The sequence below is a fragment of the Diadema antillarum genome, unplaced genomic scaffold, assembly GCF_040938485.1.
Source record: "Diadema antillarum isolate AM-2024a unplaced genomic scaffold, OU_Dant_1.0 seq00000459_RagTag, whole genome shotgun sequence".
Classification (NCBI taxonomy): Eukaryota; Metazoa; Echinodermata; class Echinoidea; order Diadematoida; family Diadematidae; genus Diadema; species Diadema antillarum.
The window spans coordinates 767171-911349 of NW_027271430.1; the positions used below are offsets into that span (position 1 = coordinate 767171).

The 144179-nt window shown below is 38.6% G+C and overlaps 2 protein-coding genes across 2 annotated transcripts; one reads left to right on the plus strand and one right to left on the minus strand.

The window, feature by feature from the left end:
• Nucleotides 1–9655: 9655 nt before the first annotated feature.
• LOC139732979 (uncharacterized) lies at nt 9656–78564 on the minus strand. The gene is made up of 7 exons (XM_071643815.1): nt 78414–78564; nt 69599–69836; nt 43701–43968; nt 30459–30605; nt 20912–20979; nt 17478–17542; nt 9656–10584 (listed from the first exon to the last, which is right to left on the minus strand). The coding sequence occupies exons 1-7, from the start codon at nt 78562–78564 to the stop codon at nt 9656–9658; spliced, it is 1866 nt and encodes a 621-aa protein (XP_071499916.1).
• Nucleotides 78565–112968: 34404 nt separating this feature from the next.
• On the plus strand, nt 112969–129282 carry LOC139732996 (GTPase Era, mitochondrial-like). The gene is made up of 11 exons (XM_071643835.1): nt 112969–113066; nt 117418–117506; nt 118828–118958; nt 120221–120298; nt 120923–120969; nt 122224–122285; nt 123148–123260; nt 124606–125433; nt 126580–126729; nt 127862–127942; nt 129172–129282. The coding sequence occupies exons 1-11, from the start codon at nt 112969–112971 to the stop codon at nt 129280–129282; spliced, it is 1788 nt and encodes a 595-aa protein (XP_071499936.1).
• The last annotated feature ends 14897 nt before the right edge of the window (nt 129283–144179 follow it).

The following is a 144179-nucleotide window of genomic DNA, read 5'->3' on the forward strand; positions in this document are numbered from 1 at the left end:
TACAACTCCTATGAGATCATAATCTGTTTCACGCACGAGTGGGCACATGTCAAACACGAAATCCTCACTTTTCCACTAAAGTAACAAAAATCATTTCTGGGGGTCTGAGAAACATGTTTTTGGTGAATGCTAACGTGCTGTTGTTATTACCCACGCCGATGAAAATCGGCAGGGGGTTATGTAAAGGGTTCCGTATGTTTGTTTGTTTGTTTGTTTGTTTGTTTGTTTGTTTGTTTTTTTGTTTGTTTGTTTGTTTGTTTGTTTGTTTGTGTACAAGATAACAAGAGAACGGGTAAACGGATTTGCACGAAATGTTCAGGGAATGTTTGGATAATGACAGGAAAGAATCGATTAGATTTTGGTGATAATCGGTTGACCCTTGCAAATTCTGTGTGACCTTGAAGTTTTGACCCCATGGTATAGTGACCATTCCGAAAATTTCCCGTTTCTCACTTTGCGATTTTCCGCTACCATACGAAGACATAAACTCCCCAACGATCCGACTTCGCTGCTCAAATGTTCGTAAGAATTCCGAAATTTACGTTTAGGCCTATTTGAGGGACTATGTCCTTCTAGATTTATGAAAGTTCGTTCTCCGTCATCACAAACTGGCCCGTATTTTGATGATTTTTCAAATTAACATTGATTGTTTTTTTCGTTGGAGGAGCATTTTGCTCGGTCGCAGTCACACTGCACGATATGCGTGCTCAATGTCAATGCGTGTGCAAGGCCGCTGAAAATGCATCGCGCTCTACACTGTTGGTGCAAAATTGCACCGGGGACGTTGCGGCGCTCGTTGGTGGCCGAATACTGGTGCAGTAGACATTTGCATTCAACCCTTGCATTGAATAATTCCCGTAGACACTAATCATAGGGGTAATTGCCTAGGGGGTACGTAAATTTTGTTTTTCTTTTTTGCTTTTGTGGATACCATCAAAGATCGTACACTCATACGACCTTTGATATTTGATGATTTTTCAAATTAACATTGATTGTTTTTTTCGTTGGAGGAGCATTTTGCTCGGTCGCAGTCACACTGCACGATATGCGTGCTCAATGTCAATGCGTGTGCAAGGCCGCTGAAAATGCATCGCGCTCTACACTGTTGGTGCAAAATTGCACCGGCGACGTTGCGGCGCTCGTTGGTGGCCGAATACTGGTGCAGTAGACATTTGCATTCAACCCTTGCATTGAATAATTCCCGTAGACACTAATCATAGGGGTAATTGCCTAGGGGGTACGTAAATTTTGTTTTTCTTTTTTGCTTTTGTGGATACCATCAAAGATCGTACACTCATACGACCTTTGATATCATCACACTCTCGGCTTGCTATAATCAAAATATCCCGCAAGAAAACGGCGTATTTCTCGATTTTTAGCGCTTTTTCCGCGACCCGTCGCGTAGACAATACTCTTAAAACTGGACTTAATTCGCGCGCGCTTGGAAAAGTTTCGATTCTGCACTTTTGACGGTGGAATTTGGGATTTTCGATGGATTTTTGGAGGAGACTTAAGGACTTTCCTGTACGTGAATGAGTGTTAATACCGTATGTGTAATTATGTGATTTGCGTGTGATGTGACTGTAGAACCAAAGATCGTACACTTCAGTGTACGATCTTTGGTAGAACTCACTGGCTGGTGATAAAGCACACTGGCAATTAAGTGGCCGAATTCTGGTAGATGACCGAATGCACATTATGTTTACCCCGACTTTGTACTTAGGCGTGGGTCTGCCGCCTTTGACGGCCCCTCTCTAGTTTTATTTTCAATTGTTTGACCCTATTATGCCATACAGTAGGCCTAGTATGTTTTTGGCATTTTGTTTTATTTTTTTCTTATTTTCTATTTATTTGTTTATTTATTTATTAGTTTCTTTCTTTTTTTTTTCTTTTTTTTTGTTGGGGGGGGGGGGGGGGGGGGGCATATCAGGGCAATTATGTACCCCCAAGGGCAATTACCCCCCCCCCCCCCCCGGCTAAACAGGCCTACTAGTTAGTGATAAGGTTAAAGTGAAGATTAGGGTTATAGGGTTAGGTTTAGGGTTAGAATTTGGGCTAGGATTAGGATTATAGGTTCAGGATTAGGATTAGGGTCTGTGGTAAGTGTGAGGGGTTAATTGCCCTAGAACCCACTCAACCACAATACAAGGACTCTATCTTATGTTCTTACAACAGAAGCTGTTATAACAGGGCCTACAGGCCCTACATAATCTTATAGGCTATTGTTGGTAACAATATCTGATGTCAATTTTTTCAATACACTTAATTTCTTCTATGGTTAGAGGAGGTTTTTAAAACATTACCACTTCCCCCGATAATGTAGGCCTATTCAAAGAGGCGTGAAATAACTTGAAGTCTCGAAAAGTGTCGGGATGGTGTGAGGGGGTTAAAGAATGTATGATATAACAACAACAGCACACAGGCCTGCACCAATCAAAGAATGCAGAAATCCCCCCCCCCCCCCACAGAAAAATGACTCTTCATCGACTAAAATGACCCGTTTTGTCTTTAATGTGTGCTCACCGTGACAAGCATAATCATGAACAGATCATTCTCATTTTCACGTAGGGCAGTGGCGGATCCAGGGAGGACCGCAACCGGCGCACGCCCCCCTTTATTTTTTGTTGAAGCAAAAGAAATAAAAAGAAAAAAATGGGGGGAGGGGTGCGCGCGCCCCCCTTTAATTTTGTAAACGCGCCCCTCTTTACGGAATTCCTGGATCCGCCCCTGTAGGGGTTAGTCAATAATAAATGTGTAGAAATATACCCCTGCCAAATTATTTTCCTCAAAAACCTTTTCGTTAAAAGGAAAAGTTACACTGTTTTGATGGTGTGTATAGTAATGACAACTAAAGGACACCGGTCGATGTGTATTATGTTACTGATATACTAGTATGTCAGGTTACTTTGATTGTCGAAATTGTGTGATGACCTTGGTTTTACAGTGCCTTCCTTGGACTATACACGCATTAATTCAATTCAATCATAGTTTATTTCCAATCATCGAAAATCAAAAAAACATAGTACAAAGTATACATGTGATGAAATATTGTTCAAACGTTTGCAAAAGATTCATGTAATATATATACGAGACAAATTATAGAACAACATATAACATGTACAATATTAAGGAAAAACACTGTATAAATTCTTCGTGGGCGAGCGGAAAATAAATTCGATTATGGAAAATAGTGATCCACTAAAAAGCAAAGCTTGTCGGACGTGGATCGCTAGATAAATAAAGAGTAAATTATATACTATTCTATAATAATATACATGTAATTATTTTGACCTTATATTAATGTAATTAATGTAATTATTTTGACATTATACGACCTGCTCGCTGTAGTATTTTTGAGTGATAACTTTTTGGCTATTCAATGTATCAACTTAAATGATGTGCTTTTATATTTCATACCGTGGGTTACCCCCTTTCTTTCACTTCAATTTAATCTGAAAACATATTTGTTTTGATGTAGACCCAGCACATGTTTGTTTGTTTTTTTAATATAGGAATCTATTAACCAAACGTCCCACATTCCTAATAATAAAATGCGTCTGTGGAATTCTGAATTTTCATCGGCCAGTGATGACTCCAAAGTGTTCACATGCCCTTTAGGACTGTTTTGCGATTATGTGTCCCAGAGAAAAAAAAGTAACACTTCTGTACACTCATCTCAGATAATCCAGAATTTTCATCACGAGGCTATCGCAGAGAAATGAGTAATTCGTCTGAATCAACGCTATGTAATTGCGAACAGTGCCGTATATTAAGAGAGTCTGGCCAACTGCTAATTTGGACGCCATGTCGTTACCGCGCGTATTACGCGTTACAAAGTTAGTGAGTACGCTCAGACGTAACAAAATAACCAAGCCAAATAAGGGGTAGTTAACAATGGGCACTGCGTATGAGCGCACTTCAGTAACGACATGGCGCCTGTAGATCACGGGACCGGCTTTTGACCAATCACAGGCTTCAAAACACATAAGCCAAAAACCGAGTTGGCCAGATTAATATACGGCACTGATTGCGAATAATGTAGGGCGCCCTCAGTGAAGTATACGCACACGTTGAGACCTTTTTGTCGTCATTTTGGTTTTTTGTTTTTTCTTTCTCTCCTGGTTGTCATTCATCTGGACAATGTCATTAATTTACTAATTTATTTTTGTTTTTGTTAATTCTTGTTAAGAGTATGAATAGATATGATTTTGGTGGGCTGTTTTAGATTGATTGTTTTAGATTGATTTCACACAGATTTGTTTTTTGTGTGTTTTTTTTTTACAAGAAGATGTTGGTGGTGGCAGTTAAATGTTGATGATGTAATAATGGTTACGATCATGATAATATCAATAGCAATGATAAAAATGATGATGATGATAACAACAACGATAATGACAGTAATCATAATCATAATCATAATCGTAATCGCAATCGTAATCTTATCATTATTCATCTTTATATTGTATTGTTTCTGTTTCTGTTTTTGTGAGCAATCTTGACTGTTATTGTTTTTTAATCTATTGCAATGATTGTGAAGAAATAGATTAGATTCAATTCAATGAAATATATTACGTCAATCGATATCACATATAATACATTCACATTTTGGTGACTTTCCCTGTCTAAAAGCTAACATTGAGTGTTCAAAAAGCACATTTTTATAACGTTTATATTACATAATAATTATATATATATATATATATATATATATATATATATACGTGTGTGTGTGTGTGTGTGTGTGTCCGAGGTGATTAGCAGATACTTGTATTGCGATGATGAATGCTAGAGAATTCATAAATTATAATATCGGGTACCAATCCCACACTATTTCATTTCACATTTTGTCTACACATAGGATTGTAGCTTGGCTAGCATTAGCTCAACCCCCAAACAGGGAGGCGAGTTTAACAGCAACGTCATGAATGTTCATGAGAGTTGCTCATAAATGTTTATGAAGACGTTAAACAAAAGGACGCTGGCAAAGACCGGTCGAATAACGTATTTGAGGGTTTATACACACTTTAGATAAAAAGTATTGTACCTGGCTTTCATGAAAACGTATGGGATGCTTGGCAGATAGGTCAATTTTTTTTTAAAGTAAGGTGATCATTAGATAGAGAAAAATAAATCCTTTCAATATATGATACTACACTCATCACATAACAACAAATGTTTTGAAGATAATAAGATAATCACATATTTCATTCTGATTATTTTCATCAGCTTCAATCACAATTATTTCAATTTGAGAATGCAAAATCCAATATATACATGTATATATGAACATATATATATATATATATATATATATATATATATACTTATATAAATGAAGAAATAAACTGGTAATGCATTTTTGCCAATAAAGAATGAGTTTATTCGACTCAAATTTTCAGCGTCCTCCACCTTGTTCAGGAGTCTTGACAATGACCATTGTCAAGATTCCTGAAGAAGGCGGAGGCCGCTGAAAATTTGAGCCGAATTAACTCATTCTTTATTGGCAAAAATGCATTACCAGTTTATTTCTTCATTTCTTCGTGGAGCCAATACGTGAATTCTCAACATGTTTATATAAATATGCATATATATATATATATATGTATATATATATATATATAAATGGACATGAAATATTGGCTTTTACATTTAAACTCATGAAATGATCAATTAATGTATTGTAGAATCAGATTTGATTCAAAGTATTAAAACAAATCGCATATTCACAGGTGGATCGGAGAGCTTGTTACCATACGTTCTTGGAGGAAAGATGTACTTACCAATTAAAGGCATAATTTACCATTTGCAGATGAAACAAAACCCAGCATTAGTGCTTTAAAATAATTCTAAAATGTGAGTTAGGGATGGAAACAACCACTGTAGAAATTTGAATCCGTATAATCGATGTTAAGTATTGTTAAATACACAAAATCTGAACAATAATTATAATAAAAATGTTTCCAGACTAAACTGTCTACAGTTAAGGTTTATTGAGAAAAATACTAATATGTCCTCATATTTTAGGCTTTATTGCGAATATTTTATATGGTAGGATGTTTTGTGATTCAACAGATCTGCACATATGCATCAAATGTGATATCTTGAATTTTTTTTTTAAATCACTGCTCCCAAAGGTAAACAGGACTTTTAATTACTTGAATAAGCTAGCCTATTCATAAAGCATGCAAGTACCATTAAAAAGTTCAAAACATCCTTAAAAACTTATCTGTTCAAAAGGTAGCACAATGATTGCTGGACGCTGATCTATGCAGCTGCATTTTATTGTTTCTTTACTTATCTTTTCCTTTTTGGTTCTTTTTTCTCTCTCTAAAGTGCATAGAGACCAAAGGTATTATGCCCTATATAAGAACTGTAATGATAATAATAATGATAATAAAAAGATGATAATGAAATGCTAGTAATTCATAATAGGCTAGCCAATAACAAGCTAATCTATTCATAATAATTCAGAATAAGCTAACCTATTTGCTTACAAACAGTTTTTTAAAACGATAAGGACGAGAACGCTGCAGAATAAAAAATAAAACAAAGACACAACAATTTGTTTTGATTAATTTATTCACAAATTACATTAACAGCAAAACAAAACAAAAAAAAAAAGAAAAAAGAGAGAAAATTGTCATGTCCGGTACTCTTTATCAAACCTATTATATACATACAAAGTCTAGTTAGACAGACGAGAAATGTATACAAATACAAATGTACAGTATGAAACATTCAATACGGTTATACTTTGAGTAGTACGTGAGAATGATTGCACTTAAAATCCCTTATAGGGGGCGCTGTGGCATAGTGGATAAGACTCCCGACTCCCGAACGGAGGACCGTGAGTTCGAATCCCGCCCAGTGCTTACATCCTTGGACAAGATGTTTTTACCCACAATGTCCCTCTCGACCCAGGTGTATAAATGGGTACCTGGCAATGCTGGGGTAATAATATTGGCAGGCCCTCTGGTAGAACAGTGGCAACACTGAAGAGGCTACCCTGGGTAAATAAGACCATATTATTATTCATCTTGGTATATGTTTTGACTCGTTAACTCTGACTGGAATGTCCGAGGAGTAGTGCAGCGCAAAATTAACTTATCCGTCTATTCCTCTTCACGGATTTTGAGAGGGTTTTAGTGGCTTTGCAACTAAGCAACAGAATGACGTGCAGAAATGTTAGGTACTAAGTTTGGGATCAATTTCACAATGTGGTACCACAGCCAAAATCATTAATTCTGTTGACCCGTATTCATTTTGAGACATAATCTGATGTAACATTGAAAACACTTCACATGCATTATAATTCTCATCATTACAATCTGACATAAAAATATTCCAACTGCAAATCATTGACGAATTGACAAATCAGTCGATCATAAAGACGATATTTTTACCGGTTACTTCCAAACATACTTTGATTACTTCCCTCTGTCATGGGGGGCGGGGGGGGGGGGGGGGGGGAAGTAGAGTGGGGTCGCTGAGACTTTAAAAGTTTGCATTGATAATCACTTTATTTCTTGGACGATATTGTCATCATAATTTAGTGCTAATAAACTAAGTAAGTACTAGGTACTATGAAATTATCAAAGTCTTTATTCACATAGAAAAGTAAATCTCACAATAAATAAAGTAATTCTACATTTAATCTTTAAAGCGTCTATGAGAAAATGTTTGCGAAAATTTGAGCAGAAAGCAATCATAATATTATGTACAATTTCCCTGACTAAAAACTTGAACAATCTTGATTCAAACTCAGAATGAAAAGAAGCGGAGAGAAGGAAACAGCTGTAGATTTAACATAAATAATTCATAGTTCTTTGTCACAAAAACCCTTTATTTCACTGGAATGATTCGTTCCGTATAGAATTAATACATTTCAAACTGCATATGTGAATGGGCGATTTTGTAAAAAATCATTACATAAAATCATGATTACGTAAAATAATTTACGATTTTACGAAGGGACGATTTTTTAATGATTACGTAAAATCTGCTTCACAAATTTATTCTTTAGTAAAGTGAAGAAGTTAAGATTTTCCTCGTGAAAAAATAAATAATGACGACATTATGCATTGCTTTGTCGTAAATACTGAAGGTGTGCAGATTACTTCGTCGCAGAGGGCGTAATTCCCTTCTGAGGCAAAATTGACCACTTCTCGTATATATAAGTTGTATGAGTATACAATGCTGTTTGGAACACAGGCATGGACAAACGTAATGATTGGTAATAAATTGCAATTGTAAGTGGGTAATTTAGAAAGCAGAAGACTGCTTTATTTTAATGAAATCGATAAGATTGAGGGATAGATCAACCAAACACACGATACCATTAACGATCTTTATCAAATGAGTGCGATATTGAAGTTTTCGGTAACTTACCTCGCCAAAAGTCTTCCAGGGTATTGGAAGAAACATGTGCCATTATGGTAACGTGCACGCAACGTCATTTGTATGCGTAGAATTACTAACTGTTGTGTACATACACACACTCCCATACACACACAAACACTCACACACGTGACGCTGAAATACCAAAATAGTTATGATTTCGGTTGATATTTGAAGCGTGGAATCATTTCCCTTTACCCTAGAGGATTTAATGAAGCATCCTAAATCGCCTTCATTAAAGACATAAAGGAAGCATGGCTTTCGGGATAATACCAAATTAATGGTATTGCAGGAATTAGCAATGAAAAAAAAAGTTGTATTGACTTGATGAAGACTACTATGATGCGTCAAGTGAACGCCATGTTGATTGGGCAACTGGGACTGGTAACGACATTCATGGCGGTTACTTTATTTAGATTTTGTCTCTATTACCGACCAGTCATTTTAATCGTACTGCCGTTATAAAATGTGCTAGTTAAATGTTTGCTGTGGGATGCATTGACTTGTTTTTTACATAACAGCTGTAGACAACCTCAAGTCTTCCTTTACTAGGCACATTGTGTAGAATTGTAGAGATGATTTTGATAAAAAAAGATATATCAGAATGCCATTTGCTGGCTCGTCAATGGTGAAGCGAACATGAATGTTTTCTTATCCTTCTTTTCACGTTATGTTTTTTTTTTTAACAGCAACAAAGCATTATTTTTTTCACTGCAAACATCCTCTCTCAAATTACCGGAAACAAATCAATATTCATTGATTTCATATTGATACGACAGGTCAATAGCATAGCATGTCCTGAAAATGAATAGGCAGAAAAAGTTTTGTTCTGACGAAATGTTACTACATAGCGAACATAATAATATGACAATTCTTGTCCTTGGGGCATGCTTGTAGCGTTCTCATTCTCAAACTTAACAAAATATTAATCTCTTTCCCTTGCGTGGAGGTTGATAGGGGGGGGGGCTCTTTAATAATCGTTGAATTTATTTTCCACTGAGTCGATGAGTTGTCAAGGGCTTACGATGAATGAGACTCGTTGAATATTCTTGAGGCAAAGAACACTTTAATGCAGGAATGTCCTCATCCAGTAGTCACTGGCAGTTGACAATTTGTCGTTCCTCTACGAAAAATTCTGTACCCTCTTGTAGCATGATGGACTTCTACAGACCACAAGAGATAACCCTAAGAGTGACAGTGTTTGTCAGTGATCACAGATGAGTCTAGCGAGGTGGGCCACACAAGGTAGTAGGAAATCCTAGACGGGGAACTTCATGGAATGGCTTGGGAATGCATGGTTCGTCATGTGCATATTCATGTTCATACTCATCGCGTCCGTCGCGTTGCTATGGCCACTGTGATGCAGGAACTGCGCGGATGCGTGAATGGATGACATGCTGTTGCACGTGGGGAAGGGCGTCTGTTGGGCGAGGTGTCGGGCGTGGGCCTGGGCTTGGTGCGCGGCGTGCAGGTGGCTGCCCAGCCCGCTGGAAGAGTGATGATGGTAACCCGTATTGCTGGTGTTGTACATCGACGTCGCCGTTGTGTGGGGCTCGAAGGATTGCATGTACATGCCGCTTGACCCTTGCAGGCCGAGACCTTGTCCTGAGCAATAGCTTTGGCTCTGCATACTTCCCATAGTAGCCATTGACCTGGCCGAGTAGCCGGGGTGTACGCTGTCCTTGGCCATTTGCGCTACTGCTAACGCGGTAGCCGGCTGCACCGACGCGAGGCTCGCATCTTCCATGACGCCGTCCTGGGGATAACACGACGACAGCCCGTCCACCATACTACCAGTCGTACCGCTGTTATAATCGGACAGTCGCGCGTCGCACGCGTTCACGCCGCCGTCGACGCCACCACCCAGTCCATTACTGCTCAACCTCCGTTTCGACACCGACTGCCCGAGAGACGACCCCGACTTGGACATCGACCGCTGTTTACTCATGTCGTCACCGAGTCCGTCTGACGTATGACCCATTTGGCTTCCGTCTAGGGAGTCGACGTTGAAGCCGAGTCCGTTGTCCGGTGACGTGCATCCAAGCTGGCTCCCCGAGGGCTCGCCGGCAGAACCACCAGTACTGGATCCGAGATCCGCTCCCAGGATCCCGCAGTTGTCGGATTTCTCTTTCTTGGTTACCGAATAATCCGACTTGCCTCTGTCGCCACCCGTGTTGTCGTTCACATCTGTAATATGGATTAAAGAAGAACAGACATGCAAAAAATTAGTTCGTATGCAAGAATAATTTTAGTCGTATAAGAATGACGGCAAAGAAATTTGGGATTTTTTATGTTTATATATGCATTTCCTTTTGAACCGCCCACTTAAAGACCCTTTGTACACTCCCACAATCAAGTAGTAGACGCAAAGAACAAACAAGCAAACAAACAAACAAAACACCAAACACTTCGGAGATGATTCTAGTTTGCTCTGTACAAGCCATTCTACAGTCTCTTATTTTATAATGATGTTCAATTTGTTGCTTGTAAGTAGGGGAAATATTGCATAGAAGGGTTTCGATTGTTTGATTACATGTACATCTTCCGTCGGAACTACATTATGTTGTAATGCATGTATATCATAGGCCTACCAGGCAAAAGGCAGAATGCAATTAGGCCTACTTGATACTGGTATTTCCCCCATGGATCTCCCTGAGATTTATATAGACGTCTTTATTGATGTAAGGGTTTGGAATATAATACAGCGGATCACGTGGACTCTTGAAGAGAGTCACGTGGGGATGTTTCAGCGAACAACATCCATGTTTTATCTATCGGATAAAGATAATGGGTTCTAAAATGCCGTTAATGACAAACAACACTTAAGCACGCCGACATGTTCGATGCGTTATACCTACGATCCACTTAAAGTAATCGATAGATATTGACATGAAACCTTTATGCACGCATTAGGGAAGGTGGGGGGGGGGGGGAGTGTGGAGAAGCGAGAACTGTGTATGTCACGTGATTTGCCAACGTCGCTTTTATAACGTTCCTGACACAAAGGCATCACTGTTTTCTCTCCATACTTATGATACGTTAACATAAACATTTTACGCATTCCTTGATAACTAATGTGATTTCACTGACGTGCGTGTGCGCACCTGTTTGTGTGTGTGTTTGTGTGTGTGTGTGTGTGTGTGTGTGTGCGTGTGTATGTTTGTGTGTGCATGTTCGGTTTTTTTTTCTTGAAACTAAAACATTTACTGAGCGGAAAAAGGAACAAGATTACACTCTCTATCACTTTAAGGTGTCTCACATTACAATGTTGGGGTACGCTCTCTTCAAGCACGGCTCGTCACCATCCGGTTGTCACTGCTTGACAGCATGCAACCCGTGTTCTACTCAATACGGGAATCTGTTGGTCCCGAGCGAATTCTTGGTCGTGTACATTCTCTCTCCTCACCCCCTCCCCCACCCCAATCCCTCCCAACTCCCCCCTCCCTTCCTGGTGCTTCCCAATGAGATGATGCTATACCAGTGAGTGTATTCGCGGATGCTTCGGCCTATAACTTGAGGAGTGAGGGATGCAGTGCTCTATGTCTGCACCCTCCAGCTCGACCCATGACGGAAAGACAGAGCACGATGAAGCCCAAGCAGCATCCATCTTAAATTCGCTGCCCCCATACATCATGGGGGAGTAGAGTGGAGTCAGCCCCGCTGATCTATCTTCTCTTTTCTGCTGCGCTACTTGCTTACATCCCTCCATCGCTTTATATGTTCCTATATATGCACCCGTGGAAACATGCGCATCAAAGCAGAAAATTAAAACTATCGGGAGACAAGGGTGTTGTTGGTATCCCCACTTTTTGATGCCGCCACACGTGGTGGGGGATAGCTTCATCATCGGCTTGTAATAGCTGGTTAATTGGACGTTAATTTATGCAGATTACAAATTTGAAGATATTTGAAGGAAGTCTCGCGACTGTAAATCCCTCGGGCTTTTGCTTTTGAATAATACATCGGATTCCTACGCCATCGTTTTGTTATGTTTTCCACCCCCGTTAAATATTTCTCCGTCTTCGTGCCAGTTTGACCATTAGAAATCACGTCGTGCGTGGTGTACAATAACAATCCATTCTTTTAAATGTATACACCAACGCACTTGCCTTTGTTCATGACAAATGAAAACACGCCTTTATTCTTATTATAGCACAAATTTGGCAGTCAATTGCATTCCTATGGCAACAAAATAAACCGGATGTGATACGATAGGTTTCGTTATGGCTACCTCACGAAAACAATCTGAAGCCAGAAAAAACAATTACTCACGAGAACACTCCTTAGACAGCAAGTAAATCATAAACGTATTTTCTTTTTCAGTCTTACATTTTTGTGTTGTGAGCAAAATGCTATAAATGTATTTATATAAATCATTTAAAGTCTACGTTTCAAACGATTCTATACCTCACAAAGCTGGATTGCACTCAATGGGCCGGGATTACACATAAATATCATTATTTCCTTTCCTTGTGAACAAAAGCGTCATCTTTAATTTCATATTTGATACTATATGCAGTTTCCATGACAAATATAAGAACATGTGGGCCACATCATGTGATGTATTGATATAACAAGTTTGTAAACAGTATAATTTCAAATAGAGATTTGAGTCTGCATGGTGTTGGCATTGACTTTTCTGTGTTATGTATTATTGTGCAGAACATTTTCACCTGGTTCTATCTCGAATTCTGCGGTAATGATCTTTTTATTTCATTTTCATATCACTTTATCTCCATATCTGCTTAAAAATAGCAAACTGCAAATCGCACACAAATAACGCATTCAACATAGACAAAACATTACACATACACACACACGCACGCACACCAACACACACACGCGCGCGCGCGCGCGCACACACACACACACACACACCAGTTACAAAAGCACACAAAGTAAACTAAACCAAACTAAACAAAACAAAACTAAACAAAATGAACTGAAATTAGATTGTCGACACATGTATGATATCATGACGGTGTCAGCAATAAACCAAAGACTATATAATTCTATTATTATATAATTTTGTAAACTCTATAAGACTAATCTTTCATTTAGTCATTATGTCCATGTAGATATTGATATAATACTAGTATGGGATGGAGCATTAGGCGTGACCTAACGTAATATCTTGAGTTTTAGGAACAATTGTGATATACTAAACTACTGGTTAAATTCATATTAAAGTATTTTGTCTGTTTGTTTACTTGTTAGTTTGTTAGCGGGTGTATGTGTGAGACTTTCTGTGACAGAATGTAGCCTAACGCTCAACTTCATTTCATTTGTTTAATTTTGTAATCCGTTATAACTTTATATCACTCTCTTTTTTTTTAAGAGAAGCTGGAGAGAAAAAAGGGAGCGCATAAAATGATTTTTTGTCTGATATAAACTCCTTTGGAAGAAGATGATTACAAAATCAAAGAAAACAAATATCTTTTGTTGTTTTCTAATGGGTTGCTACAGAATTGACGTGTGTGTCATGTTATCGCGGAGAATTGGAAATATTATCAATGCGACATGTTTCGTTGTGTGAGTGACTTCCGTGTGGGTGCATATCAAATAGCATAGACATATAGGACGCTTGGGGAATGAGCAGAAAGAGAGAAGTATAGAAAAACAACAACAACTACAAAGATGGTGCAAAAGGGAATTTAGAGACGGGGAGAGATAGAGGAAGAGAGAGTCTGCCTTTTGTTCATTGCATTTTGATGGAGGGATGAAAGGGAAGAAGGAAAAGGGAGGACAAAATAATTCCCATCTGCGGATAACACACGCTTCAGTCTTGCCCCTGCTAAAACATTGATATCTCATTTAATATTCTATGAAACTTAGATGCCGCGGAGCTAGCTGTCCGTGACGGCATGATGCATTAGCAGGCAGGGCCCTGGCGGAGAGCTACGGGAGCATGAAGCGTAGCGAACTACCCTATTCTCCCCACCTCTTGCTACGGCAGCTGATGCTAAATAAGTTACTCTTATGTGTCTTCCCTCCCTTTTTACCTAAAAGAAAAAAAAAAAGGACTCTCTATCCTCGTTTCCTTGTATCTTAACAAACATTACCCATTTACTTCGAAGTTACGTAATCTTTTTTGGCTCTATTTCTTGCTAATATCTGCATAGACTTTTTAGATACTATAGTTTTCACTCTGTTGCAGTTAATTACACCCTCCATTAAACACGTGAGGATGCTAAACTAACATCTTCTGCAATCCCTGTTCATCATAACCCATCAGTGCTCTCACTTTCAAGCAACGCTCCTAAATCCTGCAAATCCTCTTGTATCAATAAGATATCGTTCCGCACTCGAAATTCTCTTGGAAAGGTTTTCTTTCTTTTCTATAAACATGATAAATGTGTACAGATATAATGATGATTGCATCACGTAGTTAGAAATCTCACTCTACATGTATAAGCTTTTATTTATTTTTCTACATCTTCTCTGTTCTGCTAAAGTGAACGATAACTGGCTCCGTGAATATAGAAACATACACACCATATATTTTTATACCTCATCACCGTGATATTGTCAGTACATGTAATCTAAAACACACAAATACGTGCCTAAGCACACATAAACACGCAAATTATTACACACTCTCCTAACACACATATACACACCCTCACACGCACAAACACACACACTCACACTCAGCACATACACAACACACACACACGCATACACACACACGCACACACGCATGCCACATCATCTGCACGGGATAATTGTGTCATAATTGGGCAACGGCCGAGAAGAATCAAACAATTACATCAGCTACCAGAACATCTGTTTATATGACGTCACAATAAGACGAAATTTACACAATGCAATATTATGCTACGTTGAACGGATATTGAATTCTGGATATTTTTGATTGGTTCAATGCGTTTCATTTCTCCGACGAATTGCTTGATGTATAACAAACGGTAAATATATTCCAAAATTCCAATGAAAATATTCCGATGTATACCCAGGTAAAGGTTTACCTTCAGAGTATTTCGACAAGTAAGACGCTGACAATATGTAACGTAACACAGCAAATTACGCAATGATACAAGATGAGCCTAGGATAAGAATATAAACCTATGAAATGACATCTCAACAAATATTTGAAGTAAACAAAATGAAAACAACAACCGACCGACATAATGGATGCGTGTAAGGATAAAAAGCCATCAAATGGATTGAGTACCGTCTTTTGAATTAAACGAAAGAGGATTAAAAATGCATGAGAATTCCGGCTTTTTCCCCATCCTGTGCTTTACATCATTGCTGTGCTGATCTTTACACGTCAATACAACGGGTGCCATAAATTCATACACATCGCAATTGGCCGTAAAACAATAATTATTTCAAACCCGCTGTGCACATTTCATCGGTCATAAATATTAATGGTTATTTAATAAAGAAAATATGTCTTCCCGGATTCCCGAGCGGAGGGTATACCGAAGGGAGAGGGTGAGATAAAGACAGAAAGAAAGAAAGAAAGAGAGAGGGGGGGGGGTGGGGGAAGAGAATGAGAAAAAGAAGGAGTAAGAAACAGAAGAAGAAGAAAAGGTGGACGGGGCATGCAAAACAGCATGACATCAGGAGAGAGAGAAAAAGGGAGCACCGAGAGGAGAGGCGAGATATCAGCGGAGAAAAGATGGCTGACATGTTTAAGGCGTAGAATTAGGGAGAAAAGAAATATGGGGGTAATTAATAGCGACGGAAGCATCCTATTTGTGGGGACATTTACAAGAGCGAGAAGAGAGGTTAATAAACGAGATTTTAAGAGAGAAAATTAGGCATTTCAAGAAAGGTAACGTTTTCGTCAAGCTGGTAAATGCGGGGAAGTTGTTGTTGTTGTTGGTTTATTTTTTAGATAGAGGTTGTTGTTTAATTGCCCAAGAGTGACTGAGAGTCGGTCATTCTTTTTTCTTCTCTTTTTTTCTGAAAAAAAAAGAATTTCAAGCAACTTGATATGAATTAAGTCTGGACAACTGATAATTCCTGAAACTTTACTAGATAAAAAAAGAGTGGTATACAAAACACACACGCAAAGTTGAATGTGTGGTATATACATCACATGCGATATATATGATATGCTATATTGTCCATGGCCCTGAAAACGTATGACGCGTTGAAAATTTGCTGCAACCATTATAAGTTGTTGGACGCTTAAAACACAATATCATCTCTTCTTTTTATCTTTTGTGCACTGGAACCAACACGTGGACTAAAATCCTCATCATGTGTACATATTATGTATATTCTACGTAATAATAATACACCTAGCTGGTGGTCAATAGCCAAGAAACACTGGCACTAATGGCGACAATTCAGATCTCTTGACAAAGACCAAGCTGGCCAAATGATTGGATAGAGCAACATCCAGGTAGCAGTCATCTACTTTTTCTGCCTAGCCCTACACGATGCTGTGACCTATTAGTATAAACGACATTTCTTGCACATTCTAATTATGTATGCATGCATATATCATGCATATACATATGCGTATATATAAGTATATGCATATACATAATATATGCGTATACACACACACACACACACACACATATATATATATATATATATATATATATATATATATATATATATATATATATGCATACACATATATGCGAACATATGTTTGTATGTGTACAGGTGTGTTTGCATGTATGGATGAATGAATGTTATTATTTGTCATAGTCCTCTTTGTAGATGTAATGAGGACTGCGCTCGTATTATTCGAGTACTACAGAGGGATGTATACATGGTATAGGTACTTGCACATTGATATAAGCAGTTACAGGTTGAATCACATCAATGTTAAAGTGGATAATAAGCTATGTAAGCTAGCCACAAAATATAGAAAATATAGAAACTCCTTGAAAATATAGCAGAATCATGAAGCAACGGCTGCAAAAAAATCAACGATGGGGAAAACGTCTCACTACGATGGAAACAGTAGGAGGAGGAATTTCTCAAAAGGTGAATAATCCTCATGTGGTCGTTATTCCTTTCTCGAAGCTATACATTTTCTCCACTCCTTCTTATCCATCTCTTCTCCTCTGACTGAAATCTTTGGAGCTTACCTTTCTTCTCGTCATCCAGGTCTTCCATCTTGGAGTTGGACCTCTTGAGGGCCAGTCGTGATCCCCTGGAGGGTCAAATAATAATAGGGGAGAGAGAGAGAGAGAAGTTGAAAACGATCCCTCGCATGTTAATGAAGACGGGGCTTGGAAAACGACAGGTTGAATAAGAGGAAAATAGATATATATATAGAGAGAGAAGAGAGAGAGAGAGGGAGAAGACTTTGAAGAGATAGACTGAAGGAGAGATAGATAGAGAGGAGATGAAGTCAGAGACGCACAAACATGTAGAAAGAAGGATAGAATGGCAATAAGGAGGAGTATATGATAGAGGAGAGAAAACGAGAGAAGAGAGAAGGCCTACCCTGAGGACACTTGATTTATGCCCGACATCTCTCACTGCTCTAACGTTCGCTTAAACATGTCATGCCATAGAGTTGCCCAAGACACGTGCACACACATACTCATACACACACACTATATCTCTCCCTCTATATCTTTCTCTTTTTTCTCTCCCTCTCTTTATACATACATAAAGAGAGAGAGAGAGAAAACTCTACGTGTGGTATTTATATATCTATATATTCATTATATTCATATATTCATATATTACATACATATACCAAGTAAAGAACACAGAAACAAAAATACAAAAATGATTACAGAGTGGAAACTTTTCTTGTCAATCAAGGAGATTTCCTCGCCGACGTCTATTCACAACTCATTCTCCACGAATCCACACGTGTGTCATTTTGTTATCATCCATCTAGACGAACTATCATCTCTATCTTTCGCGGAAGTCAGTAATACCATTACGACAAAAAAAGAGAAAGTTAGAAATAATTATAACTTGGGCAAATGGTGAAATTTCTAGCCGCTCGCGAAATCGTTTCTTAAAAAACAACCAACTTATCTCGTGCTTCGCTCCCTTTTGTGTGTGTGTATCTGATAAGAAAATGAAATGTGAGATCTGATTTGGCGACGAAACCAGAGCGTTGTCTGTTAATGTCTTGTTCAGTATAGGTATTGACGCGCTATGACGCAATTCTTAGATACTTGTTTCTAATTTGCACATCACAACGTTGAGCAACTTTATTATTTTATCACTATGTTGTTTTATAACAATACAAACAGTGAAAAGGGTATTTTATCAATATAACAAGATATCATGTTATGACCTGTCACACTAATTGGACATTACCAACATTCACAAAATGCAGTGCTCTGTCAGTGGAATGTCTGAAAACTCATCAAAGGCAGTTAAAAAAAAACTTTTAACGTAAGCGTTTTGCGTATGCTACAGATAAAGATTGATGAAAGCCACGATATGACAAAGTATCTGAGTAGTGATAGGGGAAGCACGAAGAAATCGAACCGCGTTAACTCCAAAATAATTTGTAAATACAGGAAAGAGTATCGAAGTGTGAGTCGCCGATTTTTTTTTTGTCTTGCCAATTTACGTGTAATCATGACATGCGTTGATTATCATAATAAACTTTGTCATGAATTCACTTTACACAGTGCCCGCGATCGTCACTATTGAAAACAAAAACAAAGAAACAAAAACAAAGTCTAGCTGATCAGAGGGGACACTTCTTTCTTCGGGCTGCCACAATCTCCCGCGACACCTCTTCTGCTATGCATCGAGTTATGTTGAGTGCGAGGCAACAGCGATAGAAGCCACACCTTTCTAAACTCTCCTTCCGATGACGATCGCTCGGGGACGTCGGCCGCGAAACTATCGCCGGGACTCCCCCCTCCGTCGAGCTATCGCTTCCATTTCGCCCGTACGCGGCAGCCCCGATTGGCGAGTCGGTTGGATTGGATTTCAATCAATCCATCATGGTGTGTAGACCCCGTTCGTTCAACCCGATGTTCTAATCACCTTCCTAACAGCTTCCTGTTTGCCTGGGCCCTATATTTAGAGGCGGCCTCGCTCAATTTGTTTCCCATGATCGAACCCCTCTACGCAGCTCATCCCGCGATGCGACCCCATTTACAGCATCCCAACCAAATGCACGTCGTATATCTCTGTGACGGGCATTTCTGGGCGATTCCAAAGTTGTCAGCAATTGTTATGAATAAATCATGCAGTGAGTTCATATCTTCGTCAGATGAAGATATCCCTGGTTCCCAGCGAAGACCCCGTACGTCTCTACTAACTCTCGACTCTGCACGCGGATCAATAATGATTCTAAAATCCATTTCCTGCCGAGCTATAGCCACATTCGGGAGCATCATGACTAAAGTCTCTTTCGGAGCTATTTGCCAAACTAAAGCTTAGAATTGATATTTTGAAGAGATAAAAGAATACGTAAACAACCTGTCGCTCATCATAACAACTTTACTCAAGAGAAGCCCCGTCTAAAAATGTTTTGCAAAAAGATGGAATTGTAGGCCTACTTTTTGCCACTTATTTGTTTATATTTTTATCATATACATTATATATAATGAAGAGTTTGACAGCAAAACGAGTTAACTTTAACAATTTTGTTAATCAGAAATATTTGCCTCTAAAAATGTTTCGCAAAAAGATGGGTTTGTAGGCCTACTTTTTGCCACTTATTTGTATATATTCTTATATACAAAATGAAGAGTTTGACAGCAAAACGAATTAAATGCAACCATTTTGTTAATCAGAAATATTTGCCATTAAAGCCAGTAGAACGTAGAAGATATTAAGAATTTACGGGGTAGTTTAAATCAAACTTCAAGAAAGTTCCTTGCTATGTAACAAGTAAGGTATCACTAGCAAGGTTTTAGTTTTCTCCATCTGAAGATGAACTTAACTTTAAAATGTTTGGAAATAGCGCTTAGCCCATTTCATAAATATGTGTACATTGCCTTTGGTCGTGATTTTTTGTTGGATTTTTCACTTATATGATATATATATATATATATATATATATATATATATATACATATATATACATATATTCTCATAATTCTTGATAATATGGCTTATGGTCTGCTGATGACAACCCCTGTTTTAATATATTTCCCCCAATCTTTTTATGTGACATGATAAAGAAAGCATTTTTCAGTTGTGTTGTACCATAGTCTCATTTCCACTTTTTTCTTCTTTTTCCATTTTTTTCTTTCTTTTTTCCTTCCTAAGTTAATTTCATGTCAGTTGACATTGGTTTCTTTGATTTTGTGTACGTATTTTCCGAGGGTCCCATACCCTACAAGCTTTGCTTTTTAGTGGGACCCTCCATTTCCATTCTAATCTTTGTATTATGTATATGTATACCTTAGAAAGGAATTTCTGTTGTTACTCGTGACCACGTGTACGTTTTCTTTGAAATTGTTACAAATATGTTCTGTAAATGTATTGTATATACTTTTCTCTGTTTATTCAATGGAAATGGAAATAGAATTGAAATTGAAAATTGAAATTGTTATCCTTGTGAAATAAGGCGGATAGGAGTACTCACCTTCTTGCCATTCCGTTGTCTCTGAAGCCCTTTGCAAACGGATTGTGGTCAATCTTTAGTTGAGTAATCTGTATGCAATAATTAAACAAACGAATATACAACTCTTGATTAATCACAATAATCACACTCTTCACATAATTATAGGCTCGAATTTACGAAGGTAGTTTAAACTTAGAACATGGTACAAATTTAGACTATGCTCCAGAATAAACGTTGAATTGGCGTAACTTTGACATGCGCGTATCAATGCGAGTTTGTTACTGAACGTCTGTTGGCATACGAAATCTGTCTATCGTATTTGAAACACGCAGAAAAAATTTGCATAAACCACGGTTTAGATCTAAACCACCTTCGTAAATTCGGGCCATTGCGTATCAGTTATCATGACGGAGCAGAAAAACAATACAAAAAAATAGCATGCTTGCCACCAGCCAAATGGAAGGAAATAATAAAGAATTGATAACTAAGAAAATATTGTTTTTTTAAGATGATATTGAAATACATTCATACCAGATGCACCAACTCAGTGTGAAAATTCTTCTTCTTCTTCTTCTTCTTCTTCTTTTTCTTCTTCTTCTTCTTTTTCTTCTTCTTCTTCTTCTTCTTCTTCTTCTTTTTCTTCTTCTTCTTCTTTTTCTTCTTCTTCTTCTTCTTCTTCTTCTTCTTTTTCTTCTTCTTCTTCTTTTTCTTTTTCTTCTTCTTTTTCTTCTTCTTCTTCTTCTTCTTCTTCTTCTTTTTCTTCTTCTTCTTCTTCTTCTTTTTCTTCTTCTTCTTCTTTTTCTTCTTCTTCTTCTTCTTCTTCTTCTTCTTCTTTTTCTTCTTCTTCTTCTTTCTTCTTCTTCTTCTTCTTCTTCTTCTTCTTTTTCTTCTTTTTCTTCTTCTTCTTCTTTTTCTTCTTCTTCTTCTTCTTCTTCTTCTTCTTCTTCTTCTTCTTCTGGTCAAGTCTGCCTCCTTCAATTAGCTAAAGATTCTTGCAGACTGTGAATGTTCCATGAATACCCCTACACTTAATTGCTTATCTTATAGGTATCTTGGTGTGGCTCGCAATAAGAATAAGTTCTTTTCATTTGACTCTGTAAGGCATGGTACATATAAGGGCAATTCGGAATTGGATAATATTTATAATGTATCAGAGAACTTCTTGATGAATCAAATGTGTAAAGGAAGTAAGGAAGTGATGGGCGATGTGCCATAGTCAATATTATGTATAACTAACACACACACACACACACACACACACACACACACACACACACTCATATTATACATATACATATATATATATATATATATATATATATATATATATATAACATTATACATATACATATACATATACATATTATATATATATATATATATATATATATATATATATATATATATATAACATTATACATACACAAATACATATTATATATATTTTATATACATCACAGTTTACGCGCACTAAGATAAACAGGCGGTGAAATAATCTATGTGACCACAAATCAGTTTTAAACAAAGAACCTCACGATGGTCAATATCAAAGAGGGGGGGGGGGGGGGCAGAGAGAATGAAAGGGGGAAGGGAAAGGGGGCAGGGGGGGGGGGATGAAGGAGAGATAAACAATCTGGCTGCCCCAAATGCTCCCATATGTCCATCTAGTAGTGATAGTCATGATAGTGCAATAGCGCACCCGAGTGAGATGGACCAAGGCAGCCGGTATCATCAACAGACTCGGCAGACCGGTTCCGCAACGAGACGCCGAGTGTCGGGAGGGAAGGTTCGACGAAAGACGCTTTCCTATCACGGGGTGGATTGTATGGGAAAATCTATTTCTGGGACGATTAGGCTGATAGCACTAACCAATGGAGGGGAACCGGGCGGGAACGTATCGTGATAGTTTTAGTGAGAGAATGCCAGAAATATCAGTGGGAAAAGAATCTAGAGAGAGAGGGGGAGAAATGGGGGATGGAGTAAAAACGGTATAGACATAGAGGGATGAGGAGAGAAGAGAGAGAGAGAAAGTTAGAGGGTCAGAGGAGAAGGAGAGAAATATATGAGTGCGAGAGAAACATAAAGGAGCGAATCGTGAGAGATGGTAGAAGCGTGATAGATGTTGGAGGTAGAATGTGAAGGAGAGATGAGATGAGGAGAGGAGAGAGAAATTTAGGAAGAGAGTCATAGGAGAGAGAGAGAGAGAGAAGGAGGGAGAGAGAGAATTATGAGTGAGAAAAAAAGAGAAAGATAAAAGAGAGAATCATGAGAGATGGTAGAAGCGTGATAGATGTTGGAGGTATAGAATGTGAAGGAAAAGTGAAAGTGTAGAGAAAAAGCGGGGGAAAGAAGGATAAGGAGAGAGGGATATATATATATATGTGTGTGTGTGTGTGTGTGTGTGTGTGTGTGTAACTTTACATATATATCTTCACTCAAACATCTTACCCCTTATTATCTACTCTTACATTATTACATGTTACAGTTTCATTTCACACTAACGAATCTGTCAAACTACACAATAAGCATACACATGTACTATGACCATGATGACAAATAGAATATATAGGCCTATACGTAATAATTCATGTGTATTACATTATATATACCAAAAATATATGTTTGAAATAAACGTGTTTTTATTGCAAAAAAAATGCAGTTTCAAACTGGAAGATGAATTGTTTTATCATCGACAAAATAATAAAATATTTCCCGTTTTCCCCACTATTCTTAATTTTGCACAGTGTACTGTCTAATAAAATCAACAGGAGTACAACATGCTGGAATATTTTACCAATTTTAATCACTTCTTAAAGCTAGAATAGCTACTCTTACCAGTCTACGTATGCCCTTGGCAAAGTCCATCTTGTTGTGTAAATAGACATTAGAATTTGTTCAATCATATAATAGGAAGAATTATGGATTTTAGCCAAAGATGATATCACGTCTTTTCATTGTTTGTTCCGTTATCCTTGTTCTCAAGACATTGTTGATTGAAGCAATTTGGAATAATTTCGCGTTGTTATTTTCATTGTCGGTTGTAAGTGGATGCCTGTCAACAATGTTACAGTTTTTGGTTCCAGCCACACTTTCTCCGCTTGATTTTTTTTTTTTCTCAGCAAACAGTCTGAGCCGTGTGACCTCACTTAATCAACCAGTTAATTACGCTTTGCTTTTGCTCCTTCCACGAAATTATCTGACGCATAATGAGCTCTGAAATTGGGAATAGTGAATCTTCCTCTTTTATTCAGTCCTGCGTTTTTTCTTGTTTTTGTTTTCTTCCTTCTCGGGAGGCAGTGAGGGTCCAAAGCAGCGGAGCTTTCTTGCGACGTGCTCTAGGGAGCTGGGATTAGCCGAGTCTCAATTAACGTGTATTTAATATTCATAACTTGAGGCTAGCGGCCAACAGAGCGACGATAACGGTCCTGAAGCGGTAGTCGGTGTGCAGTCGGGTTGAACGAAGCGCGGGCTGCTCGGCCGCACGTCGTGAAGAGTCTCCCCCTTTCTCGGTTTTGTGAGGAATTGCCCGCCGCGTTCGGCTAGGCGAAGCAATGTCGCGTGACTGGCCCCATGTTTTTCAGCGAGGATTGCGATGTTCTGGGGCGTAATTATTTCGATTTTGGCGAGGGACTTGACCATTCTATTTACGCTCGCTCCAGTCCCGCGGGAATGCAGGGGCCCCCCTCAGGTCCCTGAAGTCTTCGCGCTGGAAACGATATGCATAGCGTAGTTCCCAATCAGCCGAGCCTGGCTTCTTTAAGGTTTAATTTCCATGCTTTCTGCACACGGATGGAGTGTGCAGCCTTCTGTAAAACTCAACTCTCTCTTCGGCTTAGATCATTTTTGGCGGGAAACCTTCGCAATAGATTCCTGTATGTTTTAATGATAACCGATGCGTGGCGCGGTATCAATTACCAAAACCCTCTCTGAAAATTCTGACGCTGGCGAACGTGGGTATGGAAATAATGGGCTATTTCGGCGAAGTTTATATAGAATTTGATGGGCTGTAAAATGCTGCCGAACTCTTTCTGAGCGCAAAAAGTGCATAGCGGGGTAAACGGTTATCACAGACATTTCCTGTCCCACGAAATGAAGGCGCGTAGAGTTATAGGACCTACTGTCACGCGGGAGAATGATATACATAATGTGAAGTTCAAGAATATGTCTTTTTGGGGGGAAATTGAAGAAGACGAACAAGGCTTTGAAAAGACTACATTTCACTTCGAGTGTAAAGTAAACGTCAACAATTTGTACTGATAAAAGAAAGAGACAATATAACATGATATGACATCAATATAATACGGGGTTCTCTAACCCAGAACTATACATTAACACTTTTTTTTTCACTTATATTTATGGGCGATTGTGATTTTCTTTTTGTATGAAGCCGTTACCATGACAATGATAGCTTCATTTGTCGTCATGATGACGATGGTTGTGATAAAAACAATGATTGTCATGACAATGACAAAATGAACAAAATTAAAGCTGATGGTGCTGCTCTTGATGATATTGAGGGTCACGATGATGTTAAAGATTTTCATGTCAAATCACCAATAAAGATCTCTATAGGATGATGATGATGATGATGATGATGATGATGATACTATCTAAGGAGAAAAAGTTGTGATATCAGTGATCTTAGTTCTAATTATGGACGCCTTTTCGAATTGCAGCGAGAAATAGAGTTAGCGTTATTTAGCAGCTCCCCATAATGACATGATATACACTGCAGTTGAGCGCACGGTATATACAACGTGGAAGATTAATGGATACTTTAGCAAGCATGTTGTTGCTCGGGAGCAAACGAGCCTTCGGAGGTTTAGTTAGGGAGGTACCCTCCTCGCGCCGACGATTGCAAAGATGAACAACGCGTGATCCTCGTTTGTTCTGATCTCTGACAGAAAATGATATGATTTCTGGGCCAGGTCAGTCCATGCAAGACCCCCAAGAGAGGGTGCCAATGACGGCTAATGGCAGAAACGCGTGCTTAGCAGCTACTGCTCCACATCTCTATGGTTATATACCATTGCCGAGTGATGTTGTTTCCATAGTAACGACGACAGATAGTTGTGATACAGATCCCTCATCCATCCCTTGTATATTGATAGATGCCTCTAATAGAGGAACAAAAACTCCCAATAGCCAAACAATATAAGTGAATTGATTAACCCATACAGGCCGTTACTATATAAAAAAAAGTTCTCATCCTACTTCGTTTGCATTCTGTAAAACATCAAAACTTTTTATCACTTGACCAGTTTTTAAGGAGATTTTTTTTTTTCCCCTGAGGGACTAGAGTTTACTGGCTAAGATTTTGAGCAGTCCCCTCCATTTCCAAAAGCCCACCTATTCATTATTGTTTATACAAGGTTAATGAATTACATATCAATCAATCTTAATATTATGACATTTATCATAATAATTCTGATGTCAATATTTGAAATATTTTTTATTCATTATAATAATGTTGCTTTTATGATTTCATTTTCAGGATACTAAAGGTAAATCAAAAGATTTAAAATGAAATTAACGGCATTTCATTTTTTTATATATCTCTTATTGTGTCAAGAATAGTTTTTTTTTTCTAAATGTACAGTTTAAAATGGAATGTGGACGAATATCGAGAACAGGAATTCCTCCTCTTCATGTCACCTTTGATGAAAACAATGATCCCACCAGCATATAAATTTTAGAATGAATAAGGTAGGTCAACCCCCCCCCCCCCCAGCATACAAACCAAGACGTCCTAATGACGGCAACTTTATAAACATGTATGAAGTACACAACTGACGAGATGAAATAATTTTTATTAGATATGTTACCAGAAATGCATTAATTCGCGGTCTAGTTGGAACAATGGGAATTGGAAGCAATTTACTGATGCAAGCAATCAAAATATTTCTTTTTTTAAGGGGGGGGGGGGTATCTAGCATCTGATCCAGTTGACCCAAATAAAGCTGATATCTTAAAACCCCCCAAATACACCGTGCACGTCAGGAGTACTAGTGGTAGCAAAAGGCTTTGCAGGATCATCTTGAAACGCTGAAACATTTAATTTTCTTTTTCTTTTCCATTTTCGAATTGCAAATAACAAAAACAATATGATGCTTTTAAAGTGCCTTTGACTGATCTCCCTGAAAGTATTTTGATTATCTGTATTTTCGTCTGTGATATGCTGTAGCTGTTTCGTGTGTCATTTTCTGTATGAATAAATATTTGTTTACGCATTCTGTGTATCGGCATATTTTTCTGAATGTTTTATTGTAGTTGATAATGTGCTTTTATGAAGAGAATAAAGAGTATGATGATACTGTACTGATGACAATGTACCACTTGTCAAAAGATCAATGCTCTTAAAGTCGTCTTTCCGCATTGACGTAATGGAAGACTGTCTCCTTAAAGTTTTTTTTTTTTTTTTTTTGGGGGGGGGGGGGGGTATGGCATATGCCAGACCCAAAAGTTTGCCAGTTACCATGGTTACAAGTAATTATGTTTCAAAAAGTGTGGCGCGTCAAATACCAATGTGGTATTATTGTTATTAGTCGGAGTCAGTCAAGTGATATGTATAGTGATGTACGTATACATGTCGTGTTCTCAAACGTGTTTGTTTAGAATCTGTTGAAAGAGAGAATGGTTCAAGATGCTTGAGAATAGTAACTGAGAGAGACGAGATTAGTTTAAATACTTTTATCAAAGTCACTTACATAATAGTAAACAAGAAATGAGTTTCTTGCATCTTTAAGAGTATTATAGGCCCCTACATATTTCAGAGGAATGAAGAATACTGTGCGATTAGCTGATCAGATTTTTTTTAAACAACGAAATCGTGTGTTTGGCATTGGTAGGGGGAAGCCCGGTAGTCTTGATCGTTTCCCTGCAGGGAGAAGTGCGCGGATGGATATTTGGGGAAGGAAAATGTAGGTCCGATTACGCCGTCTCTTTATGTCAGTGTTGATATTGCCGAGGAGAAGTAATTATTTTAATCAAGTAGTTAAATGTTGACTGGGTTGGCTGCAAATAATGTAATCTAACGTAAAATAAAATGCTTGTCACCTATTAATTGCGATTAATAGGTGCGGGTGGGCCTTCGGCCGGAGCAGTTTCTAATCCGCTGCACATATTTGAATTGAAGAAATTGAGAAGCGGGGTAAATATACAGAAGGGTCGAGAACAACCGATGTGTAATTATTTTCCGTCTTGGAAGCAAGCCGCTATTAAAAAGTGATTTTGACGGGTAGCGCGGGGCTGTACAACTGGTTGCAGCGTTCAACTTGAGTAAACTACGCGTGTTCGCTCTCGACTCGCGCAAGATCAGATGAAAACCTAGACTCCATGTAATATGCAGGGCCGCGTCTGGGCACACATTGCCATTGTTCGCGTCAGTTTACGGATAACATGACGCGCTTATCTGTGGCCAAAGTTGCGAGAACCGCGGCGAGAAGATGAATTTGAGAATGTATACCCATGTTCAGTTTGTATCAGTGCTATTGGCAGCATTACGGCAGAGTTTACGGGGCGCTTAGAGCGCGCTCGCACTGGCGTGCGCTTCTGCGAGTCGCCGGCGGGCAGCGCACGTGCTCGCGTTTACACAACCGCGTAGAGTCTGATTCAAAGGCAAACAGCGCGCTGGGGCGAAGAATTAACGGTCCATTACAGTAGTGCCACTCACTTCATCAATTTGCCCGTTCGATTCCACTGATGAGACTTTCATCGCGAAATCATGGGACGCGAAATGGGCGCCGCGAATCCGGTAACCAAGCTGCAAAAATAGCGGCGCGCGCGGGCTCTACCACGGAGAAGAGGATGGGAGGGAGGCGAGTTTTCTGCGGACAAGAAGACGACAAGAAACAGGGGGAAGAAACTTGGTTGTGTCCCACCACAGCGCCCGAAGGAAGACCGAGCTAGAGCGAAGAGTTTGTGCTCGGCTTAAGTATAAGGGGACAGGGGGGTAGCTGGGGCGAGAAAGTATGTTAAGGAGGGGGGAATGTTGGTTAATTGTTTGGAGCGAACGCATTAACAGTTCCTCGCCTGATGGACAAACACGAAACGCCCGCTGACAATTAGGGAGAAGAATGAATGCAAAGCTAGCGAGAGGTGGTTGGAGTACGCTAAGAAAACAGGAAAAACATGCAGCAGAAACAATACGTACAATGTCCTCTTAACACCCGACGGGCGAAAAGAACAAAGAACTCGCTTACTTTTTTCTTCTTCATGCAGACACATAGTGAAGGTAGTACAACTTGATGCCAGGCTGGACGAACATTTTCACAGTGTACCCCTCCCCCCATATGACGTTTATTTCTTCTAATTACAAACTTAATCCCACGAATGGTAATTAAGGGGGCGGTTTAAGGAACATCAGAGTAGCTGCAGGTCTATATGAAACCGGAAATTAATAAATGAATCGATTGATGGTATATGTAGGCCTACTACAGAATCGGGTGCGGGTTCGCCATAGGGCCAAAAATGAGACCAAAACTCTTTGTGCTACAGTGTTCTGTTTTAAAAGCAGCCCAGGTGAATTTGGTTTCCAACGCCTTCGTTTACATGAGACAATAATATTGTTCCTGTTATTGACTTTTTGACATTCAGTGTCTCCTCTATACCAATTGTAGATTGACCCAGACGTACCAACCGCTATGTTTGTAACAATATAATTGCAAGATAGGTGGGTGTAAGGTATGTCTCTAAACACAGAATAGTTATGATTGTGGGCGAGCGTATTGCTATCTTTTGGAGCTTCCTCTGGTAGGCTTTTCCTGTTTTGTTGAACAATAACAACGACAAAAAAGCCCACGTCTTTTCCAATTTTGGTATCATGAACGTCTTTTAAAGAATTCAAAAGTTCTGCGATCTATTCACCTGCCTGTTGCGAATGACATTGATTTCAAGGAGAGTTGCGCATATATATTTCACAGCGTATAGGTCTGAAAGTAAAATAATTCTTCTTACAAGCATTGTAGATTTTACCTGATTTCCGTCTGACGACAAAAATGATTTTACAAAGTTGGGATATCATCTAAAAGATTTACAGAGTTTTAATCTACCACATGTCTTGCTCTCTTAAATACATTTTTTTTCACTAGTGTCATGTGTAAGTTCTTGTTGTTTTCAGCGGTTGTTCTTTCATATTTTATGGATTCATATCTTATGACGCTTGATTTAATAGACTATTAAGCTCGCTTCCTCTATCGATTCCCAGGTCCCCTCTATGAAAAGCTTAATCACGCCCTCTATCTCTCTTGGCTGTCACTGGCTACAGCTTTTAATCCACTGAGGTTCGTTTATAGACCTTCGTTAACGTGTGACAAATCAAAATCTCCGTAATGTTTTAATACATAACTTGGACAAATAAAGAAATGGAATGGAAAGGAATGAAATGAAATGATATCATATCATATATGATATAATATGAAATGAAATGAAATGAAATGAAATGAAATAAAATGAAATGAAATGAAATGAAATGAAATGAAATGAATTGAATTGAATTTAAATGAACTGAACTGAATTGAAATGAATTAAATTGAATTGAATTAAATTGAAATGAAATGAATAGCTTTACCTTTTCATTCTGATAGGCGGTGACGGCGATGAAGACTGTTTCCGGGAAGGCAAAGGTCACGAAGCTATTCCATCGAAGGCTGAACACGTCATTAGCTTGGACGATGTGAAATCGAGGCTGGTACTTGTGCATGGAATTCAGGATGATCTGTTGCAAAATGAAATAGTTGTTCAATAAGATTTATCAGTCTTCCCCACCTCTGAATAACGTAGAAGTTTACGGTGAGACGTATAGTCCTTTTGAATTTACCCCTCATCAAAAGAAAGAGAAATACAAGCAATCTTCAGCTTTTACAAAAGAAAGTTAAGTCAAGCAAAGACTATCATCTGCAAGACTGCATAAAAGGTGAAAGCGCAGAAGATACTAAAAGTAAAATAAAAAAAGCTAACTTTCTCCCAGGAATTCCGTAATGGGGAGACGCCTTTACAAAATCAAAGGGGGCGCTCGCCCCCCCCCCATTTTTTCTTTCTATTTCTTTTGTTTTAGCAAAAAAAATATAAAGAGTGGGCGCGTGCCCAGTGCGCCCCTCTCTGGATCCACCAGTGTTGTAGCATGTATCAGCGGAAACTTTCCCTACACATTTTTATGTGCACGTTAGACAAAATAGATAAATAAATAAATACATGCACTGAAACGTAAAACATGACACCATTACCAAAAAAAAAAAAAACAACAACAAACACTGGAATTTGGGAGCTTGAATGGTTGAAGCTGTATACTGCTTCGAAAAAATGTCTAACTAAAATGACTGAAGCCCTTATAATGTGATGATTAAATTCAGGTATAAGGATTGGGGTTGATGTGATGATTTATTGAGCCATTGAACTACATTTTTGCAGATCGTACAAAATTGTTGAGTACATACAAAACGTACAACTGTCAAATTGTTGATATGAACAAATACGCATGCATACACATATGATATTATATATACATCAATATAGAAAGAGATATAGGCCTATTATGAGACTATACTATACTACATACTGCCTATACTATACTGAGAGTAGAAATGATTTGGCTTCAAATGCTAGTGACTTCAAAAGGAAGGGGTAATGGAAAAAGAACTGGATTAGACCAGAGGTCTGGAATAATAGTGACTTGTTGTGTCCTACTTTTGTTTGTAATTTCACAATGAAAAAAAAAGGTATGCAGACTTCTGTCATCTTTGTACAAAACAACAAGAAAATAAAACGAAGTGAATATTTGCAGCATATTAGACTTCCACGTAATGCTTCCAATTCGAAGTCACGTCCACATCTTTTTATTGTTGATTGAAGCTTTATATATCTTTTCTTATTGAAACAGTAACCAAATTTTCATGGTCATCGTATTATATCCACTCTATTTCCAGTTTACCATTCTTCCAAAAGTGGGTAGCAAGATGTTGATTCTTCTCGACTGCAATGAAAACAGCCAGTATCCAGCTATTTAAACAACGCTTCTCTATGAAAGAAAGAAAATCGCCGTCCTTCGAACAGCGGGAGACAGCGATTTCGTGATAGCTGTATCATGATGAATGCTTAACACAATACACAACACACACACGCATATACAACAAACGCCAAATATCAATTCCTTTCGAACAAATTAAGTTGATCATAGATTGTTTAAAAGAGAGAGAGAGAGAGGAGTGAGGTAGAAAAGCAAAGAAAAGGCTGAGGGGAAAAAACGGCCAAGGATAGAAAAAACAAAAGAGTGGCGAAGCAAACACATGGCGAAAGATTGGTGGGTGGATTTTTCCGTCTCACTTGGTCCGAATAATGCGTTGGATTCAACAGGTGTCGCAGGCAGCAAATTGATCAATGTATGGGACTACGGGAATCGAAGAGACAGGCGCCAAGATGGTCTAGCACCGCGGTCCCTTGCCAGACTTGTGGGAAAGTATCGTGCGTCACACAGAAGGTACCGTCTAAACAATCACAACTATAATTCAAAATAATTTCACCCGAACAAAAGGTGTGGAATATAACGACATACCGATATATTGATGTGTGTTTTTCTTGCATCTAGTGAGTAAAATGGCACACCATTTATTATCTTCATATCTTTAACTGACATCGCCTGTTTTCTTTGTAAGTTCGAGCTTGGCTGTACATGTTTTGTGTATATAAATTTGTCGTGTCGTCTTAGTAAACTTCAGTGTATGATGGGAATGCCTGTGAAAGGTTTGGCTATCAACGGTTTGAAGGAATTAATTAACTTTGCATAATACGTGATCGTGTGTGATTGATGTTAATGTGTGTATGTGCGAGTGTGGGTGTGTATGTGCGCGCACACGTAAAAATATCGCTCGTATGTGCGCGTACCAAAATCTCTTTGGTGCGTACACACACACACACACACACGCACACAATCACCGTGCATGTGTGTGTCTGAGTTTGTGTCTGATCGTGTTTCCGAGTGTGTCTGTGTGTGTTTGTGTACAATCGCTGCGTGATAGTGAAACTCGGTTGTGAAACTTTGCTCTCAAGGCTGCCGGAGACGAGGTGACGACAAGTTTTGTCACGCAATGCCCGTCCGTTCTCTCGCCACATTACACTCCCCTCTCAAAATGGCAGCGTGTTAATATACTGGCAAATTTCGCGGAGTTGGATGCCGAGGTGTTTGGGCCGAGCGTCACATTTTGAGGCCGAGGTGCTTGCTCCGCGATTGATAATTCTGTAGTCATTTCTTGAAGTGACACGTCACTTCAGCCCACGTGATAGAAAATGACTTCTCGCGCCTTATGCGTGAATAAGGGAATAAATAGACAATCAGGACGTAAGTGTTTGTTATTGTTAGCGGCGACAGCTGATTATAAGGTCTGAACGTTTAACCTGCCTGATGATAGAGCATTATATGAAGATATATCTTAAATACATGATTATTGTTCCTATGTTACTTGGTGTTATGGTCTTTTTGTTCAGTTGGTGATTTCAATGGCTTTTGTGCTTCACATTCGCAGCCATGTGCAAATGAAATATTTGTTGTTGAAGTAATTGTCATCATGTTTTTGATATTATACAAATTTATGTTGTTATGGACTGAGATTTGCTTTAGTTAGTCTAATGAAAAAAGCCCCGTGCTGAGTGTGTTGTTTTATCGACTGAGATTCAGCTGCTCTGTGATTCGTAATGAGCGTTTAGCAGTTCGTTCATACGGGGCGAGGAAAGTGATCCCGACACGTTGGGGTTTTGTTTTACTTCAAGTCTGAGCAGAGCTGAACAGCGGGAATCAAACCACACCGAGTCGAATCGAATAGATTATCATTCTGTCGCCAGTCATCCCACAGAGCTACCGTCGTACCGTAAAAGCGATCTCTCTCCCTTGCTCTCTCTATCAGAAGCATGCCTTTTGAATCGCCCTCACGCCATTAAAAATCTTTAAAGCAAAGTCACAAACCGCTGCCATCGCAGAGAGGAGGAGAGTGGTTTTAGAGAGCGGCAAGACTCTTTCAGACAACTTCTCTTTAAGCCCCTTGGTGTGAGATGAGCACAAATCGTATTGGTCTTAGCTTCAATTGGCGCCTCCTAGAAGTCGACGCACAAACACTTGACTTCCGGTATAGAGCGCGAGAAAACGAGCTCTCTGCCATGCGCACAATGACCCCCCGTGACCAAGACACCTGTAGCTGTCACAGAAAGCTGCAAACTTTTTATTTATTTATTTTTTTTTGTCATGCGTGTATCTCTAAGTTTAGTCTTTACTGTCAAGTATTCAAACACGTGCTTAATTTTAATCATAACAATGTCAACAAATTTAATTTCGACATCATGAATTATTTCTTTTTTATAGTCCTTATTCTGCTGAGACGATTGATGAAAAATGTAGGTTTCAAATGATGTATGGAAAAAATAGATTAGCATACTGTGACGATAGCAAAGTTCTTACAATATTGAAAGGAAAGTTAAAGTGTTGATCGTTCCGGGGAAAAAAAATCAAGCCCTGATCACGTAAGAACAATGCTTCAGAGCATTACATTCTACACTGAAAGATGCACATTAAAGAGACATCTTAAAAATAGATTTGCTTATTATCACTAATCAATGTTGGGTGAAGATCACATAAATTTGTTTTCCGCAATGGAGATAAGCTTAAAGGAGACATGCATTTCGTTATGTCTATCTTTGATTATTGGGGGAAATAAATGCGTTACACGAGGGACAAAGTGATTCCCAAAATGAATAGGATGACTAAATTCTCATTATGGGGAATGTGGCTTGACTAGGATCTAGTAAGCTACGGCAGCTCAAACATGAGTACGGTATTTCATTGTGTAAGCAAAGAAACGATATGAAAAAAAAAAACATGTATAAGCGACTTATATATATTGATATATTCATATATTCTACCTGCAACTATATGTGTATATAATTATGTGCAATGATAGTAAGGAAACAATAAATAATCAAGTCAAATGTTGAAAAGAATGACGTTAGGATGTATGAAAGTAATAACGATAATTAGCAGTCGTTTGTTCCCTTCCTAATCTTCAATTATTGTATCGTTTTAAAACTTTACCTTGAGCAAACGAACTTAATCCGGCTGTATAGCTGCCCAATCATTATACCAGTTGGACGAGCTAAGTTATTCATTATAATTGCTTGCTTCCAAGAAATCCAAAATGTATTCAACGTTGACTGAGCTCTTGCCACTGCCGACACTCTCGCATTGAAGAAATAATCAGGCAATCTTTTAATGCACGATGAAAACTCCATTACAATGGCTGTTAACTATCAAGGATTTTCATAATATCGCTACTGCCTGCTTTAACAGAATAGACAAAAATGAGATTCGCTCAAATCATCAGTCCGAAAAGAATACGGTTAATGACTAACAGCCTTTAGTTCATTTGAAAGTAAATCACACACACTTACAATAGAACGATTTTGTTTCCTTTCCATCTGTAGGGTGTTAGGAATCCAATAAGCCAAGGCTTTACCTCAGGTTGACAGAAATATTGATATACATTCTCAGATCAACAACTACAGTAGAAAAACTGTTGGGCTTAAAGCGAGGTTCTGGAAAATTATCTTGTGTTCATATAGAGAAGCTCATACAAACTAATACTGTCATCCATGAACAAAAATCTCTCCTAATAATATATTTTGTCTTTCAGTTTTCCGCCAGGCTAAGTATAGCCGGGATTCGGCACTATATCCATTTCCTCACACCGCGCTGCGCACGCCAAATTAGGTTGCTGAAAAACAACGTCCTATTCACAAGCTTTGATGACGAGTGTGACGCTGTCTGACAATAAGGGAAGAGAAAATCGATGTCCTCCTTCAAATGTTTATCATCATTATTTCATATAGCAAAGATTATTTTGTCTGCACACCCTTTTCAGGCAGTGTTGTATAGTTATGGCGCTCGCCAATCTGACACAAGCGGGATATCAACGGCCTTAATGCTTTGATATCGGCCGGCTGTTTGTTGCTTGGCGTGAGGACACCCAGGCTATACCGGAAGGAGAAAAGACCGCGCCGTTTTTCAGCAAGTATACGATGTCTTTTCACGGCTCTTGTCCCTTTACCAGGGCTGCCCATTGCAGCCGACGGTCTCTCACAGACAAAAACCAACATCCTCTGTGTTCGACACCGATTTCCTTCTTTCTTTTCTTCCCCTTCTTAGAATATTCCACCATGCTTCAATAACGCTGAAGAGCATCCATGCCGTGAGTCTGTTTTTCTAGCAGTAAAATGTAGGTCAATATCGCCGAAATTTGGACAAATAAAAAGAACAGACAAAAACTGGAAAATTCGATCTCTCTTCACCATTGATATAATGCGATATACAATAGCGGAGAGACGCTTTCGCTGTAAGGGGATTAAAAGTTGAATTTTGTAGTTGACTTTTTTATGAGATGTAAAGAAAATTATTAACAATTAGCGTACTGTCTTGACAAAACACAACAATTATGGTCACTTTTCCTTCGTTTTATCATGGGATCCTGTGACTTTATTAATGCATTCCGCTTGGACAGTTAGAATCATGGCATGGATTTGAGAAAGAAATGTGATCAAGACTCAGACACTAAAAAGTCTCTCTTGCAGTTTCAGATTAAGGCAATACAGATTATCGTGTCACAATTTAGATCAGAGTAATACCTCAAAATTCTTTTTAATATTCATCAGTCTGTACCGAATTTGTTTGGGCTCACTAACGAGACAAGGTAAAGAATAGATTTCACTGGTGAATTTTCTTTATTTCTTCGAAGATTACGCTGTTTTCTCATTGGTATTTAGATACGGCCTATCTTTACTGCTGTTATCATTATGATATGATACGATGTAATGTTATATGGTGAGATATACAAAATGATATTTTGCCTTGAGAGTCTCTTGTTAAAGTAATGAGGAAAGGTGGCTCCAAAATAGTACTGTTTGAGGCACCGAAGCCCGTAATCTTCATCAGAAACTCGAAATAAGGCAGAGTTTTATTATTCGTTTTATATTTTGCAACAAAAGTTAACGCAAAAGAAGAGAAAAAGAAATGATCCGAAAGGTCGCGTGGTGGATGCGATGTTGTGGAAGGATCCAACAGTGACCGTACGAAGCACAGCGTGATAGTGTTTTACAAAGTGACGCTACGAAGCAGCGCGCGATGTCAGAATTGCTTTGTGATGTCATAGTTACTTTCTAACATTTCGCAAAGTGAAAGTACGAAGCAGCTCGCGATGTCAGAATTGCTTTGTGATGTCATAGTTACTTTCTGACATTTCACAAAGTGAAAATACGAAGCAGCGCGCGATGTCACATATTGCTTGGTGATGTCATAATTGCATTGTGACATACCATCGAAAGGCGTAGGAATGAATCAGAACTCTTTCCAACCCTACACGTATGTGAGATATTATCGAGACTTGAAGGGTATACAGAGACTTTTATCTTCTTTTGAGTGACAGTTGTTCTGTTTGGAAACTGTGGACACCAGGTTCAAGTGCTAATTGGCTACACCCACACAACAAACACACAATCAATAATACTCTGTTATAATAACACTGTAGATTATGGTGTCTGCACACTGAGGGTCATTTGTAATCATAGATTTGGTCAAAGCCACTCCGTGTCCTCACATTATGAGTCCGCTTCAAGGGAAATGAGACATAGGTTTCAAACATAATATAAACTTTTCTTTCTTCATGCGAATCATAATGTAAAGGACAAAAGCTGTGCTGAAACCCAGTCACGTCTATTTCAATTTTAGGCGGCTAAAAATCTACAGACTACATAGATGCACACACCAGGTGCGCTTGCTCGTGTCTCGAAACACACACATACACTCACACACACAAATGTAAACCAGTTTTCACATAAAAGACATATAAAAACATGAGACGATTGCACGAGCTGCGTAGAGGCGAGAACACCATGGGGCTTTATAATATACACACGTGCCCGCGCGCACGCACGTACGCAAACTCGCACGCGCGCACAGCCGGTTGAGGAGATAACGCGACTTTCAAGGCTGGTTCTCCACACCAAATATCGTGGAGGAAATAATGAACCTCATTCAATATCGAAAGTAAAGAGAATACAGTTCACACAGTGATAACAATGACTCAGTTTCAGCCGTAGCAATGATCATGATACGAATTGATTTTTTCCCTCTCTCTCCGCGTCTCTCTGAAAGACTGAAGGAATTGTATCATCTACAGAAGAAGGCCACGCAAATATGCACTTGAGAGAAGAGCGAAAAAAACGCGCTCGGAGACAAGAGGAGATGTGAATTAAATCCGCATTGCTGAGACGATTCGAGTCAAAAGTCAATTTCAAAAGGACATCTCGGTTTGCTATAGGAAGTCCGTGATTAAATCTTACAGCGCTTTTTCAGCTGCCTCCCCGCGACTCTCGTTCGATATCGCAGCGAGTCGGCGGCTGAACCCGTGTATGTTGTCCAACCGACGAAACTCACGTCTTTGTATGACGTTTTGTCCGCGTTTATGATTTCCTGCCTCGCTACAATAATACCACCCAGGCGGGTGCATTCTCTCAGTAATTTTAAGGTCACTTATCAATATTCTCATAATTTTTCGATCGAATATATTGTTTTCTTGTGATCATAATACCCCCTGCTCCCAGTATAGACTTTTTTCCCCTCTTCTTCAGTTCTTCTTACATAATCCCTGTCTAGAGCGGGGCTGAGATAGACGGGCGCGTGGACCGATCCTGTGCTGCAGGTGCAAGACGTTACCGGCCCAGACAAACCTCCACGTGCATCATCCGTCAACCCCCTCCCCCAAGTTCTCTTGAAAGCAAGATTTTGCCAATCCATGAATTTTATTTGATTTTGTGAACTATTTTGACAGGGAATCTCACATTTCAGGCCGCTGTTGTCTGCGCCAATCTTTATTTAAAAGAAATTAACAAATAGTCTAGGCGCTTACGTGGCAACCTTGTCTACACAATAATAAGCGCACGATTGGTACTGCTGATTCTTCAATGGAGGTGATGTTTCTGTTATCATAACCCAGATATAAGGTATTCATCATGATTATGTTGTGACGTCACTAAGTTTTTAGATGAAGTAGTTAGTGTGAAGATTGTTCATTTCATACATGGACAAATTGCAAGTTATTAGTGTAAATTAACGAATCAGTGCAAATTATCACATCAGGAAAGTCTAACCTATATGTTAACATATTATACAAGGAAATTACAATCATGAACGGCAGAAAATGTATCGGATCCAATCATGCATTGATTCACTCTGTATGTATTTGATATTGATGTTATATTATGTCACCTTTTGGTAATTGAAGAGCTTGCTTCCAAAAGGCGCAAAATTCATTGAAAAAAATGATGGATTTAGCGCCTTTTGGAAGCAAGCTCTTCAATTGTTCTTGAATTGCGGGGATAATGCAAAATTGAAAATCATGGAATAAAAACTTATTCTTTTGTTTGTTACTTGAAATCTTCATACGGTGAAGAGAAGTTATGGTTAAGTGTTAACACATTGGTTAGGACTGCATTACATTTCAAATAACTTTCGTGCATCATCTTTGTATTTCTAAGTAATGACGTGTAAGCAGACCTTTGGAGAGATGATTAGATTAGATTAGATTTTATTTCATTTTATTTATTGGTTCCTGCATCATCATCATTGTACATGAACATATATGTACATGTGTTATAGTACGTACATTGTTGGTGCCATTTTTGTTTTGTTTTGTTTTGTTTTGTTTTACCTTTGTTTAATGCTTAGATGTTTGATGCATCCAGGGTCAGACCATAACCGATGTAAAAATAACCTGTAGAAGTCACTGTCGTTCGAGAATATAAAATTAACATTATCGTACTCCTATGTATCTTCTAATAGTTCGGGTGTACATGACTATATCGGAGGGGAGGGATGGTACACGAGGATATTGTTTATGTCTCTCTAATCTCTAATAATGAACTTCAAATAGATTTGTGTGTTTAAGTGCATGGCTTTGGCTGGGGGTACAGTGTGCAATAAATCAGAACCCGGTTTAACGTCGTGCCGAGCCGAAATTTAATGACGAAACGGTCAAATTGCCGTCCCCCAGTCTTTGACACTTCCCAATATGTAAGATATCACCAGAGCTGTGAAAAGTTAACGGAGCCCAAGAGATGGACGCCAGCCAGGAGTGCCGGAGAGAGGCCAGGGGGGCTTTGCCCAGCTCGGGAGGGTCGCACCGCTATGCCCCTGAGAGACGGGAGATTCTGCCAAACTTCACACTTCCAGCGGTATTCAGCGGGCTTCACGCGCGCTCTCTCGGAGGCCGTCGCCTCTCGTCGGGTTTGCGCAGGGAGCCGAGACGGAGGGAAGAAACTGCGAGTCGGATAGGGGAATGCTGGCCGCCCGGTCCGGTCGGGATGAAGTAGGCAATACAAACCAGCTGTCAGGTGCGTGGACCACGGGCGTGAACGACCAGCGTGGAGGACCTGGCTACACAGCCCTAATTACGCACCCAACACCACGCCGCTTTTAGATTAACCAGGGATTAGGTGGAGATTAAACGGTGCTTGCTCTCTGTCCATCATCCACCCCTTTCCCCTTTCCGCATCCGGAGAGACTTTGACACACATGAGATCGAGAAGAGGCAACTCAGTAAACAAATCAACTCTTTCTTCTTCGTTCAAATAAACACAGCTCTACTCCATTCTGAATTTCATAGACTACCTTCATGAAGCAGTACGTGGTTTGCAGAAAAATACTTTCATTGATATCATACAGAATTTGAAACGCTTCTCAATTATGATCATAAGAAAAATCACCCTTGAAAAAAGTTTGAAATATAATGTGTCCTAAAATTGCACGTGTAAATTTCTCAGGAAAACGACAATGAAGGTTCATGTGTGAACAAAATCATAATTTCCGAAATTCTCAGTGGAATTATACACCAGCTCAATCATGTTAATAAAGCAAAGAAATTCCTGCATGAAGAAAATAAAAAAATAGACAAAGAAAAAAGAAAAGAAAAACGAGGTAACATTATGTGGACACGTATAAAATTATGAACCTATCTATAAAATATGACTCTTAGTTGGCGGCCTGACACCAGGCACACTTAGCTACAAAAACCCGCAGGTGCGTAAAGCGACGGTGACACAAAGCAGCTTGTTAAGAGAGCTGTGAAAACGTATTTCCTCAACGACGAGGCGACACTCGACGATTCATTACACGCGACAATGAGCCCGTGACACTGCTGCCACCAGAACTCGTCTTCATAATAATATGGAGACTCTACCAATGAAGTATCCGGAAAACTCTTCTCATTTTCTTTTGTGTTTGTGTTTTTGTTTGTGTCTTTTTAAGCCATGTATCTTTTCAGCTCTACAAGGTCGCCACGTCTACAGTCGGTTTGAATACTTACTCCCAGACCCAAAGGCAGAGAGTTATTCTTTTCTGTTCTGTAGCTACGTCGTTTATAAAGTAAGCACTGTATGACTATTATTTTCCGTTACCAACGAGCTGTATCGATCCACGATTGCACCCTGCAGAATTAGATACAACCGCAATCATTCGGGATTTTTCCACTGAAATCAGTGTGAAAATTCCACAGCATACTGGACTTTAATACGTTAGTTGATGGACCCCCTTTATTGAAAGACCTAATTTAAAAGTCCGTATTGTTCACTTCCGGTGTGGTCGGATAGATGGATTTGCCAAGCTAGCAGAGCGACTGAATCCCATAGAAAAAGGTGTGATGGGGACAGGTGATGCTATATCGATATATTGTGCTTCATTTCTGGTCAGCCTGCACGCTAGTGTACGGACAGCGATACTAGTGGAGCAATGAAATGATCGATAACATTGCTGGTGCCATCGACCACCTTGTATCGCGTTATCTTCGTCTGCCCTATCATTACGGTCGTTTCAAAAAGACCTTCGCAATTATGGTATCAGGTAGGCGACGTTTGGCCTTGACTTGAGACTATTATAGAATCAACTTTTCATGACTGGAGAAATCCTGGAAGAGGACCAGAAAAATACTTAAGTTATGTCGAGGGTATTAATGAATTGGTTTTCGTTTGTCGCTCGTAAATTCCATTTTCCCTCTCGCCTCATCTTTAACTCTCTGTTTGTCATTATGCAAGTGACCTCAAATTTGTTCACTGGACAGGCATGCGCCAGGGATTTAGAGAAGGGGTCCCTTTTCGTCGTATAAGTCAGGTCCATTTCACTAATTTTGTGTAATCTCTTTACTACCAAGCCAAGCCCGTATTGCACACTTAAGTGGCATTAGCATGCTCGACATGACGGATCTCATTTGTATCGATGCGATTTGTGTCCGCCTATCTGCGCGCCAAAATGGTGTGTGTGTTGTTAGCATGGATCAACCGTGCACTGGGTAATACAGCGCGTGCACGACGTACTCACAACCGTGCGCACCAGCCTGATTCGTCTTACAAATTTGTGTCCTTGGTCAGTTTGTGGGAAAGAACGGGGGACGGAGAGGGGGAAAAAAGGCGAATGAAAAATCAAAATGGCGATTGAAAGTCCGCAGAATCATATCTTGCACGCTATATTCGGGTAAACCTAATTAGGGGTGTTGTAAGGGGGACTTACGAGATTAAGAATTCACACGCTGCTTTCGGTCGCACAGCGTTTTGACTTCTTTAACATCTTCCATAGACGGTCCGAAGGGTTCAGCGAACCGTGCAAATTTAGTGAAGACACTCCACTGCTCGACATAGCCAAGAGTTCAGCGGACCGACGGTGGGAGCTTTATGGCAAAGCCACATTTGTAAGATTACTTTTGACCTCGTTTCCGCGGGCCCCTGACAGTTTTCCCGGCGAGGGGCAAGAAGAAGAAGAAAAAAAAAAAAAGAAAAGAAGGGAAGAAGAGAGATGGTCGTCTGGTGAACACGAGTTGTGGTGCTTTCCCGCCTTAGGGCCCGGCTTATCGTTTGGGGCTTGTTGCATGCCTAGCGGACATGTTGCATCAGATTAATTGATTTCTATTGCGCAAGATAAAATGCTGCTCAAAGAAACGAAGAAGATATAGTGGCACTCAAAGAAAAGCGACATCAGAGGGAAAAGAGATGTAGAGAGATAGAAAGAGACATATAGAGGGATAGAAAGAGACATATAGAGGGATAGAAAGAGATATATAAAGAGATAGAAAGAGACACGTAGAGAGATAGAAAGAGACATATAGATGGATAGAAAGATATATATATAGAGATAGAAAGAGACATGTAGAGAGATAGAAAGAGATAGAAGGAGAGATAGAAAGAGACATATAGAGGGATAAAAAGAGAAATATAGAGATATAGAAAGAGACATGTAGAGAGATAGAAAAAGATATATAAAGAGATAGAAAGAGACATACAGAGAGATAGAAAGAGACACGTAGAAAGATAGAAAAAATATATAAAGAGATAGAAAGAGACATATAGAGGGATAGAAATAGAAATATAGAGAGATATATTATAGAGAGATAGAAAGAAGCATATACTAGTAGATAGAAAGAAAGAGAAATATAGAGAGATAGAAAGAGATATGAAGAGAGATAGAACGAGACAAATAGAGAGATAGAGAGATATCATATCATATTGTCTTATCTTCGTTTGTATCATTTGTTGACATTTCAATGATTTTATTTGCCGCGTAATGCGGTAAATACAAACACACAAACACACACACGCACGATTCCATCGCCTTTGCACGTCCAGTGTGCTCGAGCTCTGTGTACGAATAGACCAAAGAAAGTTATGCAGACGAGTAAAAAACAATGAAATTTTTCAAGAAATTGATGTAAGAGTAGGTGGAGCTTACACTGCTACTCACATGGCCGTGCTGGTCCAGATTGTTATTGGTCAGCTTGAGTTTGTGGAAACTGACCACCTGCTTCATCCAGACTGCCCCCGTGGCCGGAGAATCCGGGTGGATGTATAGCCGGCTGGGCATGTGTGGCTCGGCCTTGCCGGACACCACCCACTCGGAGTTGTGGTACTTGTAGCGGGTGTCGTCCACGGGCACGATGTCCATCAGAAGGATGTACTTGGCGTTCTGCTCCAGCCCGGTGATGCTGCATCGGAAGGTTGGGAACATCCGCCTGGAGGACATGAGAGAAGACATCACTTGTTATATTGTGACTAATGACACAAAGTAAGAACATCTCATTGGGAATATCACGGGTGTGAGTGTCAAACATGAGAATATTCTTTAAAAAAACAACAACAACAGCGAGTACCATGCCGGCGCTCATAAGACATCACCAAATAAGTTTATTGGTGGCGTAATGCAAACTTCTCAATAGAATTAAAGATTCAATTATTTTGCTTGCGGTAGTCACCAACTAGAACGCTGGTAGCTTGTATATTGTGTAAGTCGTTAAGAAAAGAAATGACGGTGCACACACGTTATATAATTCATAAGCAAACTCACTGCGAAACTATTGTGGTTTATAAACAGTTAGTTTAAAGAAAAATAACCCAGATATTCAAGGATTACCGACCAAGAAGATGGTTTTGATATTGTTTGATCTATCAGCTATAATTCTAATTTTCCCTGTAAATTTTGGCATGCTTGAATTAAAAAGAAAAGAAATACATTCCATGTATGGTAGTACAAATACCAAACTCTCCATGAAAGTGATGAGTCTCTTTGTTTTCTTTGAAACTCCTCTTGTAGGTTGAAATGATGAAGTCATTCATGAGTATACGTTTATATAATGGGGACAATGGCATCATAATCATGATTTTTTCTTAAGTTTAACCGTCAATCATTTGTCTTGAAATTCAGCGTTCTTTCTTTTACGTCGTCGTTGTCATCATCATCGTCGTCGTCGTCGTCATCATCATCATCGTCATCCTCATCATCGTCATCATCATCGTCACCTTCATCATCATCATCGTCGTCGTCGTCGTCATCTTCATCATCGTCATCGTCATCTTCGTCGTCATCATCATCGTCATCGTCATCATCGTCATCATCATCATCATCATCGCCACAACAGTAATGATATCATCATAATATTAAGGAGTAATTTACACTAAGCATCGCTGAGGAGCGGGAAGAGACCAACGGTGTAAGTTCAGCTGGGAATAGATTAAGAGTAATATTCTTACACCAAAGGTGAAGCCTATAGTCATGATCATAGTGATGCCTTTTAAATTCACAAATTATCAAACATTTTCAGTTGTTCACAAATTTGCGCTCGTATCATCGGACATGTCGGACTGAGGCATAAATAACAATTATTCGGGGAAAATGAGAAGTTAGACATTTTCCGCCTTTGTATAGCATGATGTGCTAAAGGGAGTCACTGTTCGTATTAAACTAATAACTTCGTTATCCTTAGACGACGGAAGGAACACAGAGCGTGTGTCTAGTCTCCCAAGACCCACGGTGGAATAATCATACACGCTTCTCCTATGATAGTGGTGTCAACATCTGGACAAAAGAAAGAGTTATTGTACCTTAATGAAAGAGCATACATGGAGATGTCGTCGTAAAAAGTACACATTCTGGGCAATGGTTCAGTGGCCTCAAATTTTGTTTCAAGTATTCCGTTCAGATTACAGTTGGAATTTGGCATCCGTAGTGATGAATTTACAATGAGAATCGCCACCATGTGCTCACATAATTAGGACGGATACGGAAAACATCCGTTTACACTTTTAGTTCCCATTCTCCCGTCCCGCATTACCCTTAATACTTCTCTCTCTCCCCTCCCCCACCCCCAGTCCAATTCAGCACCCCACTTGCACCCTCCTGCCGGAATAAATTGCAAATAAATTGCACCGTTTACGACTCAACACCCCGCTAACTGGCACCCTCAGTTCCGATGAGAATTCTTTCCCTTCTCCATAATCTGGGATGGGCGTTGGGAGAAGCGAGAGGAGAAGTTTAGGCAAAGTGTGAAGCAATGAAAAGGCTGGCCGGCCGAGCGTGCTGTGGTCTTTGAGAACGAGAAGGGGGAACTGACGGCATCCGATTCTCCAGTTATCACCTCGACCTCGCCAAGTCGGCGTTCTTTCCCCCCTCCGCAACCCGACTCGTGACGGGATTCTCAACTTGGTGTGGACACCAATTACAGAGTTTGCGATGAATCTCGGCGCTTCAATCACGTCCGCTTTCTCTGGTAGCACGCGGCGTGCGTTGCCATGCATACCGGGACGAATGTCGTAGAACAGATTGCAATCTTCCACACAAACACCGCCGATTAGTACCGGATGATGCCTGTCCGAATCACCCCCCCCCCATTTCATCGTCTGCCATATACTCCCATACATATTATATGTGTCATTTTTGTTAACATTTAAGATGATCTCGTCATTATCAGACTGAGTCTCAGTTTACAGCCTTTCATTTAACTAAGCAACATATCAAAATATCAAATTTTGAGAGGCCCCGAGGGAGGAAATATTATATCTTTTATAGTCTTTCCTGAAATGGACTCAATATCATTAATAAGAAATCATCATTTGTCACTTATCTTACGGCAGTCACCTCCGTCAATAAAACTTTCCGAGATTTTACAGCCGCTTGATGCAATTTCATATTTATGAGGAAACAATGCAATGTCTCATGAAAGCTGTTCTTAAATTTGGTAAAGTTAGATAATTTCTTCGTCGCTGAAGTGAATGATTTTGCGAATGTTGATGCGATGAAGGTTTCTAATACAGGTATTTCTCAGTTACTCTCTCAGCAACGTTATTAATTTTTTAATTCTCCTGTATTCATCCCATTTTCTTGTCACCTACAGTATGAGAGCTATCACCCCACACGACATTCATGACATTTGGTGTCACCAAAATGATAATACTCAGTTGTTGTGCCTCGTTTTGGAAATAAGCAGTGGTAAATTATGATACTCAATTACCCCTCTTTTATCGCTGGAATATCTTCAAACAGCACTCTCTTTAAAACAATGTCGGCAACATGCATATCAACAAAGAACGTGCAAATCTCAGATAATAGTCGTGAATGATAGGAGAGAATGTTTTCGGTCCTAGTTCGTGATTGTATCATCAAACCGATCAGAATTAATGTACAGTCCGTCATTTTAAGTTGAGAGATTATTTCCACTTTTGGGCAGTTGAAGGGGCTATCGAATCCTCGCTGTCCTTGCTTTTTACTTCAGATCTTTGAGAGGTATGCACAACATGGACAGCAAAACTAAGTTTTGCCGGACCGTTGTTAAATTTCGGCCGCCTCTTGTAACCTCAAATCACTCTGTTTATATGTCTTTCTGACTGTCTGTCTGTCTGTCTGTCTGTCTGTCTATCTTTCACTCCCTCGGTCCTTCCAGTCACCCACTCTTCCTCTCGGTCTTCTTTTTGATTATACCAACCCGCTCTCGTTCGATTTCGAGTGGTAACACACTTGAAGTTGTTAAGTACCCTTGATGCAACTGAGCAGGCCCCCGGAGCGGCGAATTAGGACCACGCGTTGCCTCTTGCCCCGCAACGCCAGCACACGTTTCCCCCCTGACTGTCCAAACACGCACCGCCAACAAATTTGTTCCCGACGTTTGCTTAGTTTCGGGCGCTCATCGGCAGGGAAGTTCATTAATAATCTATTTCTTGAACGAACTCACTGCTTCTGACGGTTTCAGGGGGTATAGCGCATTATGTACAAATATTGTGATTCACAACATGGTCTGAGGGTAAATTGCTTATAACAGTTGCAATGGGTCGCAAGATTGCAACAATAGCGCTTGTGTAACTTTGGAAGAATGTCACTAAGTATGCGAGCAGAGTTGGAGCGCTTTGCTCGTAATAAACTGCACGACCTGACCACTTAACCTGACTAAGGACCACCCAAATCTGAATTTGAATGTATTCCTTCCACAAAGTCAAAAGTTGATATCATTATTTTGAGCTACAAGTTTGTTTATTCAATTAAGATAAGAATAATAACGACCATTTACTCGTAGAAAACGCCTGGTGTAAATAGGCGACTCACACGTCGTTCTGAGCAGATGACGAAATGGAATTCATCACGAGAGAAATGTAAGATATCAATACTGAAGCTTTTCAAGTCAGCGAATGCATTCTCCACCACCTCATTGCCCCCTTCATTTTGTGGAAGTGATTGATTCTTTAGTGAAGCTAGAAAGACAGCCGGTAGTCTTGATTTCTCGTTTGTCTATCATTGTAAGCTGGTTGGTGCTGGGAGAGCATTCAGTCTTCCCAATTAAGATCCACAAAACCATCCATTTATATGACATTGACAATTCAGCTCCGCTCAAAAGGAAAGATAATCAAGAAGTATGAATGTGAAATAGTTCTTTCTCTGGAAATTCAAAAGACCAATCGAGCTTATATTATCTGACGAATAGTCACAATGACGTTTGTCCTTTTCCGTTCCACGACAAACAGTGGACCACAGCACCTGTCTAGCAGGGTCACTCTACATTCGCCCAACGATTTTTGCCACGTTCGGGACTAACGGCAGCTGAAATCTACTGTCCGCCTTCCTCCGTGCGCTCGAGCTTGGGTGTGAAAATACCGATCTTTAGCACTCGGTGCTAGCTCCATATAGGCAGCTAGTCTAAAAGTCGCTCTATTCTATCATTCCTTACATTTTTTTTTCAAGGTACTCCTCAATCCTTGTCGTAGGTTTTACCGTTTTGGTCATTTCCCATGGATTTCTTCGGTTTTAATTTTCAGCGCATCGACTTCTCCGATAAGTAGAAATACGCAGTTGCAGAGGGGCGGGTATCCGACTCCACAGTGCCACGGCTGATGGCGGGAGATTTTCAGGGGTGTGAGGTGGTGTTATGACAGACGACGACATAGCAATATTGGAACAAGGGAATCGAAATTAGCGCTCTATCGATTGCCGGATCGCTACGGATCCGTAGGGAGCTGGACGGAAACTTTGCGCGCTCTTCTCTTTTTTTTCCCCTCCACCTTTCTTCATGGGTAACAATTCGTCGACGGTTGTAATGGGCTTAACCAAGATTACCTCCTTTCTCCTTCTCTTCACCTCACTTCCATTTTCTCTTTTATTATTCTCCTTCTCTCACTTTCTTTCTCTCTCTCTCTCTCGCTATCTCCCTTTCGTACACACAACACACACACACACACACACGTTCACTTTGTCCTTCGTGTGTGCCCCTCTCTTGTTTAACTATATTGTCACAAGACATACATTAAAATCTCCCATCAGCCATGCTCAAGTTTGTCAGGTACTTCTTGCGGCCAAAAAACGACACTTGTTTCCTAGTCTTTTGATTTTTTCTTTCGTCATCTTCTTCCTTTTGTACCTTTCATTCATTATTTTGAGAAAATTCTCTCATGATTCCGATTCTAACTTTCTGCGGGATGTCCGCGTGCTGCGAATCAACCTGGTTACACCACTTAACATCCTCACTAATGAAAGACGGCCGAACTGGGATTCAAAGGCCGACGAAATATGACATTGAAGAAATGCGCGGTTTAACGCTGACCTTGATTTGAGAATGGTAGATCACTTTTTATACTTTTTCACTGGCTTTACAAAAGCTCCGTTTGCCGCTGGCACAGATTTCTGCTTGTTTCTTGCTTTGTTTGTCGCCTCATATTTCCATCAACCCACCTCAGGAATAATCTTTGGAAAAGGACGCAAGCTCAGAACAGCGGTGGCCTAAAATAGAATTACTCGCAAATAATTATTACGGCCTGATCTCATCAAACAGAATCATACCAAGGTACTATTTCTTATGAATCCTATTTGTGCACAGTTCATTAGATAAGGGTAATTTTGTTCGAATGATCATCGAAAACGCAGAGCAACGTGCACGAAGGAAAGAGAGTGAGAAAAACGGGAGAGCATAGAGAAGGAAAGAGAGAAGGGGAAAGGTACGTTTTATTCGCGAAGTGCAAGGGCCCGAATGCGATCTATGCGTTTCGTTCACCGCGGACAAGTGTGTCTCGCCGGGGGTTCGCCCAAGAACTCAGCAAAGGCTTAATAAACAAATTAGATTTTGCCCGCTCCTTTGGCGTGTCGCCTGTTTGCATGCGGCGAGATGTGAAAATTGCCTAAACTGATCACCGAGACGTATTCCATTGTTCAACATCCTGCTCCTTTATTTATCGGTATCCGTCGATTTCGCTCTTCCAATGCAAGAGGGGCTGATGAATTCCACGTCTGCAAACGACGAAATGTGGTATATTGTCACTGAAAGCGAAATCCGCATCTCATTTTCCTCAATATTAATGATTTGGAGTCTATTGCATAAATTCTCTGCTGTCTGCTATTATCTGACGTGATGGTATCAAATATTCTAAAGTGACACTGATCGAGTAGGAAATTAGTCGCTTGTTAACTTGTGTTGCTTAATATTTTGCAGGCACATGTCAAGCAATGTACGAAATGGTAATGTGAAATCAAACAATTTATTATTTGTTTTAAATTTTTGTAGCAAAGGAGCATCAAAACAACAAAATGAGCACAAAGAAGGGAGAATAAGATAAAGATATATCAAGAGCGAATAGAAAGGGAAAATGCAATTAACCCCCAGAAGAAAATAAAGGATAATGAGTTTGACGCTGATGTTTATGAAGAAAGGTAATGTTGATTATCATCAAAACGACGATGATGTTGACTTCAATGACGGTAACGGAGAGTGACAATGAAGACTGTGATGATGCCGATGAGGACAATCTTGACGATTTTAACCACCAAAAAACAAGAAGACGATCACGGAAGGAAAATGAACGCGTCCTTCACCACACCCAACCATTCGGCTCCATTCGCGATTAAACAGTCGGTCTTAATTCAATCAGAAAAGCGCCCCTCTTTACTACCCATGTCAAGGCAAGTTCCCCTTCCATTCCGTAATGGATACACCAAGGAAACGGATCTATTGTGACGTGGGGAGAATGTGGAATCACCGCCCGAATCTTACTGTGATCGCGCTTCCAGAAAATGGCCTAATTTCATGATTCTGAATTCTAGGCTATTACGCGCGAAAGGGATATGTTTCGTAACCTATTTTCAATAGAGTTGGGAGGGGGCACTTAACTAGATTTTATGTCATCCAATTATACGATAAGAGAGCAAATGGCGGGACTTTCCTTGGTTATCAATTTAGATTTTCTGGTAAAGAGAGAGAGAAATGAAACGTTAGGACAGGGTATGGAGCCTATATTACATGGTGTGTCACTACTGGTATTATACAATGAGGGACTCTTTTGAAAAATAGCCATTGCTTCACGGGTCTAATATGTTTCATTGGAAGAGTCATAAAAGTGCTGAAATATAGAATAATATGGTCATAGCTACGAATTATCAATGCATACATTTGAAACCTTCACACACAAAGGTAATAAAAAGAGTGTAGAGAAAAGAAATAATGTGATGTTTCCATTGGATTAAAGATTTAAAGAATACAGACATACTTCGTAAACATGCAAATACATACACACGGACACACACAAAATACAAACATAGAAAATGAGAAATGAGTACATATTATTGCAGAATACGCCGCAACCAAAGAGAATATTGAAGCCTGCAGGCAAAGATGTCAACCTAACAATAAACTCAAGGTTTTATTTTAGATGATACCATTTAATGGTTTAAAATGAAGTTCAAAATCTAATACATGGATGTTTGAATGGCCCCAAGTGTCGAACTCTTAATACATTTCCAACGAGTATACAATGAAATAAAGGGGAGAGTTGCTGTGGTTGTTTGTTTTGCTTTATTTTTGTCTTGTCTTGTTCTGCTTTGCTTTGCTTTGCTTTATTTTACTTTTGGTTTTGGTATTGGCTTTCTTTAAGGGATTGTAGTTGCAGCTATTGACACAGGATGAAGAACGCACGTGACTATCTTTGTTAGCCCTTTACAAAATCTGGGATAATGGAGACGTGGAAAGATACAGAAATTGAAAGAGAGAAAGAAATATATAGGAATAAAGAGAGACATAAAGTCATTACACAGTGACAAAAATCTTTCCTCCGAACATGTAAGCATACATGGCATGATATACGTTGGCGGACAAAGGATGTAGATGTAGAGAGATGATTTCAGATATAAGATGTGAGAGATTGACAGAGAGAGCGGGAAATACAAGAGAGTAACATGCAGAAGACAAAGGAGTAGGGAAAGACAGAGAGAGAAAAAAAGAGAGTAAATATAGCGCAAGGAGAGATAAAAGGAGAGAGAGAGAGAGATGGGAGAGAGAGATACAGGAAAGATTATAAACATCAGGGATGTGAGAGATGGACAAAGAGAGGGAAATACAACAGAGTAATGGAGAAGATAAAAAGAGAAGAGAAAGAGAGAGAGGAGAAGAGACATAGTTAAAAGAGATATTAAAGACGAAGATAGAGAGAGGAGGGAGAGAAAGAGAAGGAAGAGAGAGAGAAGAAGAGACATAGTAAAAAGATATATTAAAGACGGAGAGAGAGAGAGAGAAGGGAGAAAAAGAGAAGGGAGAGATAGAGGTAGAGAGAAAAAGAGAGACGGAAAGAGGAATAGGAGTCTTAAGACCCACCAACCGCGGGCGAGCATGTAACGTGCGTGTAACCGTACACCGTAATCTGCAGGCTCGGTATAAAATGACACACCAACCCACTGCACGACCCACGGTCTCCCGCGTCAACTTAAAAGCAAACTGAATACGTATTGACTTTGAAAAGGAGACAATTAGTTCTTCATTTAAACTCATCGTTCTGCTGTTATTTACATCCGATCTTGTTACCACCGTCATTTTACCGCGCTCAACCAGGCAAAGTCAGAAGTAGTCCGGCTTCGAGATTCGCGATTGGTGGTACCCGCGAAACCTAGAAACCTCGCCCGGAGAGGCAGCGGGGAGTTGACGACATGAATTCGGGATCCGTGCCCCGCAGTTGGTGGCGGCACGTTCGCTTGCATCCAGATAGCTTTATAGCTCGAACTCAATTCCAAATGGTAAATTACGTGATCTAGTTCGGCCGGCAGAATGAGATTAAACATTAAGGTCTCAAAATAATGTATTCCTCTTCACTTGATAAGAAAGGACGAAGTTCACATCAGGTAAAGATTACCGGTACATTGTATTAAGAGAGTAGGATTATAATAATCATTCTACTTTCTTGTTCTAATCCTACATAACTGAAGGGGTCGTTAAAAGTATCATAGATCTAAGATATTTCCATTAATAGTTATCCTTAAAACCAAAACGAAGGCGGTTAATGAAACAGCGACCTCTCAACAGCAGTAATGTATACATTCTTCGACGCGTCAATTTAGATATACCGCTTGTTATAACGTGTATGTCGTCATTATGCTAATTCAGTAATCATAACAAAAAAAAAAAACTCTTGTCAAGACACATTGACAATTAACAGCGCAACATATCTACATCACAAAATGTTAAAGTTTGATACAATACACACACATAATAACATACACTCGTACACAGCGACCTACACACATATACACAAAAGCAACACATCGTCTCATTTGCATTCCTAGTTCTGTGGTCGCGCCTTAGAACCACTCTTAAAGAAGCATTAAAAATAATCTGGGACCGTATTTCTATTTTCTTCCGACAGCCAAAGATCAAGAAATCTAAGGCTTTCAAGAGGAATTTCGTTGAGCAAATATTTCGTTGAACTGTTGCAGAATAATTTGATAACAAATATCACTTAAATGTATTCCATGTTTCTCCTGTAGACATAATAACTCTTCAGAAATCACAACAAAAAATAAGATAAGAATATAGTAGGGACGATGCTATATATCATATACAAAAAGAAACATTGCAAATAATGCCTTAGACGTCACAAATAAAAAGGTTCAAATACTTTTTTTTTCAAAAGAAAATAAAGGTCAATGAAGTAGGAAAAGAAGAAATAGAAGGATAAAATGAAAAATGAGAAGCAGCAGTGATTTCAGTAGCAGAAAGAGTGCTGTAGTATATAGAAGAAATGATAGTGATGGAGGCTGTCTAAGTCAATGCGACCTCTATCAGAAACCATTCCATTTTTAAAGCTTGCGACCTCTATCAGGAACCAGCCATCTTTAAAGATGATTGCTCTTCTACTCAGCAATCAATTGGCTTTAATTCAATTGGCCACTTCTAATCGACATCGGTCTCTGTATCACGAGGTAGCTATCGTGATGTGAGTAGCCTCCCGCTTAACTGTTCCCCTCTCTCCCTCCCTCTCTTTCTCTTTCATCTTCTTCTTCTTCTTTTCTTGTCTCGGCTGATCGCATCCCGATAATCAACATTCCGGCCGCCATCTTCTGAATACAATCTTCCCGTCCCGCTCTTTCTAGTCTCACTCTCATTCTTTCCCCGCTCTTTCTCTACACTTTCACTTTTCCTTCATATTCTACCTCCAACATATATCACGCTTCTACCATCTCTCACGATTCCCTATCTATATCTTTCTCTTTCTCTCGCACTCATATATTTCTCTCTCTCTCTCTCTCCTATGACTCTCTTACTAACTTTCTCTCTCTTCTCTCCCAATCTCATCTCTCCTTTACATTCTACTTCCAACATCTATCACGCTTCTACCATCTCTCACGATTCTCTCTCCCTATCTTTCTCTCTCTATCTCACCCATATATTTCTCTCTCTCCTATGACGCTCTTACTAACTTTCTCTCTCTTATCTCTCCTCATCCCTCTATGTCCATACCGTTTTTACTCCACTCCTTCTCTCTCTCTCTCTTTCTCTCCTCTCCCATCTCTCAAGGTGTCGCTCTCCCCGTGTGGCTAATGATTCTAAACTTAATTAAAGGGGCACTCCGTAGCAGAAGCGGAGGAGGGGTGTAAAAAGCATTACGCACCGCGTTCAGCGGATAGCGTGGATGAGACACAAGACACTGATTGGGTTTTTTGGTCAGTAGCCAGCATTTCGGTTGTTATTTTAAGGTTGGAAATGGACTTGGTTTCTACACTTTTTATAATTCTGCATCAATTTCTCTCAACGATTCCTGTCAAATTTAAGAAAACTGTTACTTTTTTTTCTCACACATTTCATTTCTGATTTTTGTCATGGAATTATTCTCGTTTTCAAACATTTAAGCTTGACTTTTTTGATATGATAAAAGAGCATATAACATTAGACGGAATGACTTTTTTCCCATTAGATATGTCACATTTTTTCTCACAAACCTAGCACAAACCTACTATTCAGTAAAAATGTCGGTTTCTTACAATTGCCTCAAATATTGTTTCAAACTGCTTATGTGTGACATCTCAATGTGGCTAATACGACAAAGAAAAAAAAAGAAAAGAAACGCCCTTCGGCATCCAAACGACGACAGGTTGCAGAATTTACAGGGGTCGAAAAATGCAGCTCTGAGGAATGATTAGGTTATCTATTCAAATTTAAGAAGTCTGTATTAAAAAAACTGGTAACATATACGTCATAAACTGAAAGAGTCTCTAGTATCCTATAATGGGCAAGTCCTTGCTTATCTACAGCTCATATCTTACTTTCACTTTTTATCTTCAGTAAAAGTCAAATGTTGCATGTTGTTTGTCATTGTCTATGTTTTATGCAACAGGTTATTAGTTCACTAATAAAAAACTAGACGTTTGAGGCAAAGAAAAGAACAACGACAACGAAACTCGCTGTTTCGCTATCATTATCATCATAAATAAATTATAATGAAATAGACACACACAAGCCCTAACACACACGCAGCTCTTAAGTGTCTCTAACATGGCTTTTCACGTGGATCTCTCCCCGAGTAACAAGAAGTGTGTAAGCGTCTTTGTACCGCTAGCTGTGTCTACCAGTGTCAAGCCATTCCTTGGCCAGCGAATCTCAATCGGCTTACAGGTGCCAGTTTTTACAGGTGCGCTAAGGCAGCTCTACTTTAACTTTCTCTTCCTCTGGTGACCCGTTTGGGCCAGGAAAATTATTGAATTTAAAATGTTGGTGGCCCGAAAGAGAAATTTAGTGGCACTAAATATAAGGAAACACAACAATCTATTTTGAATCTCAGTTGCCAGATCGGGTGATCAAGAGATATGAAAGATGTGAAAGTTTGGTGGCCCGACGCCAATTTTTAGTCGCCTCAGGCTAGCGGGCCAGCGGGCCATCGACAATGTCGAGGTCTGGTTAAAGTATAGCAATCCCAATCAGGTGGTATATAGATAGCCATGAATCTGGTTTACGCGCCAATTAGAACTTCATTGAAATTCGTCGGTGACAGCAATCTCAAGTGATGTAACTATAAGAAAGGTCAGGTTCTCAGAAAGCAAGTGTTTTACAAAATCTTTTCAAATGTCATCTGAGGTCAAGATGAATTGCTTCCCTCCAGCTGATGACAACCAGTCCTTAGGAAACAACATTATTTTGGTTTATTAGCATAGTTGATGATTTTCGGCAACCAGATTGAGCAATATCATAGTAACAACAGAAAGAAAAAACGTAAGATGTTATTAAGATATTATTGTTTGCCCTGACAGCGAACAAGGTATCTCTGGATTATTTGGATCATTTATAATATCATATGAAAAGGCTATCATATTATTCCTCTCACTTTCGTTTCATTTTGTTTGTCGTTTGAAGCGAGAAATTTCTTTTCGCCGAATGGTTCGTCAGCACTGCTTGCGCAAATTTCACAGAATTATTCGGGGAGCTGCCAAATTAATCAGCTAAGTTACTCTCAGATGGCGGGAAAATGTTTTCGCAAAAAACTACTCACGGCCGCGGCACGAGAAGTCCGAATACGGCATCTGGCCGCCATTGCAACCTTAACCAGCGAGTGTGTGACGAGAACTCGAAGCTACATGCGATCGCAGTGAATTACATGTTTACATTCTAAGTAATCCAGCAATTGAGTAATCTTGTGTTCATTTAATTAACACCTATCTCTAATTTCATCCGACTCCTCTCGTATTTTTGTTTCGCGTATCGTGGTGGGCGTTGACGGCTTGGCTTGCGAGTTAAACTCCCTGTTTCTGATTCATCAAGTAAGGCACCTATCCAATTCTCTTTCGCCCGGGGCAGACGCCGGAGAATGTTTATCCGGTTCTTGGGATACAAGATGGAAATGTTTCGACGATTACCTAAGTCGAGCGGAGTGAAGGCGCTATATTCTAGTTTGCTTGCCTTTTTCTTTGACGTACATATTTATGATCTCGTTGCAGTGTGGTGGTCAGTTCCATGCTTTTGGCAGTGATAAGATTGGCCGTTAGGGAAGTCGTACTGGTCATGTGTAAAATGCTTTGTACGCCCTTAAACACCAAAAATTTGCCGGAAGGCCAGCTTCTGGCAACAAAGAAAGACGTCAGCATGTGGAGAGTTATGGCGAAGAGCGACAAGCGACTCTTGCTCCATTTTGATTACAATATGTATTATGTGATATATACCACCCTCCTTCAAAAAAAAAAGAGAGGGACAGGAAGAGAAAGCACCCAGATATTAAGGGAATATGCATCAAAGAATAACAAAAGCCACCCGCACGCTGACGCAGCCTTGTTTAAGCTAACAGGATTAATACTGTTGGTTGGTAATGACTACACACTGTATAGCGAGCGACCTGTGTGTCGCTTTATATCGCTTCGGGCGGGAAAACATTGCAGAAATGATACGGCTCAGATTCAACAGACGCCTTTAACACAGAGAGAGTGCAGAGTACACTATAGGGTACGCTGCGCATAGCGGCAGAACTTCACGGAACGCTGTACCAATGGGTTATTTTCATGTGGTTTGACGTCCACTTGGTAAAATTGATGGTATGATAAAAGAGCGATAAAATGCAGCAGGGTGGATGAAGCATGTTGTTACATGTCTGGAAGAGGGAAGGGGAAAAGAGAGTGATCAGGAGAGGGAGAGAGGATGAAAGAGCCATTAGAAACGGGAGAAGTACAATCCACTCTTCAAGACATAATCTCCCAGTATTAGGAAAGATATTTTATTCATTACCTTCCATCAAGTCAAATTGGCGCGGCTTTGAGCCAATTATAGTCATAGCCGTCAACTGTGCCCCAAGATATAGATCTGGCCGAAACTATGGTGGAAAAAAGTAAAAGTCATTTGTTAAATATTATAGACGTCGGATCTGAAGAAATGACTCGGCACGATGGCAGTCTGTCGCTCCTGGTAATCAATGATGAAAAATGAATAGGCTTTGCTGAGATAATCCCTTTAGCTCCCCCAACGACAAGATGCCACCAGCCTCGCCAGAACAGAAATACAGAAGGGACTGTTAGATGATTACCGTGTTTACATATCCCATTAACTTGATCTCAAATATTGCCTGAATTATGGTGAGGAAAAATATCTTGAGCACTTTGTTGCGTCAATTAAAACTAATGACGGAATTGAATTGTTGCTCCTGATGGGTGTCGGTACAATGAAAATACGCTAAATCGCTTTGCTGCCTTATCCTATTTATTGAATAAGGCACAGCACTAGAGTTCAGCAGAAGAGAACTAGCAACGGTCTTCGAGAAAGTTACGGCGGAACTTCAAATGTTTATTCAAGCTTGATTTACCAAAAAAGAAGTAGATAATTGAATATTTTCTTGTTTTATAACTTAGGCGAGGACTGTTGGTTTGGATGGTCGATAAGACAACCTAATAATCATCTCCCGGTTTTATGTGTTACAATGAGACCTCACATAGCCACCAATCACAATCAAATGGTCTTACGAGAAGTTGCAGCAGAACTTCAAAGGTATATTCAAGCATGATCTGTCAATAAAAAGGGAGCATTGTACTTTCTTACAATATAGGCGAAGATTGTTGGTTTGGATGGTTGGTAAAACAACACGACATCATCTTGAGGTAATGTATGTTACAGCAAGATATCACAGCCATCACCAACTACAAATCAAACGTAGATAGCATTTCCTGATTGCTCTGCGGAAGACTCGTGACACCAAATTTAATGCAATTATGTCGTTCAAAAAGGACTGTCAATTGATGGATATACCAATGATAATGTCATTATTTGCATGATACTGATAATGCTATCATCCATTATGATAGTCATGGCAAGAATATTAAAAAAAATGTTAGAAGAGTAGCTACCTGTTCTTGGTTTAATTGAAGGAAAGTTAAATGTATGCTTATTCAATTCAATTCAAATCAATTCAAACGTGCTTTATTTCCATCCAACAAAAGATAATACAAATGCAAAGCATACACTTTTGATAAATCATAGATTATCACAAAGTTTGATATAAAATGCACGAACACATGAATATGATTCTATTCATTATTTATCATTATTATTTCGTTTTGCAAACTTTTGAGTCTTATTCTACCAAAATCGCCTTTTCAGTGTTTTCAACGAATTACTGGTTGTACAATTACTTAGAATAATGAACATGATATGAAATATTACAATTTGATAAATCATAAAGGGACTTCTCTTTCAAGTAACCATGTTGACATATTCAGGGCCATCCACTGTTTGTTTACCACCAATATGTATCATAATTATTAATCACTGATTTGTAGTTCCATTACAAATTAAAATTTTGCCCGATTAAATCTGTCTTGGTAAACCTTTATCGATTTTTTGTCTCAATTCCATGGCAATTTCGGAGTTTCTTTCACATAAAAACAAAAGTCCAGTTCATTAAATAAGTGTCAGGTATACACAATTTAACATACTTTGTTCATCGTGTTGAGCATTGGATTATGATAGTATAAGGCAAATAATGCAGGAGGGGGTAGATTACACATGGCGCTGCTGAATAATGTTCCGGTCTATTAAACAGAACAGTTTTTTAGGGGGAAAAAAGACTGAATTCCTTCAGTCGCCTGGAAGTAAAAAAGAAACAAAAATAGACAGAGATACTAGAGAAATGTCGCACGCATCGGTAAGCACACAAACACGGAACGTGGATCACAATGGTCGTCTAGATTTGACGTAAATTCATTTTTGAAAGGCGGGAGACTAGTGGTTTTGGGGCAAAACGGTCCAACATGGCTCTCACATTGGTGGCTTGGGTTGGCATTGTCTGTTGCAGACTATAGAGAGATGATTTCTTGTTTGGATACTGGCTCCGCTGATAGCTGTCCCACCAATGCCATGATGTCGGCGGTGAAAAGGCTGACAAATCGAGGGGAAAATCTCATTCTCGTGGTGGGGGATCGGGGCTAATCGGAGAAGCATCATGCAGTTCCGCTGCCCTATTGACGGTCCAAGACAAGCCAGCGAGGGGTCCGCGAGAGTGAATAGGTGGGACTAGAGGAGCAGTTTTCCGATCAGTGTTGACCTAACCCTGAAGATTTCGTTGGGTATCATAGCGGCGCCGAAGTCTGAAAAGGTCTAAGTTTTTGCTCCAGCTATCCCACGCTTTGAAAAGATGAAAAATAACAAGTTGCAACAGTTGCCACAGCTTCGCAAACTCAAGTATTAACCTCACTTAGACTGTCATTGCCAATCCGGCATAAAAAAAATGAATTCTGGCTTTTGCTTCACAAATTTTACTTGTTTGTGAGAATGTGGAAGGGGAAATTCCGTGTGGCGAACTAGCGCACTTATGCGGCTTTGGTGTTGGTTACTTTCGAAAGGCAGGCTATACTGCAGCTATTTTACCGCATCCCCGTTCGAGCTCATTGTAGTTTACTGGTGTCTTTGTCTGCATTCATACATAATAAGAAATTTAAACCTGAATTGTCTTGCTTCATTTACAAGCTGAACATTCTACTGGTTGGATCTTTGGACTCTAAGGGAATGACACGAAACGCTCTATCGCTATCTTGGCTCCCTCCGCGAGGTGTTCGGAGTTTTCAACATAAGACGATCGATTCTTTTTATCCTTCAAAGCAAAGCTACTGCAGTGTCCGATAATCTAGCGGTCAGTCGCACCAAACTCGCGAAGTAGTCCCTCGAAGCAAACGGTCGTGGGCTACTTAAGACAGAAGAGAACAAAAGGACAGATATCTTGTGTGATGCTACCAACAGTCCTTTTCTAAACAGTGTAAAACATATACTCATTGTCCGTATTTCAGAGAGCTCTGCAAATAAGGAGGTAACTGCTCCAAAACGACTCCCCTCACCTTTGTAAGAGCCGCATCCGCACGCAGAAAAACAACATGAACAAACAGACAAGACAGTGGTGGAAATGGGATTTTTTTTGAAACACTATTTGAAGACTTGGCGGGAAACAAATACTGTTCATTCGTTGTCCGGTCGTGTGAATGTGTTTGCTCAATCTTTTGAAACGCTGCCCGGATGTATGTAAAACATGTAACAAACCCCGAGGGAAGTAAACAGGGATTATACATTAAATTGTTCGCTCACTGGTTTGCCAAGCAACGTTATCATCATGACAAATAAATGGAAAATAGATAGATACAAGATAACAACAGGGCCAAAACACATGTAGCTACTCTAGTTCACTCCAGAAACCAGTTGAAGAAAATCTAACAAAGCCGAAATCGTAATTTCTTAAATATAGTACGTTTTAGCTAAACACAACGTCAACAGCTACATGGTTTAAAATGTTAAAGTATCAGTCTCAAAATTTAGATGCATTGGAATGTTCTAATTTCTTAAGACGATAATGATTGCATAAGCAAACAAAATGACAATGATATTATTATTATTTTTTTTTTAATTTGCATATTCGACATATGCTCCGATCCTAATGGGAAAACCAATGTCTTCCAAGTTTTCTTTCCAAGATTTTACAAGACTAGGTATATACTGAGAATGATATAATGAATAAACGGAAAACGAAGCTTAAACTTCGTTCTTCTTTGGAAGACTTGTATCAGTATCCTTTCAAAAGAAAGTCGCAAAATACTATTCCTGTTATGCAACATGCAAAACTACAAATTAGCATACCGGTATGGGCGTTGTGGTTCCTCATTACCGTAATCAGTAATAGCTAGCGGCATAACTTATTATGGAGTCGTTTAGCTTTACAACGTCAATTAGGGAGAAAATTGACGACATCTGCTGGTGTATAACTCTCTAGGCATGTACTATGCAATCTGGTTTAAACATTATTCATCATCCTTGACATTTCTTCAGAAGCGCATTAATTACTTCTTGTAGGAAAATTCACTGTTGTCAAGAGAAGATTGTTGAGATGGTCTCCTCCCGATTATTTTGTTTCAACTTCTCTTGACTTTCCATTGATACGCGGTTTGAGCAGACGAGAGCCAGACAACAGCATCGCGGCGGGAACAGGTCTTTGAATTAGCAAAAAAAAAAAAAAAAAAAAAACCCTTCAGTAGCCCATCTGCCTATTCGAGCTAAGACCATTAAGGGGGTGTTGTTTGATTTGTTTACACCTTCTCTTAGCCGGAGTTCTTTTCTTCTGGAAGGGACTTTCGATAAGATGAAGCGAGACACGAGGGCGCTTTTATGTGTGTATCTGTGTCTTCCTTCGTCGTGAACAAACATGCCAAAATTATTGCCCACGGGTGCCGCTCGCTTTTGAGATGTATCCAAAGTCAGCCAATCCAGCCTGAATCTCATGATCGGTGTGGATGTTGTGTCTTCGTTAACTTCACCCCTTTGTGAGTATGTCGATATAAGCTATGTCCCTGACCACCAACACCTCATCACATGCCCCCCCCTTTCTCCTCTCTGCCCCCCCTTCCCCAACTTGTTAACACTCCCTTTCGTTTCTTTAAATACCGCTCAGTTTCAGAATGTTATTTGTTTTTTTTACCTCAAGATCGAGTCCTGAGAGGATAATCTACTTCGTGGTTTGCTCCACGTTTAGCTTCTGCAATAATTCAAAACTTCAATAATATCACCGCAGAACTTTGCCTAGTTGTAAGTGCGACTCATGTCTCATCATAATACACTGTTTGAGGTTTTTTTTTTTTTGTTGGTAAACACTACATTAGCATAATGTATCGGTGAATATCGTTTAACATTGGTTGTTAACAGAAGTACAGACCTTATCGTGCAATTAGATGTAGTGTATGCACGTAAATTAATGGTTGTACAATGTATAAGATTAAATATACAATTATATGTATTTGCGTGTGAGTATGTATATGTGCGCGCGTGTGTGAAAGGTTTTTTTCGAACACGTTTGAATGAAAATTATTTCAACACAACCCATTAACTTTTCATCTGTATATTAGGGTGAATGCCAGAATCCGCGTCTTGTATAATGTTTTGAAGACAATGATACCCTTCACTTTATACAATCCTTGCAATGACCTTTTGCCGTCTATTCCTCTCATTCGTGAAATTGAATCGATCACAACTTAATGGAAGGAGAGAGAATCGTCCATTCCCATGGAGACAATAATGCAAAAAAATACAAAAAACCCCTCTTTAGATTGCGCAGTACATAAACAAGCAAAATGTGAGATCTTGAATTATGTCTGGAAACGTCAAACAGAATTAGGATAGACTTTTCCGTGACCCTAATTAGAAAGAGTAAAATTAGATTTATTTCCGAGGCTCTTGTACATCGGCCTTCCCAAGACAAGCCATGCTATCGTTGATTGCTGGGCGTACGACAAGCAAAGGCGCTTCGTGGCATCGGGCAAATCGGTAATTTGTTTTTCTTCCAGCGAGCGCCAAACAATAGACTTAACTAACCACGGTTAACGTCCCTCAGCTCAGTAAGACGCGGGGTTTCGAGCGGGTAAGGAACTGGAATATTAGATCAGAAAAAAACCCACACGACATTATATTGATCTGCGACTGTTTGGACAGTATCTACAAACGCATTGTTAAGGATGTAATCAAACCGTCAGGGAAGACGGGAAATTGAATTCTAATGTTGATGAATAGCGATCAAGTGGCAATCATCACAACACTTCCATTTCGAATTCTAAAGATCTCAAAAAAAGCCAATCTCAATTACGATAAGATGACCTTCTGTCTCTATGATCCATAAAGCAAATCACTTTTCCTTCTTTTCTTGGACTTAAATAAACTGATTTCTTTTCAAACTAACCATTTAGAATAAGCGTGTGCTACAATCGTCCTTTATTACTCTGGCGATACTTAGTGATTAATGTAGCTGCATTAATTGATGAACGTCAGACATCAGAAACCTAATGAAAATAAAAACATCATGATGATTAACTACGTTATCATCATTAGAATGCATCTGACTCGAATTAACATTACTAGCCTGAGACAGATCGACCGTAAGTTTACTCCACATTTTGAGGCATCGTATAGACCCGTCTTTACCGCCAGACGGAACAGACAAAGAGAATAAAAAGAGCAAATCCGTGGAAGAAATCGAGATAATTTCCCTTCTATTTTCCTCTTTCACTTTCACTAAAGTCTGATCTCATTAAAACGTTTCGTCAGGGCATGTTAAAGAAGAAAGAATGAGACAAGATGTAAAGAAAAAAGCGAGTGCTTAATTCCTGGCTCTTCCTTCTCCTCTTCTTCTCTTTGCCATTTGGCAGCCAACGAAGAAAAGGTGGAGCTGAGACTCCAGATACCGTCTTCCAATGGTGCCCTCGACCACCCCCTTCTCGATCTATCTTGCACCCCTCTTTTTGTGTCATCCCATCCCTTCCACTGTTATTGACTGGAGAGAAAGGAGTCAATAATCGGCTCGCTGCCGAAGCCCCTCATCCCCGTCACCTTCCACCAAAGCCTGTCAAAGAACCGGCATGGATTTTCTGACCTGCTCACAATGCTATCAATGGTGAAATAATTAGTTTCCCATCATCGCTGCCCCGGCTAAAACTCCGCCCAGTCAGTTTCGGCCCGACGCCATCTCCTTTCGCTGGGTTGCAAAAAACAAGATTAAAACCACACCGTGAATGGCAATTGTACCTACTACAGAATGGAGTGTTTTAGGTCTATGTGCCTCCTCTAAAGGCAGACTATAGCTGTACTTAAATAGATGCATTTAACTAGACCTCTATAGGAAGAGGAAGGGGGTAAGCTACGGACAGAGGAGGGGAAAAACGGATCGCTGACAAAAGATCTAACTGTTTCGGTAATCCCGATAATTATGTGGTAGCGAGGTTGGTGCAATGGCTCGAGAATGAAAGGCGAATAGTTTGTTTAGGACCTGCTAACGGTGTTGAAGGTAACGAAATGAATCGGAAAGAAGAAGAACAGAAGAAAGAAAAAGAACTAAATAACACTCTTAGCGGTATGTCACCGTTGGATACATGACGTACCTCCGAGCTCATTTTGCTCTGCTCGCCTTCATTGCTTATTCCACAGCGTAACGCCATCTCAATATGGCGTGTCCGCGTCCCGTTCGCACTTCACACCTTGCTACGCGTCTTTACGTAAATGTTTACACTGTAAGGTCAGGCCAGTACGCCTAAACACAACCGCACAAGACACTCTACATCGCTTGTACGTATAGAAGGCTATCAATATAAAACCTCGTGTGTCAGACTTACTCGGCTGTGGAGCAGAATGGCTTTAACTTCCCACAATTTTCTCACTTTCCGTTCAACATAAGAAAAAAAAACAACAACAACAGTGGCGTGTAGCTGCACAAACATTGAGAAATCAGCGTTCATATTTATTAACAAGATGATTATATAGTTTGTCGACCATCCCATTCTATCTGTAACCGTCAGTTATAATTCCATCGACGGGTGGACCATAAAGAATCCTGCCCGAGTTATACAGTGTGGGTTATTACATTTATGTGGATGGTTCTTTGAAACGAACGACGCAAACACACATATACGTACACACATGAAGGTGGAATGGTTGAAATCCTATATAGTCCATACAACAGTGGAAGAATATTACTATCCAACCTTGTACCGATTGTATGATTCCAATAACCAATGCAATGGCGTGCTCAAGTCATTGAAGCCTGAATAATCAACATTCCACAATATATTATAATGGGTAGAGAGCTGTTTTTACATTTTGTAGAATGACACAGTAAGTTTACGTGGAATAAATGAATAGCATGATTTGAACTTCGAAGTCCGCCACAATTTTGCTCCCATATGACTTAACACTGAAAGAAGTGCGTACTGCAAATCCGTTCATAGTAACATTCATTGACAATATGATAATGTATGTATAACCATAATAATAAACGTTATATGTTGTTTGATAACAACCTGATGAGTAAGTAAAATGTGTGCGGTAGGTATAAGGGACGATATTGCCTATTTTATTTTAGGTACATAAAGAAAAGAATATTGAAGCATAATGACAAAATAAGTTGGCAAGAGTGAAAAGTAAAGGAAATAAGGAACATTCATATATGATGTTAGGTCTCACTCTAATGCGACATTTATTCCCCGAAATGAAAAGGGGCATGATTTAAAGATGAATATGGCATGTTAGAATATATTTCACATAGGTATCATATTTAGCAATAGTTGCAAGGATTTTGACGGCCCTTTACAAAAGCCTCACTTCTTCTTACTAGTATTTGATTGAGTCACGTGCAACTGGTGATGTAAATTACTAATAATTCCACGAAAAAAAAACATCCAATGGGTCATTCTGCAGTTGTTCTGTGTAATGGCGCCTCTCCATACAAACGTGCTACCATGGCAACGGCGATGTGTGAGTCGTAACAACCCAACAGTCCAAGTAGGTCGAATATGAATCATATCACTGTTGGTTACTTTGATGAATCAGAAACCCGGTTCTTTAATTTTTTCCAGTTTTGTTTGCGGTCACTGATTATCCCAAATCTTTTTATTTTGATCCCGAGCTGTGAAGCCGAGCGCCAGGCCACTCGGCCACAGGATGTGCGCGCCAGGCCGCCGCACAATAGGGGCGAGAAATCAAGCGGGATTCCGGAGGGTTTAGTCGGCACCAGCAGCTCGGCCACCGGCCATCAACATTATTCTCTTGTTTTCAGCTTTTTATCTCTCAGTTTTTGTAAGGTATTTGTTTGTCCGGTTTTGTTTATTCTTCATCTTATTTGATAATTCCTTTTCTACGTTTTTTTTTCCATCTCTAAAGGAAATTGGAGAAAAGTGAATTCAAAATGTATCTTGGCTTTGTATATCCTTTTGGTCGCCAATTGATATCCTTTAACAATGTCAATCCAATACTCTCCATTATATCCGTGTTCTTGTCTTTATTATTTTAACTTATTTTCAGAAATTATGGTAAGTCACCATCATCACTATGTCAACATAGTAACTAAAATTTGCTTTATTACCCAAATCAAATGATCCAATCATATTTTTTTTTATTTGCTATTCTTGTCTCTATATCCCGTTAATCATAATAATTCATGTGTAAGAAATCAAGACGCCTTATATCACGTAGAACAAAATTTGTGACAGTTTACGAAACAGACGACTGAAACGTATAAGTTAAACTGTAAACCACGTTTTAACATATCACCATCAGTGATTCTCAGGCAATATTTCCATGGTAGTTTACTCATTTTATCAACAGCCCCCAGATACCAACAAAAATGTAATAGACACTAAAGGAGTCCGTGTTTCATGAAGCCAATATATTGATGATCACAGCAGAAATGGAAATGTGTGTCTTGTTTAACAAGTGCATTAATCTGTGTCGGTCTTTTTAAGCAGATGAGAAAACGAACCAACCAACCAACCAAGGCCTCTAAAAAATGGTTCGGTTTGGGTGACCCGCAGATTATGCGACGAGTGTTTATCAACGCACAAAGCGTGATGCGAGCGAGTCTCCCAACAAGATCATTGTTTACGGTGAGCACTTCTCACATTATGCAATCGATACTGCGCGTCGCTCAAGAAGCGCATTCTTCTCATCTTAGTCCGACCAGACGATTGAGAGCGAAAAAAAAATGGCGTCGAATATCGGTAGAATCGAAATCAATGTTGAAAGTAGGTCAACTGGTGACAGCAATGTAGTTGTTCCGTAAAACATCGAAAATAATTTCGAGATATCACAGTATTCATAATGTTCGAGCCCGTCATATTATCAGTTGAAAGTTTTTAAATTTCCTCATACTTGCTACGAAAGGAGACCTTACACACAGAGGCGCCTTTATTTCACATTTCATTTCATTAGCAAACGTTTAAATGGTAACGACGTTTGATCAACGTTTTTTTTTTTCAGATATTCTTTTTTAATTCTGACAAACTGTTATAGGTTACTGAAATCCTTGCATATGATTGCTTAAGAGCAAATTATTGTTTGTCCGACAAACAATTGTCCGACAAATTTGTCGGGCAAAACGCTTCATAAAATGTCCCCCCCCCCCCCTGCTTATAAAGTTGCTTGATTTGATATCAGTATTGCGCGTTTTATTTTATTTTTTTCAAAAGGGCCCCATTCATTTGTTCGTTTCCATAAACAACTTTTATCACACCATATACATTTGATATTATTTTCAAATTATAAACTATTTGTTCGTCTTAAGATTAACGATGTATTCGATTGTGTGTATGTGTGTGTGTGTGTGTGTTTGTGTGTGTGTGTGTGTGTACATGTGTGCTCGCGCGTGTGTTGTGTGTATGTCTGTGTGTTAATTTTTTTTATCTCAACTGAAAAAGAGTTTCTCCTTTCAAGTGTTAAAAATTTTGAATTTGTTTCTAATCGAAAATTGATAAAATGAAAATTTTTATTATCAAATTCGCATTTTGTTTATTTCGATGAAACTGTAGCTGATTTGGAATTTTCTTAGCATGCATCTGTATATATTGTAAATCATATTATTTGTATCTCAGGACCTTGATGAAAATCAGTACATCTGCTGATCATGTAATCCTGAATAAAAATGTTTTAATGAATAAATAAACTCATTTTACCATTACGTGTTTTTCATATTCTATTCCTGTATAATTATGAGAATGGCTGATTTGGGTTACTAATGTAAATACCACCAGGTGATGTTACTTTTCTGCTTCCATAGACAACAGGTGGTAGGCATGGTTGAAGAGAGTAATCGATGGAACAGCCATATGTTGTTGAGATAACAATAGATCATATTACTCCGACTGCATGACACTTTACAATAATTTGTGACAGTCTCAAAGCGCGTTCATACACAATCTAATAAATCTCACAACATTTGGTGAAAATAATGAACGCTAATGTTTTAGCTACAACAGTTTTATAGTGATTCAAATTCAGCTGTTACATTAAAAGAGAAGGTCAAAGAGTTCTTTTGTCTTTGTCGTCACCGTTGCCGAAAGAATGACAAGATTTGAATAAGACATAAACTTGGTAGGACTTCACACATACACAATTATTGGCACACCATTTTATATCACATCATATATGCCAAGTTTTTTAAAGACATTTAAACCTTCCTCTTTAATCAAATGGTGTAGCGGATTTTGAAAATATCCTACAATTTTGAAGTGAGGTCATGATGGGTCATGGATCGAAATCACAACAATACTTTGGGAAAACAAAAAGTAATATGCGTTAATAAAAACAAACCCCGAAAAGGATCTCCAAGTATCTAGAATATAAAAAGTCAAATTGAGACAGGTGATTTATATGCATAAATTTCTCCTGAAGTCATCTTGCACGATGCTACAGAAAATGTTTTCAACTATATGCATGCATAAGTATGTGCATAATAATCCTCGAACTCCAATGAACAATAGCCACAACGTGAGATAGTACATAAATGTTAAAGAATACATGTTTGAAACAAAACAAACCTTCTCTATTTGTTACACTTGAATATATAGGACGATAAAAAGTGATATGTAGTGATCACTATATAATGTAGACGAACTCCAACCATGATAAAATTTCCCTCTGAAAACAGCCACGAGCAAGGCAATGCATCATGGTAACAATCTGGCTAACATTAACTTCATTTCAGGCGCCGTACTGTCGGGCCTGTTCGAACAGTATTCGGCCGAGTTGATATTGCGCGCATTTTTATCCGAGTCGCACACGTCCTACGAGAAAGGTTTTCTCTAAACTTTTAGCTCACCTTCCAGCTTTTGTGATGATCATCTCTGTTCCAATCTCGTGAAACTTTTGCCACAACTCCCTTCCTTCCAGCGTCACCTTGATGTCCTTGGTAGCAGGATTCTGGACGGCCAGGTCCGGCGGACGCATCGCTGCCGCTGCGGCCATCATCTGCTGGGTGGCTGCCGCAGCGGCCGCGCTTTTGTGGTCGCCAGACGGGGCAGGCAGCGGCGTGAAATCTCCGAAGTGACTGCTACGGTCTGTGGGAACATCAAATTTGTAAAAAAAGTACGTTTTTGATTTTTATCCGGATTTTGTTCAAATATCAACAGAAAAATGCTCAGAAATATAAAATCACAGTATTTCCCCAATTCCAATGTTTTCCCGCGCCCTGCGCAGTGTGAAATGTGTTTTAACATTTAAAATAAGTATCATTACTTACATTGTATTGAAATGTTTGAAGTGGATCTATAACTTTTATCATTTGGTATATACGTAATACAAAAACCAAGCAAATATGGAGCGTTTTTTTTTTTTCATAAATGAGAAAGTGCATTTGCAGATTTTGTTCGTAGGCTGTAACATGGCAAGAAGCCACGAAAGGCAAGCTCAACGACAACGTTAAACAAGCGCCACTCCCTTTTTTTTTCTTTTGCTATATTTTGATTGTACAATGGTCCGAAGTCCATTACAAATCGAAGTCAAAGGGATTTTGATGTAATACCCCTCCCCCTTTGATAGAGTGGTGAAAGCCAACACAAAGCGCAGCTAATGAAGAGTGCAAGACATTAGGCCTACTGTCAAAAGATAATTGCCTTTATTACGGACTCCAGCGCGTACGTAGGCCAGCGTTTATCCATCGACCGCCATATCCAGCTCGGCCCATTAAAGCTCAGCCAAAACATTGGCCGAGCCAGGGTTAGAAAGCAATGCGCTGTAATCCCCCTCCCCCCTTTTTTTTTTCAAAAATAGGTTGTTCACTGCAATCCTACAGTGTATAGGGATGAGTGAAAGGGAGATATTGGATTGTTGTTGTTGTTGTTTTTTCTACCTGTCGTGGAGAAAACGGTGATGTGTTTGACAGTTTCATGCTACTCAACGAGCGGGGAGTAACCATATTCGATTGTGGGTTTAATTGATTGGTGAGTAAACAAACGCTCTCAGCACGGACACCGGGTTTGATACGACACTTCTAAATAATTATGCAGGACACAGATATAAAAAGAAGGACTGTAAACCACAGGAAATGTAGCTAAAGATGAGTGATTATGGAAGCTTATAGGACCTATAGGAGGAGAGATCGGATAGATATAAAACAGATACACCAGAAAGGCACATTGTATAGTCCGGTTGTCGAATTACGATGAGTCCAGAAAACAAGCATGAGAATCAACAACGTAAATGGCTAATAGAAAAATGATTATTTGCGTGTGTGCACATGTTTGCGTGTGCACATAGGATTGTGTATATTTATGCTAGTACCGTAAATGTAACGAAGCAATGTAACAGCTTGAAAGACCCATGGAAGAGCTCTATGGAGAAATCTATACTCGCTGTCAGATACACACAAAATCACATTTCCCTTGCTATGATTCAGATAGTTCTATCTCCAATTATGACATCACTGGCAAGGTGGTGACGTCATTTTTCTGCAACTGATGTCATGATACATTGAGCAAGATCATGATAAGTTAAGCTGTTGGCTGTTCATGGTTTACAAAATGTCTATATGCAATCTCTCCACTTATTCATAACATCAGACAGCTTATTTGATAGAAGGTATGTAGGAAACCCAATAAAGTGAGTTGATAATTTATGTGGAAATGTGCACATCTTATGATAGACCCCCTAAATAGGAAAAAAAAATCATAAATGAATGAAGCACATCCATAAAGAAACTTGTGATAGAAATATAACCTTTGCAATGAAACCAATTCAAAATAGTCATGTTCTACTAAATTGATCGTATTATTGTTGCCTTGTGTAACCTTTCCAACTATTAATAGGCCTAACTATATAGAGTGCACGTCCTTACTTATTTAAACAGTCGACAAAGAGCAAACTTAATATGATTTGAGTACCGATGAACAATAAAAATAAACTTTCTCTTTACATTGTGAGATAGTTCCAACTTTATAGGGCTTAAGATGAACAAGAAAATCCATACATCATTATAATATTCAAAATGAGACAGTAGGCACTTATTGGATAAGGAAATTCTGATAATTTTATTAATGATTCATTATAGAAATGCATCGCATGGTTATGATAATTCAAAATTTATAAAGTACAAACCAACCATGTGTCTAATCGATGTTCTTATTATTTCAAACATGCACAACAATAGTGTATCTTTTGTGGTGTACTGCAGTATTTTGGTGAACAGAAAAAGACATCCTAAGTGAGTAACTCCAACAAGTTATGACAAGGATTGTCACAGGGTTAAATTTTCAAAACATACAGTACGACTGCTATTTCTCTTATAAAGCTGAATTTCTGCTGCAAGTTCTGCTGAAAGATTCATTTCAGTTTTGCTTGGAGATTTTTTTTTTTTTTTTTTTGGTACCAAGATCTCTATGGTAAACACGACATACCGGCTTCATTCAAAACAAAGTCGTGTCAGTATCAAAACCAAAATCTCATTAAAGTTCAACTCAATTTTCAATCAGGACCATAAACTTTCAATGGGGCAACGTCTGAACTGATTTCTGATAAAGTGTTGATTTCTTTATCAAGACTTTGAAAACAAATCACAAAGTTTCTTACTATCTTATTTATATGAGTTATGAAAAATAAGATCTTATATGAAATTAATAACTCAAGTTTAATCTATAATGAAAGTTGACACTAAAATCCGTTTGAGGAAAAGATAAAAAGCGCAGTGAAAATTATTCATTGAATGACAGAGTTATCAATGAATGCGTACAATTACAATCAGAGTAAAAGGGTAGGGTTGGTTTTTAGTACAATAACAAGCACATGTGATTACGTAATCATAGACCTTTGCGTTTGAACTGGCGATATATACTTCAATAGTAAATGTTTGCTTAGCTTTGTTCTTAATATGATCCCCATACAACCATCGAAATGTAAACAAAGACAGTTTTCTTTCATTTTTAATTGCCAAAACTGCTGCATGTAAGGTGCCGTCATAGAATAGATCATTGTGATCTACGATTACAACTTCATCAGGTAATTACGTGTAAGGAAGAATAGTATATTTATATATTTAATTTTCTGGTGTAATATTTGGGGAGGAGATGAAGAATATAACGTATACACTGTACACTAATAGATATTAGTATGATTATTTAGATAAAAACAAATATATCATATACCCCGCCATCTATTATTTTGTAACATGATCATATTTACGTCAAGTTTGGTAAACTTTTACATGTGAATCAATGTCCAAATAAACTCAACATTGATTGAAACACTTCACGACAAACTGACATAAAATGTAAAATTGCTTCTCGCGCACTGTAAAATAGTCACCATGGTCACAAGGGGGGGAGGGGGGAGTTGTCGACTGGAGGAAATGAAATTAAATGGAAAGAATGGGTTAAATGCAGAGTGTCCATGATATTAAAAGAAAGTGACTAAAATATAGTGAAATAGAAGAAGAGATAGAGAGATAGAGAAAGAGGGGAGGAGGGAGAGAGATAGAGAGTGAGTGAGAGAGAAGAGGAGGATGAAGAGAGGGAGGAGAGAGATTGAGAAGTGTGTCTGGTTGTTCCCCGCTCCCGACTTCATCGCCTAACACCGCTGTTTTGTATGCTGCGTGGCTCACACCGGTAGCTTTGCTACATAGCATACACTTTGCACTGGCAGATAGTCTCACGGGCATGTATGAGTAACCCCCCTTAAAGGGAGTATATAAATATATACTTTCTCTTTCTGAAAGATATAAATACACAGTGCGTATATTTGCGGGGAAATTTTATTTACGGAAAACTGATAAGATACCAAAACAGATGACATGAATTCTTATTAGAACACACAATGACTTGAATAACTGGTTTATGATGCTGACTCGATTGAGCTTAACAATATTGTCTCATCTCTATACCTATCGTAGACAGAATATTCTGCACAGATCAGGCAGAACGACAAATTTCTTTACTTAGTAAAAATGGTATCATGTTTATACATATACATATATAGCTATATATTTGTATTTGTATTCAAATTTATATGTGATTATTCATATATACATTTCTTCATAATTATAGTGAAGTATGATGAATATAGATCATATATTTATCAAGTATGAATATGAATATATATGTACATATACTTATGTGTGTGTGTGTGTCTGTTTGTGATTGTGTGTGTGCGTATTTATTTGTGTGCGTTTTATTTTATTCATTTCCTGTAGCACGAATTCACTTTATATTCAAAAGTTTTTATTGGTAAAAATCGAAATATTTATATATCCATTTCTACCGAAACGAAATGAATTCACCTCAATCAGCTAAAAACAAGGGTCAATCACTGAACATATGCAATAATATCTCTTAGTGAGAACAATGCCTTAGCACATGAAGAAAATGCAAATGATTTTCATCATGAAATGTTTAGTACTACGTTAGAAAATTTACCATGCACTAACCCTTTTCATACATTCATACACACAAGCACAATTCAATTTTTGTAACTATACCTTCACACACACATCTATATGTATATTATATAATTATATATATATTAACTGTATAATGTTCCACTTTATGATGATATATATATATATATATATATATATATGTGTGTGTGTGTGTATTTATATAAATCTATATGTGTGTGTGTGTGTTAAAGTATGTTTATGTCTGTTCAAAGATCAACTTTAATAAGACAGGAGAAAAGTTACATTACATTCATTATGTTTTAAATAGATTTATCGATACGCAGCTTGAAAGAGTCTATAGGCCTTCAAAATATTTCGTACATAAGACTTCAATTTGTCAGTAAAATGATAAGTTAATAACTGCATGCGACCTGCATAAATTCGATGGTGTCATCCTGGCAAGGTCTCTTTGTTAAAGCTTGGATCGGAGTGGCAAATCTGTCAACGGGAGCGGCGAAGACGGAACGGCCTGTGGGACTCCCCGCGCCCGGTGCGGATGAATAAAATATGGTCGTCTGCTAAACTATGTAAATGTATGCTACGCACGGCGCGTGTCGGCAATGTGGTCGCGTATACAAGTTACGCTATCACTGTCGAAATTCTATAGGACGATCCGGAGCGATCTGAATGTAATCTTTCTGACATGTCGGCGTTGAATAATGCACAATTTCAATGTACGTTAGAAACAATGCGATTTGATATCGGGTACGTCTTTATTATCCTCCACACTATCCGACAGCCATGACATTTTACTTTATAATACAGTGCTAACAGTTTTGAGATTATAATGACTGAGTTTTAAGGGGAACATCAAATGGCTTGCATGGAATAACAAACTTTATACAAACAATAAGTTACAACATTCTTTTATCAGATAGTTTCTTCCTGGTTACGTGTTCAAAATATCATAAGCCTCTCATATTAATTAGTATCATTAATCATTACAATTGGATATTTGCTGTTCAAGATTGCTCAATGGATGATTTATCAATTCACAGAAAATGTAAACATTTTCTATTATTGTTTGTTATACAAATATCTAAAAAATTATGCAGTTACCATCCCACGTATAACAATACTCTAATGCAAACATTATTTTTACGAATCTGGCAACTTCTTGCAATTAATAAAGAGGCCATTAAACATGTTTGTGAACATCGATGTGCAACAGACACGAAGCATTATTTAAGCTGGACTGACGGTGAATTATAATATGATATTGCCAATGGCATACAAACAAGTGATTTCATTAATATACAATCGCACAAAGAAATAATCATATAAAAGGAAAGCATTTTGTTAACATAGATTTGGGTTTGCTTCCGCATTTTTCTCTAAATAATTGTCTAGTTTCACGAGTGTATGTCATCTAATATCTAAAGACATGACAACCCCTTCAAATTATCATAAGAAGATATTTTTTTTTCTCTCTCTATCATTAAGTTGATCGGTAATCTTTCATAATCAGATCTATTCAGGCAGTTTTTATATATTTATTTTTCTTCACAGGTATAATGAAGAGACTGTAATATACCTGGAAAATGAAAAGTTTTCCGAGAAAATTGAAGTACAAAAAAGGATTGAAATTGTATGGTCACTACTGATAATGATAACATTAATCATTGATTTAAAAAGATAAGTTCGAAATATTCATGACTGTTATCACTTTCTTAAATCATTGCAATTATGTCTGACCCCAACAAGGAGAATGAAGTCATAGTATTCATGTTCTTATCGAAAACTCAACGAAAACTACTAAAAGTGATTTGAATTTAAATGGTTATCACATACAGGAAATGTCAAGACCACTTTATTTTGTATGAAAATGATTTCCCCTTTTCATGGTCTGTTTCTACTTAATGTATATAGAGTGTATGTATACATAAACCACTAAATAAAAATGAAGATGAAATCAGCATATTAAATAAAAATGAAAAAAAAAACTATACATATGACATTAAAATATAACATTATTAACATTATCTTTTTTTGACGAAAAAAAAACTTTGACTTCAAGGTAATGTCATGAATTTGTTAACCTAGACCTATGACTGCAACATTGCAATACACTTCTACCAAGAATTATAAACTAATCATCACCTCTTTCAAGTTTGATAGAAATTGTGCAGGGCTTCTATATACAATGTGTTACAATAGTATCGTGACATTAAGTTAACAATATATCGCTGGACTGAATGAAAGGTCTGGTTAATCATGTCTGTTGTTGTTGTTGTTGCGTTAATCGCAATTGTCGAAAGGATTAACTGTTTTCGTGTATGCGTTTGACAGAAACTTTTACCGTCCATATTCTTGGAAGCAACCTCGCTTGAATCTTATCACTTTAGAATCTAGGGATTTTGTTGTACCTTTTGTGACTTTAAAAGCTCTGAGTTTCAGCCATACAGCAATACCACTCTTTGTCATCTTATTGTACATCTACAGAACAATAGCTTTAGAAATTCACGGATTCTTTTTTTCTTGCTTCTCCGCTGTCAAACATCTACCAGTGTCACGTTTGGATGAAGGAGAGGTCTTCCTTTAAATCCATGGACAAAGAAGAAGAAGAAAACGGGGAATGACGACAGTTATAACAATATGATTGGCACGACAGCAGAATTTGATTAAACTTTCCGCGCGTTAACTTGTTTAGATAGCTCTCCAAATACTAGATCATATTAAGTGGGTGTGAAAATGCTCTCGAAGAAATTGATTCCCATGGTTGAATCACGAGTGTGACTTCTTCAATGCTTTTAATCGCCCTGCTCCGTAGACACGCAATAAACGACTTGTTGGTTTTACCTATATTCATTACTATATTGGTTTACCTCCTTTTTCTCGAGTGGGAGAATATTAGAAATAAATAGCTTTGCAGGCTTGGTAATGTTTATATACATGTGTTTGAATGGCCATCAAATGCGAGGTAGTCCCAATTCCTCTGGGAGTATCTATGTGTGTGCTGTATGAACTGAACAAACGTGGCACTTAAAATGTCTAACGTTTATTTTAGCATCGTGAGAGAAAAGAAGGGATCGCGAACTTTGGAGTGTGTAACTTCGTGATCGCAACAAACAAGTTTGACACCGCTCTGCGATCCGCCTAGCATACAAACGATTCTGTTTTAGCACACAAAATGATCTGTCCCCTCATCTCTTTTTCCCTTTTACGCACACATACAGGAACGAATTAGGCGGCTTGAAGGCGTAGTTAAGGATGTGCCACACTCGACTAGATTCCGTCTGTAAATAGGGCATGAGGTGGATGCGAGGCGAGTCTTGCGGGAGAAACTTAGGCCGCACCGTGTGGCGTGCTTTCCGCTTGTCTTACCGTGTTGTGCGGCCGGCCCCTGCGACGGGATAGGGGCTTGCTTGGTGACCCTTGCAGCGGGCGCAGCCTGCCAAGCTCCGGTGTTAGGTGACAGGTACTCCCATCGAGCACTGGCGTGGAGTGTAAATATTTAACCACGGCAGAGAACGCGCGCAGCGGATGATAATGGCGAAGCGGGGAGATGCCGAGTTTAGACGACTTTGGTTAACTGGATGCTACTGGGATTCACCGTCTTAACAATCACTTTGACAGACTTTCAACATTGATATCTATCAAAACAAACTTCACATTTTAAGTGTGTGTGTGTGTGTGTGTGTGTGTGTGTGTGTGTGAGTCGTCGAATGTATGCATTTTTACAAAGAGCACTCATTCATTTACCGAGACTTTTAAACACTTTGCATTATGTCAGGGAAGGTAACTAAGGCAAAGTATTCTGCAAATTTGGCTTGTGGTTTTCTTTTTATTGAGTCAACTCAACTCAAAGCACATGAAGCACTTGTGATTAAATCTTACAATCAATCTGACTTCAGGATACTGTCATTCCTAGCAAATAAACCTATATTATAGATTTGCTCATAAAACATTGCCCCCTCAAAGTGTTAACTAAAAGTGGGTGGTTTCTTACCTAACAAGGTGGTTAGGCTTTTCTCAAAACGAAGTGAACAGGTTCCCTCGAATGTATCGAAGTAAATGTTAAAAAAAGTGGTTAACTAAGGATCTCAAAGAGTAATACATTACGTAAGTAAACATCTTGAACCTGGGGAGCAAGCGTAACACACCTGAAAATAAATAAAGGGACAAGTTTTACACCTGACTTGAGAAAAGAAGTGAGCAACCGGGAAGGTGCTGATAGTCCACGATTTAGAGAAGACTTTTGTCGCCTTACCTGAGAAACCGAGTGAGTTATGATTGGCTGCCTGCATCGGGAGACTTGGGTAGGGAAAACTGCGAGGCGCTGGCGGCACGATGCTGTTCAGCGCGAAGGCGTGCGCCCGGGCACGATGGTGGCTCAGATAGTCGTCACCGCCGTCGTACATCGTTTCCCACTTGAGACAAAAAACACGAGCCACAGAGAAGCGAAAATATCAGCAGCGACAAAGTTTCTCAGGGCGAGAAAATCGAAAGACTCCGGCGTCGAAGTTCTCAAGTCGAGATAAAAATCTCGCGTTGGCTGAGGAGTAGAGGAAAAAATCTGACCGCGCGCGCACCAACCTTGGATGTGAATACTAAGATCCCGGTGAGAAAGTCTCTAGGAATGGTATATTTATATGTGGTTTCACAGTCCGAGGAGAGAGAGAGGGGGTTAGAAGAGTATAAAAAGTGAGCTTCTTGCATGTGATGACCAGAGTTCGTGGCGAAACACCAATTAAAGACCTATTATGAACTGCGTTCGACTAGCTTACACCATTTAGACAAGCGCGAGCGAAGGCACTCTTTCATTGGTCCCGTACTCACGTCCATCGGCTGGCGTCGTGGCCACGCCCATAATTCTGCTCTCGTATCATCCGCCACGGCAACCCCCTCCCTTTACCCCCCCCCCCCCCCCATCTCTCCCTCTCTCTCTCCTTCCCTCTCGCTCTATGCGTCTCCCTCAATTGTAGCGACAGCTCTCCTATGGTGGCACAAAAGCGTCCATTTTCCCTCGATCTGCCTCTTTGTTAAGCGCCATTCAGCTAGCCTCTATTTGTTTGAGTTAAATTTTCCGGTATTACACGTGTGCCCTTTCATGCCGAGTAAATCGGCATTCGATACAGCGTGAAGATCTCGCTTGTTTGTTGGGCATTTCTGCACTAACGTTCCGACGTGTTCCTTACCTCTCAGTAAAAAGATAAATCTCAACGAAGAAAAATCATTATTGATATTTTCGACATACGGTGATAAAAACACAGATTAAAATCTCGACATATTTGTCCCCCTCTTTCTCGTTTTATCATAATTCTTACCTAACAATATTTCGACACTTTGTAAGGAAAAGTCATGTAGCAAAGGAGAGTGCATAATTATAAATGCAACCCATAATAGTTATGATGAGAACAGGAAACACTAAGCTAGCACAAAATGGATCGGATTTGTTCGGGAATATGCACATGAAATGATGCAGCCATGCCCTATCGATTCTCTCCTATTCCTCCGCTTTTTATCCCCAGAAACCCCTTCCCATCCCTTCCCCATGTCATGTGGTCCATCTGTCGAGGAGAATTGTAAAGTTTCTAATCTTTTGCTAGTCCTATTCTTAGCGACTCAATTTTTAGCCCATTATCGCGCACTTATATTCCCGTCTTGCGCACTCTCCTGGTCACGCCTGGATGGTCGCTTTGCCTGAATGGCCCGAAATGCACCCAATTTGTCAAAAAATGTTCCGCGACGAGAAAAAACCGAAAGACCTCCATAGCCGTGTCTATGCGATCTGGTTCATTTGCTAGTCATAGAGTGCGGGTAAGTGCAATCAGTGGTTAGGCGCGCGTGAAGGAACGAGCTCTTGGGCTGGGGGCCCGTGAGTGAGCGTCCGTCATCCGTAACGGGGGTAGCCAAATAGTGCAGGGCTGTCATGGTAAGCGGTAGTTCGCCCGTACCCCTTTCCCTCGTGCTCAGCCCGACTCACAAAAATCGTGGTCGCAAAATATTCCCCTTTCTGAGAAGCATTTTTTTTTTGAAAAGAGAAAAGAGAGAGAAAGAAAGATTACATAAAAGTCCTCAGAGAGAGAAGAAGCTTTGACGTTCTCAGATTTTTTAATGAGCTTCTCGTTTTGACAAATGGAACTGACATTTGATACGAGCAGCGCAGATTTTTGCCCGTCCTGGCATCATGCTTTCTCCCCCCTCGCTCCGCGGTCCGTTTCTGTATCTGAAGCATACGTCACTGCATTTTCGAGTGAACACTACAATACCACCAGGCACCTGGGGGATATTTAATGACAACTGGCGCTTTCTTAGCTTTCTTCACCAAAGATGAATTCATTTCCATGTCAATCCAGTTCTCTTGTCAAAATATGAATCTTTGGCGTCCAAACTAGGGTGAGAGAGTCAAAAATTATCGCACCTTTTTACCTCCGCTGCCGTTTGGTTTTCATTATCCTCTCAAGAGACGGTGGGGTGAGTGAAAACGAAGGTTGTTTAGGTTTAAAGGTTTGTGCAGTTTCCAGGATATAAAAAGCAGAAAAATAAGGTTATTTGACCTCCTTGATGCCATGGGTTAACCACAGGAGGATATATAGGCTTGTTCCAGACAGACCTCAATTTATGCAACTATATGTGAAGGAGGTTTTTAACTCAATAAACAGAATAACATAATCAATGCTCAGAGGGGCCCAGCTCAGAGGGGCCCACACACTACAAGCTCTGTCTTTTTAGTGGGTCCCTCCATTTTTCGCACTTTATGCAACGGTATACATGTACTTCACTTTGATCACTTCTGTTTCTTTTGTACTATACTATGTATGACTACTATAATAGGTCCTCAAGTGTTGTACAGTCTTTTCACTTCTCTATGTTCTATTTACCTCATTCTCTGTTACCAAAAGAAGTGAAACATATGTTTTGTCGAAAAATGAAATAAACTTTGAATTTGAATTTGAATTTGAATGTTGGAATCGAAAAATTCTAACGTGCGATGTGTTTGTTAAAGCTATCACACCATAGACAATAAATAGTTATAATAAACTATTAGTCATACAGATTAACATTTCTTTCTCCTTTTTGATATTTTATATTCTATTGACCATTAAAGACTTCTTTCAAAAATGTAATAATACATTGGTCTAGAAAACACTGTGACTGATTCCTACTTTCAGTAGAAATCAATATGTTTTCTCGAAGTTTTTTATTTAACACCGGGAGACACTTTAACTGTCTTTAAGCATTATATGTAAGTGCCAATCTGTACAAATTCAAGACAGACAGGTAGACAGACAAACAAAAAGACAGACAGACGGGCACACACATACACCCAGAGGGAAATCAACATCCCTCAAAATTAAAAAAAGTACGTATAAACAGACAAATAGAGACACGTTTTTGGTTTGGTTTGGTTTGGTTTGGTTTATTTCTGCATTTTCTTTCTCCAAATACAATAACAAATGAAAACAAAGTGATACAGAGTATGCAACAACAAAAAAGAGTTTAACATACAAATCAACATAAAAAATGTCAATTTCATAACAACATCAATCTGTAATGACATATGAATCAAAGCAACATATTAAGGCATACAGTATTTATGAACAAAGGAGAAATCAATACAGGGGACCGTCATCACAAGCAGAGCTTGACGTGGATGAGGCCCTACAATGTATATTCGTTATCAGATCTTGATCTTGAAACACTTACACGACTCAGATCGAATGCACGCTTCTCATTAAAAGGTCATATGATTTTCACGTGCTTTGTGAAAGTGGAGTTACTGACCTTTTTCCTCATAATTTCCTCACGAACGCCTCGATTATTTTCACCCAGCAGTGTTGATGCATATCATATAAAGAGACATGATTTTGATGAGATAGATAGCTTTTGATAGATATTCACTAGTATATACTGTACAAGCATTCTTCGACAAAGACAAAACGGAGCGACTGTTATGCAGCTTTCATAACATTACTGGATGATAGGATATCACTTGAAGAATGAACTCGGCAATTTTGGAATTGAAAACATGATATCATTTTTTTTTAACAAGATCCTAACGTGACACTTTGAATTGTACTTTGAGTGCCGATGGGCGCGGTAGAAAAAGAAATGCCGTTTTATACAGTGTCCAAAGTCCCTGGCACTCATACTCAGAAAGGATGAACTGTTAAGGTGAAATCTTCTCCATGTTTTAGTGACCTCGTGTCTTAACTCTCAGATGATTGTCAAATGAAAAAATTATTTTCCTCAATACGGTATAAATCGAACACACACACACAAATACTGTGTACTCATTGTACTACTGTAGCGTATTCGCTACAGAAAGTTTTTTTTTTGGCTGTTCTCATTAAGTGTGTGTAAAGAGAGGAATTTTAGTGAAGATTACGTAATATGTGCGTTACCGTGATATGAAAACGTATGAAATTGAACATTTTGTATTTTTATGATTGTCATATTTGTATCCGGTTTTCATGAAATCTTTACCCTTTGGTACATGCATTTTGCTTTTGTTTTAAACACGAAGTCGTGTGTTCCCTAAAAAAAACTGGGTCTGGAAATAAAAAGAGAGTTTGGAGCCTCAAAATGTCCTAGAGTGCTTCTCATCTCTATTTTGAATCAAGCGACCCATTTTCCTCTACCCATTTCAAGTCTCGCAGAGAATACAGAATTTATACCACTGTAATCGTTCTGTATTTAATGCAACCACAGTTCCGTTTGCCACGTCCTATCTATCATCACGCTGCCAATATCTCGACACACATTCATAATATGACAAAACTTCGAGTTCTGCCGAAGCGCCCACATTTATGTTTTTGGGAGAGGTTGAGAAATGCATTGAGTGCTCTTTTCGACCACGCGACGTTTTGTTCCTTTATATCTGAGGTGTTAGTTGAAATGATTATCATATCAGTCTGTTGATGCGGAGTGAAATGATAGCCATTTGGTGTCTAGCTATGAATGTCAAAGACAGGAGGAAAATGGAGACAATGAATATGATGATGTGGAATCATTTTCCGCCATGCTTCTCGTGAAGCATTCTTCGCAATCAGCATACAACTTTCACACTCACTCTTGTTGGGTGGTGTGAACTTCGCTCAAATCGCTCGCGTGCCGCGCGGTGGTCTCACATATAGTTATCTGGCGCTGGTAGTCGTCCAGAAAAAGAAGAAGAAGAAGAAAAAAAGAATGCATAACCGTGCGTCGAAACTATCGAGCGAAAGTCCGAAAGATGTCTCAGGAATTCGTTTATCCCGACATGAGAAAGTTCGAGTCGTCACCTATGGCTTTTAATCAAATCATCTCCCGTGCCCCCTGGATAGGGCATGGGTGTTGGGTGTACGGCTAGGTATCATATCTAGCAAGGTTTCTTTTTGAAGGGTGGCAAGATTCCACGCTCCCATCCCTCGAGTCATTAGAAAACTTCACTTGAACCTATCGTGATTGTCGATTATTGTCTAATACATTTAGTGTCATACGGGTTATCGGCAACATAACAGAAGCGAGATAGGGGCCCCTCTCTGGTGTGAAGCGATATATCAATTTTTCCTGAAGTTATGAATGCAAATTATGGCGCTACACCATCACGGAGAAAGACAATTTGATCTACTGAAGATTTAAAATGAGCTAGTACACTTTGGAAGTGTTGTTCCCAACTTTGAACGTCAAAAATTCTACTACACAGCGTATCACACTTTGCCTGTTTTGCCTGTAGGATACAACCGTTTGAGATTTGTTAATATTTTCTCCAAAGGTATTCACTGGTGTTCACTGGAATTCAATGGAATTTACTAGAATTCCCTTGACGAAAGTATTAAATTTGCAGCAAGTTTTACGTCATTTAAATCTAGATTGAAATAGTTTTTGTTAAGTTCCTATATCGGGTCTTCAGAGAACCATTATCAACCTTAAAATTATGAATGAATGAATGAATGAATGAATGAACGAACGAATGAATGAATGAATGAATGAATGAATGAAACAAAATATGGTTACTGCTCTCGTTTCTTTTTACCTCATAATGATGAACACCGAAAACATTCTCACTGACTGATTTTCATTCCTTAAAGTGAACATATCTGATCATAGATCAATGGATAATTTTTATGGTAGAAATTGGTGGTCTGTGCTAAAGGTGATATACATCGTCGGGTGCCCGTGCATTGGCCGCTAACGCAATACAATTTGTATTGCGTTAGCGGCCAATGCACGGGCACCCGACGACATGTATCATAACCACGATTTACTGGTGGAAGTCACTTGGTGCCCATAGATCACCAAACTAAACTAAATAAGACGGTATGTCCACTTCAGTCATGCGCAAAAGCATTTCCTACGCTGACATGAATATAATGTCTTGCAATATTCAAAACGCTATAAATATGATATTCTTTGCGACAAATGTAAAGTGGAAACTGATAATGGTAATGATGATAACAATTATTGTAATGTTATCCATATAATAATTTTCCATCGCATCGAGGTATTCCGAGCGCTTAACAGTGAATCATTGTCCTGACAACAGTAATCCAACCTGCCCCTACAGTGCTCTCGCTAATCTACTCTGGGGGGCATTTCAGCCAGGCTTCCAGTGTGCGGCGCACACTTGCTAAATCCTACGGCATTAACGTCCAGCCTTCGGGCGGAAACTCGTTTGAGCGCCATGGTATAGAAGGGAGCGTTTTGGATAAATTCCCTCGCATGAGGACTCAAGCAGTGCTCGAAACCAGGGCCCTGTTGCATAAAACTCTTACCGCTGGACTTACCGCTCCTTTTTAGCGGTAAGTCTTCAAATTAGCGGTAAATTTTATAATCCTTGATGCTGATTGGCTGTGACGCCTAATTTTGACGGTAGTTACCATTGAAATTCAACGGTAAGTTTTATGCAACGGGCCACAGGACCCACAAATCTACTTGTCTCAATAAGCTTGTCGTTGAGGTGGTTCATCAGCTGTTTATCCGCAGCTGAGATATATACATGTATATAGTATAATATAATATAATATAATATAATATAATATAACATAATGTAATATAATAGGATATAATATAATATAATGTAATATAACATTATGTTTTTATTATATTATTATAATATTATATTGTTTTATTATATTGTATTATATTATATTATATTTTATTATATCATATTATATTATATTATATCATATTATATTATGATATTATAATATCACATTGTATCATATTGTATTGCATTGTAATACAATATACTATCATATTGCATTGTAATACAATATACTATAATATAATACAATATATCATACAATTTCTGTGAACATATTTTGATGCCAGCGAGTATAAGAGAGAAGTGATGATGATTTATGAATTTTTCGCGGGACACTCGCACAGCATAACGTTTCTAGAGCTTCCGTGTTATAGGCCTATGCACTATTTAGCATGTGTGTGTATGTGTGTGTGTGTGTGTGTGTGTGCGTGTGTGTGTGTGTGTGCGTGTGCAAAAAAAAGAAGGAAGTTAAGTGAAAAAGTGATTGAGTAGCACACATTTCTTAGTCGGTGTATGAGTGATAAGGCACATTCGGATTGGCTTGATTAGGCTGATCAAAATAGCTTTTTCTGAGAATTATGCAGATTTTTATGTCATTTCTCTTATAAAGACAGGGTATGATTTGGTAAAAAAGAATCAAATATATCGTACTGTATGTTTGAAAAATGATTTAGCAGCACAAGAAAGAAGAATACAGCTGCTTTCTTTTTTGTTGGTGGACGTATTAATTTTATTGTTAATATGGATTTCACATTGAATGAAACTCAAATAAAAGAATACTATAAAAAAAATATGTGTGTGTGTGCGTGTGTGTGCGAATGTCTGCGTGCGTTGCGTCACTGTCTCATGTAATGAAAGCTTAATTACTTTCTTGGTTCTTAAAGTGGTTTTACTTAATAAGTCACATGGAAGTAAATCAAAGAATATACAGGGATGCCTCATCCCGATCATTTAGGCGTTGCTGTATCCAAACGTTTCAGAATACTGATGTACAACCCGTATATGGGACAACGAATATTCAACTCAATGACGTCATATATCACGTATAACCATCGTCAAATTGGATTTCTGTTGTGTTGTTCATTCGATTTATGATTACATTTTTAAGTGGTCATTATATTGTATTATTTTTTGTTTGAAAATTCTTCCAAACCCATTTCTCTTACGCCCTTGAAATGTCAGGTGGTCTGCAAAATGAAGTCCTTTTGCCGAACAATGCAGTCACGCCTTTATATACATAAGCAATCGACTTTCCCAGCTGAATGTGTCGGACGATAATTACTGCTATCAGACTCTAGACACTCCACGGGACAGTTCTGTTTTGTGTTTTTCTAAGACTGCACTCACCTCTGGTGCATGCCTTACTGTACACTGGCCCATGTGAATGGCGCAGATGACATTGTGTCTGGACAACATCGAAAAGTCACTTTTGTTGCAGAAGAAAGAAAAGGCAAAAGAATGGCCATTGGACAGCATAGCCTTTGCGACGTGTCAGACTGAAAAATCTATTTTCTTTTTTCGACTAATTCCCCAAGATGGTCGGGATGACACGTTCCGTTCTCTGTCCATGCCATGGGACTGGTCTGGACTAGCCCGAGTGGCGGACGTTGAACCTCGATTCCTAGGTCCTGGTCTACTTTATCAGACAAGGCAGACGGTCGATTGACTCGTATGTTTTTGGATAAATTCAAAATTCCACACTGAAACTTTTTGAAACATGTAATCTTGCACAGCGTAAGACACACAGCACCTATTTTCTGCACAGCTTCAGAGAGTGTATGTCCGTTGTAACACAGTGTAAAATAAGTGTGTACACAGTATATTTGACAAGAGAAGAAAAATCACTCATCGGTTCTTTCTCCAAAGTGCAGTGTTCTTCTGTCTGCATGCAAGCACAGTGTATGCGCTCCTTCCAAGTAGGGTACAGTGTGAAAGACACGGTACGTTTTAGAAGTTAAAGGGTTGGTACAGTTTCGGTTGAAATGGGGCTTCAGGTTTCCAACGTTTTCTGATGGTGATTTTTTGACATAGTGAGAATCCTCTTATGAAATATGGAAGAAAATCTAATTCTAAGTGGAATTCAAAGCTTATTTGATGCAAATTGGTTTTGAAACGGCTGAGATATCCAAAACAATGCAATCCTAATAAAAGGGATCCACCTTTTATTGGATTGCTTTGTTTTACTTGGTTTTTGGATATTTCCGCCATTCCAAAACCGATTTTCATCAAATAAATTCTGAATTCCTTTCCGAATTGTATGTCTGCAACATTTCATGAAGTGGTTTCTAAGTATCTTGCAAAAAGTTAAAGGCTGAATCCTCACCTCAACTGATACTATACCATCCATTTAAGAGAAAAATACAACTTCAACATGTTCATTTTTTTCCTCCAAAATCACAGTGTCATGAGGATCCACTGTGACTCACTCCTTGCATGGCAGTGTGTTCAATTGGTTGATGTACTATATATGAGGTATTGTCACTGTGAAAGAAATGAGTCAATTCAAATCATGGGTCACAGTGTGAAAGGCGAGCAATGTGGATTTAATTTTGTGTTACACCATGCATAACTTGTACATACTTTCACAGTGAAATTATATACCACTGATAAAAGCGTATATATTCCCTCTGCAGATGTAAGATAAAATCAAATATGTCTATATTGTGTATTATCAATTAAAAAATCATCCATTGGGTAATTGATCAACAGACATAAAGTCAAAACTGAGTTTTCATCTGTAAACGGATAGTTTCACCTGGTAAACACACTGTGATAACACACGTGATAACACACTGTATACTCATGCCGACTAATGGTGGGGGTGACTGTCCTCGCTTTTTTCTTCTTCTTTTTTTAGCTGCTTGCGATATTGTAGATGTTTGTCATGCAGAATGAAGATCACCGACAAACACAGAAACATGTACACACACATTCACACTTACACATTATATTCACACACGGTGACACATACACACACACACACACACACACACACACACACACACACACACACACGCATAATTCTGGGTCAGATCCCAGGTCGTCTGTGTCGTGGGATCAATTAGCCAATGAATGGTGTATGTGACATACATATTGCTCAAACTTTGTACGACAAGAACGAAGACAATCATAGTACACTGTGTACCACCGCATTTAATGAAACGGCTCAAGCGCGCACCTTTTCACCTTGCTTTGTCGTGTAGCTATATTGATATGGAAGCATCGTAGTTTCGTGGGGTACATATATCTGTCTATATAGGCTTTAAACTCATAGATAAGAGATCTTGAATTCCCTCCCCGTTCGGATATCAGTCAGCAGAGCGATATACCAACAGTGTCCTTCTTGATGCAGGTATAATACAATTAAGAAGCAGACAATGCTGAAGTATCAGAAGCGATATTTGGTATAAAAAGAGAGAAAAAAATGACATGGGGGGGGGACATCTTGTCAAATAATGAACACACCAGGCAGGATTCGAACCCCATATCTTCAGTTTACAAATCCAGTGCCTTACCCAATAATCCACTGTACTCCAGTGGGGGCGCATAATGAATTTATACTGTTTTAACAGTAGTAGTAGTAGTAGCTGTAGTAGCTGTAGTAGTAGTAGTACAAATTGTAGTAGAAGTACTACTACTAGTAGTAGTAGTAGTAGTAGTAGTAGTAGTAGTAGTAGTAGTAGTTGAAGAAGTGGCAGCAGCAGTAGCATTACCAGTAGTAATAGCAGTATTGTTATCATTTTTTAATCCTCATTATTAATCCTTTTCTCTATCAATTTAAAAGCATATTAAAATCCTATGACAATGAATCCGTTTCATCCGCTATATGTCAATGACAAGATTGTTTCTCATTATTTGGCGTTCAGGCAGATTGAGATTCAATTTGACACACACACACACACACACACACACACACACACACACACACACACACATATATATATATATATATATATATATATATATATATATATATATACATATATACATATACATTCTTTTTTTTTCTCACCCCTTGAGTTTAAAGAGGTATTTTCTAAAATGAGGTGAAAATGGTACTTTTTGCCTTTTTTTCCGTCTTCAATTTTTTGGTTTATCTTTGATATAAGCAAAAATTGAATACCATTATTCTCGTGGGTGTATTCAATTATGTACTATAAAATTTTGAAACGTATTCAACCATCGGGACCGACTAGTACTTACCAGCATTGCTTTTAGTTGGTTCCGTCATATTTCACACTCTTATTAGTAATGGATCTAAGCCTTGGTTCCGTCCTTTACTAAAGAATAGCCTTGTGCTGTCTATTTGCCCTGATATCATCGCATTAATATTTTGGTAGCTACACGTTTCTATGTTTTGACTTGTAATCTGATGATTTTCATGATGTTTTTGTTCAGTGATTATTATGTATTATATTGGGTTTTGTCAAGAAATTTAAGAAATAAGTTCTACTCAATTCAATCTAATTCAAATCAATTTTTGTGAAGATATTGTTATTTCTATTATCATTATTATCATTAATAATTATTGTTATTAATAAACATTGTTATTATTATTATTATCATTATTATCATTAATAATTATTATTATCATTATTATTATTGTCACCATTATCATTACTATCTTTATTGTTATTCATTGCAATTATTATTCATATTATCATCATTATGATTGTCATTGAAAGCATCGATATTATTCACGAAATATTTGCATCTACCTAAAAAGACGGCTATATATTTATTCACGTCTTCGTCTCTGTGATATACCCGACACAGAGGACCTTTATGTCAAGCATGCATAGAATAGTCTCATTTCTCACACTAAGCCCGTTTTATTATATTCAAGAATAGGTCAATGAAAGAAGTGATATTCTTGTTCACCGATACCAATCCGTTCTGATGAAATCTACTTGAATAAAAAAGAAAATAAGTATCAAATTAAGAGAGTTTTGTTTAAAAAAAAAGGATTGACCCGTATATGGTTTATCTTACAGAATGAAAAACAAAGATGCACAACGTCGGACGTTCTATTCAAGAAAAAGTATATAAACACATTATATGAAGCCTGATAGGGTCTGCCTAACGCTGACAAAACAGCGTTTTTCTTACAAAGCGATTGGTATAGCCATGCCCTAACGCCCATTAACGCCAGACATTTCCCCAAAATTTGTAGGCTAATCTCTCTTGCAAAATGTTTTAGACTCCTCTTTTCTTTCCACTAGGTATATCTTTCTACCTCGCAAACAGGGGCAGACACTTTGCTTTGCGGCGCTTCCCCTTTTCAGAATAAAATGTACATGTATAGTTTTCGTCATTAGACAACGCACAAAGCTCATCCTCAGACAGCTATAGGATTCAGCACAAAAAGCTATAGTATTGATTTAATTGAGCCCGCAGCCCCCCCCCCCCCAACCGCAAAACTTTTGAGGAGTCGATCACTTAAAGTCTGCAGTATAAGCAGCGAAAGACGATTTCGATTCGCCGATTATGGCTGCTTGTCAGTTTTCTTTGCTTTGTTGTGTTTTTCTTTTTCCGCCTTTTTCGCTTGTTTCTTTGGGTGCATTTTTCTCACCCTGTTAATTGGCTAGACCATTATCAGTTGAAAATGGAGCTTGAGCAAAGCTTCGTGTTTTACCTTTGACATTCATTCTTCTCTTAATTTCTTTGTTATATATTTTGTTTCAAATTCATCACAGATTGTCATCTTTAGCAATAAAGACGACGTCTGTAATCGGACGTCCACTCCATTTCCAACAATTTTGTTTTGATGTACTTATAAAAGTCACAGTGTATAATAGCACTTCCTTTCATCATCATGTTCATTGATTTTGTATACCGGTAACTTTGTGTGTGTGTGTGTGTGTGTGTGTGTGTGTGTGTGTGTGTGTGTGTGTGTGTGTGTGTGTGTGTGTGTGTGTGTGTGTGTATGTGTGTGTACGTCACAGTTCAACTGATTTTTTCTTCTTTTATTCGTCATGGATTTGTTTCATTTTGGTACATCGGTGTTTCTACAGTTATGAAAGCGGAAACGTGAAGTTTTGCTATGCAAAATGATCATCATAATTATTGTGTTTATGCGGTGATCACGTGAGAGTAGAATATTGGTAGAAATTTAACCATAAGTGTCGAGCACAACGAATAATGTGATTTTTATTACATATAGTTTTACTGATTTTGACTTGAGGTTATAAATCTTTTTTTTTCGGGTATGGGAAGGACGGGAAGGAGGTGACCGTTACCGTTTTCAGTTTTTGAAAAAAAAAAATTATGCACTCTAAATCACCACAAACCCTGACTGTGTATTTTTCGGACTGCCATATGTGACGACGAGAGCGGTACTAACAGTCAGCTCGTCAACCCTTTTCATTTGTCGCCTATCATACTGGGGTCATCACAACCGATAGAAGAACCGTCATTTTGGAGTCACGACACTGCATGAGGAGGTGAATGGTATTCTTGTCTCCGCGCTGTCCCCATTGGCTAAAGCATGGCTCGACACTAACTTTTTTGTTTGGTGGCCCGATGGGGCCACCAAAATCCTAAATTTCACATTTTGGTGGCCCAAGAGAAAAATTTGGTGTCCCGAAAAAACAATAAAGAACGTTAAAAGTCCTTTTTTTTAATTAGTCAAATATTTAAGATTTATGATAGTAAGAATTAGAAGTTGGACATATCCACTCATAGATAAACTTCAACAAACTTGCAACACTCACTCTCAGGCATTCATTCAGTCCTTTTCATCCATCCTTTGAACAAATTTAACTGCTAATTTCCGGCGCAAAAAAGTTATGAATTTATTGACATACTTTTCAAAAAATTTTGGTGGACCGAGGCGGGCCACCAAATTTGCCCTTTTATGAAATTTGGTGGCCCGACTTTCATTTTTGGTGGCCCCGGGCCACCGGGCCACCGTTAGTGTCGAGCCCTGGCTAAAGGAATAACCTAATGCATGCCTCCCACTCGATCTCTGCCTTGTTTAACCCTTTCTGTGCCAGTGAATCAAATATGCACAAATTTCACACACAAACCTATGGGCAGGAGATTAATAATAATAGTCAGTTCTTAGAACGCATAATATCATAAGATAGTCTCTATGAGTGTACAAAGTTAATGAAAACAAAATCTATCACATATTTCTCTATTCAAACATGTAATCAACAATTATCAAAAAGGTGAGTTTTTAACACAGATTTGAATTTATCATAATATGTAATGGATCTAATACTGAAAGGGAGGTTATTCCATAACGAGGGTACCATTTTTCCAAAAGCCCTATCACCAAATGTCTTAGATTTGACACTTATTCCAGAGAGGAGATTAATGTGGCATGCAGAGGGTTCAGTCGTTTGGGAGGGACAAGCACCGAAAGATGAAATGCATCAGTTTCACATAGTCAGCTGATAGTGTGTGTTTGTGGTCCACTGTTTCATGTCTTCATTTTCCAAACAAACAAAAAAGCCCAAAATTACACACATTATGACATTCAAATAGCATCTCATATCGGATATAATAATAACTGATTACAAGGTACATGTAGAATTTACGTAACAAGATAACTTAGTGAATGATAGATGAATATCTTAAAGTGATATCAATAACATTTCCAAGAAACATGAGAAACAATGAGATGAATTCCTTGATAATGGTGATTGAAAAATACAGAAGACCTGCCTCATAAGCAGATGTTTGATTTTGATAGTAGCATCGGTAAAACAAAAATGTATGGTCTTTGAGTGAATAAGAAAAAGATACCAAAATTAATAAAAAAGACCCAGTGAAGAGAGAAGAATGAAAAATTGATATATAGTGAGAGAGGGAGTGGTTGGAGGGTATTTCAGTGTGTGTAGATCTGTAGAAACAATAAACATGTAGCTGTCAGTTGTTGGTGATTGTGTAGGTCTATGTTAGCGCGTGTTTGTGTGTGAGTACCCTCGTTCTTCTCCGTCTGTATGTGTGAATTATATTATGTATCACCTCATCACACGCAAGCATGAATATTATCAAAACGATAATATTGCACAGAGGAATCTACAAAATTGTCAGGTTTGTGTTCTAAAAACGTATTGTCGTGAGTGTAGGGATGGAAAATAGCTGCACAATAAAGGGGAAATGAAATAGAGGAGTACTTCAAGTGCTTTCATGATCAGATCTAATTTGGCATTGTCTTTTATCGTCATCTCCCTTAATTTGTGCATCTATTTCATACACGCACACACACCGCATTATATACATATTACAGTCTATGATACACATAATTATGCAGATAATATCATGCACTTCTATATGTTGAAGTGTAGATAATTGTGTGTAGTATGCAGGCCCAACACTTTTTAGGCGACAAAAGAAATAACAAAGAATTAAACTTACCGCTCTCTCTTGTCCACGACAGTGTCTCTCATCACAGTTAGAAGTTTTATCATTATTCCACGTCATAGACGTCATTTTCTATACTTTAGAATTATTACGGTTTGAATATTGATTTATCATGTTTTGAGTCATCTATGTATTACATGGTTAGCTTTTTAGTGGACCACTCCACACCTACTGTATCATTATCCTTCAAAGCATGTTTAGGTGTTCTCAGTTATACCAAGATCTTATCTTATTGATATCATACACGATGTGATTCACTTTTCGTTTTGTATTTCTTTTTTCTTGATTGAAATCAATCAAACTATATGTGATTGTTTTACGCATGCTTAGTTCAGCATTTAATTTTTTGCGAGATACTTAGAAACCACTTTAAGAAATGTTAAAGAGCATACAATTCTAAGAGGAATTCAAAGTTTATTTGATGAAAATTGGTTTTGAAATGGCCGGGATATCCAAAAACAAACTTTGTTTTTGGATATTTCAGCCATTTCAAAACCAATTTTCATCAAATAAACTTTGAATTCCTTCTAGAATTATAATTATGCTCTTAAATATTTTATGAGAAGTATCTCATTATCTCAAAAAATCATCATCAAAGACGTTGGAAACCTGAAGCCCCATCTCAATCTACACTGTACCATCCCTTTAACTTGGAGTTGACGAGAACAATACACATTGATAAGAACAACTTTTATTGTAAGCTTACCATATCAAGGATGAGAAATTTTATCATTCTGGAATTTAAAAAAAATCTACTTTATCATTCTACCACCAGCTAGATTTCGCAATATGATGGATGAGACGTATTTAAGTAGTATTATGTCTCATGGAACCCTGATAATACTGCATTGTCTAGGCAAGAGATAGATTCAAAATAAACACACAGTCTTGAGAGTGTATCCGCCATGTCTTGATTACAACACAGAGAGGATGTTTCCTAAATCTCGTGTTTGGACGGAGGTGCATGTTTTGAGTCGGCGGGAACGAGAGCGGAGAAAGAGAGAGATGGGGGGGGGGGGGTGGGATGGGGAGGGATGGAGAAAAAGAGAGGAGTCTCATCCTCCAGATGATAGAGAGCTGGATAAGAGTGCATCGAAGCGTGACGATGGCGGACATGCAACTTTGATGAGGCGGTGTTCCACAGGGGGAAGGCTCCCGGTCGCAGCCGTGCTGATATAGCATTCGCAGCGCAGCGGCCTCCCGCTCCCTCTCTTTCGCCGCTTGGCGCGCGTGTACGCTTCGTAGTCTTCTCACAGACTTCGTGCATCAACAAGAAACAAACCTGTGATCAGTTGAGGAAAAATTGATATAAATGAATAAAACTGCAGATCTACGAATTAATAATATTCCACGCTATCTCATCGATACCGCTGAATTGGAACCCTGCGAAAATACAATCATAGTCGTTTTGCTCGTATTGCCATCTTTAAAGGCTATAGCTTCCAATGATGTCTGCTTTTTGAGGGCGATTACTGTCTGCTGTGGCAAATATTAATGCAGTATTCATACCGCGTGGAGAATCATATACATTGTGAATAGAGATGTCTGTATACACGTTGAATGAAACCGAACGTGTTAGCTGAGGAGGTGCAAGGGAGATGGGGGAGGGTAACATTACGTAATCTAACACCCCTATACCAACGGCTGAGAACAAAACCATGTATCACATCTTCCCTTCCCTTGGGAATATCTGCCCGTATTAGCCAACATGACATCAATTTTTTTTTTCTCCAAAAAGAACAATCGCTCTTAAGGATTAGTCATGAGATTTCTGTTGGTAAAATTACATTCTTAAATAATATGATAAGTTTGGATCGTCAAAATCCGTAGTATATATGAAGGAAAAAAATCCACTCAGCGTTGTTAAAATCGTAAACTGAAAACTGAAAGTGCGCAATTCTGCACACGTTGCCTAAGAATCAAATCTATTATTGATGGATGTCCACTTCTTCTGTCGATCCTCTTGAGAGAAATTTCCATATCTACGTGAGATCAGTAGAGTAGTAAAGGCAAACACACACACATCACATAATTAGACCTTTGCCTGGCGTTATCATCGACATTTCTATACATACACAAAAATACACCTATCTTCATACAAACACACACACATACATTCAAACACACATACGTACACATGTAACATGTGGATAGAAAGACAAGAAGATTATATACATTGTATTGAGAGAAGGATAGTTATGTGAATAAGAGGCGTTCACATCTTCTAGACATCTTCTTTAGTTTCACCCCATCACCGACCGAAGATTTGACATGATATTATGTCCAGTAGACAGTGCAGACAACCTTGTTCTCAATCCCGAACACTCTAAGAAATCGACAGTACACTATTAACATTGAAAGTCTGGAAACAACTTCCTCAATTTCACAAAATATTAGAAATCTCGTACATACATTGACTTAAAATTGTGGCTAAGTCACATGTCTGTGAAGACGTTAGTGATACTAAATAATCAAATAGTGTTCGATGGAAATGGAATCGTGCACATTGATATTATCGTGTGTCTTATATCTCACAATAATAATAATTATGTTTGTATATGCAAAACATATCGTGAGATATTAGAAAGGAAGGAGAAATATATACAAACATATATGTACGAAAGCTTCACCTTTTCGCACTGTACCTTTATACATACATATACTAGTATACGTATATAAAATAGTCTTCCTAATAATGGTCGGTGATTGGTAATAATGAAATCATGTGACTAACGTAGGTAGCATCGTCAGGCAGTGTACATAGTTCCAGATGTTTTACTGGCTGCGGACGGGGCAAAAATGAAAAGATGTGTATTTATGTGGACCATTAATGATACAGCAAAGATTGCCTTGTCCGTCATTGTGATGTAATACTTGATAGTCCCTTGAGTTATATTTCAAAAATTAAGATATGAACTTTAAAAATGAATGATTTTTTTGAAAATATAACTCCTGCGGGGTTACATCCAGTTGGCCTACACCTCTAAAAAAACATTATCTCTGAACACTGTAGTAGTCTTATATCATGTAGAGCATACAATAATTCGTGCCTATATGAATATATATATATATATACATATATATATATATATACATATATATATATATATATGTATATATATATATATATATATATGATATGTGTGTATGTGTGTGTGTGTGTGTGTGTGTGTGAAAGAATAGCAGTTATGTCATTTCTTATCCAAATAATGTTAATTTACAGCTCCTTTTCATGCTGTTGTTATCTATCTAAAGATGACAAAATGAGCAAACGTTAATACAGGCAACCCCTTTATATACCTTTTATCAGCATTTTAAAAAATTTCTTTCAAAGGAATGGTATGAATACAGAAAGAATCAATTTGAAATTTTTAGCCTATTACTTTTCACTTGCCCCTAATGCTTGGCCCATGTAATCTTAAAATGGGTGTAACATTTCGCCCAGCCTTCCGCCAGCCGACGGACTCTTGTATGTTCACCCACGTAGTCACACGGCAAACACAAACTCCTTCACCAGACAATGGCACCGACGGAAAACCATGTCATTTTTTCCCAGTCAGGAGTAAAACTGTCAGTGAACTCTATGACTCCGATCCGCCTTCGTCGTTAAACAAAGCAAAAACCAGAGTAACAAACTACGACAAAATACACAAGACGAGAGTGAGCAAATTTTCTGACAGCTTTTTGAACAGCGCGCGAGTCGTGTCGAGGGAGAAGTTAATCGCATGTGGGACTACCCGCTTCCTCCCGCCTCAACGTCCGGGGGAGACTCGCCACGCGCCCGAGTGTTCCCTCCGCATCACATCGCATCCCGTGTAAACCCATTTTGCGTAGAATGGATGAACGTAGGCAACTTGGATTGAAAGCCATTGCTTAGTATTCTAGGCGCGCATTGTGACCAAGGGGCCGAAGATTTCATCTCAGTGGTTTAACCTCTACTCTACCATCCCTAGGAACCCCAATTCTTCCTGCTGAAGGAATACCACGAGCTACCAGACACACATCGATGACAAGCACGGCAAATGTCAATCTAGCTCTTATAACGTGCCAATCTGAAGCAATGGGTTTTAATCCGCAGACAAAATGAAACAGGAGCGACAAAATATAATATTCGTTTAGAATGAAAAAGGGGCGAAACAGGCCATCGACCATGCTCGATCTTTTCAGGTGAAGCCTTCGTGTTTGGTAGCACAACAGAGCTTCGTGCCTAATTGAGGGACAAATCGTTCCTCGGCCAGCGAAAAGGGAAGCCATAGATTGCAAGCACCGTGAGAAAAGAAACATCTCAACGAATTCAAAGTTGACAATTAGGTGGATTTTCATTAAATCAGGTGACACATGAAGGCTGAGGCCATACATTTTTGGAAAGGATGATTCGCTTCCAAAATTCATCTCTTAGAAAAAAAGAAAAAAAAGAAAAAAAGCCTGATATTCTTCCTTTCCCACGATGGCGTTGTCTCCAAACAAACTTGCCAGTAGAGCATGTTCATGATTGTATTCGCCATAAAATAATATTCTGTTTTGCTGAATACTCAATGAAAGAAAGTAATCCCCTTTGTGTGATTATATTAGCATTCTGTATGGATAAAGGGACTGACATGTACCAACCTGTATAGAGTTTATTAGTGGAAAATTATTGAGCAAAGAAAATGGGATTCCAGAGTTATGAGAGTAGGCTAGATTTTATGTCAATATCGTGCCGCGTTTGTGTGTTACTAGTATACTCTTTCTGATACTTCCTGGACAGTTATGAAATAATGTGAAGAAACAGTGATGGTAGAATGAGACCATAATTCTCATCTTTGCATTTGTGGCTCTTCAAGTTATACTCTTTATTGACTATTTTAATTCTCAATTATCCGTTACAATGTTTTTGTAAATGTTACTTTCGTTTAGCATAAGGGTCGTCTGCATGTAAATTTCACAATGAGTTCGTTTCCGGTTGAGACTCCCATCATGCTTTGCGATTGTGGGAAAAAAAAAGTATCATCTCACACCGATAGCCAGACTCATTCCACTGGCTTGAAGAATAAAGAAAACCTAGATGTTTTATCTCAGATGTTGCGAACAATGGTAGACAAACAGTCGTTAAAATGAATGCCTGTTGCTGATTTGCACGTTTGATTTGTATATGGCATTTGCGCAAAAAGAATTGCTCAATATCTCAATCGAACTCAATACTGACTTGACTGACAGTGACTGAGATATTGAAATATCTTTTCCCAAACCGCTTGACAAAATAATTGATAGGTCTTGAATCGTTTTTTTTTTTGTATTTATACCATGAACATCTTATATTGCCTCAGCTGTCTCTTTTCGACTGTCTTTTCTTTCTAATAACGATTTGATAAATGTAAAAAAAAAAACCCAAAACATTTATTATAAACAAAAAGTCAAATGGTGTATTGGCTATCAGTTTCTCGGTGTCACATTTCGAGGAAGGTTTCGTTTCTCTTGCCAGCCAGCAGATATATTCTTGTCAAATTATCATTCCTTGTAGACTACAAACTTATTACATGTGGATTTTCTGAAAATTATATACGGAAAGAAATAACTTGTGATAGATTATACAGATACATCTTTGAGATAGATTGACTTGACAAAAACACAAATTAAACATGTCAAAACTGGCTTTAATGGCTGAATGGCGTGGCATGAGAGTTACCGCGGCGAGGGCTAATCCGTTTTTCAATATTCCTGGTACGTGCCCCCAAACCAATGAAGTTATGTAATGACACTTTTGTGCCAACACATCGCAGCTATCACTGCAAACGCTCTACGAGGAGGAGCAACGATTTATTACGTATCTTATGTCCCATCCGGGAGTGCTTCAGGTCCCAGCCCGCCCCGTCTCGCTGCGTGACGTGCCTACAATCTCTCATCCAGCCCGCTAACTGTTGAATAAGGGATCAGCGCGAAATCATTGTACGGGGAAACCCACTGAAAAAAAACACCATATTATGAAAAAAAAAAAGCGTCCTGTATACAAAACACGGCTCACCGCTTTTGAGTAGTTGATCATAATAATGGTTCTTCGTTATCAGAGCTTTGTTTTCCATCAAGCAATTGCGATTTATGCAGAGTCTGGATGATATGTGTCATTTTTGTCTGTTTTTGGACTATATGAGATTTGTTTTTAATGATGGATAGTGAATATAACAATCACAACTGTAACAAGCTCTATCCTTTAGGAATAAATCAAATAAATTCATTTATATATACTCTGCAATAACATTAATTTTTCTATTCTATTGTTATGACTTCGATGACAAGCCGCAAACGCAGTGAATTTGCTGAATAATTGAATAAATCATCCATAATTTCCTGCATGGTGTTATAACAACAATGGCTGTAACAGCAGTGGAATGACAGATACTATACGAATCATCTTTATGCGGTCACATACTACGTATCTCATCTTCAAATCGTATCTATCCTCTGTATGCCAGCAAAGCCGACTAATATGAGATCATGCAAGGATTTAGAGAATGATATTCTTCTCATAATCACTAAATCATTGAATTATGTAGGTAAATACCGAATACCTTGACTCCTTCCCAGCGCTTGTACCAAACGCTAATTTACTTTTTTAGACTACAAAAAGCCTCATCTGCTTGCTATTCAATTCAATTCTATTCAATTCAATTCAATTCATTCAATTCAATTCAATTCAATTCAATTCAATTCAATTCAATTCAATTCAATTCAATCCAATTCAATTCAATTCAATTCAATTCAATTCAGTAGTTTAACTATTTCCATGAAAAAAATAACATGATTCAAAGCGGTACATGTGTCAATTTGACTTTTGATCAACTGATAAGGACAGTTCATTGAACACAATATCAAAACATGTGCTATCCCGTGTTTCGGAAATAAAAATCACATCCCAGCACTTTCACTATTATTTGCAGCATTTTTGTTACGTATTGTTTCATGGAACCTTGCATGACATATTATATCGCTCAATGTTATTGCTCAGAATCGTTTTACTGGTCTTACTATTACGCAAGTACTGTTGTCAAAATACTGTAAATCTTGGCAATGCCAACAACACTACGCTTCTTTTTATGGTCTTCCCCACAGAAAGAGAGTGTGTATGTGTGTGAGAGAGGGAGAGATGACGAGAAAGAGATAGATAGATAGATAGATAGATAGATAGATAGATAGACAGAGATATAGATATATGAGAGAAAGAGATAGATAGATAGATAGATAGATAGAGAGAGAGAGAGAAAGAGATAAATAGAGAGAGAAAGAGATATAGATAGGGAGAGAAAGAGACAGAGAGAGAGAGATAGACAGAGAAAGAGAGAGATAGAGAGAGAGATAGATAGAGAAAGAGAGATTGATAGAGCGAGAAAGAGATAGATAGAGAAAGAAAGAGATAGATAGAGAAAGAGAGATAGATAGATAGATAGAGAAAGAAAGAGATAGATATATATAGAGAGAGATAGATAGAGAGAAAGAGATAGATAGAGAAAGAAAGAGATAGATATAGAGAGAAAGAGATAGATAGAGAGAAAGAAATAGATAGGGAAAGAGAGTGAGATAGATAGAGAAAATATAGATGGAGAGAGATGGGGGTGGGAGACTAAATACCTACAAAGGTGAATTTATAGTCACGTCATCGCCCAATTTTAACGTGTTATGCGAAAAAAAAATCACAAGCATCAGCAACTACAGCAAATAATGTCGTATGTTTGACCCGAGAACATGAAAGATAATGCTTTGCCTGTCTTCATAAAATTTCACCTTTAGAGATAACTACTGTCACTGACTGATGTAGAATCAAAGAAGAGCTGCTGTGAGTCAGTGGATAAGAAGACAGGCAATCACGAGGTCCCTGATTCGAATCCGTATAATGATGATATCAATAATAATGATGAAATGATGACTATACTGATAATGATGATAGTAATGGTAAAAATGCTAATAATAATTAATGATAAATTTGAAGAAAAAAAAATCACCACAGGATGACAGCCACTCACTAATGGCCAAAGTGATATCGATATATTTATTCGGGTTTCGAAAAAAATCCCTTAAATCTTAAACATTCATGTTTACTTGTTATGGCAAAAATTATTAGTCTCTTTCATTTTCTTCGCCTATTGCGCTGAGTCACTCTTCATCTGAATGATACAAGTTTGAATTTTCAGTGATATATATATATATATATATATATATATATATATATATATATATGATAACTGTTTATTCAATAAACTTTGTTACTAAGTGCATGTTTTAGTCAAGAATTACAGGAACGAGTGAAACTTTTACTGCTTTTTTTTAATCTACATATACTTTAGATAAATGAGAAAAAACCTAAGAAAGATATGTCAAAGACTACAAACTTTACGATATTATTTTGTGTTTCAAAATTAGTGCAAACCACTATTCAAAGTTTTGAGAAATGGCATTTTTATTTTCCAATAATAAAAGTACACTCATTTTCACATGGTTGCAAAAAACTTTACAACAACTTGATACCAAAGATTTAACAATTCAATTTTATATCATATATGTAAGAAAAACAGAAGATATTATCTTTAGTATCTCCCCATGATAAACTGAAGCAATTGCCGTGACCTTTTTTTGAGCTCTCTTTGATTTTATGTTGTGAATAAAAAGACAGTTTGACATGTCAGAGGTGAAATTAGTAACAAAGACTGAAATGGCAAGATATAAAAGTCAAAATGTTTGCATTTCAAATATCGCCGGACTTTGAAACGCGTTTCAAGATCACACAAGTTGTCATCACGGACTTTTTGTTTGTTCGGCCAGACAAAAATTGAATAAAGGCTACGTACGAAATGTTTTGATTTTGATAGAAAAATGTTTACGTTAAAGATGAGATAGTCATTCTCTTTAGTTCTTCTTGATTGCGTTTTTTAGCGCCTTGCCTTTTCAAAAATACTGCAAAAATAATGATGTGGCGTTTTTCACGAGTTTCACGAAGTCGATGGAATTTGATCTTTTTCTGTGTGAACATCGAGGGTCATCAATGTATATATATACGACTGAATAACCTTGTAGTAATTTTCCCCTCCAGTATTAAACCTTTGCTCTGATTTGGAGAAGAGATAATTTAATCATTTTGGAGAACGTGATGAGCGAGTGGCCCGCTCGCTGTGAATTAAGGTCGCCAAAGTTTTGGGGGCGTTTCTTTTGTTGATACTACCGTTATGTTTCGCAAGCGGACCTGAAAACCCCAAAGCCAAACCTTAAATGGGGGGAATGTCGGGTAACAATCGCATTGTGTTCTGTTGTCGTGTCCTACATAAGAGCGAGGAGGGACTATGATTCTCCAAAGTTTACAAAAGGGGAGGAAAATGGACCGTCCCCAGTGGGACACCAAGTTCGGCCAAGATGCTTCCGACCTTGACCGATAGGCAACAGACTTGGTGTCTACTTCAGATACCAGGGATTCGGAGGGGGCAAGATATATGAAAAGACTGGCAGAAAGAAAATAGAATAGAGGGAAAGAGACCGACGGGTATAGACTGGAATAGATTCACAATGTGATCAAAACGAAGGAAAAGGAAGTGGTGGAAAAACTGTGGTTTTGTTTCTGTCCTGCTTTTACTGTAGAATATATGTTGACACGCCCTCTTATTCTACATTTTGTACTACTTCTAATACATCTCAGCTACTAACGTGTAAAAATCCAAAAGTTAAAATGATCGACGCATAGTGTTCTTGGTTGATAGACAATCATCTACATTTATGTCAGAAATTGACATCATATTCTTAGTCTCCTCTTTGAGAATATCAGTTTTCCCTTTTTAAAATCTTGCTATTTCTCCTGTATTGCTTACTCTCCTTCTGAAAAAAAAAACTCACTGATTTCTCTGTCCGTTCAAAGTCCAAAGCGCATGCTAGCCAACTGATGCGTCGTCATTGTAAAGATACATTCGAATTCTAGCCAGTAGAAATGAGCAATGATGTGATTACGAGGAAGGCAGCATAGGTTTTATTCTCAGTTGGCTCACAATGATTGATGGCTAAGCATAAACTTTTGAAAAAGATGATAACATTAAAAACAAGGTTTATATCGGTGTAGGAATCTGTTGACGATTGAAAAGGCGATTGTCGATATCCTACCACCTCCCCGACCCCCCCCCCCCCAAAAAAGAGAAAAAATAATTTGCATATTTAGAGACGTCCATCGTCACAAATTATTTGTATTTCTAGTTTGCATATCCATGATGCCCTCTTCATTGAGATAGATATAGATAATGAATATAATAATAATATGAATGATAAAAATCTTCATCAATGTCTGCATGTTTTAGCCATCAAGAGTAATATTTTTTTTTCCAATTCGTTGCCTTTTACTCCCATCCATCCAATGATGTCGTGTCTTGTCGTCAAGTCAGTTTTTTTTCTACAAGTAGTCATGTTGCTGTCCCAGTCTTGTGTTAATCAGTTTGCGTGCTGTTGTTTTGTGTGTAACTGTTTGTCCGTCTGTATCTCGGTGGGCTCCCAAACCTTCTGTGCCGCTTAGTTGGTGTTTTTCAATCAATCTTTGCACCAAATCTTTTTTACCTAAGAGGGCCCCACATTCTACAAGCTCTGTCTTTTTAGTGGGTCCCTCCGATTTTTCACACAATGCATATTGACAAGTATTTCACTTTCTTTACTTTACCAACCATTGTAATGTATCCTTACGGTAAGTTTTTAATAATTGTTTTCTTTGTATAAATTTACACGCATCATTTTTGTCGCTGAAGAAAGTGAGATTTATGTTTACATAATATTATTTCATTGTGAAAAAAACCCGAAGTAAATTTGAACTGAACTGTTATCAATTATTGTTTATTAGCCCCTTCCAGTTCCCCTCCCCCACCACCACACCTTACTACACTCAACATTAAATTCCATTCCTCTTTCTCGGGGATATTCTATAGCTTCTTAAATTGGATAACATTTACAGTTTATAAAATCATGTCACTACTGAATGTGCCCGTTTTCCCCGAAGACCAAAGGAGTTTTCATACATAGTTGCAATCTTCAGAAGGCAATTACAGAATTACAGAATTACAGAATTCGAATTTCCACACACCACGTAAATTTCACTATAAAAAGAAGGAACCTGACGCCATACTTGTTAAAGATTAAAGACAGCTTTGATATTCAATCATTATTACAGTAAAAGCCGTCATAGATTGCAATAGCTTCCACATTCAACCCTTATTTCTGATATTATCACATGAAATCATGTACTCATCCCGGAAGACATTGGAATAACATGTCATTGTTTTTATTTGAATGATTATGCTTTATATTGGCAAGGAAGGGCATATTAATTTGGCGATAGAAAACTTGTTGAAGAATTAAAGAAAGCTTATCCACTTGTTGTTACAGTAAACGTCGTCATAGAATTTCAATAGTTTTCAGATTCAACCCATAAAATTCAGACATACATAGATTACCTATAATAGTTGCTTCTCCCAGAAGGCATTGGAACAACATAATTACCATCTTTTTTATCTTAATGTGTTTTATATATTAGCAAGGGAGGGGTGTTTTGGCGATAGAAAAGGACCTGAGAAACAGGGAGTCCAACATTATGATTGGTCTCTTTCATAAGCTGATTATGTTCTGTTCACCCTTTGAGTAATTTCAAAATGGGAGACACATTGAAGATAGCTATGCCATTGCACTCAATAATGTGCAGATAAAGAGCGGTATATTCTTCAGCTGCTGTAACTTTACACCATTCCGACAACAGCTATAGGCCTATGTATAGGAGTTACAGACATAAGTGTCTTCTATACACGATTTCTTGTCGTTAAAATGACACTTCTTGCATTCATCCGTTTTGAAATGCAAAGGCCGCTTGACAGGTCGACGTAATAACCTTCGATCAGTCGTAATGATGCTTCGCACACATCATCATCCCTCGCCTTTAATTGCCCGCCTAAACGTCTTGGGGCTTTCTTTGGCGTCTTTTCAAGTTTTGCTCTGGTATGGATAGCCTCCATTCAACATTTAAAACATTCTGCATTCCCTCTCAGTTATTCACCGGGCATTATTTTGCCCTTTTGTGGTGCAGGCATTGCCCCCTTTTCTTTCTTAGCTCTCCTACCGGCACCCCCTCCCTTTCCCCTCCCTCTTTTCTTCTCTTGATGGCTGGCAGAGGACTTAAGAGGTAAAGGAGAAATAGTTTGGTTTCGGATTAATAGGTTTAGGATAATCACGTCACGGGATCCCAGTGGGCCGTGTAACTAGCTGGGAGCTGTCGTCTGATCCGACGGAGGCCGAAGTGCGCGCTATTGTGTGCGCCACACAACGGGCGCATTGAGAGCCGCCTGATCTGACAAATGAGCGCGTTCGATTGAATGTCGCGATTCGATAACGACCGTCATTCTCATTTTCGGGCCATTTGTCAGTCAAGCTTTGCCCCTACACAATGGGGACGGGACCTGAATGGATGTTTCGTCGGGGAGTAAAATGGTGCATCCTTGAAAGGTTGTAAGGTAATAAGAAGATGGATGAAGGAAGGAGGGGGGGGGGGGGCTTCGTTTCTTTCCTTTTATTCACAGTGTCTTTCTTTAGTGTTGTATCATCTCGTATCATTCAATACTCGTCTTTTCTTAACTCATAACTCCCTCCCCGCCCCTCCCGTTTTCATCTTGGTCACTCCCTTCAAGTGGGATCATTCAAAGAGATCTCAGTTGAACGCCTGCCATAGCATGCTCATTTGCAGTCGTGCAGCGGATGACAAATAACATCAGATTTACCGACACCTCTTACCCACATTATGACTTATGTTAACAGACCCGCTCCCTTTCTACAACGAAAGGTTCAAAAGTTTAATCAGTTTAGACTTTTGATTCAGGACTATCATGGTGAAAAATGCGGCAAAATGCGTACAATGATAAGCTAGAGTATTTTGTAATATCTTCCATCAATGGATTAAGACCGTATAGTGATGGAATGATTCGTTTATCCGATCCCACTTATATCCCATTCGAAGCTAATTTCGATAAATTCAATTCAATTCAATTATTCCGCATACTAAAATATTACACAAATTTACCTGCACGCATTGCACATCACATATACTGAGAAATTAGTCCTACTGCACTTTGGCTAAGGAAAATATACCATTTACATCCTCACTGATAGAGATTTCGTACAAAGTTTACCGATGATACAAAGTGTATAGCTTTATTTCATGCTGTGTTTAAAGTAAGATTAAATTACAGTCCAAGATAAGGCTGCAGATTGAGCCAAAATGCGGAAAACTAACCTTCTCCGCCGATTCCTTGCTAGGAAATCCACCAAGTGGTATTTTCCTTCAGACTCATCCTTTAAAGGGACAGTACAGTATTGGTGGAGATGAAAATTGGGCTTTTAAATTTTTGCAAGATACCAAGAAAACACTTATGATATAGTACAGAGCATACCATTTTAAGAGGAATTCAAAGTTTATTTGATGAAAATCGGGTTTGGAATGACTGAAACATCCAAAAACAGAGTAAAACAAAGCGATCGTAATAAAGCGTGGGTCCCACACTTTATTAGAATTACTCTTGTTTTGATATCTCAGCCATTTCAAAACCAATTTTCATCAAATAAACGTTGAATTCCTCATAGACTTACATGCTCTTTCATATTTCATAAGAAGTTTCTCATTATCTCACCAAAAAATGTTAGAAATCTGAAATTAGGTCTCAACCAACACTATACGATCCCTTTAAGATTGCGTCTTAGATCTGCAAGGTATATGCGCAGCACATGTTTACCCTAAAACCACTCATTGTCTCATTCAGTGGGTTCTCGTAAGTTTGTCACAAGCAGCTGAGGGATGGAACAGACTTCCCATTTACCAAACACTAACTTCAGATATCGTATAATTGAAAAGTCACATTTTTCTTTTTTTTTTTAATGGAGAAGTGTACATAACTGAATCAATTTCACATTTTAGGTTCTGATTTCTGTTACACTCCGATGTTTGTTGTTGTTATCATTAAAAAAAAAAAAGACAAACCGTGAAGATTTCGCATACAGACAGGCTACTAGTAATGAAGTATTCCGTTGAATGGGTGTAATAGGCCTACTATGAAAATTGTAGGTATCTGCACTTTAAGTAGAAGATAGTGGAAAGAGTAAATTTGATGAACATACATTTCATAGTTCTTGCTCGGTAGTTTCTGATGAAGCGTACACAGTGGTATTCTTGATCAGCGTTGTCATTTACAACGGTGATAACAACTGGCCGATTTGGGTTTTTTAGGATATGGTGTCAATATTATAATAGATCTGAAATGTATAAAACATTTTCTCAAAAATGATTGACGTGTATCAACAGACGTCCGCAATGATCCTGTATGTCTACGTAGAGCACGTGTCATCTATTGTTTCTCTAGCAGTGGGCAAACTCCCCGTTAGACATAGATGGTTGGCGTGTGATGTTTATGAAAAGAACCGTGGTATCTTCATCACTTCCATAATTTGATTTTTCTCCGCTTTCGAGAAGGAATCTGTTGTTTAATTCATTATCTCTCCCCAACTCGCAGTCGTTTCCGCGATTCATATCTACACCCGTAAAAGCGCATCTTTGCTTCCGTTCGTTCCTGCGCGCGACCGTTTTCCCCTGTGCAAACACAGCACCATGGTGCTCATGTTGTTGCGCGTGGCGCACGGCACGTCTTACGAAGATGACAGCAGTTCACGTCCGCCTAGCTTGCATCGTCACCGTATCTCTGTCTTATATTTAATATCTCTTTAGAGGATCGAAGATGAGGGGATAATATTTATTGTGAGGATGACGGGATGAAAGGGGATGATAACAGACCTGATACTGAGTAGTGTCGTCCCGACCTCTTATTGATCTTCTACGGCTATTATTTTTCTCGTGATGGGCTGCATACGAACTAATGTTTACTCGCGAGCTTTGCGCCTCTCCTAAGTAGACGCCGAGGTTTGTTTAACTGCAGGTGCCGTTTGTCACTGTTAGTGCGTACATGCTTGAAGAAGATCGTTTATTTTCCGGACATTTAGCCCTTTTCTTCTTCCTTTGAAACGAAGAATTGTCCCCTTGTGGTCATCAAAAATAAGATTTGAACGAGACTTTGATGGATGTTTTAATGCTATGATCACGATGATGGTTTGCGACAAGTAATTGGCCGTAAACACAATACCACGCAAATCAATTCCTGCTTTAAGCGAACACCTCATCTCCAAACTATTGCATAGAAGTACTTTTCAATCGAATTCGTGGACCAATACATAAATGTCCATGGGTTTACAACATTAATCTATGCTTTTTCCTACCTTTATTTTTTGTTCCTTTGATACAGAAAAAATAAAAAGATACAGATAAAAAGAGAGAAGAGGAGTTAAAAATATTGTTATTAACATAATTATAAGAATGTATTAGATACTAGATGGAAAGGGTGATCACGCTACTCTCTAGAAGTTTCGTACCGCGGAAATTGTTTTCTTCTTTTCTCTCTCTTTTTTTTATATTCTTCGATGTTTATATTTCCCCTAATTCATAAATGGTCATTCCTTTCAATTGTAAATATCAAGTAAGAATTTATCTCATATCAGCATATGGGAATCTACACCCTTCAAGCACTGCTTTTATGTAGATTCCTCATATTTCACATGTTTAATTGTCTTAAATGCTGTATTTGACAATAAGTATTTTCACCCATGAGATTTTTCTGTTGTTGTGTTTATGGTTTATTTGTTGAAACGTGGAATATGGAACAATAAAAACAAACAAAACAAAACAAAAGGTGGAAAAGGTAAAATAATGCGTTTGATAGACCATTCAAGAGTAAATGATATCTGTTAGCAATTAGTCATTCTATACAACGAGCAATTACCATCAAGAGCGGGGGCCGCGGAACGTGGGGGTGGGGGGAGGGTGAACCACACACCCACTTTTGGGCCCCCCCCCCAAAAAAAAAAAAAAAAATCATAGCAAAACGAATGACTCTTCGAGAATTTGACCCTTGACCCACAACCATCGCCCCAATGCATTTCGTTTGACCATGGACCTAATACACATGGACTATTCACGGCAGTCTTTCTTTGATGTAATGATCGTCACCGACACCTGATTATGTGCATCTTAATGAGTACATTCAGGTGTCTTGACAATAACGATTGTGTAATCATGTATCGTCACTAAACAAAAGAATCGTTTCCCTCATTTCAGTCTTGTTTCGCTGATGTGCCTTTTTTTTCAGACGGAAATGTCTTTGAATTAATACAGATGATGAGGAGCAGCAAACCTGAGATCATTACAAATTTTGTGTCAAAAGATGGGTAATTGCTGATTCGCACATTTTCGCACGCGCATAAGACCTTGCCTAATGGCAATTCTGTTCTCTATTATTACCGTCCCTTTTTGCTCTGGAATAAGCTGGAGAAAAGTGAAATATTGAGATCACAAATGACAATCATTCTGCCAAAATGTTAGCTTTCTTTTAAAAACTGCCCGCTTCTCCCAAGCTAAATTGTTTGAGGTATGATTTCCTAACATACACCACAACTGCACATTCACTTTACTTGATTTTTGTGAGTTATTTTCTTCTGCGCATGTAGTTTTAGATTTCTCGAATCTCCGTCTTGTTCTTCTCCTGGCTTGCTGGCGATGACGATCATGGGATCAAAGCAGTGAAGCGTGCTAAAAATGTCGTTGTGGCGCTTTTGAGATGTACGGGTGCATGAATCAATTAACGATACGATGAATGTCCATGCGTATTAGGTCCATGGTTTGACTTTCAGTGGACGACAAAAATTGAATATGGAAAATAAGACTGTCGTAAACGATAACATTCACACTGACACAAGATACGGACAATAGACCGCCTTACCAACATCAAATCGATGGATGTATCTTCCGTCCTAACGGATAGCAACGAGCTATATTCTATTCACCTGTATACCTCAAAAACAATTTTCAACACTTGGAATCCATGAGTATGTTTGTATTAGCTGTTTGCTACTTCGGGCAAGCTTTCAGGTTGTCCAGAAGAATCATTGTCAGAAAGGCGTGATACATAAAATTTAGATATTTTTTTGTAAACCTGCCTATGTTATCTCCAACAGTTGTTTGATGTAGGCCCTATATATTTCTTAACAAACCAGACCCATGAGGAAAAGTGAAAAGTGTCAAGTTACCCATCTTCCTTCCCTTCTCCCGAGCCCCCTTTCCGCTCCCTCCCCTTCCTCCCCCCTCGCGATATCGAATAGAACGGGTGTCATGTAAAAAAAGCTTTATGCATTTCTCTGTATAAAGAATTTCCCTAACACCAAGAAAGCTTACCAGATGCTTGCCCAAGGCTTGCCCGACAACCAATGTATGCAAAATACATTCTCAGTATTGAAATGCATTTCGATGAGTATGTAAAGATAGTTGGAATATCTCGTCACTTAGGTTCTTGGAGAAAAATATTCATAATTTTGAAACACTAGTAATCGACCTATTCGTTTGTTCGATTTGAGGCAAATTGTCTTCGGTTCAATACCTATACTTTTAATACATACTGCATGTCTTTGCACAGTGTATTATTGAAATTGTTGACTCGACATGTATTTCCTCCTACTTGAGTCAAATAAATTATTCAACATGAGAATGCTATGTAGTTAGATACGGAGCCATCAGTCTATAGGACTGACCGTAACTATTAGACATAAAATAAAACTACTCACAATATGCATAAACGTGGTAAATATATAGATTGAGCAATATGAGTATGACTTTTTAGCGTTATCCGCCGAATACATGCAGATAAAGCCGTAATGCTTACTTTAAAAGCACACGAAGTCTGCATATACCGTATACCTTGTGCTAAGTATCCAGGGTTACGATTACCTTATTTTGTTTGTTCAAATCACTTCTAAAATTTGGCTTGTTTTGCTGTTTTCTTTCCATTCAATTTCTGTTTGATTATCTTTCAATGTCCACTATAAATTTGATTATCATCATAATTATCCTAATTCGACTTGTTGTTATCATTATTATCAAATCTGATATTTTTTTTTAATTGCTATCGGTATATAGTCAATAATTCAAATCATAGTTTCTGTGACTTGATCACTGCGAACGATACATGTAGAGAAATAGATTTACAGAAGCACGTTAGCAAAGAAATGAAGAAGACATGCAGAGTAAATTAATATCACAGATCAGCGGATTGATGGCCCTCTAACTCTCATGCAATGGTCACTGAGGGCGCCCTGAATAATCAGTGTTGGCACCGCATTGCTTTCACTTTGCTGATTGGAGAACACTGACACGTATTTTTTTAGTTTTTTTTTTATATTAGTTCGAGTCGGGCTGGGAAGTCTTTATTGATTGGCATTATTTATTCCCTCAAAACTTCACTTACTTTTCTTGTACGTTATAAATAACCGGAGGATTAGATGATTTTGAATATATAACTTCCGAAATGTCATCCGAATTGGATCAGCCCTGTATTAACCTTTTCTGTGCCAATGAGTTTAGTAAGCACAAAATTTCACACACATACACTATGGACAGGAAATTAATGTGGCATGCAGAGGGTTAAAGATTATACATGTATATCATTTTATTCAACAGATCAATAAATGAATCAGTCACAGAACGAATAAATGAATGAATGATAAGAAAACCTACGTTGGAGTAAGGTAGGATAGTAAAGTAATTTATATGCGTAGTCAATTAAATATATATACTATGAAAACCATACAAAGCTAAATTAAAGCAATCAATTATTTTCATTAGATTCGTTTCCCTGCTCTAAAATGATAAAATGTGATAACGCCACATTCGGGTACTCACTTGCAGCTTATACCATGTAGGGCTTAGATATCTGTCTTGGAATGCAAATACTCCAAACACATTTTGTCGTTTTTGCTTTTCAGGAGAGGATTTAGTTCCTGCGTGGGGTTATGTATTATTTTGCTATCAGTGATGATCTTGTAAAGCAGCAAAAGCTGAACTTGTTATATAGCATCATATGCTTAACTAAGTGCCAATAAAATGGAAGTAAAACACAAATAAGGCGATATGATATTTGAAAAAGTTTGAGAAATATAGGTAGTGTCTCAATATGATATTTTCTACATTCTTCTCTCATGAATCCTTGCTGTAGTTTGCAGGCCTGTTTGATGCCCATCCGTGTACTTTGTCGTAACCACCAAGAAAAAAAAAATGTTACAAGCAACCCCCCCCCCATTAAAATTCTGTATTCTTTCAAAATTCATAATGAATACATATTAAATTTGGTGTGTATGCTTTGGACCAATCTCTGTTAACACCAAAATAATAATAATAATAATAATAATAATAATAATAATAATAATAATAATAATAATAATAATAATAATAATAATGATAATAATAATAATAATAATAATAATAATAATAATAATAATAATAATAATAATAATGATAATAATAATAATGAGGAAGAAACGGAAGGGAGGAGGAGGAGGAAGAAGAAAAACAAAAGAAGCAGAGAAAGAGGAATATGAGAAGGAGGAAGATTTCAGAGAGGCAGGGTGAGGTGAAACAGAAATAATGTAAACCACATTTCTCACTGATGGCCATCAGGCCCAGTAGTTCATCGGCTAGGAACACTGTTCTGCATGTATATTTCCATGATATCAGTCTTAATGCAGAGACTCCAACCCCAAGCACCTTCTGATCCGGAGATTCTCCCGCCTGAAACCCCTAGCAAACGGGAGACTCCAACTTGCGCACATCCACGAGCGCAAAAGTCCTTTGCGGTCTAGGGTTCTAGATGCTCTCTCTCGCTATCTAAGGCTTATTTTTCAACATACAATGAAATCATTTCAAGCGGGAGAAATTAAATCTCAAGCGGGAGAACGGGAGATTCTGCAAAAATGGGCTTTCGGCGGGAGATCTCCCGTCGAAAGCGTGAGAGTTGGAGTCTCTGTTAACCCTATAAAGCCCAAGGGGGGGGGGCACATTGTGCCCCCCCTACCAGATTTTCGTTTGCCACTCCTTCATCCTTAATCCGATTTCAACCAAATTTGGTGACTTTTCCTGAAATCTTATTGCAAACATTTTGATATATAATTTAGCTATATTTGATGTTGCTGGTTGCCATGGCAACCATAAACTGACAACCATGTCAGTCAGATTTTGCATCTTTTTTCTGTTCCCATTTCATTTAACAGCATTACAGTGTATGAAATGGGTGTTTCTTGGCTGAAATTTTTTGAACAAGCAAAATTTGAAGTAATTATGGTTCTGGAAAGTTTTTCTTATTATTTCCTTTGTTTTTATGTGACGAAGGCATAAAACAATAGATATAATAGAGATAATTGAAAACAATAATATTATCTACAGATTGCCCTTATATTTTGAGTTATTTTGATTCCTTCACCCAAGTTATGCCTCTAGTATCATTAGTTTATCATATTATCAATTTGCAATCTCAAAATTCCACTATTATGCAAATATGAAATGTCATAACTATACATGTACCCATCCCAAACATTTCATCTCAGGTCTCATAATGTATCACTATGTTGATATGACTAGCGCCCCCATGTGGTGACCTTGAGAAATTTCAAACATAACAAATAATAAAATTCCACTTGCTTATCATTTGTGGCAAATATGAAAATGATTGGTCTATAATAAGTCATATGTAACGGGGATAAGGAAATTATACCGAAAAATCATGTTTTTAGCATATTTCCTATGTATTCCTTTATATTTTTGTAAATAGCGCCCTCCATGGGTGACCTTGTGAAAATTCAAATGTACGGTCATGTAGAGTATGAGTTACTCTACCCACGTGCCAAATATGACGATGATACATCAAATAATAAAAAAGTTATATAGGGGGGGCACAATGTGCCCCCCCCCCCCCCCCCCCCCCCCCTTGGGCCTGTGAGGGGTCAAAATAGCTTGGGCTTAATAGGGTTAATGGCTAGGCACCGAACACTGCATGTTGTGGGATCAGTGTGTCCCTTTCAACTGCAGCAGCAGCGTCGAAGAGGGAGCTACGCAAATTTCCAACCAAATTCACAAAAAGAACATGGCGACTTACATGTCGACTAAAACGTGGGACACAGCATGCCGATTATCATGGCGCTTATATCCTGGGCTACGAAGGGGCTGTACGTATGTCGATCTGGACCTTTGTTTAGTGTAAAATACTAATTTCTTAGTCTATTAACTAATTAATAAGAGTGTCATATAAATGTAAACTAGTCATGACTGACCTGTGTGTGTGGTCGTCAATTTTCGTAGTATGTCTAGATCTAGTCCCATATGTATCATTTTATGTAGGCTTCTAGAACCTACTTCTACTTCTACGTGGATACTTAGCAACGTCCAAAACTGGATATACATTAGTCATTGTATTACGCTGAGGTGTAATATATCCTGGGGGAAACTTCCAACTTCCCCCAGCTGTCTACAGGCAAGATAGTGTAGTGGACCGCGGAACCTAACGTTATACGTTAGTATTAGTGCTCTATTAATAGATCTAGAGTAAGAACCCCAATTTTCGGCCGGCCTCCAATATCCGGACACTTACCACTTATCACAAGGCAGCAAAGTCGACTGTCACAGCACAAGCATATCACATCGTTTCACACACTAGCACACTCGTTCACCACGCGAAAATGCCTGAGTCACCTCCAAAAATCCATCTAAAATCCCAAATTTTGCCTTCAAAATCGCGGAATCGCCGCGACTTTTCCAAAGCGCGCGCAAATTAGGGCCCGTGTAAAGAATTGGGGTCGCCGAAAAAGCGCTAAAAATTGAAAAATTACGCCGTTCTGTTGCGAGATTTTTCGCTTATCGCAAGCTCAGAGTGTGATGGTATCTTCGAAAACACAAAAGAAAAACAAAATCTCCGTACGTGCCGATGCAGTGAATAAATGTACAGGGGCTGAATGCAAGTGCAGAGTCCCCAAAATTCGGACACGAACGGGCGCCGCAACATCCCCAATGCGACCTTGCGTCAAGAAGGTATGGCGCGCGCGGATTTTTCAGCGACCTTGTATGCGTACTGACATTGCACGCGTGTCCGGATTTTGGAGACGCTGTCCGAATTTTGGGGAATTGACAAGGTGATAATATTTGGTGATTTTGTTAAATTTTAAGATCGGTTTGAGAAAATCAATATTAAGAAAAATTAGTTTGATATATGTAACAAACATTATTATAAATTTCATTTTGTGGAAAATTATTTGAGTTGAATAAATATTGCAAAAAAGCTTAAGTGTCCGAAAATTGGGGCTTTTACTCTAGAGGGTCTAGAGACAGAGTAACTGCGTCAGTAAGCGGCCGTGCAGCCGTTCGCGGCAGGTACAACATACACGGTAATATACAGCTAAACACAGCATTGCACTGTTACATGCACACTACACATATACTAACACACTAGCAATCAACAAAAACCAACCGATAAAATGGGCACGATCTCTGACGAAAGTGAAATTTTCTTACCTAAATGACAACATATCACATCCAAAATGAAATTTTCGGTACTTCTTAACATAACAGTTAAGAAACAATGGTCCAAGAAACTGGATTTTTTGTCGTTTTCTCGATGTTCATGGATTTTGAAAACATATCCTCACGTAAAATAGAATTTTCGCGAGCCGATGTGGGCCGCCATTTTTTTCGGAAAGTGGATGTTACCATCGAAAAAAATGAGAAAAACACAAGAAAGACATCAACAACACCGCCAGAATTGCGATCTTGTTTGCGGCCAATGCATGTGCGCACGCTATTTTCACGTGCTTTCGCGATGGGAATTGGCGCTTACGCAATGTTTGCGAGACATGTGAAGGCGTTCAGCTAAAGATCGCGGAGCACGCGCGTATTGCATAGGGATTGTACATCGTGCCGCAAGTTGAAATACTACGTCGCATATCGCCCTTATCGGCGAAAATTGTGCCGGGTTTTGCCCTGGTAAATCATGAAAACTGCGTTGGTCAATGGTAAATTTCTTTTATGAAAACAATTGCGTTAATGAATAATCTTGCCTATGATATATGAAATGGTTGAAAATAATTTGCCTGATTTGTTTACAAGTTGGAAAAACCCATAACAATGCTTAAACTGCCGCTAACGGGATATTTTACTCTAGAGCCAGCTCTTTTAGAAGCCTGGTTGGTATCAAGTCAGGGCCTGTATGGCTGTAGCCTTATGAATGTCCAGCTCTGAGAGTAATTTGTAGATTCCATACATGAGGCTCAACAGAGATCTGGCTCATTGACATTGGTATACTTTATATCCGATATGGTGGAGGTGGATGAGGATTTCCCTTGCTTGACCTTGTCCTTGATGTTGTTCTTGCCTTCATTATTTGTGATTTCATCTAGACCTAGAATAGAGAGCTGCACTATCTACATGTAATGATGTATATATCCGTATGATTGAGGTGTTTCTATATGTACAAGTGTAAATTTATGTCCACATTAATTTTGCCTTTTAAAAGCTAAAAAGTCATCTTACTTGACCATGGTAATATTCCACCGTAAATCTTTCAATGAATTATTCATGCAAATAAAAGAAAATAGCCAGGTTTTGTTCACATTGTTCTTTTATGAATTGTGTGCATCGTTGATGTGTTCACTGATTGGTTTCTAAATGTTGATGATATCATAATTGTTGGAATTAATTATCCTATCATAACCCTACAATACCAACTGTTCCTACACTGTACGTGTACTTCACATAGCACATGGAACTTACTGTAGATACAGCGCCATTTTATCTATATCTCCTTCCCACTCCCATCTCATTAGTATCACTACAGCTGCACCAATGCCAGCCTCGTAATGCAATAGCCCTCAGTTTTGCTTGTCATTGGGGGAGCAAAAGACACCTATCTACTTCGCTAATATGTCCACATCTCAGTGAACCGCCAGGGAGTCTGAACTCATCTTTGAAGGACCATAACGATGACAGCCCACCAGATTTCTTCACACCTGTTTCTCCTGATCCAGGTTTGTAGCCATCTTGCTGATAGTCAGATAAAGTAAATGATCATGTGCTCAGCTTAAAGGTCCTGTTTACCTTTGGCAACAGTGATTTTAAAAATGTTCAAGATATCACATTTGATGCATATGTGTAGGTCTGTTGTATCACAAAACATCCTACCATATGAAATGTTTGTAATAAAGCCTAGAAAATAAGGAGATATCAGTATTTTTTCTCATTAAACCATAACTGTTGACGGTGTAGTGTGGAAACATTTTTATTATAACTGTTGTTCACATTTTGTGTATTTAACAATACTGAACATTGATTATACGGATTCAAATTTTTACAGTGGTTGTTTCTATCCCAAATTCACATTTCAAAACTATTTTAAAGCACTAGTACTGGGTTTTTGTTTCATCTACAAATGGTAAATTATACCTTTAACTCATTGATTTCATGGAGGGTAGTCAGCTGTCAGAAGTTGTTGGGGTGTAAAAACCGGGGAGTCATGTTCTGACTTCCAATAATGGCAGAGTCCCTGAGTCCCTGCTGAGTGAAAAGACCTTGGGCCCATTTCATGTGAAAATTTCATTGTGGGTGCCTTGTCAACTGGCCCTTCTGAATTTCTTTCTTTTTCAATATGATGCGAAAAAGTATTGACTTTCTATTGTCTTTTCTGAAGTCTATATTTGAAGATGTTAAGAAATACTGTATATCATATCACTTAAGCAAATTTGTGTCAACCAAGTTTTCTTAGCAAATTTGTGTCAACCAGGATTTCTTACCAAATGTTAAAACTGGTCACATTTATTTGCAAAACAATTGAGATCCCTATTATACTCCTATAATATCGCACTGACACCATTGTAACATGATATCAATATTGTTTTCTATCATTTATTTGAGATTGCATGAACTTTTTTCATTGTTTTGCCATTTTCACACCTTTTACTTGAAGTAAGAAAGTGCAGTACACCTTTGTTCTTCTATCCTAAAGTCTGTGCCTGTGCCTGTGATGCATATCTACCTGTGATGTTGTGATTTTGCCCATGCAAGGTAAATGATAGAAGTACTGTATATGCCATATATTTCGCGAGTCTAAATTTTTGCGAATCAGGAATTCTCGACGATTTTGCGAGTGGTGAAGTTCGAGATCGTGGAGTCTTAAATACTGAAAGGAGAAATGTACACACGTACATCACATCCACATCGGGATCAAAGTCAATATTTTCGCATGTCTTTGATTTCGTGAATAGCACCTGACTCGTGAAATTTGCGAAAATAAAACCTTGCAAAATATTCGTCGTATACAGTAATATAGTGCCTTGATTCATTCAATCTCAGGTGACCAGGAATTCTTGTTGCTTGCCAAACCGACATCACAACCACCAGACCCCAAAGTTCTCAAGGTGGCAATCATTGGCACACCCAACGCTGGAAAGTCAACTCTCATTAATAATCTGCTAGGAAGACGGGTAAGTAACCACAATTTAAAGGCATAATTTATCATTTGTAGATGACATAAAAACCCGTCATTAGTGCTTCAAAATAGTTCTAAAATGTGAGTTAGGGACAGAAACAACCACTGTAAAAATTAGAATGTGTAAAATCGATATGAAGTCTTGTTAAATGTACAAAATGTGAACAATAGTTATATTAAAAAAATTTCCAGACTAAACCATCTACAGTTACGGTTTATTGAGAAAAATACAAATATCTCCATATATTTTAGGCTTTATTACAAAAATTTTATATGATAGGATGTTTTATGGTACAACAGACCCACACATATCATGCATTAAATGTCATATCTCGACAATTTTTTAAATCACTGTTCCCAAAGGTAACAGGACCTTAAAACTAAAAGTGACAATAAAGATGATGATCATATTGGTTAATAAAAGACACTGATAAAATGATCCTACAAAGCATACTTGACTTGATTCTGATTGGAGTTTTTTTGCTTCGAATGTCCAAAGTTCTTGGGTAGGTAGCGGCTAGCTATAAAGTCTAACACCTGCCCTCCATTGAACCCCATCCAGTGGGTCAATGTTGGTCTGGTCACACATCCTCACGTCTGCCCTGACACATTCAGACCAAATCTACCTTGGTCTCCCACAGATGTAGTAAATATACATTTTTTTTTTAAACCCATAAGTCAAGGTGATATTCACTTTTCAAAAAGTTTTACACAAAGGGACTGTAAATGTATTGTGCACAGATTGAGATGGAATCTGATGACATATCTTGTTTGGAATTAATAAAAAAGACATGAAATATTCAGCAACTGGTATGCAGTATGCTTGAAAGCATATCCATCAGGCACTTTCCTAGCAGTCATTGTGTAATCAAATATTTTAATGCTACTAAGATCAGCTGAAATTAATCCACTGTAGCTATTGCTGTGCAATGTTACTATATATATTACTACCCTAGAAGTACAGACAAATTCTTTAATATCACTTGTAGTCATTTAACTTTGTCTTTGAAAATCATGAAAAGTAGTCATGACTATCCAAGAAAAACAATGAACAGTAAAAAAGAAAAGAAAACAAAAGTGATTATTCACTATGAATAATTACAAAGCATTATATGAGCGCCTTAAGCACCCATGAGTGGATGTGTTGTATGTTATAAATGTCTATATTATTATTATTATTATGTCAATCAGTGATAGTGATTATTCTGTGAATAAACCATCTGCCTGACCTTGTTGAATATACCTTGTGTACTACAGATCTGTGCTGTCTCCCAGAAAGTCCACACAACAAGGACCAAGGCTCTAGCAGTCATCACCCACAAGAAGACTCAAATGGTTTGTGCTTCTAAACATTCTATTCTGTGAAATATAGTAGAAAGACTTCCCAAATATTTGTCGCATGATTTTATGTAATATATTCATCTTTGTTTTGTTTTGTTTTGTTTCTTTTTGTTTTTACAGCACAGCTACTTAAGTGTTACTTGGGAATGGTGCATTTATTTTTATTTACTTAAAGCTTTGTTTAGACTCCCTTTGTCTTCTTGCATAAAATAATAGGATAGACTTCACTATACAGTACAGCATGGCACACTCCACACTAATGAATTTATATCCTGAAGAATCATGGAGATGAAGGAGAATTTATTGAGTGCTTTTATGTGTCTGTTAATGTGTAAAATTTGTGAAATGTTGCACAATTTTAGGTGGTTCACTATAACAATGTACAAATTCAAAGATGACCCAGCTACCATCTTTAATAGTGCCTGTTTCTCCTTAGATATTAAAGAAAAACGACATGCTATAAATAACTACGTTATCAGCAGATGTATTAAAGGTGTTATCAATTTATAATTTTTCTCCTTTTAAATTAAAAAAGAAAAGGTCGATTCAGTGTCATTTTTGTTTTCATCTTCTGGTAGCTGTCTGATAGAAGTGAGTTTCTCCTTTTCATTCTTTCAGGTACTGCTTGACACACCGGGCATGATCAGTTTCTCTCAAGGTCGTAAGTAAGTTAGTTCCTCTAATTGAGTGATAAAACCTAGCAGAATGAAAGCCATTGCATTATGCCCTTTCAGGAATTGCTCTCTTTCCCGGAAGTGTGTTCAAATGTTACCATACTGAACTGCTATTACATAACTTGACATACTGAAATTCTACTTTATTGTCTCAAACCAAATGCATTTTTGAATAGAATTTTGTTTCTTGACCATGTTAAGCTCCATTCTATACTGAGAACCAGAATTTTCCTGCTGTGATTTCTTGTTTACCACCAAAATCACTCTTGAATCCTGAAAACAGACCCAAAACAATGATGACAATGACGATGACAACAACAACAACTACAGAAACAACAACAACAGACAAACAATCAAAAGCAGTCATTATTCATCATGACACAGATAGCTCTGCACTGGTGTAATTCCGTATTGTCAGTTGAGTCTTCTGGTTATGTAGTGCCATGTGCCAAAATGTATACTGGTCTACCTTGATTAAAGGACAAGTTCACCTTCATAAACATAAGGATTGAGAGAATGCAACAATATTAGTAGAACACATCAGTGAAAGTTTGAGGAAAATTGGACAATTGATGCAAAAGTTATGAATTTTTAAAATTTTTGTGTTGGAACCGCTGGATGAGGAGACTACTACAGCTTGTGAGTCATATGCGTACAACAGTATAAAGAAAATGCAAAAGAAAATTCAACATATTTTCACTTTTTTCGCATAATAAAAGAGCTCTTGACTTGCCTCTTTCTAAAGGCAGGGGGAATAATATTGCCCATAACATTTGTCGGTAACGAGTCAGGGGAATGTGTACTTTTTTCAAAAGATGGAATTTTGTGAAATTCTCTTTATATTTTCCTTATATTGTTGTACGCAAGTTATTCATACACTGCAGTAGTCTTCTCATCCAGCGGTTGCTGCACAAAAATTTTAAAAATTCATAACTTTTGAACTGATTGTCTGATTTTCCTCAAACTTTCAATGATGTGTTCTACTAATATTGCTACATTCTCTCAATCCTTATGTTTATAAAGGTGAACTTGTCTTTTAAAGCTCTTGATTTAAAAACAGAAAATCCAGTAAATTATGCCCTCTCACATCCAGCTGTATTGAGTAAGTGTGAAGTGATACAGCCCATGTATTATGATGCATGATAAACTATTGATATTCCATTCTCGTTTTCAATATGCATCTGTAAATGAATTCTTTGCCTGGTGATATTACTGACTAAAGTAATGCTTTGTTCTCCTTCCCAGACACAAGTTGCCTCGGTCTCTACTAGTGGATGCCAAGAACACATTACTGGAAGCAGACTTAAGTAAGCCATATTCTTCCACATGTATCTGTTTCCACTGCATAATTGCAAGTTGTCTATTTAGTAGTTTGTTTTGAGTGTTAGAAGTGTTGGTCTAAAGAATGGACAGTGTATCTTGTGTCTTCTTGTCATTTGTTTTGTGCAGAAGTGACTTAGAGTACTGAATTTTGCATGCTTCTTCAATTAGCAGCAATATTTTTGAAACATACTTTGGTATGATCCACTTGTTGTGTAGTCCATGGGAAACAAGCCCTGAAACTGATTACTGTATCACTTTTCATAATGGTAACATAGGACCTAAGTAGCCATTGTCATCAAAGTTACATTGCTTAGCCAAAGCACAGATGAACAAGTTGAATGCAGAGTTGCTTTCATAGAATATGATAGATGATATGTAGGCAATTCCTCTTGATGCACTTGTTAATGGTAAGGGTTTACTGTTGATTGTCAACATTCTGAGTATCAACCTTCACAAACAATCTCACTGACATACTCCATATGCACTGAATATCTCCACTCACCACTCTTATTAATCTCCACATGATAAAACAAATATAAATATGAGATACTATTATGTAGAACCTCAGCAAGCACATTGAATATAAGCGAATGTTGAGGTTCTCACCAATCCAAAGGGTATGTCACATTGTTGAAGGAAAGTTTGTAAGTCTAATAACTTATTTTAAGAACTAGACAGCACCTTTGGAACTTTGGGTAAAGCATTGGTATTTCTCTTCCCCTCCTTGAGTTTATTATTTGTTTTGCGCAGTGTATCATAATCATAAAAATAATAACTTTAAACAATGAGAAGGAAAAGTAGCATACAAAGAATTACTTAGATAGTTTTTCCACCGGTGTTCCTCAGTTGCTGTACTGGTGGATGTCTCCAACCAATGGACCAACATGAAGCTGGACCCAGAAGTCTTGCTTCAACTCCAGACCCACCACAGCATTCCCTCTGTGCTGGTCCTAAACAAGGTGAGGAGCCAGGGAAAGATGAATCCAAAGCCATTAGGTGCGGTCAGACTGGCAAAAAATCGAGGAGTTTAAGATCGCGAAGTCTTTGCGATCTTTTGTCGTGCGGTCACACTGGCAGCCAAACGTCTCGATCTTTGGATCAAGAAGTTTGGGTCATTGGTACGTGTGCGCAAGAAAGAAGAAAGAGTGCGCCGTCTGATGGCTAGTGATTGTGACGTAACAATGCACATCTGTACATGACAATGGCCTCGAGCTTTGGAGACGCCGCCCGCAAACAGATCGAGAAGTTTGGTGGGGGTGAAGGAAATATCCCTAGTTGGAATGGGAAGTTTTGCGGTAAGTTTGCAGTCACAATGGCAAAACTGCGAGATGGTAAAGATCGCGAACTTAATCTTCTTGATCTTTTGCCAGTCTGACCATGCTTTTTGTGTCTGTATATTTTGCTGTTGTTTCATGTGTGGAGGTTTGCCTACTAGAACTCAATCTATCCTTTGATCCATCCTTCTATCTGTCCATCCATCTCCATCTTTCAATCCTTTTTTCAATCCATCCATCTATCTTTCCATTCATCCATCCACCCATCCATCTACCCATTCTTCCGCTTGATTCATCCATCCATTTATTCATCTATCTATCTATCTATCTATCTATCTATCTATCTATCTATCTATCTATCTATCTATCCTTCCATTCATCAATTCAGCTGTACATTCATCCTTCCATCGATATGACTATCAATCCAAGCATTCATCCATCTCACCACTTATATGCCAATCCTACCATCCATGTCATTATCCTGTGTTAGGAAGATACTAGTAGTGTGCAGTTTTAAACCTTATTACTTGTAACTTTTGATATTGCATCCAGTCTATCATCCTTTTTTAAATTAGTTCTATATTTCACTTCTTTTGACAAATTATTTGGCTGCTGCATCAATTGCTACGTGCCTATTCTAAATGATTCTTTGAATATTTTTTTTAATGTGAATGCATGAGTGAATGAATGAAATTAACTTTATGATTTGATGTAAATATCCTGCTGTTGTGTTATTTTGAACATGTTCCATGCGAGAGTCTAAGATCCTAATAGAATTTGCACTAGGCCAACTGACCTCCCATAGGCAGGGAGTTAAAAGTATGATCTATACACCGTGCCGAGAGATGCAAGTACATATGTTGACTCCTATGCTCTCAATCTGTTTTACCAATGGCCATATCCGTATGTCCATAGCACTCTTTCTCAGAATGTAGATGTTGATATGAGTTAAATACTTGACCTCATTATGGTAATGTTTACCACCATTCTTCTCTTTCATGCTTTAATACCCCCTGCCCCGCCCTTGCAGGTTGATGCCTTGAAGAACAAACATTCTCTCTTTGAGATTACTGACGCACTGACTGAGGGTGTCGTCGATGGCCAAACGTTTGTCACCAGGAGGCAGAAGGGAGAGGAGAACAGCTCCAGCAAATTAACGCGTCAGCAAAACTCTTCCAGATCAGCTGGGAACGAGGATGAGTGGCCACACCCGAGACATGATGACTTGAAGCATGAGGATGGGTTGTCAAGGCAACGTGAGGATGATGTGAGAATCAATGACAGTGATACACCAAGACTTTCTTTTGATGAGGGAACCAGTGCAAGTGAAGGGAGTGAAATGGAAGATGATGTTGATGGTCAACGTGATTTTGGCAGGAACTCATATCTTGAAGTGGGGCAGTCCATGAAAGCTGCAGCTAACAGAAGCATTTCGGCCCAGAATCATGACAGATTAGACGCAGCAGCAGTAGACGTCCAAGGAATTCAGGGAGATGGGCTCAGAAGAGATGCGAAAGAAATGGGGGAAAGTCACACGAGCTACCATTCATCTGATGGCAGCATGAATCAGTTGGATCATGTGGACTCTGCTAAGCGAGACATTTTGAAGGAGTACACATCAAATCTTCTCGAGTTTGTCGACGAGCCTGAAAGGGTGAGAGCCAAAGCGGAGGAAGACCCCAAAGTGGTTGCTGTGAGAGAGGACGAGGAGCGGCAGCTGCGGAGGATTGAGATGGAGAGAGAGCGGGAGGAGAGGAGGAGGCTGTGGAAGACGGCTAAGATGAGGAGTGGGTGGGGCGGTTTTAAGGCTGTCTTCATGATATCGGCTCTCCATGGAGACGGTGTCACCACGCTGAAGGTAGGGGCTTATTAACCCGTCAAGTTCAGGGTCCCATTTCATGAAAAGTTGATAGGATAACAACTCTTGCTGGAATAACAATTGTCATGGTAATGACAAGAATCCATCTTCCTGATTGGCTGTTCAGTGTTGCTATTGAAAGTTGCCATTCCAGCAAGAGTTGCTGTTCTAACATCTTTTATGAAATGGGGCTCCGGAGAAATTTTGCTGCAGAAATTATCCTCTTGTCATTAAATTGGCAACTCTGAATTCTATTTTGCATCCTTTATTGAAAAAGAATGAAATGCAACTGATTGACCTTATTAAATCTGTACAAAAATTTGGGAAAAATTGCCAATTTGAGAGATGATATTAACTGCTATATTCTAAAACGTGTTGCCACTTTAAAGAACAGTGATGAAATCAGCAATTTTATGGCTTGTGATAATCAAATAACTGAAGTAGTGGTATATAATATGACCAAAATAGGTTTCTACTAAAAGAGAAGTTTTTAATCTACCTTGTGGAATGCGAACAATGAATAGAAAAATTATGATAGAAGATATTCAACATTCAACCATAGAAACATGTTTTGTTTTGTTTTTGTTTTGTTTTTTGATGGGCAAAGGAATTAATTCTTGGAGTTGTCAAATTGCCTTTGATAAAAACCAAGTGGTGGCACCAGAATGTGAAATTGTTAAATTGATACACCCTTGGAGTAGAATTCTCCATATTCAAATCATATCAGTTTGGGAGAAGAAACAAATTTAAAGCTAATGAACTCTTTAGTGAATCCTGCATATCCTGGCAATTTTCTTCACAATATTTCATGCTTCTAATTGATTGATGTATTTTGCTGCTACTTCATCTAATTTTTCATGTCTGTATACTTTTGAAATGTATTGCATTCAATCCATTCAAATTAGATACAAGTAAAAAACAAACAAACAAACAAATGGAGAATACATCTCAGACATCAGAACTAGAAGAGAAGGGCAGGAGGAAAGAGTGTCCAAAGCTAATTATCACTAATGCCTTTGACATTAAATTCATCCACCCAAAAATAATAGATAAACACAATAATGACAGCAGAAGAATAGTCTGCTCTCATGATTTGTCAAAGAGTTGTCATGTTGAGGAGGTCCCTTACTCTTCACTCCCTGTCAGGAGTTCCTGCTGAGCAGTGCTAGGCCAGGATCCTGGGAGTACCATGAGGATGTGGTGACCAACCTGACTCCAGCAGAGATCCTCCAGGATGCCATCAGGGAGAAACTCTTGGAGACACTCCCACAGGAAGTCCCCTACACCATCACCCAGGTCAGTCAGGTGACCCCAGGCAGTCATGTGACCCCATCAGTCATGTGACCCTGGTCAGTCATGTGATCCTCACTGGTCATGTGACCCTGGTCAGTCAGGTGACCCCCAGTCAGTCAGGTGACCCCCAGTCAGTCAGGTGACCCTGACCATAGTCACTCACGTGGCCATGGTCAGTCATGTGACGCCAGTCAGTCATGTGATCCTCATTGGTCATGTGACCCTAGTCAGTCAGTCATATATTTTCACACATTTAGAAAACAGAAAGTCCATGTCTTCCAGTCTATCATGGAAAGTGCAGTTGTAGAAACAGAAAAACACATAAAATGAATGTGAGTCTTCAGGCAAATGATGGCTCAGTCATGTTATGAAGTCAGCCTGTGTGTGGGAGTGCTCACAGGATGTTGTGTTCGATAATATTAGTCTGACATTAAAGGGTGTGTACAGTTCTGGTCGAGGTGAAGATTTAGCTTATAACGTTTTGCGAGATATTCAGAAACTACTCTATGAGATGTCAACGAGCATGCAGTTCTAAGGGGTATCAAAAGTTTATTTGATGAAAATTGGTTTTGAAATGGCTGAGATATCCAAAAACAAGGTGAAACAAAGATATCTTAATAAAGTTGTGGCATGTCGCCTTTTATTATTAACACTTTTTTGGATATCTCAGCCATTTGAAAACCAATTTTCATCAAATAAACGTTGAATCCTTCTTAAAATTACATGCTCTTTCATATTTCATAAGAGGCTTTTCATTATCTCACTTAGGAATGTTCAAAACATGAATCCCCACCTCAACCAGTACTGTACATTCCCTTTAACACTGGTGGGAATTGGAGAGCATAACCAAACTCACACCTGATGGAATCTTGTATTTTTCTGTTTTATTGCCTCTTGCAGTCTGTTCCCATAAATATTCTCTGAATATTGAATCTGTTTTGGTTGTTGAAATACTGCAATATTCAATAATACAGCTCTAGATTCCGGAGACATGTATCAACACATAAGCCTACCATTGGTTGAGAACCAAGAGGGAACAAGCTCAGTTACAGTAACTTGCTCATATGTCTACTGCTTGTTTTTGAAGAAGAGCGTCTGGTTTTCACTGCTTGTCTTTCGGTCCACCAACCTATAGGAAACAGAAGTGTGGCAGACAGGACCGGAGGGGGAACTACAGATCATGCAGGCACTCATATGCAGAAAGAAGTCACATCTGGTGGGTTAAGATCTTGACTTTGTCTTGATTTGTTTTGTTTTGCTCATTTAGTCTTTCACTGGTGCAAAGATGTTGATCTGCAGGTGTCAGTTAAAGGGTGTGTACAGTTCTGGGGGGTGTTTCATCAACGCATGTCAGCGCCGACAACTGTCGCGGCTGACCAATTTCAGCAAAATCCTTGGTTTTGATTGGCTGAGATGCTCTGGTCACTGACTGTTACTATGGTGATTCAAGTTGTCAGCGCTGACAAACGTTGATGAAACACCCCCCAGGTTGAGGTGAGGATTTACCTATTAACGTTTTGCGAGATATTCAGAAACTACTCTATGAGATGTCAAAGAGCATGCAATTCTAAGGGGTATCAAAAGTTTATTTGATGAAAATTGGTTTTGAAATGGCTGAGGTATCCAAAACCAAGGTGAAACAAAGAGATCCTAATAAAAGGCGTGGCCTGTCGCCTTTTATTGTTATCACTTTTTTTGATATCTCAGCCATTTGAAAACCAATTTTCATCAAATAAACGTTGAATCCTTCTTAAAATTACATGCTCTTTCAAATTTCATATGAGGTTTCTCATTATCTCACTTAGAAATGTACAAAACGTGAATCCCCACCTCAACCAGTACTGTACAGTCCCTTTAATCTATGGAAACTGCAAATAAATAACAGAAGAGAGCTTTTGCAAAAAAAGGAAAAGGAAAAAGAAAAAAAAGAAACCTCTTCATACAAATGAAGCTAAGAAGCCGGTAATTTTGTCTGGGAAAAATAATTGAATTGGACATGCAGAGAATTCATTCCACCACATTCAATATGTATGGTGCATGGACAATTAGTTTGGTGCTGATTACGAATAAACTTGAATGAAAGTAGCATTTCATTGGAGATGTCATCATCTCATCTGATTTGCATATATGGATGTGACCTTTGACACTATTTCATTACTTTATATGCACAGCTTTAAATACAGGTCGGTATTTAATTTTATTTTGTCTAATCTGGTGAAACTTTTGTGAGTTTATTTCTTTGATTTGATTTGTCAATGTGGAGGGTTGCTCTTTGTTTTCTATGAGAGATAGACATGGACTATATAATCAGTAACTAACTAAACCTTGTAAATTTTGTAACATGCTCATTTCTGTGTGCAGTTTAAAGATGCATGTTGTGTCTACATTTTCCCCTATAAGTGTATTGAAAAAAGTGTATTCATATGTTTTGCATTGTCATTGCAGAGAATGTTGGAGAAGAAAGTGGGTTGGATCGCACGACAGGCCACTCAGGATTTGATGGACGCCTTTCACTGTGAAGTCAAGCTGAGCATACAACTCAAATTAAAAAAGTGAATTCCTCCCCAAGCTTTTCTAACATGTGTTGCTAAGGGTGGGACTGTAGAGACTCTTCCGGCCTAGTGAGGGAGTGACTAATGACCGTGAACTTTCGGATTGGGTCAATCCATTCATGAACGAGGGATGCATCTACAGCAAATGAGAAATTAAAAAAAAAAATATGTGTGTGTATTGGGGGGGGGGATTTTTTCAACACTTTACACATGAATTATTCTTAGTACAGGCACAAACCATGAAAAGAGCTACATAGTCATGTGAATTCTGGGTCATAGAACAAAGATAACTCTTGTGTGCTGCTAAATGATACTTTAGCTGATAAACTAATGACTCGATAACATTTGAATGGCCCGAACTGTTTCTTTTTCTTTGAATCGTGCTGATCGGGCACCCTGGTGTTGCATCTCTAATTCTTCATGTCTAAGACCTCTTTTTCTTGAGGTAAGGATTTTTTTTTTCAAGTAGACAGATGGTTGACCTGCCTCTTTAGTGTCCATATACATGACAATGCCATGCCAAATTGTCTCCTCTATCATGTGAATTTGAGTATTATACCAAGTATGCTTGAATGATGGAGTATTTGTGAAATAAATGCAGAGCTGATATTATACAGAACGAAAAAAAAAAATCTTGAAGCCTTTAGAAAACTTTACTTACAGTGGAAGGGTGAAAACTGAAATACTGAATGTGTAACTGTGCCCCCCCCCCATACATACATACATACATACACACACACATGTATATCAATCAATTATATATCAATCATTAATAAGTTGGTGCAATCAAGAAGTTAAGATTTTGGCACACAAATTTCTCTCACATTTCTTTGTGTACAGTGGACAAGTGGCCTGTCGACATGATATAGGTTGGACCAAGATTTTTAGGAAGTCAACATAGCTGATCATACACTTTAGCCTGTGAGGACAACTTTTAATACTCACGAGATTCCTGCTTTAACTTGCCCTCCCTTATGTATAAATGCATATATATGTATATATGCATACACATATACATATATATATATAATATATATATATATATAAATATATATACACATTATATATAATATATATATATATACATATATATATATATAGAGAGAGAGAGAGAGACAGACAGACAGACAGAGAGAGACAGAGAGAGAGAGAGAGAGATATATACAGTTTACAACAAAATTATATCCCTGAGAAATTACAAGTTTTGAGCAGATTTCTTACAAGTGTAGGAAGGAGTGATGGTGATTGGGTGTTAAATTTTTACTCTTATTTGTCCTCTATAAATTGACATTAATTCCAGTTTCACCTCATTTGCATAACAATAGAAATGTTGAGATATAACACCCAATCACCAGCACTCCATCCTTTACTTGTAAGAAATCTGCTCAAAACCAAAAATTTCCCTGGGGTATGAATAATTTTGTTGTTAACTGTATATATATATATACATATATATATATATATATATATATATATATATATATATATATATATATATATGTAGTGTGATGATGCTGATACTCGTACCGTACGCCTCTGTCATCTTAGGAAGAATTATAGTCGAGACAATGTAGATGACAAAAGATGTCGCATGAAGCCGGCTGTTACGAAGCTTTCGACCTTGGTCTTCCTCAGCTTTATTATCTATTTATGAAATGAAATGTATGTTTTTGAGCATAGCAAATCTGGAGTCATGAACACAATATATTAAATACAAGTTCAGCATGAGTTAATAGCTTCATAGCATACTTGGCAACATTTTTGGCAATTTGCAACACATTCAACAATGTATAACTGTAAATGAATATATAGTGAGTATATGTGGCATACAAACATATCATACAATAAAAAATATAAAACATATATCATAAGTAAACTAAGTAATATAATTACCTGCTAAGCAGACGTGTGTGTTGCTTGGGTGTCTTGTGGCTGTCTTGTGGCGGGATGTGAGTGATCATGTGATATTGGGGGGAAGGTTTGTGTGCGGTGGTGCCTGTCAGGCAGGAGTGGGGTAGTGTAAAGAATTAGGTTCAGTGTTACAAGTGTGTCAGTGCAGATGGAGGGTTGTTAACAATTACGATACAATGAGCATTCTCGTGGTCATTAACCCCTACAGCTGGTTTACAAACAATCAAAAGAGCAGGCATGGAACCCGGGTACAGACAAAGAGTGGATGGTGTGTTGCCACTTGTCCCTAGGCACATAACACAGAATATACAATGTACACATATATTATATATACCAAAATTATTACTGACAAAATCTTCATGCTCTTACCACATAGTATAACAAAACTGTATCGCACAGTATAATATATTGTTTTTCCTGTGTACAACTCTATCCATCTGTCTATTTATCTATAATCATCACTTCCTATACATATCATATATATATATACATATACATGCACACATATATATTCATAAATATACATATATACATACATATACATACATAAATATACAGACATACGTATACATATACATACATGCACATATACATATATAATTATATGATTCCTTCTATTCACATTGAATATATATGTGTGCATGTATATGTATATGTATATATGATATGTATAGGAAGTGATGATTATAGATAAATAGACAGATGGATAGAGGTGTACACAGGAAAAACAATATATTATACTGTGCGATACAGTTTTGTTATACTATGTGGTAAGAGCATGAAGATTTTGTCAGTAATAATTTTGGTATATATAATATATGTGTACATTGTATATTCTGTGTTATGTGCCTAGGGACAAGTGGCAACACACCATCCACTCTTTGTCTGTACCCGGGTTCCATGCCTGCTCTTTTGATTGTTTGTAAACCAGCTGTAGGGGTTAATGACCACGAGAATGCTCATTGTATCGTAATTGTTAACAACCCTCCATCTGCACTGACACACTTGTAACACTGAACCTAATTCTTTACACTACCCCACTCCTGCCTGACAGGCACCACCGCACACAAACCTTCCCCCCAATATCACATGATCACTCACATCCCGCCACAAGACAGCCACAAGACACCCAAGCAACACACACGTCTGCTTAGCAGGTAATTATATTACTTAGTTTACTTATGATATATGTTTTATATTCTTTATTGTATGATATGTTTGTATGACACATATACTCATTATATATTCATTTACAGTTATACATTGTTGAATGTGTTGCAAATTGCCAAAAATGTTGCCAAGTATGCTATGAAGCTATTAACTCATGCTGAACTTGTATTTAATATATTATCGTGTTCATGACTCCAGATTTGCTATGCTCAAAAACATATATTTCATTTCATAAACAGATAATAAAGCTGAGGAAGACCAAGGTCGAAAGCTTCGTAACAGCCGGCTTCATGCGACATCTTTTGTCATCTACATTGTCTCCACTATATCTATATCTATCTATCTATCTATCTATCTATCTATCTATCTATATCTATATCTATATATATATATATATATATATATATATATATATATGATATGTGTGTGTGTGTATGCATAATATATATGCATTTATACATAAGGGAGGGCAAGTTAAAGCAGGAATTAAAAGTTGTCCTCACAGGCTAAAGTGTATGATCAGCTATGTTGACTTCCTAAAAATCTTGGTCCCACCAATATCATGTCGACTGGCCACTTGTTCACTGTACACAAAGAAATGTGAGAGAAATTTGTGTGCCAAAATCTTTACTTTTTGATTGCATCAACTTATATGATTTGTCAACTTTAATGAGGTTTACACCACTGTATATTATAGGCCTATGTACATGCACATGCATAAAAACAGACGTAGTGGTCCGAAAGTAGTGTAGCCCGTCTATATGTCAAAAATTCGACCTTGATTTTTCCGAGAAAATGGGAAAAAATGAGAGTAATAAATATAAAAATAGCATCGCTATGTATTTTGTTGAAAATCAGGTCACGTACTTTGGAGAGGTCAGAGAGCTTATAGTAATAATGTAGCCTTGAAAATAGGGAGGAGCGGGCAAATCAGACAGTGAGAAAAAGAAAATTATGAATGTATCGATAAATCTATAGTATTGATGCTGAGTTGATAAAAATTTGTTTTGACGGGATAAAGCCCGTAGAGCTGCTGGAGGAACGAGAGCAATGTGAGGAAGAAATGTGCGGGTACGAAGTGTACACTGATGAGCGCCGGACATATCAGACAGTGACCGACGGTCAGAGCAGACAGCCAGTGAAACAGTATATCATGAATGGACGAAGTCTAAGCGAGTGAAACAGTATCGTCTGCTGGAGGAACGAGAGCAATGTGATGAAGAAATGTGCGGGTACGAAGTGTGCGCTGATGAGCGCCGGACATATCAGACAGTGACCGACGGTCATAGCAGACAGCCAGTGAAACAGTATATCATATGACTGGACGAAGTCTAAGCGAGTGAAACAGTATCGTCTACTGTAAAATGTGAGGGTAAGAGGTGTACCCTGATGACCGACGGGCATATGAGACAGCGAGTGAATACAGAATATGACTGTCACGATAAATACGTAGTATTGAGGCAGAGTTGATAAACATTTGTTTTTGAGGGAGTATATAGGTATTGTGGACGTGCTCGCACTGACACGTTAAGAGTGACACGAGAGAACATGAATCGATATCTGAATGACATTTATTTCAATCCAGAACACGAAGCCAGTTTTGGCGGGGTAGAAAAATTGTACAAGTTCGTGCGAGAAGATGGTCGATATCGCTTAAGTAGGAAACAAATACGAGAATGGTTAGAGGGTATTGACACCTACACGTTGCACAAACCGGCCAGACGTCGGTTTAGTAGAAGCAGAGTCATTGTTGGCGGTATGGATGATCAGTGGCAAATGGATTTGGTAGATATGTCTGCGCTCTCCCGTTACAATTCGGGGTATAGGTATCTCCTTACATGTATAGACATTTTGTCTAAATTTGCCTGGGTAGTGCCCATCAAAGACAAACGTGGCAAAAGCTTGGTCAGTGCTCTGAAAATTATCTTCAAAACGCAGAGGTCTCCGCTAAAGATTCAAACGGACAAAGGCACTGAATTTACCAACAGAATATTTCAAGCCTTCTTGAAAGAGAAAGACATTGAGTTTTTTACAACTGAAAACGAAACCAAGGCTAGTGTCGTCGAACGTTTTAACAGAACGTTGAAAGAAAAGATGTGGAAATATTTTACTCACTCCAACACGTTGAAGTATACCCGCATACTCCCGAAACTCCTCCGAGCCTACAATAATGCCCAGCACCGTTCGATCAAAACAAAACCCGTGCTCGTCACCAAGAAAAATGAAGGTATCATCTGGCAGCGATTGTATGGTGATCAATCATGGGCATTACGTAAACAAAACAGACCTCGCTACGAAAAAGGTGAAAGAGTACGCATCAGTAAGATGAAACGAACTTTTGAAAAGGGGTACCTCCCCAACTGGACAGAGGAAGTGTACACAGTGTCTGGTCGTAAACATCGTGATTTACCCGTCTATCATTTAACCGATGATAATAACGAACAATTGAAAGGTACATTTTACGAACCTGAATTGCAGAGGGTGCGTAAGGACAAGGCGGACATGTATAGGGTGGAAAAGATACTGAGACGGCGAAAGCGAGGGGGTAAAACCGAATATTTCGTGAAATTTCTAGGCTATCCAGACACGTTTAATGCTTGGGTAGATAACATCGATAAAACCTATCGCAATTGAGGGAGGGCATCATTTTGACGAAAGAATCAGTATGGAAGGCGAGGAACAATTTTACGTGACTCTACCCAGTAATAGTTCGTTCGATTATTTTCCGGATAATACAGTCACCAGTTTTAAGACTAAATTAGCCGCGCCGCTCATATTTCACGCGCAGTGGGAGGTGGCATTGGTGGAAATAATTTATCCCTATTCTTGGTATAACGTGAATATTACGAACAACACATTTCAATTTCTACTGTCCGAAGAGGTGGTCAGCCATTGCGTTATACCTGAAGGACATTACAAAGATATAGGTAGTATATGCGAGGCACTGACAGCTGCTCTACCTGAACGATTTCGTAACAACTTCACTGTACAACGCGATTCGAGCTCGGGCAAAGTTATTTTTGATTTCGATCAAGTCAGCGCCATACAGTTAAGCGAGGGATTAGGTTACCTGTTGGGATTTCCCCGCGGCATCATTCGCGGTCACGCACAGGCGCCTTTTTCTCCGAACGTGAATGGGGGGATCAATACACTTTATCTGTATACGGACGTGATTTGCAATCAGCCCGTGGGTGACATCAGTGCCCCTCTCCTGAGAATTGTTCCCGTTCCCCACAGAAGGGCCGGTGAGATCGTCACGTTTACTTACCAAACCCCTCACTATCTGCCCGTAAAATCAAAATACATAGACACTATACAAGTTGATATAAGAAGTGACTTTGGGGAAAAAGTGCCATTTCAGTCCGGAAAGTTGGTAATTAAACTCCATTTTAGAGCTTGTCGTTATCTACATTAACGGTGTAATGCCGCGCCATCGAGAACAAGTGTGGTCTCATCCCCAGTATGGGAGTGGATCTCTGCCCTATTTTCGAGGGGCGAGAGTGCAACGGGGATATGGGCTGGGAAGTATGCTTAAAGGTATCTGGAAATCGGCCGTACCACTCCTGAAAGCTGGTACAAAGTACTTGGGGAAAAGAGCGTTGCAAACAGGTGTTAATGTAGCTCAAGATGTCATGGCGGGAAAAAGTTTGAAAACTGCTTCGGCCGCACAAGCGAAAAAAATTAAACGTCGATTGGTCGAGAGTATGGACGCACCTCCTGTGAAAAGAAAGACGAAGAAGAAGAATGACAAGAAAGTGAATAAAAAGACCAGACGTAAGAAGAAGGCATTCATTTACACTGGCTCTCGACCGGTGAAAAGAAGCAACGATATTTTTGATCGGTCCTGATCACTCTATTACTATTTTTAACCGAAGACAGAGAGTGAAAGCTAAAGTTGAGGGCATAATGGAAAAGCTACACAAGTTATCGTGCGACTGTTCTAAATCGGAAATTGACCTGTTCAGCATCCCCCCGACTCAGACGACCATAGAGCAAGGAAAATGGGTCGAGTTCTTCCCCGTGACGAGCATAGCCGATGCCACGCCCATACAATTTCATCTGCAAAGTTCGCCGGAAGAGTATACCGATCTTTCTCAAACGCTGCTACATCTCAAGGCGAAAGTTGTTAATGCGGATGGTACCGCCCTCACCGATGAATCTTCTGTAGCACCAGTCAATCTTTTTCTACATTCGCTCTTCAGCGAGGTAGATGTGATGTTCAACGATACACTCATCACCCCTTCCACGAACACCTATCCTTATAGAGCTATGTTCGAAAATCTTCTCACCTACGGTCGTGATGCAAAATTGTCGCAGCTAACTTCGTCCTTGTTTTACAAAGACACGGCGGGATATATGGAAATCAATGACCCTCTGGCCTCGAGTAATACCAACGAAGGGCTGAATAAACGCCACGAGTTTACCAAATTGTCTAAAACGGTAGACATGGTAGGAAGGCTACACGTGGATGCATCGTTCCAAGATCGGTTGATTATGGGAGGGGTGGACATTAAATTCAAACTTCATCGCAGCAAGAACGCATTTAGTCTCATGTCGTCTACCCCTGAAGCAAGCTACAAAGTCAAAATCACCGAAGCCAGTCTCTTGGTGAGACGCGTGAAATTGAGCCCGACCACATCGCTACTGCACGCTAAAACATTGGAAACGGAAACGGCCAAGTATCCTATCAGACGAGTCGTGACAACCTCTTTTTCAATTCCCAAAGGACAGTTGTCTTTTACCCGAGAGAGCCTGGTTATAGGACAGATTCCCAAGCGAATGGTGATTGGTTGTGTCAGTAACACGGCTTACAATGGATCTTACGCCAGAAATCCCTTCAATTTTCATCATTATGACCTGAATTACATAGCGTTGTATGCTAATTCAGAACAAGTTCCGTGGAAACCGCTCCGTCCTCAGTTTACTGGATCTTCCCCCAATTACATCTTGGCCTATCAGACTCTGTTTTCTGGTACCAATAGTATGTTTCACGACAAGGGAAATCATATCACTAGAGACGACTACGGAAAGGGATACGCCCTCTACGCCTTTGATTTGACCCCAGATCTGTCGACCGACGATTACTTTCAACCCAAGACTTCCGGATCAGTTCGACTGGAATTGACTTTTGCTTCTCCCCTGTCCGAAACTGTGAATGTCGTCGTTTATTCCGAATTTGAATCTATCTTAGAAGTTGATCGTAATCGTAATGTCACTCTCGACTATGGTAATTAGATATCTGTCGAGATGAACACGCGTGAACTCTTGGGAGTTGTTCAGAAAGAACCCAAACTAAACGGGACTTTTGTTGGTGTATTTCCCGCCGATAAATTACCAGTTTTAGCCACGAGAAGAAGAAGGAATGGAAGAAAAAGAAGAAGAGAGACTGAGAAAAAAACCGTGTCATTGATTGCGAATGTAGATGGTCACAGAGAAATAGGTTCTCATTGGATTGCTATTTACATCGACAGTAGAGGGCGTGGTGAATTTTTTGATTCATATGGTAGACACCCTACTTTATGTTCGCCCTACTTTACCAAGTTTTTGAATGCCAATGCCGATGTGTGGACGTACAATAGAAAATCGCTACAATCCAGCTGGTCTACAGTGTGCGGGCAGTACTGTCTTTATTATCTTATACGTAGAGCCAGAGGTGATTCGATGAGTAGCATTTTGTCTGAATTTAATTCTCGCACACGGGGGCAGAATGATCAGAGAGTGTACCATTACATCAACAATTATTTACACTCTCCGCCACCACTAGTAGATGCGAATTTTCTGTACAATCAAATAGCAAAGTCGTGGATGTTGAAATAGATGCTATGCTATGAAAGATATGCTGGTTCTAACGTGGTACGTCAAAGCATGCCGTAGTAATTAGATGTCTGACTGTACTGTTACATAATAACCTAACGAAGCGTGTTGTCTTTGGTACCCTCATAAGTACCGCGAAGCTGTTCATATATGTTCGTAGTTTGTACGTATAAGATATAGCTCCCCCCCCTCTCTCTCTCTCTCTCTCCCTCTCTCTCTCTCTCTCTCTCCCTGTGTCGTCTTGTACACTGTAATGATTATGTCGTGACGTGACTTGATCCTATTTAACTGACCGCGATATAGTAACTTGCATTCTGTTAGCAATGTCACACGCGTGCAGAATAATGTCATTGTCTGATATGATGGTATCAGTAAGAAGTATATTCGTAGAATATAAATCGTACTGTCTTGTCAAGAAAATAAAATCTCAAATACACACACACACACACACACACACACACACGTAGGTATATTACGCTATGTATCTTCTGATTATATTGCTAAGATTTTTATGTACATAGGTGCCATAAAGTCAGGCGTAGATATTGTATGCTCAAAATGTATGATGTATAGCTCTGTCTCTGTGATAGTTGATATTATTAAGAATTACGGCGTGAATGTTATAACCTGAAGACTATTTGTATAGTTATTTTTTATCTTATAGAGTTTATGGTGTTGCATGTTAACAATAATATATATATATATATATATATATATAGTAAATGTACATTTTTGTACGCTATAATGTATTAACCTAACCACATCAGCACACACACACACACACACACACATACACGCACACACAACTTCACATAAGCTACACGTTTATAATGTATTAGTCTAACCGTATTAATCAACACACACTAACACACACACACACACGCAAACATGCAAAACCTCGGTTGTGGGAATTATTGCAGCTTAGTCTATAAGATTATAGAATGTGTAGCATAGACTCGGACAAGAGTGATACAGTTGCAAAGTTTTATACGCTGTACATGGTAGATTTATTGTCTGTACATGTTTGACTATAATACACGATTGTGGTCTCAATAAATAAATAAAGCGTTTACAATTCATATTCATTTGTCTTCATCTTGCTTGAATTCACGTGTACACGTCTTACGTAGAGGTTCGTTATGTATTGTAACATTCAGTGAATGCATAAAATATGATTATGATAATCATTACCAACGTCATTTCACAATACCATCGGGTAGGCTGAAAAAAAAAAATCAGTCGTCTTCACATAAAACTTGACGATCGTACACAAGTGTCATAAAAGTCAATAGGTACCGTTGTACTCTCGTTAAATCGTTTCGATGCATGTAAGGCATCAATTGTAATCTATCCTATAACAAAACATTACACCAAACAATACACGGCGAAGGAGCATAAAAACGTTGCGATACATGTATGGTATCAATATGTGTGACCTATCATGGCCATTCGTTTCCTCTTATTCTACCGAGACGCGGTAGGGTTAAGACGAGAAAGATAATATAAAAATGATATAACACAATACACATTCAACAATTGTCTTGATGTATCAACGTATTCAGTAACATTAGCTTAGACATTTATCGTCAAGAAAATACTATACTATTCATTATCATAAACACATTTCTCTCAAATCTCAATGCATTAGGTCGCAATAATTCAGAGACTTTCCCACTTGAAAGGTAGAGTTCTCTTCTTTTTTTTCTTTGCACGTGTAGTCATCATCATCCTTGAGCTTGCGCTCTTAGACCCTTTCTTAGTAACCCTCTTGTCTACAGACGTAGGTATGAACCCTTTAATTTTCATGTCTTGCATTGCGTTGCGTCGTGCCGTATTGACAATAAGTGATTCGGGCGTATTGCTATTGATCAGAATTTTAAGAAATTCTTTCCAACCCGCTGGTTCGTGCGTATTGCGTACCCTCATGACATCGTATATTAGATCTACTACATTTGAGCCTGGTACAATGGAATCACCAACGATCAACTCTCTATTTTCATTCAGCCAGTCGGTGCTGTCTTTCTTTTGCAGTAAATGATCTAATAACAAACTCCCTCGATGTTTTACCGAGGGGGGTAAAATCTTTAACACATCCTCCTTCAAGGTAGCGTATTGATGGTCAGACAATTCGTCGGACTGTGCTTTTGTAGATGTCGGATCATGGGTATCTGCGTGTCGCTCTCCTAAGAGCACTTCGATCGGCTTCTTCCGACTGTTTTGCTTTTGCAATTGCAAGTATCTATACAAGATGTCATTGTATCTTTGCAATTTTTCTCTATCCGATAAGGCGTGATTTTCTAGCACATCACGAATAGACTCGTCCAATATAGACAGAGCTTTACCCGTAGGTGTTTCACGCTGTGGAGATACTTTTTGCAAAGAACTAGCAAAATCGTGAGGCACCAATATCATTTTCTTGGTGTTTTGCATACTACTACTACTATTAGCCATGACAAGTACCAACAAGTTTAACAAAGAGAATCGATTCTGACAATCATACACTCGTTCGACACCTTAAACTTAATCTATTAGTATCACTTTGATTAGAAAATACATCATTTTAATAACATTGACAAAATAGGTCCCAGCAGAGATGTGAGAAAACCTCCTCTCTGGACTAACATTGATTTTCGAGCTTTATAATCATTGCGTTTGTTACCTACGAAGCGCAGCTCTTTCTTGTGCCGCGATAATGCCTTCTTCTGACTCTTAGTTAATTGAACGTTACCTTTTAAGCAGTTTGCGCAACATTCGGATAGACATAAAATGAGATCTTTGTTGGCGTATTCTAAAAGAGCCTTTCTCTGTTTAGAATTACATTTATTCAAGACTTGCAGCTCCGGCAAGTGGTTCTTTAATCTACGAGACATATTGAAAGAGTGACGCAAAAATGCTACAAACGTCTATTTTATGGCTACCTGCCAGTCACAATCAACCACCACGTATTATCGTGATGCACAAAAGAGAGTAATTCTCTGATCTTACGTTTTACAAACGTACACAACGGTCAAATCGGGAGGAAATATCTTACTACGTAATCTATACTCTTCCTGCGTTTCGGGCTTTAGATCAATCAACAAATATCCATAAGGATAACGAGTGGCATCTTGGTACGCTTCTTGCAAGTATTTGCCACGCCCCGGGTATAGTTGTTTACCTAGATGAGCAATTTGCAATTTATCTCTGGGGTTCTTAAACACAATCAGATAATGACTGTTTAAACTGATGGTTCTGAGTTCTTTGGCCTGGTGAAAAAGATTTTGTACTATGAATATGACGGAGAGGTTGCGATGATGAGAACCGCGAGTGAACAAATTGGTGATTCGCGCGTCATTACCGCATTCCGACATTAAATCATCTATGATAATAAGATTACAAAATGTAGGATCTATCAGCTCGTCCAGATTGCCCGGTATGCCTTCTATTAACTGTACAAAAGGCATTTCTCGCATCATCTCTTCGTAAGCTTTTTGATAAACCCCGTAACACCATATTATCTTTTCTGGAGGCGGATCGATCATCTCGCGGTGAGAGTTTAGAATTTTCCGGACAAATACTGTCTTACCACTCCCCGTGGGTCCTGCCACTATGCAGGTAAATGGATGAATGAATTTTAACGACATGACGATGACAGTGTTTTTTCCCCTCTTCTTTCGAGAAATCGCGTCTGAACTAACGCGGTTTAGTGTCATCGCAGTCTATTATATACTCTGATGAGATGGACATTATTTAGTGTTGCGTCTTAATAGCTAAACCAGGATGTTGGATGCGTTGAAAAAGAATGAACGTAAAGGCTTAAAGAGGTCAGTATCTGGAATTACACCATTTTGGAGGAGTTTTAAGATTTTTTCTTCCGAATGATAAGTTAAACTAAAGGTGACTACAAAAAGAAGGGTTAGGAAAGCAGATAGAAAAACTGATTTCCAAGGCATATTTCGCTTAACTGTCAAAATGTCACGTTCCGTGAGTTCTACCGGATACTCCACTTCCCCTATTACCTCCTCCTCCCCCTCGTTCACCCGTGCGCGAGAATCAGACACGTTCATCATTCTTGAGAGGCATACGCCGAAATGGCCTTTCTTGTTGTTAAGAGGTATGATTTATATTATTATTCGTGGGGAACCCATCCGTATGGCACGGTAAACAGGTTATCTTGAATGACTCTCTTGTCGTAAACAATGCGGTAGTCTTTGCTGAGTGGTTTAGACAAAATGCGCTGTCTTTTGATATCTCTCGTGATGTGATGATTATCGGTGACCGTTACTTTGTAAGTTTCTTTGGTATTCAATTTTTTCACCATGCGATTCAAGACATTGTAATTCAGGACTTGGGAATTTTTGTAATTTAGAGTGATCCCTCTGATTTTGCACACAGTACTACCATCGTTCAATTGATAAGCGTAAGATTTTGGCCCCCCTGCCACAAAAGTCACAATATAACGACCATCCAATTCATCAGTAAGATCACCGAGGTAATCTCCCAAGGGAGGCGACCATTCGTCGGGAATATGTCCTCTTTCGACATAAATGATGCTATCCGTGTCATAATAGAGCACCCTATCTCCTAGACGATCTAAGATATGAAACAACTTAAGCCTGGCCTGAGCGGTAGTGAAGGCAGCTATGACCACGTTAGATTGTTTAGATAGTTCCTCAAATTCCTCCGCCACTTGCCATCTTATTTCTACCAATTCGTCAGAAACGAAGTTTAAATCTAATATTTGCTTGTCATCCGCTGTGAGAAACTCGTATAATACTGCAGGATCCTGAGTTATCTCTATTTTGGTCAAGTTATTTCTCATACCCCACCTACCCCAAAATGAACATAATTGTAATTTCGCCAGCGCGCGCATGCCTTCATTTCTCTTGATGTTTTCTTTATCTAACGCTATACCTTCGTGACGAAGATAATCCGCGATATATTTATCTCGATCGGCTTCTGACTTACACCAATCTGGCCACCCCGAGGACTCCTGTTTAATTTTCAAAAATTGATCTACGTAATACCGGAATAAACCAGTTTTTGATTCGTCGCGTGGCTTCCCAACCCAGACCTCTCTTTCTTCTTCTACCTCCTCCTCCTCCTCCTCTTCCGCGCATTTCTGATATTGCGTTCTACGGGGGAAATGCCAGACAGATTCGATCGAGCTAACTTCATAACCTTTTCTTATGGCTTCATTCAGTTCGATAGAAACCCAAGTACCGTGTAACATCCTCTCTTCGTCAGAATGTTGGCAGGTTTGCTGATTGTAATCTCCAGCGCACGTTCTACACAATGGAAACATTAATTTACCATTGATCTTACTAGGTAGAACAGGATGAAAGAGGTCAGTTGGAGGTAGTATTTTACATCGGATAAGACCAAAATAGTTGGAAACAGGTTTGAAATTGCTCGTAATTACCTCGGGATGTCCTAAGGGGTATACACCATACTTATTCACCCATGGATATAGAGAGGTGAAGTCCACATACTTGATTTTTTCGTGTTCGTTGCAATCGTACAAAAGACAAGTAGCATTGGTTCTACCTCCCGTGAAAGCCTCTCTTGGGTCAAGTGGTACATAGTCATCGATACCGGGCAGTGTTTTGATGTGGGGCGGTACCTGATTTTCGTCTTTCATTCTCTGCCAATCGCATTCCCACATAGTGACCACTTGATACTCCTTCATAATTTGTACAATGTACGCTTCTCTAGCCAGAGTGTCTAGAAATAATTCACCCATAATCCTATCTTCATAATCTGGACTAGGCGTATCAAATTGGTAACACTTGGGACATCCATGATATTTACACCCGTAGAATTCATAGATAGTTTTGTTGCTTTCGCAAAAACCATCTACCCTGTATCTACCCACCGTTACCTCCCCTTCATTCCTCGCATGACGTATGTACGCATTCTCTTTCTCACTCATGTAAGTTAGCCATTCTATTGAGACTTTAGAGTGCTTGTAACGGAGATTGTAGCCTTTAGGGGGAAGAACAGCAATGGTATTCTCGTTGAGAAAAT

Bases quoted from the DNA above. Each gene is read 5' to 3' on its own strand.
- LOC139732979 (XM_071643815.1), bottom strand. From the start codon at position 78,564: ATGTACGACGGCGGTGACGACTATCTGAGCCACCATCGTGCCCGGGCG. The intron at 43,969-69,598 runs GTGAGCTAAAAG...CATGTCCTCCAG, and splicing joins ATCATCACAAAAGCTGGAAG to GCGGATGTTCCCAACCTTCC. The intron at 17,543-20,911 runs GTGAGTACTCCT...TTGACCCTCCAG, and splicing joins GACAACGGAATGGCAAGAAG to GGGATCACGACTGGCCCTCA.
- LOC139732996 (XM_071643835.1), top strand. From the start codon at position 112,969: ATGAGGAAGAAACGGAAGGGAGGAGGAGGAGGAAGAAGAAAAACAAAA. The intron at 117,507-118,827 runs GTTTGTAGCCAT...ATTCAATCTCAG, and splicing joins ACCTGTTTCTCCTGATCCAG to GTGACCAGGAATTCTTGTTG. The intron at 127,943-129,171 runs GTGGGTTAAGAT...TTGTCATTGCAG, and splicing joins GCAGAAAGAAGTCACATCTG to AGAATGTTGGAGAAGAAAGT.